Source organism: Neopsephotus bourkii, unplaced genomic scaffold (genome assembly GCF_033783945.1).
Source record: "Neopsephotus bourkii isolate Nb327-2 ecotype Australia unplaced genomic scaffold, CSIRO-AGI_Nbou_v1 NB_1350, whole genome shotgun sequence".
NCBI classification, from domain to species: domain Eukaryota; kingdom Metazoa; phylum Chordata; class Aves; order Psittaciformes; family Psittacidae; genus Neopsephotus; species Neopsephotus bourkii.
In genome coordinates this window covers 1,552,243-1,686,652 of record NW_026901829.1, presented here as the reverse complement: position 1 = coordinate 1,686,652, position 134,410 = coordinate 1,552,243, and the positions used below count along the sequence as shown (strand labels likewise).

Below are 134,410 nucleotides of genomic sequence, written 5' to 3'. Positions count from 1 at the left end.
ACACAGATACAGAGCATTATTTCAATTGGAGAGGCTGTACACAGGTGCAGTTGGATTATTTCCTTTCTCTCCACTCTTTAAAACAACTGTTCTTACCCCTGCACACTTGGCAACTGTAGCATACATTACAAAGACTCTTTGAACAACAGCATAGACAAACATTCCTGTCTTGACCATAAAGAAATCGAGGCTCATAAAAGCTAGGTGACTTGTCTAATATGATGCCATCTGACTTTGATTTTGTGGATGTAGAAGCACATGATCAGCGGAATTTTAGTGTCCAGCTACCTTAGTTCTTTTTGCAAAGTTGGGAAAACAGATATGAAGTCTGCTGGGGTAGATTGCCAGAGCTTGCAGTCTTGTAATTTGACTGCAGTCTTGTAATTTTGACCACAGTCTTGAATATATCTGGGGATTAGCAGTTCAGATCATTCCAACAGAAAATTTTACAAATTGTAAGTTACATGTTTGTTGTTATTACCCTCAGTTCATTGGTAAACCCCCCAGCTTAGAGAACATAAACATGGAAATTCTCAATTTAGACAGGGAATAAAAATGAATAATTTCTTAAAACACTTTGATTCATCAGTGGAAAGACTTATTTCATGATTTGGAAAATGGAAGTCAGAAAATAGGAAGTGAATCAGCTGTTTTTAGAACTTGACAAAAGTTGAGTCCTGGGTTCCTCATGGTCCAGCATATCATGGTGCAATCACATTTTCAGCTGAAGACTTTATAAAAGCAGTGCAGCTCATGGGGCAGCTGTGCAACATACCTTGGTTTACTGGAGTTTAATTTGGGAACCAGTAATATCACCCATACTGGATTAACTGGTAAAATGGGACAACAGAGATGGCAGAGTTACTGAATGCCTTCGTCTCTGTCTATTCTGCCGGAGGCAGTCCTGAAGAGTCCTGTACCGCTGAGACCTCAGATGAAGTCAGGTCAACGGAGCGGTTTGCCTTAGTCGATGAGGAATGGGTTAGAGACCATTTGAGCAATCTGGACATCCATAAGTCCATGGGTCCAGATGGGATGCACCCACGGGTGCTGAGGGAACTGGCAGTGGTCATTGCTAGACCACTCTCCATCATCTTTACCAAGTCTTGGGAAACGGGAGAGGTGCCTGAGGACTGGAGGAAAGCAAATGTCACTCCGTCTTCAAAAAGGGCAAGAAGGAGGACCCGGGTAACTATAGACCGGTCAGCCTCACCTCCATTCCTAGGAAAGTGATAAAACACCTTATCCTTGGTGCCATCTTAAGGCATATCAAGGATAAGAGGGTTATGAGGGGCAGTCAACATGGCTTCACCAAGGGGAAGTCATGCTTGACCAATGTCATAGTCTTTTATGAGGAAATAACATGGTGGATGGATGATGGCAGAGCGGTGGATGTGGTCTACCTTGACTTCAGCAAAGCGTTTGACACGGTCTCCCACAGCATCCTTGCGGCTAAATTGAGGAAGTGTGGTCTGGATGATCGGGTAGTGAGGTGGACTGTGAAGTGGCTGAAGGAGAGAAGCCAGAGAGTTGTAGTCTATGGGGCGGAGTCTAGTTGGAGGCCTGTATCTAGTGGAGTGCCTCAAGGGTCAGTACTGGGACCAGTATTATTGAATATATTCATCAATGATTTAGATGAGGGAACTGAGTGTACTATCAGCAAGTTTGCTGATGACACTAAGCTGGGAGGAGTGGCCGACACGCCAGAAGGCTGTGCTGCCATCCAGCGAGACCTGGACAGGCTGGAGAGTTGGGCGGGGAATAACTTGATGAAATATAACAAGGGAAAGTGTAGAGTCCTGCATCTGGGCAGGAACAACCCCAGGTTCCAGTATAGGTTGGGGAATGACCTGTTAGAGAGCAGTGTAGGGGAGAGGGACCTGGGGGTCCTAGTGGACGACAGGATGACCATGAGCCAACACTGTGCCCTTGTGGCCAAGAAGGCCAATGGCATCCTGGGGTGTATTAGAAGGGGGGTGGTTAGTAGGTCGAGAGAGGTCCTCCTTCCCCTCTACTCTGCCCTGGTGAGACCTCATCTGGAATATTGTGTCCAGTTCTGGGCCCCTCAGTTCAAGAAGGACAGGGACCTGCTGGAGAGAGTCCAGCGCAGGGCAACTAAGATGATGAAGGGAGTGGAGCATCTCCCTTATGAGGAAAGACTGAGGGAGCTGGGTCTCTATAGTTTGGAGAAGAGGAGATTGAGGGGTGACCTTATTAGTGTATATAAATATATAAAGGGGGAGTGTCACGAGGATGGAGCCAGGCTCTTCTCAGTGGCAAACAATGATAGGACAAGGGGTAATGGGTACAAACTGGAACACAAGAGGTTCCACTTAAACTTGAGAAGAAACTTCTTCTCAGTGAGGGTGACAGAACATTGGAACAGGCTGCCCAGGGAGGTTGTGGAGTCTCCTTCTCTGGAGACATTCAAAACCTGCCTGGACACGTTCCTGTGTAACCTTATCTAGGTGTTTCTGCTCCGGCAGGGGGATTGGACTAGATGATCTTTTGAGGTCCCTTCCGATCTCTAACATACTGTGAACTTTGGTGAAGAGCTGTCATTCAGGGCTGATCATATAAAGAGACAAAACTCCTTCCTGCTAATAGACTTTCCTAAAAAAGTGCATGCTTATAAAATAACTTTTAACAATTTTCAAATTATATACTTTGGGTTGCAAAATAATTGCCATTTAAAAAACAACAAAAACAAAACCAAACCCAAAACAACAAAACACTACCACCACTAACAACCAAATCAAAAAAACAAACCATTTCTAGCTCTTCCAGGAAAAGATGCAAAAGCTCCTCAAAAGACAATTTCCTAATGCTTAAGATTTGCTTCTTTGGTCTTAAAACAAGCATAAATTTCATTAGAGTGCCAGCTGGTGATTAAATTGACTTTTTTCAGCTACATCATGCCCTGACCCTTTCAGGTGTAAAATTGCATGACAAAACCAGCTGCAAGGACAGGTTTCCTTCCTTAATGGCTAACTGTCATTTGCAACATTTCATCACAGGGAAAGACAATATGGTACCCAGTGTGAGGAAAAAATAAGCAAAATGCTATCAGATAGCCTTTAAATGCTTATTGCATGGTGAGTCTTTGTATAAGCATCAAAAATATGATGTGGTTTCTTCTTGAACTAGTGTTTCCAAATACTGTTAATTTACTTCTTGAGCAGATGGGCTGTGTATATTGCAGAAAATGTAGCCAATGAAATTGCAGTCTTTGCCTTCTGTCAGCCAAATGAAGCTGGGTATGATGCTGCCATCTTTATGACTTTATGCGCTATATAAAATACCACCCTATAAGGTTAAAGTTGACGGGTTCGGAATCTATGGGATAAATTACCTCCTACTCTAGCCAAATCATGGCTTTGGCTTGCAGAAATTGCCACCGCTAAAAGTAATTTTAGATGCATTGATGGCTCTTCTGATGGAGTGGCTCAAAGAGTTTACATTATAATAGTCAAAATTATCTAGGATTACCTAATGATAAATTCTGTACTCATCTCTGTTTATCATCCAGATAAACCCAGGTCTCTCTGGATCCTTTGGGTTGTAGCTGCAGTTCTTAAAAACTTTGACATGTCTGTTCTCATTGTATGTTGGGTTTCTTTTTTTTGCATTGTCAGAAACTGAAGAGACTCAGGAATTATTCAGTGAACCATCATTGGGAATAAAGAAAAGTTGCAGACTTTCAGCTGGAAATAAAAAAATAATAGAATTTGAAGACATAGCTGGTGGTTATTCAGGGAATTGTTCCAGGCAGATTTGATAGGGATAAAATTTATACTTAAGAATGTCCTGCCAGAGGTCTTAAATTTTGAAAGCACATCTAGATCATTGTTAATATATGCACACAGCAGATCTGTGTAGGCTCTGGGGAAGCTTGGAAGGATGGTTATTATCTTTGGTCAAGGAGCTGCCAAGCTATAATAAGAATCATAGATTGATTATTTAGTTTGGAAGGGACCTCCAACCTGCTCAAAACAGGTCTAACCAGACAAGGCTGCTCCCGGCTGTGTACAGGCAAGTTCTGAACATCTCTGAAGATGGAGGTTGCACCCACCTCTGGGCAGCTTGTGCCAGCGTTTGACCACCCTCAAGCTAAAGTTTTTTCCTAATGCGTAACTGGAATGTCCCATGTTTCAACTTGTGTCCTTTTTGCTATCACTGTGCACCTTCAGGAAGGGTCTAGGCCTGTCTTTGGTGTCCTTCAGTTGGGTAGTTGTAGAAAATAGCAAGGTCAGCCTCAGCATTCTCTGAGCTGAGCAGGCTCTGTTCCCACCCTCATATCACATCTTGTATTCTCTAGACCCTGGTGGCCAGTGGCTAAACACTAAAATCTGAACGTTTTATCTTTTCTGTTCAATAGCATTCCAGCAGAATAGTGTGCCTCTGAAAAGCATTTTTGACTGCTCAGTTGAGCATTTTAGTGCCAGTTTCTTAAACACTGTGGTGATCTAGTATATTCAGCTAGTATACCCTGCCAATCATTAACTGGCTGGTGAGAAACTGATAGTAGGGAAAACCTGGTTTTGTGAATCCGAAGAGGGCTGTTTCCATGAATTGTTGCTACCAGGAATAATCACCAAAAGTACTGTTTCCTGGAAGTAAGCAGTGTGCTTGACCTAATCCTCCCAAACTGTGTTGTGTTTACTTGTCTCCTTAGACAGATGGAAACAAGAGGCACTGGTGCGTAAGCAGCACACCAAGGTCACTCAGTTGTGTTTTGTGGGTGGAACATGGTAGTTCTCTACCAGCCAACAAAATGGAAAGAAAAATAGAAAAAGCAGTGTAAGGTTTGATAAAGTGAATAAAATCTGTATAGCTGGGCTCTGGGACACACTGCTGCAGCTTAGTAATGACAGCTTAGCAATTTTTTGCATGTATAACAATATCATAGAAACAGAATGCTTTTGGTTGGAAGGGGCCTTAAAGGTGATCTAGTTCCAACTCCTCTGCCACAGACAGGGACACCTTCCGCTAGACCAGGTTGCTCAAAACATCAATTCAGCCTGGCCTTGAACACTGTCAGGGGTGGGACAGCCACAGCTTCTCTGGGCAATCTGTGCCAGTGCTTCACCACCCTCACAGGGAAGAACTTCTGCCTTATTTTTAATCTAAGGCTCCCCTCTTTTAATTTAAAGCCAAATTAAAGCCATTCCCCTTGACTTTACATGCCCTTGTAAAAACTTCCAGCTTCCTTTTAGCCCCATTTCTAAGTATTGGAATGCTGTGATAAGGTCTCCCTGGAGACCTTGTATCAGGATGTTCCCTAATGAAGAAGTATGTTCTCAGTATCAGAGAAACTCTGTGAGGTGGCCCTTGCAAGTTGTCCTGGAGTGCTCAGCTCTGATACTCATTTAAAACGTGGTGTTGGCATTTTTGGAGGCCAGATATTGAAGAAGGCCACAGGCTCGTGTGTCAGCAGTTTTCCTGTGTGAACACGCAGACTGTGGTGATCTGTGCTTTATAATTTAGAATTTTCTAAATCCTTTTATTAGGTTATTAATTTTGAGGCATGGTGCACTAGGAAGAGACAGCAAATTGACGGCTTTTTACAGATCATTTTGTGAATTAATTCTTGAGGTTTAAATAAGGTGCTCAACCTGTGTTTGAGCACCAGAGGGTGCTCCTGTATTTGCAAAGAAGTGGCTTCTTCCGGAGGTGTGTTCCAGGGAGCCTGTCTTACCCTCCGTATTTGCATGGAATTCTTCAGTAATTTTAACGACCTTAATTGTGTTTTTAAGAATCACAGCTTTTATCACGGTAACTTCTGTTCACATGTAGCTTGTCATTAGCCTGACTTCAGAATGAAGGATATATGACCACGACATCTGTACTAGCTGAAATCTGGAATTAGTCCAACTACTTTAGAATTAATATTTGATGCTATCTGAGAAAAAATAGTATTTTTAATGTCAACATCTAGTTAAACAGCAGTGCAGACAAAATGCTTGTGTTAACTGCCCACGGCAGTGAATAAGAAATGTGTCAGCAGAATTGTTTGTCTACTTCACAGGATTGTAAATTGTTACTTGACTGTTATAAGCTCTGACTGTTCAAGATAGATGCAGGATGTGTGGTCTTTAGAGCATTCACACAACCTCCTGGGTGCTAATGCTCGTGGTATCAGCTGGCTAAAGGACCCTTCCTCCCTTAGCTGTGGTTCCAAGGCAACCAACAGATTCTTGTAAAAAATGCTTTTCAGAAGATTATTATGAGCTGAGATAATCTGAAGATGCTGTAGGCATTATGCTAGTTTGAAATGCTGTTGATAGCTTTGGTTCAGGATTTGCAGGTGTTCCCTTATCAAACCTCTACTTCCAACTACTTATAACTTTCTGAAATTTTAACCATTCGGCTTGAAATTTTCCAGACAGTTTCTACTGGAGGTTGAAAGTATAATGTCGAATTTGAGTGAGAATGGGAGGGGAGGGGAAGGAAGAAAAACTGAAAACATTTCAGAATCCTAATAATAAAAAAAGTAAGTTCAGTGTTCCTCTGAAGAACTTTAGTTCTGAAAAGATTGGAAATTGAAAGCTGAAAGTTTGTCAGAGGAATGGCCTTTATGAAAGAAGGCTACCTTCGAGTATTGCCATCAGTTTTAATTTGGGGCCAAGTTTTGAGCCTTTCAAAAAAATTTTTTTTTTCCTGTAAACACAGGATAGATTGGACCTTGTAATGGCATGTGCACAGGTAGCTCAGTGTATTTGGATCACATACAGACACTAACCTCGTATTCAAAGTCAGAGACCCAGCATTCAGCAGCTGACCATGGTAGTGTTAGTTTCTCCTACTACTGACTGGTGCAAAGCACCTAAACTTCATGCTCAAGTGTAGTTAGGTGAGATGACATGTGTTGTAAATACTGTTATGAGTCAGAGAGCAGCTCTGCTTTTTGCTGATATGATGGTCAGACTCTTCTTGAGTTAGTGGAGGCAGATGAGCACTACTGACTACTCTTAGAGGAATTGCATGTGATCATGTAATTAAGAGTACTATAATATAATTTATGATCTGCAGCTTTATAAACAGGCATTAAATGGGGACATATTCTGCTGAAGACAAGGTGTACCTGGCCTTCTAAAGCTAAACCTGTCGTCACAGAGCAGTCAACAGCAGTATAGCATCCTTTGTGAGCTTTAGAGAAATTATATTACATAATTAGAGGAATAACATGAATCCTGTAACTAAATACTTAACTATAGTGTATAATTGCAGAGGATTAGACTTAATGGTTGAAGATTTGAATTCTTGATTCTCTTTTATGAGAGACTGGGTAAAAAGAATAGGTTACACTAATCATGCCTACACACTTCATAGGAAGCTTACAGAATTTACATAATCTAGTAGAAAAGAACAGTTCTTGCTTAGTAAATTGTCAGAACAGCAAGATAATTTCATGGATGGGAGGTGGGATTGCAGATTCCTAAATCTAGTAAGAAAATTTGGGGCCTTCAGCATTCTAGAGCTGTGTTCATCACAACCCTTGAGCATATATGGGGATGATTTACTGAACTGAGATCTCAGAGGCAGAGTAAGATTCACTTGGTTAGTGCTACAGAGGCAGAAGTATCCCTGTGTTACTTGGCAACAGATGGTCCAGCCAGCAATAGGCATAACAGTACAAAAGGCACCTGAGGAGCCCGGGTACCAGGAATATTTGGAGTCAGATAACTGTAAATGTAAAGGATGTAGCACTTGTTTGCAGGAAGGTGAATGTAAATGCGGTCAAGTGTTTCATTGACTCATTTAATAGATTTCCAAAGACTATTAAGAGTTTTAATAATTTTAAGCAATGTTTAATTAATTTGAAAAAAGTTACCTTGAATTTGTGTGAAATTTTCAATAGGTACAATTTGTTTTCTACAAGGGGAGGATAAAAAGAGATAAGCTTACAAAATTCATGAGTGAACTTCTAACTATTCTATGATTCTATGTGAGGTTTAGATTGAGAATCATCAGCAGTCAAGACACTGCCATGGAAATTGCAGTTGCCAGATGTTTCTCCATTTGAAAAGTGATCTTCTGATTTTACGTTTTGACCAGAAAGCCTGTCAAGAAAGCGGTGGGAGGTCCAACAGCAGCGAAGGGGCTACAGAATTGGAGTTCTAAAAATTATACCAGCTCGTGTCAGAAACATGAATAGAAGAGGAGGAGGAAAATGAGTTTGAAGAGACAGAGCTAATTGAGTGCTCTATCTACACAGGATTGTAGATTTAAGTTTTGCCTGGAAAATATCCTGTATTACAGGAACTGTGAAGGTAGAAGATGGGTTGAATAACACAGCTTAATAGGCTTTCACTGCTGACGATTCATGTGGGTATTTAAGGTACATTAAAATGTTGAAAAAAAAGAGCACTTTTCTGGCACTCAGTGTCATTTGTGAAATACCACCAGTATGTCTGAAGTTTCTTATTTCTGCCTTGCAAAATTGTTGCTAACATTTAGTGGCTGCACTTTTTTTGCCTTTCCATTTTCTTTCACAGATGGATTTATTATTTTTTTTAAGAATTATTGATGATGGAGAATTACTTGTAGTGTGTAAATAGATTTTTTTTTTTCATGCAGCTGCTTTCAGCCTATTTGCCACAGAAAACCAAGGTTTGTGATCACAGTCTGTTGGTGTGTATCTGACCACTAATTTTTTTCCCCTGGGAAGTTTGAAGTTTAATGTCAGATTCAGTCAGATTTAGTAGAGGGATAATGATGTTACAAGACTGGGGAGAGGTGGGGAAAACCCCCTAAAGAATCTTTACAGAAAGACTTCAGTGTGAGCTCAGCCCTACTTAGGCATCAGAGAGTCCAGGTGGGTATGAGCCCTTATTAAATGCCTGAACTGAAGAGAGGCTGAATTCAAAACAGCCAAGAAACATAAGTATAGAGAACCAGGCCTCGTTATTTGTCGTGTTTGCAGAAGTACTTGTTATTCAGTAATGACAAGTAGTCCTGAGGAAAGCTGAAAATAGTGGTTTGGGAGTTTATTTGCTTAAGGTTGTTGCCTGTTGTAGTTAAACATACTGTCCTTCTTGTTCAGCCTGACTCAAGAGCATACAGTACCTGGAAACTATGAAGATATAGACGTCTGATGAAGAGGCAAGTGGTTTGCATTGTGATGAAGAGACAGCATACATTTAGCTAACCGTTCCTTTACCTTCTGAAATGCATCTCTCTGTAGCAGTCCAGGCATAGATTGTATAAAAAGAAGTTAAGCTGCCTGATTTGTATAAGCTAGTATTACTTTACAGCTTTTATAATACAAGTATCCCTTTTATTTACTAATGCCCAGCTGGAGAAAAGGATGCACAAAAGATGACTTGTCTGAGATTGCACAAAAGTCCATGAAAAGATTCACGTTGAGTCACAGGATGGTTTGGGTTGGAAGGGACCTTAAAGATCACCCAGTTCCAAACCCCTGCCATGGGCAGGGACACATTCCATTAGACCAGGTTGCTCAAAGCCCCATCCAACCTGGTCTTGAACACTGCCAGGAATGAAGCAGCCACAGCTTCTCTGGGCAACCTGTTCCAGTGCCTTACCAACCTCACAGTAAAGATTTTTTCTTTATATCTAACCTAAACCTCCCCTGTTTAAGTTCATGCTTAAGATATGTCCCATTTGATGTCTTGACTTTTTATGTAACTTGTTTTAGAGATTCCAATGTTACAAATGTTTTTTATTTTTTTTTTCAGCTTTATAGATTTATTTGCAGGGGCCTGCCAGATTTAAGGTGTCCTTACATGAAAGAGGAGCACTCCTAATCCACTGTCTGAGACCATCTTTGAGGCTAACTGAAGTTCCTTTTAGTGTGTGTGTGTGGTGTTCTGAATTCATAAGCACTCAGTGCTACTTGGAAAGCTGGGCAACCTGCCAGGCCTGCAGTTCCCAGGATAGATGCACCTGAAAGCATTCAGCTGAAAATAAAGCAAAGCTAGGGGGATGTTAGAATGGGAGAACAGGACAGCTAATAAGCGAACCATTTAGAGCAATCAAAATGCGAAGTATTTCTGGGGCTCTTAAGAAAGGAGGTGGTATTGTGACAGTGCTTTTATCTTTGGCCTGCTGGGGGAGTATAAGACTGTGCTTTTGAGGAAGGTGGAGCTAGATCTGGTTGAAATTCATGACCTGCTCCTCAGACAAGGAGTTTATCAGTGTCTTTCTTTTCATTTGTGCTGGAGTCCTCTGCAGAACCAGAAATCAGAGTAAAATCTGCAGTGATGAATGGTTTGGCAGATGAGCAATTGGTGACTTAATGGATTTTGAGGGACTGTTTCAAATAATTCATAGCAGGACTTAAATACCTTCTGTTAGAGGTTTATCTACATCTGCAACAGTAACTTCTGGACCCAATTCTGAGAATAATATTCTTGATGAAGGCTGGTCAGGTCCCCCACTTCAGCCTGTGATCTGAAGAGGATGAGGCCAACATGTGGCTAAGGAATGCCAAAATGTACAATAGTAAATTTTTTGTAAAACCTACAAAAATGAAAAGCATGGAGAAAGATACCTGTTAACTGGCCATTTCGACATTTCAACAAATGCTAATTTTTTTTGCCAAAGAGAGTGGCTGGCAAACTCACATACAATTGTGATTTATTTTTTTAAATCTTTTTTTTTTTTCCTCCCCTAAAAGCATAAGGTAAATAAATGTTAATGCATTAGCAGACTACCTGATACTGAGGTCAGTCAGCTTCTTGATATCTTCGCCAGAAAGGTTTTAAAATAATTTATATCCTTGTCTTTTGATACCATCCTAATTTTTATAAAAATATTTTTGCTCTTCCAAAATATTTTTGAGAGTGCCACCAGTCTGGTTTGGGGGGGCAGGTTGTAAAAGAAACGTTTTTCTTAAAACTATTGCCAGAATTTTAGAAAGTTTCAGGGGAGTCTTTCCAGAAAGTTTGGTTTTTTTTGTGTAATAGGAGAAACACCCATTCAATGTTCTTGTCTGCTAGTCCATCCTGTTCCCAGTTATTTTCATAGAAACAGCTTAATTCTTAGATCAGTGTTTGAGTGCAGGTTTTCCCTGTGATAGCAGTTTTACAAAATAGAGAGTACAGATATCAAGATGGATCCTTTTGGCTATGATTCAGCTTTTACTGAGGTTCCTGCAGTCTTTCTATTGCTTTGTTGGGGGTTGGTTCGGCTCACTTGATTCTTTTTCTCTCTGGTCTGATTTCAAAGTCATTGAGTCACTGAAAAGATCGAAGGAGCAGCAGACACGAAGCTGCCCACTTACAATGTAGAAATACTCTTCATGACTCCTAAACTTGCAGATACGTGGGCAACAGGCCGTGAGCCTGTGTCGATGTGTCATGCATGCTGAAGTTCCTGATAATGTGTGTAAGCCTTATAGAGACCAGATTGCTATTAGCATGTAAAGATGCATTTTCTAGATACCTCAGAGGTTTTCTAATTTTAAGAAATATTTTGATGCTGTTTTATGTGAAGTTGTCTTAAATTAAAGGGATTATGATAAACTGCAGGCTGATAACTAGTTTAAGAAAAGGTATTTGTTCCAGTCAATTACAGATCACAGAGATTACAGCTCAAAAGCATGACGTGACAAACTCACAGAAAAATACTAACTTTAAGCTTATAGATGGGACAGAATTACCTTTATAATGGAAAAAAAAAAAAAAGAAACTCATGCGAAAGGCAGGATCTTAGTAAAAATATGTTGCCCATATAATAGTGTGGGGGAATCATCTCGCTATTCCTTAGGCTGTAGTAAGGCTTAGTGTGCATGTAACCAGCAGTGGTTATGTGGTTCCTGATTCCCTGTGATCTCCATTGTAAGAGAAACTCTAGGATGAAATTTCTAGTCAGAACTAGAAGAAGAGGACAAAAGTACACACCCCAGAACAGACAAATAGTATGGCAGTCAGGAGGCATCTTGAAGCTGGGAAAATGAAATCCAGAGATACGTTCTTCATGGTTCAGATGAGAGGGATAAAATTGTTTCTCCACCTTCCCATGCAAGTTGCTTACTCCCTGAACTGCTTTTCTACCACAGTTGCTTTTCATGAAAACCTTTGGAAGATTTGCTTTTATTTTACTGCAAAACAGAAGCCCTTTGGTAGTCTAAAAGGTTTACAGGACAAGAGAGCATTTCCTGTCCAGCTTGCTAAGCATTCTGCTAGCTGGTTATGAGCTTCCTTGGCAGCTATAGAATCACAGAATGGTTAGGGTTGAAAAAGATCTTAAGATCAACAAGTTCCAACCCCCCTGCCATGGACAGGGACACCTCACACTAAACCCTATCACCCAAGGCTCCTTCCAAAGATGTTCTCCATGTTCCATAGAAAACATTTCCCTCTGCAGCAGTTTTTTGTGAGCACAGTTCTTCCATAAGTGGTTGGGTTTAGCTTCTAGAACTTAGTCCCATACTAGCTGAGAATGACTGCTTCCCCCATCACTTTCAGAACTAAGAACCATATTTATTTTGTTTTTTAATTCAGCTGTACTTCAGTAGATGTTTCTGGTGTGCGCAAAGTCATCCTACTGCATATTCACACATACCAATATAAACAAAAAAGCATAAGCTAGCAAAACCTACACATGCATCCAAATATTTTTCTGTACAGTTTGTTAAAAGAGGAAGGAAGAAAAAGATTATTCTTTCTGTATTCACAGGGGTGAACTCTTGACATCACTGATTTCAGTGGCTTTAGATTTTACTATGGAAAGGGGCTGTAAAAACCGAGCTCAAGACAGCTACTCTAGAACTATCAGTATGTAACTATAAAGCGCACAGCACTGCTGGGATTTTTAATGCTGGTAGTTTTTCCACTGATGTGGAAAGTTATGAAAAATTGTGTCTCCCCCATTAGGTATTGCTTGGTTAATTGCTTAGTCGTGAGAGCGGAGGCTATGTGTGATTTTAATGAGGGCATGGTACAGAAATCAATGAAAAATACTGTTTTAAAGCAAGAATTTTTTGACTTATAATGTATTTATAGAGTCACTTGATTTATTATTACTCAAGCTGTTCACAGTGATGTGACTTCACTAGTGACTAATGTGTTTCAGCCATTTCCTGGGGGAGTGAGGTGCTAGGGCTCTCTGGTCAAAGGCTGTGAAATCTTCCCGTTTCAGGACTCAGTACTGGTCTGGAGCTGTGAGGTGCATTGAACATGATTACCATCATTAGTGCTCTCTAATCACTCTGCTCTGGACAATATTTTCTCTTTGAGTTTCCTTTATTAGGAGGATGAACAAGGATGAAATTTGCATGTCTCCCATACTACTATCTCATCTTTGAGACTCCTTCCCACATTGCAGTCTAGGGCACACTACTGAAAGGGTGTGCAAGAAAGTTGTTTGGCATACCAGTTCTGTTGATTAAACAGTAAATTGATTGAAAGTAAGTGTTCAGAAAAGATGATTTCAGGGCTGTGAAGACTTAAATTTTTATTACAGTCCTTACAGTATGTGATGGGAAGGGGACAGGTTTTCGTGTTTGTTTTTTTTGCCTTCAAAAATCCTACTCCTGTTCTAAATAAGTTATTAAAAGTCTTTGTTCTTATTTAAAAAGATGTATTATGAGCTTAGCATGTACTCAGTTTTTTAAACTCAGGATTTTAAATTGGCTGTTGACTTAAATTTTGATGACTTGGAGTGGCAGTTTTACAGTGGTGCCTGGCAAGGGCTCACCAGACCATGTTCACATTACTCCATGTCATGATTGTCTTCAGGATTGTCTTTTACTGTTTTAGGACTATACACATGAATCTGCAATAGCAAAATTGCAGTCATACTGTGTTTCACATTATACTTGTCTGGAAGGGTCTTCAGTTTGCTTTTAATGTTGAATTTCTTCACTTTGTTGTGTGTGCCTCTGAAACCATCTACCTGTTCAAAGTCTGTTCCAAATTATTTTTACAGTGTTTCCCATAAGCACTTAAGTTTTCTTCTGATAGTGTTTTTTACATTTAGAGGTATATATTGTGATAATTTTATATATATAAAGCAGGAGAACTTCTAGTTATGGCCCAGGAGAAGGTTTACAGACCTTGTTTTGGTTGTTTCAGGAAACTGTTAGCTCTCCACATTTTCCAGATACAGAATAAGAGCCGATTCAAATTTTCCTGCTTGCTGATAACATTACTGGGCATTGAGGGGTTAGGTCTGCAGTGTTTTTCAAGTCTAAGTTACTTTGCATTTGCTTACAATGCTAAAAGAAGACAATACAGAATGTTCATTTTTGCCATTCAGCTGGGTAAGAAGCACTGGCCAGCAGAGCTTGCTGAATAAAAATATTCATAGCTCGGACATTCATTATGATCTTATAAAATGAATTTCAAATGAATCTTCAAACCAAGGTTGCTTTAAAAGAAAAAAAGCAGACCAGTTCCTCACCAGACATGTAGTTTCCGGTGAGAAACTGCACCACACAATGTAGTTTCTCACTGTAAATATGAAGATGCCATTGACTGATACTGGTGACTAAGTGAAAAATCTAATGGTGTTTCATTGCTTATTCACAGAAACACATTACTTCTCCAAGACAGCTAAGCATTTAGAGGCTTTGGAAGTTTTGCTTAAATGAAAATTAGTCGTTGCTCTGGCAACTGCTACCTGGAAAATATATTTTAAAGTGATGCTATAGTATGAAATAAGTAGCATGATGTAATGCAATTATAGATGTCTTCATATTGTGAGGATGCCCTGATTAAGAATGGTGCATCTTTATTTATTTCGTGGATCACACACTAGTCAGCTTCTTCAACAGTACTCCAGAAACAGGGCCATTTTTCTTTTTAGACAACCTGTTTGGTAGATAACTGTTTTCTTGTAGCATCCATTCTTGACAAGATGATGGTCAAATTAATCAGTCAGGTGAAGTTTAACCACGACAAGTGCAAGGTCCTACACCTGGGTTGGAGCAATCCCAGACACAGCTACAGGTTGGGCAGAGAAGAGATTCAGAGCAGACCTGAGGAGAAGGACTTGGGGGTGCTGGCTGATGGGAAAGTGAACAGGAGCTGGCTTCAGTGTGTGCTTGCAGCCCAGAAAGCCAACTGTATCCTGGGCTGCATCAAAAGGAGTGTGACCAGCAGGTCGAAGGAGGTGATCCTGCCCCTTTGCTCTTGTGAAACCTCACATGGAGTATTGTGTACATTTCTGGTGTCCTCAACGTAAAAAGGACATGGAACTGTTGGAACAATTCCAGAGGAGGGCCACGAGAATGATCAGGGGACTGGAGCACCTCCCATATGAAGATAGGCTGAGAAAGTTGTGTCTGTTCAGCCTGGAGAAGAGAAGGCTGCGTGGAGACCTCATAGCAGCCTTCCAGTATCTGAAGGGGGCCTATAGGGATGCTGGGGATGGACTCTTCATTAGGGACTGTAGTGATAGGACAAGGGGTAATGGGTTAAAACTTAAAGAGGGGAAGTTTAGATTAGATATAAGGAAGAAATTCTTTCCTATCAGGGTGGTGAGGCAGTGGAATAGGTTGCCCAGGGAGGTTGTGAATGCTCCATCCCTGGCAGTGTTGAAGGCCAGGTTGGACAAGGCCTTGGGTGAGATGGTTTAGAGCAAGGTGTCCCTGCCTATGGGAGAGGGGTTGGAACTTGATGGTCTTAAGGTCCTTTCCAACCCTAACTATTCTATGATTCTATGTCTTCCACCAGTGTGTGTGTATTTAAGATCAAGGTTGAAATCAGTAATTTGTTGTTGTCTGTCAGCCATTATTATTGCTTATTGTAAATATAGAAAAATTAAGGTATGAATTTTGACATAAGAAGGAGTTTGTTCTGGTTTATGTATCTCCAGAAGGACAGCAGCAGCAATGAAGACACAAGCATGTCTACCTTAAGTCAGGGCTAGGAACCAGGGTAAGCCCTAGGGAGGTTTTGTGCTGCATACTGCACCTAAAACATGATGTTTAAGTAGTGTCAAAGGCTGCTGTGTGTAGAGTAGAGGTTACACAGAAGTTACATTAGCTCATGGAAATAAGGCTGCACAGAATTCTACAGGTAGAAGAGAAAGCTACATCTTCACAGAGCAGTGTGCTGTCCCCACTGCATAGGTCTTTCTCTGATATAATCATCTTTGTTTTGCAGTGTAAGGGTACCATAAAGGCTGACAAAAGGGTGGGACACTTGCCATGATGCTATTAACTGAACAGGTACAACTATTCATCACATTGTAGAGTTCTGAAATTCTTCTTCATTATCTCATCCTTTCCTGCTGCCGCTTGTGTTAGGACTTCAACCTGCAAAAGCACTTAGTCATAAGTCAGTTTTAAGCTGAAGCTGCTGAGAGAAAAAATGCACTGTCAAGATCACTCTCGCTGTTTTGTTTTGTTTGTTTTGGTTTGGGTTTTTTTGTTTGTTTTGTTTTGTTTTTAATGTCTATATCTCTGTAGGCTTGTACTCACTAGGAAAATGATTATTCTTTTCCTGCTGATGTTCCAGAATAGTCATGGAAGCCCATGGGAATTCTTTCTGTCCTGTTGCTTATTGAGCAGTCTTTGAAACAGCTGAAATGCTGCTGTTCTCTAAAATCTGAAGAACTAAAAAGACCTACATTGCTTTAACTTGAACTCCAAGTTGTATCTAAATATTTAACATATATAAAAGAGCACAGATACGTCTAAGAAGTGGAAGCCCGTGGCAAGACTGTGCTTACCCTCAGGACTAGGATGAGATTTAGGGGAGGTGTAGAAAATGAAAATTTAGAGTTCCATCTAACAGCTGTAAAATAACTGATGTTGCGGTATTGATAGCTAACAAACATATGCCACTAAGAGGTGTTAGAACTGCAGGTCCACATGCGTTGCATCGCCTTTATGCTTACATTTCTGCAAAGGGTTATCCTCTGAAAGATGAGCTATGCATGTAGCTACAGTTTTAGGATTACTGCAGTCTGCCCTTCTTGTCACACTCCTTAGGGGCAGAAACTGAGTTGTAAATAAGATTGGGCTATTTATACTGTATGTGAAGTAGTCAATCAAACTAATGTTGTCCTTAACTTTAATATATTTATCTCATCAAAAGGAGTGTAATCTCATCATTAACAACAGTTCAGATATAATTGCTCAGGAAGAGGAAAGTGTTTTATTGTAGGATGAATAGAAAATATCTTAAGATTCTGTATTTCATTTGTGAGCAAGCACATTATTTCTACGAAATGAAAGTAAATCACATACTTCACAAAGTGAAGAAGTCTAACAACTTCTACAACAGTCCCTTTCGTGTCTGATAAAATCAGAGTAAGTTTTGATATTGCCTGGCAAACTGCCATGCTGTTCCATCATACTTAAAACATGATAGCCAAAAGTGAAAAGATGTCACTGGATGTGGTAAGCAGAAAATGATATGCAGAGTTTGCAAATGCGTTTACTAGTGGGTTTTTTTTTTCCCCTTTTTTTTTGCTTTTCTGATAAGAAATACAAGAAAGTTCTCCGTTGCTTTGTTTTTACATATAAAACATGTATGCTTTGTGTAATAGTCTTTTTCTCCCCTTTTCTATTTCCAGAGTCAAGATGACAGGTTTGCTTTCACTGCTGAATGGTATGACCAAAATGCTTCACTCTTTCGGCGTTATGAACTTCTGTATTATCCAAAAGATGGATCAGTTGAAATGGTGAGAATAAAAGAAAAAAACAAATCTATTATCATGATGGTTATATCCAGTTAAGCAGTTTACAAAATGGGAAGCTACTGCTTATACTTACTGATAGAAAATGTAGCTTAAGGAAAAAATTGTAAAAAAATGTAATTTATCATGTATCTTGCTCTGTTTTTAAAACTAAAAGAAAAACAAAAATACAAGTTTACAGCATGTGAAGCATGTGGAATAGCTTCCATGTTTAAATTTTTTTTTCTTAAAGCTTGCTTTGACTTGGAGAAATTCATCTTCACAAATCTTTTCTTATTCAATCTCTGCTTGGGTTTCAGAATTGAAGCTCAGCAACGCTGACCTGCTGCTTGAGAAGTGTAATTTGAAGCTGATTCTGAACACGGGCATAAGCTTCATCAGAAATTCCAGAATTCTCTGAAGATTAAAATATAGAAGTATTTTCAAAGTAGAGAAATTAATAAATTTCTCTTGATAAATTGGTTTTAATGAAAGGAAGCATGTTTCAGACAGTGGGATCTAAATTTTTCCATCAGTGGTGCTTGCACAGATCTTTCTGACTTGTGGTTCATTCAACTAATCCCCACTATTTATTGATATCATGTTAAAACAAGCATTTTGCAGCAAGAGGCATGTATAAAAATATACATATATTATATTTATATATATATTTAAATGTAATATGTAATGTAAAGATAATCCTAGTAAACCAACCAATGCTTTGTGCTTCATTTTAGGAATGAATGGTTTGGACTATCTTTTCCAATTTCTAATGAAGATCTAGGGGCCTGAGAATAGCCTAGACTTGGATATTCACACTTAGTAATTTTACAATAAGATTTTTAGTTTCCCTGCTATAAATATCAAATGCAGAAATAAGAAACCTACTGGAATCTGCCTTTTCTTACCCAAACTACTGCTCACTGAAACCATCGTACCCACCTGTGTGGAGGTGATGCTCTTTGCGTTTTTTACCAATAGTCTCTTTAAAGAAACTGTAATGATGTTGACCCTTTTAAGTTAGTTCTTTGTATGATATCTGTGTGTGCACAGTTGTCAAAATGTGAGGATTTTTAGTTTTTATTTCCCAGAGACAGTTTAGTTAATCAGTCAGGAGCCATAATCATCTTCCTACACAACCATGTGTAGGCTGGCAAAATTGTTGTTCATTTCACCTAGACATCTCAAACCCAAGAGCTTTCAAGGTGTTCTTAAGCTTCTTTATGTATTCAGCATCAAATACCTATGGCTCATCAGACTTTTGCATTTTGTTATTGTGCTCTTAGGTTACGGTAGTATGGTGTGTACGTATGAGTAGTATGTGGTATGAGTGTATATGGACTGCATGTGATCAGGATGTGAGTTAGAAAAGCAAAGGTGCATGTAACACCTCTATAGAAGGAGTGTCTCAAAATCACTTTTGCCATGAATTTGTGGACAGATTTATATTAAGAATTCTTTCTGGGCTTTTTGTTTTTTAATTTCTGCAGAATTTAGCGATTCTCTGTTACTGCCTAATTCTTCTGCATCTTTTGGTATCTTGCTGAGGAGATGACAGCCCACTCTTACCTCTAATGTATCTGAGGATAAGAGACGTAATGGATATGGGCCAGCTTTTCCCTGCTTATGAGAAAGATGTTTCATCCCCTTCCCCACCTCCCGGATAATAGCTCTCCTTTATCACACACCTCAGCTGACGGTGGAGCAGACCTATTTAAGGCTTGTGTTGTGTGAAGTCCTCAGCTTTCCTTTTCTTTCTTTGTTCTTCATGTCTTGGTTCCTGTGAAGAAAAATGACAGTGGGAATAATGAAGCAAGTTTCTAGCTTGCTTTGCAGCTGGATGAAGACAATATAGGTTTTTGCACATGACAGCAAGCAGCTCTTACGATCAAACAGGATCTCATGACAAAGAGATGCCCCATTTTCTGAAGTTTCCATAGTTAATAACTCTCACAGGGAATTTTTACAGCCTGGACAGGTTTTACTTCTGCAGGAGATTTCCTAAAAAGAGAGCAGAAATTTTTAGAAAGGACTGATTCTTAGTAGAGAACTATTTTGTTTTGCATGCTTTACTTCTACAAGTACATGGGCAGGAGGGACACAGTCTGTTTGTATGTAATCAGTATGTAATTTTACTCTTAATTTTTTTTTCCTCCAAAATTTGTGGTAATGGTATTCTTTCTTTTACTGCTATTCTAGTCTGTATACCATTGCAGTGGAGCACAGTACATGTGTGTAATTCAGGACAGGGAAGGGTAAGTCTGGCCTGAGGAGGACGAAACTCTTCCTTTCATAAGATTCTGCTTCCTCAGGTGACAGAAGGCACCTGTAATACCTACATGCAGTGAATAAGCTGTTCAGCAGGTTGCCTTTTGTGCTTTGTCAGCCCACCCAGAAAACTATACATTAATATCTTGGATCTTGCTTGGAATGATGATATATAGCTGAATTGTCTTGACAGGCTTTTGAGCTTGCAGCTTTAGGCAGTGAGAATGTCTCAAGCTAATGTTGCAGTCACCCATCCGTCCCTAATTCTGAGTCTTGTGCAGTCAAATAAAGCATGGTATCATTGGAATGATGCCCTGGAGACCTGCCACAGTGCAAATCTTCATCAGTCCCGGTGTGAGCCATTGGTCTGTGAAACAGCAGAGATCTGCTAGGGGAACTCTCAGTGAGACTGGGCAGAGGTATCCACTAGGCACCTGAACCATTTATCACAGCTTGAATTAGCACAAACAAATGATGAAATGAAAAATGCAACGATAGCTGTCAGCCTGAGAGTATTTAAATGGAATAAATTTGTGATTGTGGTTTAGTCTTCTAAGCTTTCCTGATGCACCTCTAAGTCCAAAGGGTCAGGAATTAAATCAGGTTAGTGACCATATTCAATTCCACAGTACTGTGGAAATTTTTGAAGGTAGAGTAAAAATTATGTTAGGTTTGCCCACAGCTTTGATCTCTTGATATGGGAGATTTTAATGTTCTTTTCTCTGCAGTATGATGTGAAGAATCATCGCACCTTCCTGAAGCGCACCAAGTATGAGAGCCTACACCTTGAGGATTTATTTGTGGGCAACAAAATCACTGTTTTTTCCCGTCATCTAACCTTAGTGGACTATGGGGATCAATATACAGCCCGCAAACTGGGAAGCCGTAAAGAGAAGTAAGAATGCATGTTTTTTGAAATGGTCCTTTGTAGTTTGGCTTTCAGTAGTTGTTCTTTGATGGAAATGAGACAAGTATTCTGTACCATGGGGAGAGAAGGAGATAGCTACAAGTCTGCGTGCAGTTTGAAATGATCTGGCATACTGATAGCTGGAGTGAAGTTAACTGGCCTGGGCTTGTGGGCAAACTCATGACTACTGTTGTTAGATGATAAATCTTCAAGGCCAGCTTCTCCATGGTGTCAACTGCTGCCTCAAGGTCTTTTGGGAGAGAAGAGGGGGAGGAGGAAAACAGGGGGTCCTCTGCTTTTTTACTTCCTGGGCCAGGCAGCAGTAGATTTGGAGATTCTTTAGGGGGTAGAATTTGGTAGTCCTGATTGCTGGCCTTGGAAGGGCTGGATCTTGCAGAGCTAGCACCTGTCTCTCTGGGATCTGTGCAGAAGCCTAGTGCCTTACCAGTCCGTTCTACTCTGTGTTAGTAGTAGTAAGTGAAAACAGTAGTAACAGAAGAGAGGCCCATTCCCATTCTTCATTGCATTTTCCCCACTATGGAGATTTTTTTCTGAGAAATTTTTCAGCATTTTCTAGACTCCATGTGAGTGATTTACAAGGAATTTAAATGTGGTTTGACTGCAATGCAAGTAATAGCTGAATTTGCAAATTAATAAATTATGATAATTTGCTCTAGCTTTTTTTTTAAAAAGAGCACAGAGTATTTTTTAGGTATCATGTTCCATTGAGCCCTGCTCGCCTACTTTCTTGCTGCCTCCCACTAATTGGCCTTATTTTGAACTCCTTCTGGAGAGTTGTACATAACCAGAAATATAGGAAGAGTTGCAAGTTTTAACACACATATTTGCTTAACCTGGCAAAAACCATTACCATGAAAATGACTGCCATAATATCGTTCCAGAAAGAGTTCTTCTGGTACTTTTTCTCCAAGCTGGGGCTGGGCATGGTGGAAGAGTCTTAAGGAGGAGGAGAGCTCCAGAGTGTGTCTTCTGTAAATGTGGCTACTCTCTCTGTTCCTCAGTGAAGCCTGTCTTATCTATGGTTTTTATATCAATGTCACTTTTTATAGCTGTGTATTTCCTGCTCTGCCTAAACTAGCAGAAGCCCTGCTGCTGATGCAGTTATACCAAGAAAAGGGAATTTATGACATGTCAGCTGTTTGGAAACCATTTTAGGAATGTCAGCTGAAAGATAACATAGATATGCAAGTGGTGTTACATATTCAGAATAGCCCAAAGGAACATAGTGAAAGGTGTCTTAAACAGGCAAGGGATTCTCAAAATCCAGTTTCTTCACAGAAGCTTTCACTGGGTAAACAGGGTCTTACTAAGAGTCCTTGGGCAAAAGAGTTGCATATGAGGTATTTGCCCTTTTGACCTGTTCCCAGCAGGTTTTACAGCAATTATTAGTTAAATAGATATAATAAAATTTCTGCAATACTTGATAATTCCTAAAATAATCTGTAGTTGGAATTGTATTAATAATTTTAAGGATGCTGTACAAGGCAGAATGTTTCCCTTTTTCTTGCCTTTGTGCTGTGCAGGACTATCAGCAGTTTAGTCTGGGTTTGGAAATACTTTCTTTAGTTGCTGGATTTCTATGCAGGCAGGCTCAGCAAAGGCTTTGAGGGAAACTGAGTATATATAAGAAATCTTGAATGGTTTGGATTAGGGACCTTTGGTTTTGTAAACAAAGTAAGCAAATGTGACTGTAGGTACATGAGGTACAAAAGAGATGTGTAAAAAGAGGCTAGATTTGCACAGGCCCTTTCTAGAATTAGGATAAAATTATTAAGACAGTTCTATCAAGTTCCAGTTTCTACACATACTTTTCTTAAGTCTTTCCAATTTTTAAATACAGCCATATTTGATCGTGTGCCTTCCCTGCTTCCCTCCCTGTGTATCATAAGGAAACTGTCACATACAGTGGCTAAAATGGTTAAGTAAGCCTGTGCTTACTTGCAGCATATCACATACGGAATCACTGGCATGGGACAGGAATTTCTGTCTCTGTAGTGTTTCTTTGTGGTCCTGGGTGGTTGTAAGCTGAGGTAAACATTTGTCTGACTAGTGTGTCCTGTCTAAGTACGCTGGAGTCGGTTAATATCACTGATTTTGAAAGTGGTGTTAGAAAACTTATGTATCAACTAAAAATATTTGAATTCTTTTTTGATTGGGATATGTTATTCTTAGGCTTCTTGTCATTGACATAATCAGCGTTTCTTCCCCTACAAGACATAAGCTACTGTATATGCAACAGTTCTATTATTTGGAATAAGTAGATTTCAAAGACATAGCCACAGCATGTTTTGTGCATTGTTCCTTTGATCTTCTGTTGTTTCAGTACTCATTGCAGTGCAGTCATACAGTCCCTCTGAAAATCTAAGTAAATGAGCTTAATTCTCATTCTTTGTCCTTTGTTCCTAGACATAAATTTGTTTCAAATTGTACTTTGCAGACTGCATCATATTAAACCACAAAAAATATATTCCTCATTAAAACTAAAAATAGGGCACATGAACCAAAATCCAATCTCAGAAACAGTCTTTAGCATGCTGAATTGTACTATTTTTTACCTTGCATACCTCTGAGAAGCTCATAGTGAAATGTTAAAGTTTATATATCAGTGTTAGAGAAGAGGTGTCACAGGAGTTGCTCGTTGAAGTTTGCCTTAATGACTTGTAGGTAAATTGCTTCATAATGCAGTATTTTATTACATATTGGTAGGAATTAGTTTTACTAGAAGGCTTGGAATAGAAAAGTAAGGGACAATTTATTTCTAGCATTAACAGTCTGTCTCAAATAGCCTGTGTAATAACGCAGACTCAGAAAAGTATTCCTCAAGGAAATGTGAATGGCAGTAGAGATCTTCAGTCATTTATTCCTTACTGTTCATGGTAAACAGCAGAGTTGAGAACCTCTTATGCCAGTATGCAGGTCATGCATTATGTGAACAGGTGTCATCAGTCAGTTCACAGCTGCTCCCCCTCATGTGCCTTCATGCATGTGGCACACCCTGTTGTATGATAAATACCACAAAGTGAAGTGGAGCTGTGAAATCCTTGGGAAAGAGATGAGCAGCCTATGGGCCATAGGTTGCATGAAGTATGCTGGCAAACTGTGTTGAATGTTGGCCAGAGGTCAGACTTTTCTGATCTGAAGATGGGGCTAAACTGACTTTAGTTTGCACTGCGATGGACTGAAGCATAGGCTTGATTGACTACTGTCATGCAGTTTATCCTTAGTCCATCAGTCTTTTGGTGTCGTATTTCCCAACGGGTCTGGGCCCAAGCTGGTCTGTGTATATATGCTTGCTGGTGCTTGAGGAAATCTGGTTCTGAGCTCTGAAGGTCACCTATGTCTCTCCCTTAGTTTCACATGAAAAGTTGCATATGTTCAAATCTTCCTCATTACATTCCCTGGTCCTAACACCTCCATTATTTTAGATTTATCTGTTCCCAAAGTATCTGTCAGTCTGGGGTCACAGTTCAAGGTAAATGTTGTGGAAGTTTGTCTATTTCCTACATAAATGCACTGGCTAGAATATATTACTGCTAACCTAAAGGCAGCTTTCCATTCCTATGCTGGTATATAAAATGAGAAATTTGTAATTATTTTGCCTTTCATCTAAGGAAATACTGCAGTGAAAAATTCCATCTTGGACAGCCTTCATTATTTGTAACACTGTTAAAGATGGACAGAGCTCTTTAGGATTCTTGGAGACATAGAGTTTCTGAGATGCAGGATCGAATTAAATCTGTTGATTTGTAAGCTGAGCACATTTGAAGCTGACTCACCACAACATGAATGCAAATAGAAGATGCCATTTAGCAGACCTTCTTTTTGTGCTTGTTATTTTTGATTAATAATACGCTTAATGCTGAGGGTGTACTTGGTGCTGTGTGAAGTGCGCTAATAAAACAGTCGTGGCCTTGGGGATGTATAGTATGAAAAGATAATTATCGAGAAGACAGGATGTACTTGGAAACAAAGATGTGGGAGAGAGTATAGAAGCTTTTTGATTTGTCTCCCTTAGAATATAGCTGTCAGTCAGTATAAGAGACATAATACCTCCACTGCCAACCTTTTATTGTGTCTATTAACAGTGTCAGCTATTTGGCATTCAAATTATATACCATTAGGTGTTTGTAATGTACGAAGAACAGTAAGACCTTCTTTTGACTGAGGCCTCCAAATAGTTTAAAAGTAGTAATAAAACGACCATTTCACTTTCATTTTTTATTTTTTATTTTTTTTATTTTTTTGAAAGAGACGCAGTTTTAAGTAGTATTTTTAAATATGGAATTTTAACAGCTTCATTTTTATGTAGATAATGCTTAAAATTAGGGGAAAAGGGAACTGAGCAAGTATAGGGAGACATTAACAAAACAGTTGTGTTCTAACCCAGAGCCATGGCTGAGGAGCTGCAGGGATATACACTAGCTAGAGAAGAAGTGGTCAGATTGTATGCTCTGAGAGGGAAGGGAGAAGTCAGTAAATGAAGACTGCTGGAACTCTGGGGGCTGACTTGGGTTAGAAAGCTGAGGAAATTGTAATGTGCAAAGCTCGTTCTTATCAGAATAATGTGCAGGCATTCAAGGACAGCATGGAAATTGATGAGACACTGGGACTGGATGTTTGACTGTGGCAGAATTTCTGTCTTTGATGTGATGTTTTTTTTGTCTGAATACAAACTCAACATGCACACCAAATGCTCTAAGGAAAGTAACATTGGCTGTGTCGCTCTACTTTTTTTTTTTTCTCCCAGAACTCTGGCTTTGATTAAACCTGATGCAGTGCCCAAGATTGGAGAATTAATTGATATCATTATTAATGCAGGATTTACAATAACTAAAGCCAAAATGATGGTGCTTTCACGGTAAGGATTTTCTTAAAGTTAGCTCTATTGTATCTAAATGTGGTTTTCTGCAAATAAGAATATTCTTTGAAGCTATCCTCTGTTGTTCTGCACATCAAATCCATTCCAGTGGATAGCAGAGGGGGGACTCATTGGTTTCATAATCATGTAGGTTCCTGAAAGCATGTAGAGAATTAAGCTAAGAGTTAAAAAGTTATGTGCAAATGAGCCTGGTGTCATTAAATGTATAATGCTCTGTATGGATCCAAGGTGACTACCATAGTTTTAGCGGTTCAGCAGTGTTTACTGACATTTCTGTATGTTCTTACCTCATGGCTTCCTGATACTAACCATACTGCTGGTTATACTTGGTTTGACTTTAAAACACCATTGGTTTGTTTGTTCTCAGTTTATCCGTTAACTTGTGTTCCAGACCCACACTTGTTTGGTATTTTTTTATCACTGGAAGTCTAAGGCAAAGAAAGTGATCTTCTGATGTTTCTGCAGGGGTAGACAGATTTTGCATCTTCCTAATCCCCCCTAACCTTCACTGTTCTTCCCTTATCAAATTGAGCCACGAGTTTTAAAAAAAGGCATGCTGCAGAGGAAAGAAAACATATTTAATTTACCCTAGTCAACTTCCCTAAAGTTACTGCATCATTTCTTCATTGCTGGTTTGCCAAATATGTTCGTATACAACTTGTCTATGAAAAGAAAAGCTATCTGTTCTACATAATACCATGGTCATGTCTTCTTATGGTTTGTGCGAGGTCAGGAACAATTTTCTCCTACCTCAAAACCTTTTTGGCTTTCAGAAATGCTGATAAAACAACTGTGACTTCCACCTCTTGTCTCTGCATACATCTGCTGTGGTGCTAGATGATACTGGTCCCAGATCCTCCCTCAAAGAGCTCCAGTCATTGAGGTCAATCAGGTTTCTAATGCTGATTTACAATTGATAATGTCTTTCAAGCCAGCATTTTTTGCTTGCTGTCCTGCAGTCTGAGAGATTTGATCCTGCAGTGTTGTGTTGGGTGATTTCTGTATTTCAGCATCTGTCTGAGAACTTGAAGAACTGTCGAGCCAAGTCACGTGCTTTAGAGTTGACTCACTGAAGAGACAACTTTGAGATTTAAACTTCTATTGCCTTATTGGTATATAAAAAATTTCTGCTTCTCTTATATAATTGAAAGCAATTATTAAAAAGCACAAGATTGGGTTGTGCTGGATATACTTTAAAAAAAGTCTTGAGCATTTGTGGTTTCTCTGCTTACTGTGTACTCTGTTTCTTGGCACTGTACCATTTTAAAATGATAGAACTATGGCTTTACCAAAATCTTCAACCTTTAGGTCTCTGCAGGCATGCGTGTTCAAACCAGTGTCATCATCTACTGCGTTCTTTAAATGGATAATTACTGACATTTGTTTTGCAATCACTGTGAAGTAGATTCATGCCTTCTGTCAAAATTGTAGCTAGGATATGAAAGTGAGGGCAGGCACCTACTTTGATAGGTCAGTTTTCTAGTCTCTTCATGTAATCATATGTCAGTTCAGTCTACTATTCCCAGATGAATGCTGTTTTCCATTCTTTAAAAGCAGAGAACTTACAAGAGAGATAAAATTTAAAAGGAACTAAGTTATACAGCACAACTGCAATTTTATATTTATTGCGATAGGAATTCTTAACTGAGTAGTAGAGCTCAATTTGTTTCAGAAATAGATCCCTCAAGTATTTCTTCACATTCAGAAATGATAATACATAATCTGTTTGCATATCTTTTTCATATTTGCTATCCAAAATTATTTGGTGGATTAGTTTCAGAAGTCGGTTTTCTGATGAAATAGTGAATTGTAAGCAAAAACTTCAGGCTATTTGCAAAGTATAGGTTTGTAGCTTGAGATTGCAGGAGTTTCTGTGACTAGCATAATTTTTAAATCATGTTTCTGCCTTAGTTATGAAATGAAAGGAAAGTATATTAGATGTATGGCCAGTGAAATCTTCTGAATTTTGAATGTCTCATACTTACACTGAACTGAAAGCAACAAACCAGGAATTATTTATTTCCAGTGAGCAGGTGGTCATTTTGATAAAAAAGCTGGGGAAAACAGTGACTGTTCAAATATTTGTCAAGGTTAGGAAAATTGAATTCTCCTTAAGTTTTTCTTAAGATTATTTCTTTCCTCTGGCAATATTTGGCTCAAGTCTGGACTGCAAATGGGAGAGAGATGTGAAAAGTTCCATTGCAGCTGGCAGAACTGTGCCTTTGTTCATACCTGAAATCTGTTATCTAAAAAACCTTCAGGTAATTTCTTTCAGCCAAGGCAGCTGCTCAAAGTCAGCAAAATCAGGGAGACAAAAAAAAAAAAATAAAAAATCACAAGATTGTTTCTGCAGGTGAAAACAGTTTTCCAAGTGGGAATCTTTTACTCTCCCTGCAACTCTGCTTTGATTGTGAACTTTATATCCAGGGTAGGGATGAGTAGTTTTGCTTCTTTTCACCTGTCAATTGTCCTGAAGAGCTTGTTGTTCTCCACAAAGTCCAGGTTCAGAAAGTGGTACACACCAGGTTTTGGAGCAAGGCAAGAGCAAGCCTGTGCTTCTGACCTGGAATTTTGAAGCTGCAAAATAGCAGCTTTAGACTTGAAAAAGTCCGCAGATTTTTCTAGCAGTTACCATGCAGAAAAAGCAGTGCCATAAACAAGGGTTAAGTATGAGAGGCAGATGGAGAAGAAGCAGGGAAGAGAGTAGGTTGGCTAGCTGTAGGGGTGGTGGGGTGAGATGGTGTGCCCACCTGTAGATGGATCTTGAGTGTGTATCGTGGTCCCTGAAACTTGTGTAGTTGGGTAGCTGAGCCCAGATCTGCTAGCAGCGTGGCTGTGGCAATGCAGAACTTTGAGAGGGCCACTACCCTGTCTGAAAAGGTACCTTTTTGCTTCCAGTACCTGACGAAAGGTTAAGTAACAGCTGTAGTACAGACATATGCCTGATGGCCTTTATTTGCCTGGCAGTATAAGGAGTCCCCTCATTACAGAAACCCCACTGCTTTGGAAGAAAGCTCTGTGTAGTAACTGCTGTGTTCCCTGAGGGAAAGTGCAAGACCGAATTGAGTTTTCAAGTGGAAAAGTGTGGGAGAAAACAAGTTTTAATCTGAAGGGCATTGTGCTGCTGATGTGACTTGTAACATTAGAGGATTTTGAATAGAAACCAGGTTATGCAATATTTTGTTATGCACCAGAATAATCAAACACTAGCCTTAGTAAGGAAATAAGTTCCAGTGAAGCAGTTAAATTCTATATGCTTTAAAACCAAACTTCATTAACCAACATACACACTCAAACTGAGATGAAAGATGAAAACGACATAACAGTGAACGGCTTGGCAAGGTGACTCCACTGCATTTATTTCTCAAACCAAGAATGTGGGGACCATCAGTGACCTTGAAAGTCCATGCTATGGGCTTCAGTAATTACTTCCTTCCCAGAGCAGGAGCATAAGGAGGAGTCAGCTACAAGCTATACCAATATGACAGAAAATTAAATGTAGTTTCTGTTATTGAGCATGAACATCCCGGAAGCTGTCCGGCTTGGGAAGACATTACCCGTGGAAACATGTTGATGAATGATAGTTTGTGGGTTTCAGGGAGGTTTATATATATATATACATATATAGGTATATGTGTGTGTGTGTATATATATCTGTATATGTCTTTTTACTCTTTCAGAAAAGAAGCAGCTGATTTCTACGTAGACCATCAATCAAAACCTTTTTATAAGTAGGTATATCAATTTCAGCTTGACATGCAGTAAGCTTGTTTAATGAATGCAGAAACTTCATTTATCATATTTGGTACTGCAGGACGATGGGAAAATCAGAGCTTGTCTTAGTTGAGTGGAGCCCTTTGCAGAGCATGCACCCTGTTTGTCTTCCTCCAGGAACAGATCCTTCAGCTATACTTCAGCTATTCAGGGTTTTAACTCACACTCTTTACAGCCTGATAGTATCAGGGCAATGTCTTTGGTCTCTTAGAAGTGAAAATGCTTCTACCAAGGCAAAACTTCAAAGCCAAGGGAAGGAGCATCTTCAGGATCAGGGTGGAGCTTGCAGGTAATGATAATTAGGGGAACACTTATCTGTGAGAATTGATTTGATAGCAAGTACTCCAAATTGTAAGTAACAGTGCATGGGGTAGTTGTTTACAGTACTGCTACCCTTGGACAAAATGTCAAACTTCCATGGTGCTATACTGCTCCAACTAACATGAAAAACCTACTCTTGTCATAGCTGACCAGACTGATACCAGAGATTGTGTCATTTCTGGTTTGCCTAAAGATACCAACAAACAACTTTTTCTTTCCTCCCTCTGGATTTGGCAGTCTGCCTCTTCTAGGAAAAGGGTACAGCTCTGCCTTGTGTTTTTCAGCATGCTAGAACCTGGGTTTGCACTCAGTTGATCAAAAGACCTGGTTTCAGTACTGTCATGAGATTTCTGAGTATTAGGATCTGCCAGCTGCTCTCCTGCAACAGCAACTGATTATTGTGGGTCCAAACTCAAGCTCTTCATGGAGACATTGCCCCAGGCTACATCTGACCACGCTGGAGATCAGAAGAGGATTTAGGATTGCCTTTTCTTTGCTGAATAAGCCTGCTTGAATATGTTGGTAAATAAGCAAGAATTTTATCTGTAGTGTTATTTCATAGATGTCTATCTATGCTAATGGTAATGATCTGAGAAACTGTAGCCTTTATCCACTGTGATGTGCTGATCTCCCATGCTACAGTCCCATTGGCTACATCTTCTATGTAGGATTTTTCTCTAAATTAGAAACAAATAATTATAAAGCATTACAGATCAAACAGGGCAAGAATCTTCAAGGCAGTGAAATGTAAAATCTCTGACTCAATTATATTTAGCATTGTATTACTTGTCTTTAAATTCAGGTTTGGTTTGCAAGTTCTCTAGTCAATGTTAGTCTAGTGAATTCTGCTTGTTTGGAAAATTATGTCATATTTAAGAATTCAATTTTTTAAAATTATTTAATATTTGGGATCAGTCTGAACTGTAAGCAGTGTTACAGATATTTGCTTTTTTCTTGGGTGTATATATGTGTAAGCCATTTAACCATATTGTAAACAAGCAGTCTCTGATCAATAGAACCTGAGTCCCAGTAGCTTATCCCTGTGTAGTTTATTTTTATGTAACTTCTCATAGTTTTAATATCATTCCTCTAGCAAAAAACTAGTAGAATTTCTCTTTTCTTCTTGCCCATGGATCATTGCATAAATGATCATTAGGAAGAAGATGAAGAAGTGTACACATCCACAATTATAATTGTGCAAAGCTCTTTTCATGAGAAAGTAGTACAAAAAGCGTTGAGCCAACTTTCTTCTTGTTATGCATGTTTTGTAAAGATACAGAATTATAGTTACAGTGGGGCTTTTTTAATAGAATGTTTGGGTTTCCAATTTTGTGTGGCTGTTTTCTGTGTCAGATAGTCAGGACAGAAGACTGGCTGCTCCTGACTATCTCTTCTTCTTCTCAGATTCATCCCATAAAAGTCAGTTGACTTCTGCGTATGCCAGGATGTGATAACTGCAGTTAAGACCCCTCTTCCCCACAGACTTTCCAAATTCTGCTTCTCCCTTCTCTCTCACTTTGGATTTTGGCTGGGCAAAATCTGTGGGAGAGATCCCTGAGGCAGTGAGCACTCCATCCTCATAGCAGTGCTGAAATTGTGTGAGTGGGGAACACACAGGTCGTGTAAGAATCCTGATATCCTGCTGTGCAGAAGTGATGTGCTTAGGAATTGTTCCTGCCAAGCAAATGGTTAGTAGGGTCTCTAGTACCAATCTTTTAAAAATTCTTTTGAAATCTAACATGGTATGCAGTAGCTTGAATGAGTTTGTATTATCTGATTCTTTTTCTACAACCATAATAAGAAGGGAGTGTCTTCACATCGCATGGTCCAATTTCCTTCTCAAAGCAGAGCCAACTTTGAAGTTAGATCAAGTTACTCAAGGCCTTGCCCAGTTGAGTTCTGAGTATCTCCACTGGATCATATGTTTTTTTTTTGTTTTAGTTTGTAGCATAGATCACCATGTACTGTTTCCATTTTACAGTGAGCTTCTCCAGTTCATAACGAGTGGTCCCATTGTTGCTATGGAAATCTTAGGTGATGATGCAGTTTGTAAATGGAAAACATTACTGGGGCCAGCAAACTCTGCAGCGGCACAGACTGATACACCAGAGAGCATTAGAGGGAACTTTGGACATACTGGCCTAAGGAATGCAGCTCATGGCCCAGACTCAGTTGCTTCAGCTGCTCAAGTAAGTTTTTGACTGTTTGTTGACTGAGGTTTACTTTTACTTTATCTGGTAACAGCTGGGTCAGGAATTCATCTTTTCTTTTTTTCTCCACATGAGTTCAGAACTAGTTCAGATATTCTTCACGGATCCATTTTAGCGTGGAAAAATAACCCATCTGAAAAGAAAAATCTTGTTTATCTCTTTCACAAAGGGGAACCTTGAGCACTTTGATCAGGAGAGCATGTCTGGTAATTCTAATGTCTTCTGTACATCACAGACATTGAGCTAATTGCATAGTCTGTATTATCTACCTATAGCCTACCAATGTTGGTCACAAAAAGAAAGGGATTAAGCAAAATCATTTGTGCCATCCTGTGTTGCACTTATCTGTTCTCCTCCACAGCCTTCAGTAGACCTCTGCTGTTATTACTCAGAATGAATAATTATGAAAGCAGGCCACTTCATAGTGCTTTGTGTTTTGAAAGGTAGTACAGCGGGCTTGTCTTTGAGGAGATGAGTTCTATTTTGCTTTGTTTTCAAGTGTGTGTTTCCTTAATGGTAAGAAAAAGCTCTGGGACCGGGTGACAGACACTATGAGCATTTCTAAAGAATTGAGGTGACTGTCTGTGTGCCTTGTTGTGGGGTAGATATGCTGGTAAATTTTGGCAAGAATAAAGTTTACCTCATTATTGACTGATATTGCGCTGTGGTATCTTAGCTCTAAACCAGTGGTGAAAAGATGTCAGCTGTTGCTTCCTTAATCCCAGTCTTTCTTCTATTAAAATTGGAGCAGCTGCAGTAGCGTAACTGGAAAGAGACCTGCTGTGGAATACCTAATAATCTGCTAATAATCTGACAGTTGCTATATATTAGAAAGTATCCAGAGAAATTATATCCCGGTGGTAAGGGAAGAGTTGGTTAGCTTCTGTGTGCCATAGCAAAGTGTGGGTTATTTTCTGCTGGTCACGGACTCATCTCATATATCTGCGCTGTGCTTGGGCTGCTGGATCCTCTCTGTGTGCCTCTGGTTTTGACAAGAAATCATATGCTGCACCTGAAGTACCTTTTTTGCTGGCAGACTTGATGAAGGTGGTACAGAGTCAGAAGGAGTTTGGATGAAATTGATCCTTTCTGATGAAGGAAAATTATAGTCAGAAAAGTCTTTGTAGTTCTGGTTAAATAACTAGATGTCTTCATATATAAGGGTGAAAATTTTTCTTTATTTCTGTGTACTGTTGTGACAACTGTGCCAGCTTTTGAACTGACAGTGTATCTATTAGCATAAAATTTTGATTAGAAGCATAAGTGCTTTGGCTTAAGTTTGTTGTTTTTGCCTTTTGTCATTTTTGAAATGCTGTTTGAAGGCCCCCTTCATGTGCAGCAGTTTATGACTGTGGGATTATTTTGCCAAACTTTTGCAGGTATGTGCATCTTTGTGGTGTTACTGATGCCAACCTTCAATAAATCAACCAAAATTGTGCCCCTTGTGCCTATTTTAATTTAGTAGGCCCAGTATTCTATGGGTGCATAGCAGTTGCCATGGAAACTAGTTGGCTGCACCTTGACAGAGCTTTGCTGAAAGAAATATAAGATACAGGGACCTAAACAAACTCTTCTGAAGGAAAATTGGTATCAGCCACACCTAATGAGTGTGTTGTGGATTGAACAGTTAGGGTGGAAGCCTGCATTGTTCTTTTTGTGGCTAAATGACATGTGAAAGTGTGCCTTTGGTATACTCTAAGCTGGTGACTCTCAGCAGGCCAAATTTTGGAGTTTTTTACATAAAGAGTAATGGGAAAGGAAAAGAGTTTTCTTTTTTAAGACTCCACTTGTTTATAGTTTGTCATTTCATCATCTTAGTACTTCAGCATCGATTAGTTATTTTCCTTTGATTATCTTTTTAATGGCTAAAACAAAGCTTTAAATATTGTAAACATTTTGCTGCCTTTTCCTGGGTCATTCTTTTAAAATAAACATTAGCAGAATGGGATGAAATCTTTGAAGCATGCAACATTTTATCAGGAGAAGAATGTAGCAAATGAACCCTTTTGTCTCAGATGTGCCCAATTTAAATGTGGATTATTTGCTAGGAGAACAACAAAATTTTTTTTTCCCTTCTATTGAGAGATGAATTAATTTGAATTATATAATTGTTTTCAAGTAAGGATTACAGGAATTTTCAGAGTGTCATGAGCTAAAGACTGGCGGATAGCTAAGTCTGTTCCATGTGATCTGAGCTAGTAAATGAAATGAGACTATTTCAGGAAATGGCCTTTAACACTGCTACTGTTAACACAGGGAAAAAAATCGAATAGATTTGGTAATAGTATTTCCAGGATATTATTATTTCCCTTAAATAGAAATCTATCAATCAACTCTTACTGAATTTGACCAATAGGTGTGAAATGGAATCTGCATTCTGAGCATTTGACTAATCTTAATTGGCAGATTGTGTAACATATGTGAATAAATGGTATGGAAAAAGTGTGAAGCTGGCAGTAAACAGTGAAAAAATATCACTGAGGAAAGAAACCTGGCTGTCAAGCTCATCCCAGTATGGTCTAAGACCCAAGCTGTATGATATCTGAATAGTAATGGTGGAGAGAAAGGAAGTGATTGGAGGCAAGGAGGTTCATCCCAAAATCAGAGCAATTGAGTTCATCAGCTTAAATTCAGTAAGATTTAAAAAAAAATAAAAAAAGAAAGTGTCACTAAGGCATGAGTCAACAATTTTAGTATTTAAGAGAAAATGAAAGAATATAAATAAACGGGATAGAGGTCAGCTTTGTATATGGAAAGAAAACATACTGAACAGTGGATGGTAGTTGCATACTTGCTTTTATAATGGAAAAGATGATGCGAAAAGAGGGAAGATAAAATATGTATATGTGGGAGTGTATTTAGGAAAGATACTGAGGAAGGAGAGAGAGAATTTAGAAAACTGGGAACACCTTTCCCAGATGATTGTGGCTGTGGCAGCAGTGCTTTGGATGTTCTGAATGGAAATGGATGGTGTTACAGGAGGGGAAAGAACAACATTGCAAGAAGAATTCTAATCATGTTTTTATGATTGTAGCTGTGGTGCCAGAGAGGGAAAGATAAGTTTGAGAGAATATTATAGGGAAAAAGTATTTGTAGCACAAAAAAAAATCTGTAATTATGGTTTATCTTCTGTGACTGTGGATATTTCAGATGTTGTTACTTATGATAAAGGCTGATGTATGCAGCTAGATCAATCTAAAATGTATGCAATTACAATGTTTTTCAGGAGCTGGAGTTGTTCTTTCCCTCCAATGGAGGTCGTGGACCAGCCAACAGTGCAAAATTCACAAACTGTACTTGTTGCATTATTAAGCCTCATGCAGTTAGTGAAGGTAAGCAATGAAGATAGAGGAGGGGAAAGCAATCTGTACTTCATTGTATCCATGATAATTCCTGCACCCTTTTTTGGGAGAATGAGACTGCAAAAGCACAGGGTATATTTCATAGTACATACAAAATCATGCGGATATATACCTTTAGTATTTCTGCCATTCAGTTCCATGAAGAGTGGTTCACATGCTTTCCATGTGGATACTTGTTAATTTTAGAATAAGAAGGGTGAGGTGATAAAAAAGGGGGATAAAAGTATACATGAGATTTGATGAACCTTACTGGGACAGCTTACCATGTCATTGCTCCTTTCTACTCAACACACTCCTCTGCTGGAAGTTAGCATCCTCAAGGCAGCCTGAAAGTAGAACACCTGGCCATATTGCAGGGACACTCAGGCAGTAACACATTACATTGAAACTACTTACAAAGGGAGATTTTTACTGATATGAATCTCGTTCTGCTGAAAGTAGTGAGGATGGAAAGTAGAAAAGGCTTGTTTGTTCTATAAAACTGAGTCAGAGACCTAAAGCATTTGTTGGCCTCCACGATGCTTTATGTGCTGGCAAATACTCTGTGAGCTCACCATAGGAGTATTAGATATGTTTAGTGCCCAGCCGTTACCGCACAAAAACAATCACACTTTGTGTCCTGTACTCAGGTACAGGAGCATGTGTAGGAGCAGTGAGTGCAGTAAAATATTTTTGCTTTGGTACTGCAGTAACATTTTTGAGTGTAGAATAAATGTTGCCATGTGAGAGCACTGAGATTTTTCTTAGTAAGATACAGAGCACACTGCAACATTTTAATCACTTCTCTGCCCATAGCTAACATGGAAACATCAGAAGTGGCTGTAGCAGTTTCCAGGCCTTTCACATCTCAAGTGGGATGTCTGGAAAGCTTGCTGAAAAAAACATGCTTTCATGAGAAAGAGTCTCATGCTCACTGCTGATAGTATGTCTGTTATCTGTTTGAGGCCTTGCATGGTATCTGCTTCTGGTAAATCTTCCATGCAGCAAAGAGGGAGTGATGTTCCTTTTACAGAAATGCAGGCAGCAGCTAGGACTATGATTTCACGTATGTTTGCAGAGGACAAACCTTTCCTTGGCAGAATTGTTACAGTCCTTAATTTGACTGTGAAAATAACAAAGTGGATAGCTTGGGCTCTGCTTTCTTAAGATATAATTTTTATTTATATCAGGGCTCAGACTCGTATCTTATTGAGCTTAGATTTTCTCTTCACACTTTTAATCTCCTTTATTTATGTAGATTTCATAGTGGCCTGTTACTTTCTTTCTTTTTTCTTGAACTTCTCAAAATTTTTCTGAATCGCCAAAGGACAAAGTCTGGTCCCATTTGCATGCCTCTCTGGGAGCGTGAGTGTCTGGAGGAGGGGGGATTGGTGAGAGAGAAAGAGGTGCGGGTATAGAAAATCCTTGTACACGCAACTTTGCCATGTGCATGCTAGACTAAAGTTGAGATCAATAACCACTATATAGTCCTTCTCCTCACACCACAGAGGGCTGGAAAGGCAGACCCAAGCTTTCAAACAGCAACTAAAATTTGAAAGGTGAAGTGTACATTGTATGAGCATTCTCCATCCATACAGCTTTTACCTTGTATGAGCATTCTTCATCCATACAGCTTTTACCCTCTATGAGCGTTCTCCATCCATATAGCTTTTACCTTGTGAGAGCTTTCTCCATCCATACGGCTTTGATTACCACTTTCAACAGAATGAAAAAGTAAAACCTGAATATTCTAAATTAGCAAAATGTTTTATCAGTTTGCTGTGGTTTAACCCCAGCTGGCAACTAGGCACCACACAGCTGCTCACTCCCCCACCAATGGGATAGGGGAGAGAATCAGAAGGGTAAAAGTGAGAAAACTCGTGGGTTGAGATAGAGACATTTTAATAGGTAAAACAAAATCTGCTTCTATGAGCAAAGCAAAACAAGGAATTAAGTCACCACTTACCATGGCAGGTTGGTGTTGAGCCATTTCCAGAAAAGCAGAGCTGCATCACATGTAATGGTGACTTGGGAAGACAAACACCATCACTCTGAACATCCCCGTATTCCTTCTTCTTCCCCTAGCTTTACATGCTGAGCATGATGCCATATGGTCTGGAATAACCCTGTGGTCAGTTGGGATCACCTGTCCTGGCTGTGTCCCTTCCCATTTCCTTGTGCACCACCTGCCACTTGCTGGTGGGGTGAGAGGAAGAAAAAGCCATGGCTCTGTGTTAAGTACTGCTCAGCAGTTAACTAAAATATTCCTGAATGATCAACACTGTTTTCAGCACAAATCCAAAACAAAGCCCATACTAGATACTGTGAAGAAAATTAACTCTACCCCAGCCAAACCCATCAAGTAGTTTTAAATTAATATCAAGAATGATGGCATTCAGAGACTGGTTATGCTTTTACCTCAGTAAGCTCTCTTGTTCCTGTCTGTTTTCCCCAGTGTTACTTTGAATGCCTCAAAAGCCAGAGGTACTGCAACTCTTAAAGAGGTTATGAGTCTGAGGTCTTGTAAAACTTTCTAGAAGTCTGTCTTCTGACAGGGAGCTGGGCTTAGGAAAAGGACAAGACACTGTTGGTGGGCAATGGCCTCCCTCTTTGGCTGCGAGCACTGGTGTAGCTTCATATCACAACTGGACTGGTTTCAGTCTGCAGTTTGACAGGGGGTGAATCCTTCTTCACAAAGGCTGCAGGAACTCTCCAACATCAGCCCAATGGGCCAGGAGTGTCACAGGTGAGAGGATTTGGCTTTCTTTGCCTGTCCTCTTCTGTCTTCCTTAATCTTTCTCATATTCTACTTCAGCCTATTTTTGTGATGACAGAAATATCACTGGGTGGCATCTCTTTTGGTATGCTTGGTCTTATAAAGTGCTTTGCATCATCACAGTCGAAAGAACCATGCACAACAGGGAGCTGTGCACTAGCTTTGCAACAGTTTTTTTGAAGTCTTAATTCTGAAATTACTCCTATGATTGAATTGCCTTTTTTAAAATTGAAGGAACATGGCCTTTGCTTCCTGAAGATTGTAAAGCTTTTAAAGTTTTGAATGTGCTTTTTGGCAATGGCAGGTTGTCTCTATGGAAATGCCACCATTCCTCCATCCCAGTGCAGATTATTTTGGAGTGCGGGACTGGTATGCTGAAATTGGGGGGACCGAGCAATCTGCCTATGAGAGCTCCAAGCTGCCTATTTGAAACAGGAAGACTGTTGTGGTTTAACCCCAGCCAGACAGCTTGTTCACCCACTCCCCCCCTTCTTGCCCTCCCCCTACTCTCACATGCTAAGTGAGCGCTCTCCCACTTGAGCTAATTCCCCAGCCCACCCAGGAGACCGACAACTTGCCCCCCCCCCGCCCGACCAAGCACCGACCGATACCTCCTCCAACTCTCGATAACTCGCCCATACACCCTGCCAATCAGGGAGGAGCCCTGCTATAGGGATTAGAGAGCAGAGACATGGCTGTGGAGTAGGCTGGCCCCATGGATTCTGCATCTGTAGGCAGAAAGTTTGAGAAAGGAAGGGCTGACCTTTTTGGGCTCAGTGCTCCATGACAGAGCCGGGGGGGCGGGGTGGGGTGGTGGTGGGGGGTGTCTTGCTCATCTTGTCTCCCTTTTAAGGCCTGTTAGCAACCAGTGATACTCCAGACATTCTGATTATATCAGCAGCATCTCCTTTATCTCAGTTGAAGTAGGTGCTATAGCAACTAGTGAGAGAAGCCAGAGAGTTGTAGTCTATGGGGTGGAGTCTAGTTGGAGGCCTGTATCTAGTGGAGTGCCTCAAGGGACCAGTATTATTTAATATATTCATCAACGATTTAGATGAGGGAATTGAGTGTACTATCAGCAAGTTTGCTGATGACACTAAGCTGGGAGGAGTGGCCGACGCGCCAGAAGGCTGTGCTGCCATCCAGCGAGACCTGGACAGGCTGGAGAGTTGAGCAGGGAATAACTTGATGAAATACAACAAGGGAAAGTGTGGAGTCCTGCATCTGGGCAGGAACAACCCCAGGTTCCAGTATAGGTTGGGGAACGACCTGTTAGAGAGCAGTGTAGGGCAGAGGGACCTTGGGGTCCTAGTGGACGACAGGATGGCCATGAGCCGACACTGTGCCCTTGTGGCCAAGAAGGCCAATGGCATCCTGGGGTGTATTAGAAGGGGGGGTGGTTAGTAGGTCGAGAGAGGTCCTCCTTCCCCTCTACTCTGCCCTGGTGAGACCTCATCTGGAATATTGTGTCCAGTCCTGGGCCCCTCAGTTTAAGAAGGACAGGGACCTGCTGGAGAGAGTCCAGCGCAGGGCAACTAAGATGATTAAGGGAGTGGAGCATCTCCCTTATGAGGAAAGACTGAGGGAGCTGGGTCTCTATAGTTTGGAGGAGAGGAGATTGAGGGGTGACCTTATTAGTGTATATAAATAGATAAAGGGGGAGTGTCAAGAGGATGGAGCCAGGCTCTTCTCAGTGGCAAACAATGATAGGACAAGGGGCAATGGGTACAAACTGGAACACAAGAGGTTCCACTTAAACTTGAGAAGAAACTTCTTCTCAGTGAGGGTGACAGAACACTGGAACAGGCTGCCCAGGGAGGTTGTGGAGTCTCCTTCTCTGGAGACATTCAAAACCTGCCTGGACACGCTCCTGTGTAACCTTATCTAGGTGTTCCTGCTCTGGCAGGGGGATTGGACTAGATGATCTTTTGAGGTCCCTTCCAATCTCTAGCATAGTCTGATACTGGGTGATACTGTGACCTTTTGGCAAAGTTGCATGTAGGAGGCTGTGTGCATGGTCTTAAAAATAAGCAACTTGCTTACCCCCAGCAACAGTGCTTCCAGCTGTCGTTGTCCACCCTGTTTCTGGTGGGGAGACTGTATGTGGAAACAGCATCTGCAGAGGAAAGGAAATCTTGTGTGGCCATCAGTGTGAAAAGGTGGTTTGGCAGAGGCGTGGAGAAGGATTTATGTGGATCAAAGCAGCAGACCCTATTATGCATTGCAGATTTGATTTTTACTCCATAAATTTTCAATATGAAGTATCTAAAAATAAACCTCTTTGCCATTTCCGATGTACTGCTGAGGCTTTGAACTTGATTATCTAATTACCATGAATATAATCTTCTCATTACACATTTACAATTATGTGAAGTTTCACTTATGTACGCTTGTACAGAGCTTTAGTCTTTATTTCTGCAGAAGCATTTGACCAAATTCATAATCTGAATTTTCCTTTCTGGTCTTTTTTTCTTTTTCCAGTGTTTCTTTTTCTGTAAGAGTCCATTGCATAACTGATTCTTAGAAGGAAAAATCTTCTATTTTTTTTGTCCTGGAAGACAGTTTGCTTTAACCATAGCCATAAGCTAGGAGGTTTTTCAGCAAGTTTACCTTGCTGTCAAGAGGCTGGATCTAATCTCTAGTTTACGCCGGTTAATTCTCATGGAGAGTCCTTTCTTAGAAACTGACTTTGATGACCATGGAGGGTTTATAGGGTTCCTATTCAGTGACAGAGCAGTGGAAAATCACTGCTGGTTTTATCTCTGGCCTTGCTGACCCTCTCCTGGCAGGCATACAGAAACATCTGTCACTAGGCTGCTGTAGATGTGCAGACTGACCACCTGCAGCAGGGACTAGTGCAGCGCTCACACACTGTAAGTAAGAGTACTGAAAGTGTCTGCCAGGCTGCAGAGGTACCCTGGAGCCTGATAAAGGGTGTTGGGGGAGTTATGTGAGGTTTAAATTCAGCTGTCAAAGGTGCTGGTAATTTTGAAGGGGTGGTATCTCTGGCCCTCCACAATGTGTATTTATAAATGCCTCTTAAAAAAGTAAGGCAATAGCTATTTTGTCAGTCTGATGTTAGCATAATGTTTTCTGTGGAGGATCAGAGGTGGGAAAACAGCTGGGAAGGCCCTTGAAGGCTATGCAGCCTGGCACTCCAGATTAGATATCTTTAGCTCATTCTCCAGAAGCTCCTCCCAGTTGAGATGAAGCACTTCCCTGACTAACTGAGAAGTTGGCAGTAGTGAGGTTGTATTTTAACTCTGAAGAAGGTTTGCAAGAGCAGTCCAATCCCTCTTTACTGGGAGCTGGAAGAATGCAAAAGGAGCTCCATGCAGAATTGTACTGACAAGGGATGCGCTGGGGAGCCGCAATGTGGTTTGACCCTTCTAGAATCTGCCACACTTTTCAGTGTTTTTCAGCCTACTTCTCTTCTCCTGAGACTAGTTTTCAGTCAAGGAATATGGTAACTAGTAAGCATAGCTCTAGGATTATACGGCTTAATTGTTTAATAATTTGAAAGTTTTAGTGTGGATCTGTGATTTGTAATCCTTGCTTCTTGTGCTTGAAGCTTCTAATAATTCAGATACAAGATTACAGTTACAAACAGACAGTCTTCTTCTCTTTTTTTGTAATTGCCCTCATATTATTAGATCTGGAGGTATTAGCAATTGTGCTCAGAAGCCAAAATTGTAGATGCACCAAAATGGATGAACTTCAATTTAATGCCCTGAGGACAGTTATGACTCAACTGTTTTTGTCAGCAGATATAGCACCTTGTAGATCACGGGGCAGGATTAACTTTAATGTATTTATGTGTAACAGTTTAGTCATGTTTGCTGTAGGAATTAGAATTTGGTATTTCATGCCTGGTTTAAAGTTTCTTTGATGTGCCTTTACTTAATTCCTTTGAAAAATGTGCAGGAAAAATTATGAAAATAGTTATGATCGGACTATAAATGCTGAGGTCAGAAGTGTATTATAGTTTGCATTTTGTACTAAGGTTACAGCACAGAGTTCCAAAGGTGAAATCCTCTTCTCCGTTTCTGCACTCCCAAGCTGAAACATGGGTTCTCCTAGTGTCAGGGTTTTGCCAGACAAATTTGAGGATAGAACTGTGCCATAAACTTGAAAGCAAAAATGCTAGTCAGGAATTCATGGGACCTGATGCCAACAAAAATGTCTGCCTGCTGTTAAGGAAGCCTCTATGGTCTTGAGGGCTCTTAGGTGTCTGGCAACAGGTTTGTTCTTCTGTGTGTGTTAAGCTGGAGATTTTGTTCTAACCTTTTTTTGGTAAATTATACCCTTGTTCCTCTTATGTATTTAAAAAAAAATAAATAATTACAGTGCTGTCTTTCATAGTATTCTTCAACTAGAATTTAAGTCTCATAGAAAACAGAGCAGGTGTGGGCTCTTTGGATTCTGTGGAAATACAGTTTTAGACCTGTTCTGAGTAGATAATAAACGTCACAGAGCTCTCCTATCTTAACATACTGGTTACTGGACATCTTTAGAAAGTCATAAGTCTTTATATTGATTCACAAAATGCTGCATGAGAATCATATTTCCTTATTTGCTTTAGCAAAAAAAAATGAGTAATTCCTTGCTCCAAACACAAACCTAACTTGGACAAAAAAGATACCAAGGATGGTAGCTCAGTCTCAAGCAGGTACAGACAGAGGTTTTAATTATGAAGCATCTCAAGTGAAGTCATTTTGTAAGAGAGGATGGGGAAAGAAGTATTTTAGAGAGCGGGAATCCAGCTTCATAGTAGATTATATGTCTGGCTGCAAACAGCTGAAGAAATGTTTCTACATGCAGTATACTTGTTGCTCTTTGAAAGAGAGAAGGACACTTCCACACCACTGGGAAAATGCTCAGTTCACCTCTGTATTATGCTAAGTATAGTTAAATATGTGTGGTTAGGAAATTAAATAAGCTGGAAAGAAAAAGAGGATGGGATAAAAGAGGTGCAAATTGTCATCATTTTCACGACTAGGTATCTATGTTTTTTTATCCAGATGTATTCATTAGATAAGATTTATAAAAATTGTAAACCAGCTCTGGAAATTGTTTCTTCCCACCCCCTGTATTTTTAGACATAGGTTTGAGTAACTCATGATTTTTATTTTCAGGACACTTAGAAGTAGAACAGAGTTTTCAGAAAGCTGTTTTCTCATGCATGACTTAAAAAAAGGGGGATGCAATTTTCTTGTAAGTCATATGATACTACCTCTTCTGTTTGTGATAAGTATGCATAAGAGAAAGGTGAAGTGCAGATGCTCTGGACTTCTCAGTGTAGGCAGGACCTTTCTTGTCTACAAGGTTGAGTGCAGGGGGCATCAGTGGTGGCCTTGATACACTTAACAAGTAGAAGTCTGAAATAGTCAGGTAACTATTTGAAGATAGAACATGGAAATGAAAAAAAGGTGGGATGAAGGCAATATTTGTAGATACTTCAATGAAGTACAGTGGATCATGCAAGATCTGACCTCTGGATATTCCCACAAGCAATGTGGCTGTCTTAGAACTGCAGTCATGTGAAACTTACCTAGTAAAGCACAGTGCTTTCATATACAGGCTTTTTTGGTGTGAGATTTTTTGGGATTGTTTTTTTTTTTTTTAGATGGATTTATCCAGATAGAAGACATATTTATGCAAAATTAAATGCACTTCGTTTCTTATGTTTTCCTTGAATATATTATATATAACGTGTTGAAGTGTTTGGTGGTATCTGGTGGAACTGTGGGATTTTTGTTTGTTTGCTTTCTTGTTAGAGAAGCTAGGAAAAAGTGGTTAAAATAAAAGCAACCTACTTTAACACTTTATCGGTGTTTTCTAGAAAAAAAACATTAGCTTCCATAAGAACAGTAGTCCATCCACTTCCATCAGTGTTTTTAATTCTATGCTGTAGTTGTAAAATGATGGAAATTCTTTGCTTGGAGTGTTTGTTTTTTGAAGCCAAGCCTGTGTTGTTTCTTGATTTAAATTTTAGTGTCTTGGCATTGGCTTCCTGACTTAGACTGACTTTGGATTTCAGTGGCTAGTGGGGAAGTGGCATTTATTTTTTCTGACGTTTGAAAAATGTATTTTACATTTCAATTGCTTAAGGTATAGGGAGAGATGAATTGAATCTGGAAATCCATTAGAAGGAAGAGGAGGAAGTATAACTTAGAAAAAAAAAAAAAAAAAGAGATCAAAGTCACAGCCAATCCTTGCTGAAGATCCAGTGTCTTCCCACTACTGGAAAGAGATTATTTCCTAATAGGTTTCAGCAGATTTATATTAGTGGTGCTCATGTTGTTGAAAATCATCTCTGTGCAGGGACAATGCTGTTAACATAAAAAAAACCCAACAAAACAACAAAAGGGCATTAGGAATGAGTGTTTATTCCTGCATTTTGGGATTTCATTCTTAAAGTGTTAAAGTTAATTCCCAGACAGATCTGGGGAATTTCATGCTAATGAAGCTTCTTTCATACCAGGAAAACTGATGAACCAAGAATCTATAACTGTATTTAAAGCACTTAGTGATGTGATGGACATTTACCAGCATGTCTTTTCTGAAAGAAACTACACTTTGCTGATCTCTGAACTCTCAAAGTATGCTTTCCATAAAGGAAAGTGAAACAGAGCCAGATAATCCAATTCTCTTGAACATCAGTGCCTTCGTCAAAGTCCCTTGCAGTTAGAAAACCAAAGATTTCCTTTATTGAAGTCATTCTTATGTTTAGATCAGTGCCGCATAGGCATTTGCATAGTTTTAAATGTTTTTCTGAAGTCTGGACTCCAGTGCATGCGCATGTCAAATTAAAAGGGCTTTGCAAGTGAAGTCTTGGCACCCATCCTTGGGCCAGTTCTTGGCAATATTGTCAGTAATGACAGGCGAGGAAGAATAGTGCAGTGTTTGCAGACGGTAGCAAGTGCCTGCTACGGTTTTGGAGAATGTGATTAGAACTGAGAACATTCCTAATGAACTGCAGAAATGAAGCAACGTGAAGATGATGAAACTAAATGTAAAAAACCACACAACACTACGATGGAGGGGTGGAAATAATGCACAAATATAAAATAGAGAAGAACTGGAAGGGTATCTGTAGAGAAGTGGTTGGAATAGTGATATATCATAAGTACAATCACTGTTCACAATGTTGGACACACCTTGTTTAGTGGGGTTTTTGTCAGTAACTAGTTCTGTTCAGTGCTGGTGAGAATCAAGCTTGTGTACCATGTCCAGTGTCTGGACACTCTGTTTAAAAAATAACATAATCAACTGAGAGCAAACAGAATAATAGATTTAGCTGACGAAAATGTGATGAAAACTTTAAAGGTTTAATTTATTCAACCTGAGATGGAGAAGACAGGGATATACAGATTTCTGTATGTAAATTTGGAAAATATACGCATATTTACTAATTCAGATGAAAGAAGATATCATCTAATCACTAAGAAACTCTTCAAAGTGTAGTCTGTCCTGAATATTTGAGGATGTAATGGAACCTTTGTTACCAGAAGTCTTTGAGAATGTTTTACTATACAGCCATGTATAGTCTAACTTCACGGTACCTTGGAGCAAAAGATAGATATCTTGAAGTCTCTTATTGCCCTTTTCAGATCAGAGTGTAAGGGGAAGGGCAAGGTATTTGGGCTGAAAAGAGCCAACACGCAGATGTAGAAATATGTGATAGTCTTTTGCCAAGTTGAAAATAAATGATAGAGCTTACAGTATATTTACTATTGATTTAGGGCAGTGAGTTGGCAAACCTTCCACAGCAAATAGAGTATAAAATTAGTAAAGGCTGGAGCAGGTGATAGGGGATTTCATGGGGGTTTTAACCTCCAGAGTTAAGTTAATTGACAGTACAATAGTAGATTAAAAATCTTGTTTATAATTATGAGCTAATGCACACTAATTATGGGCTAATGCACGCTAATTATGCAAAGGCATAATTTCAACCACATCCGCTCTGTAACTGTAACCATTCATGAAAAGTCCCATGCTCAGTATTCAGTAGGGATAACAAAAAAGTAAATTAAAAAAAAATTAGTAAGCATATGAATGGTTTGAATTACAGTACTGAATGCCATCATTTAATCCAGTGGTACAGCCTTAACTGTAGTTTCACACCTTTTTTGTTGACACTCAAGAAATAAGCAAAAATAAATGAAAATTTTATAGCCACAGAAACACTTCCTTAGTGATTGACCATAATCTTCTCAAGTGGCTAAAAAAATATTCAGAGTGATTTGCTGAAGGAGTACAAAATAACGAGTATCTCAAAATAAAGAAATGAAAATAAAAACCAACTTGGTATTTCCTCTTAATACAAGAACGAGGAAAGACAAAACCCTGAGTTTTTTATTTGGGAGGTTTTGGTTTTTTTTTTTTTAGTAAATATGCAACCATCAGTTTGAGTTCAGCATAACTGTTGCAGAGGTATTAATCTTTCCTTCTTAGACTTTCTTTCTTCACATTCCCTTCTTAGATAGCACATACTGTACAACCAAATTGGTGTATATTTTCTGTAGCCTGGCTCTGATCTTTGACTTGAATTTCTGCATGAGTTTTTGTATATGAATTTTAAGTGACTGTTCCCATCTGTTCCCATGCAAGAATTCCACAAACGCCTTTTTCTTTTCCTACAGATTTTCATCATTCTGTGTCTTAATGCCCCATTTGACGTTCACAAGTGTGGTCTTGCCTTGTTCAGAAAGTTGCAGCTAGGATTAAGCTTTTGAACCTTTCACCCCCTTTGAATCTTTCTGTTGATTCCCATTCTGAGTCACATAAAATGCTCATCCGCTTTGGTTTCAAGGTCCCCTAAGATTTACTGTCTGTATGCATAATTTTTCTTGTGCTAGCAAAATGCTAACTTGCGTTCTCCAGGAAAGCAGTGGTGGTATCTTTTGTCTTTGCCCTTTTAGTATTTTCAAATGAGTACTGTTAGTAAAGATTTTCATCAGTGCTGCAGTATAGATCACTCCATAAACAGAGTTCTCCATAAATATCTGTAAAGCTGCCCTTTAAATTTCTTGAGGTTCTTTAATACAATGCCTAGAGAGAAATGAGGAATGATGGAAAATCTTGGATTCTATCACTATGAACAATATCCCTCATAATTTCTTCACGTTTGTCTTTACCTTCTGCCTTTATCCACTTGGCTTTATTTCTTCCTTGTGGTTAGCATGGGTAGCTTTTAAGCCCCCCTTCTCCTCTCTGTTGGCCCAGTGTCTGTCACTAAGGAGACCCTCTGTGACTCGCTGCTCCAGAGTACAAATACAAAAATGACTGGATACATTTTTCATACAGTAGGCAGTGAGGCTGGGAGATCAATAGCTACAGATTATAACTATGGCCATGCTTTTGGCCAGTGTAGAAATGGTGTGTTTATGTTGCGTAGTAAGAATGCCTAGAGTTGTTTTATTACTAAGTAGAAAAACCAAAAGAGAAGAGATAGAGAAACCCTGTTCTTCAGGGGATAGGTTGACTAACTGATAGGAAGAAGTGCACTATTTGAGAACAACATCTGTCAGCTTCTTACTGCACAGTGTTTTGCAATGTTTTCTGAAGCAAAGATTAGTGAGAACTTCAGCAGAAATATATTGCAGAAGGGCCCTGCTCTCAATCCCACTCTTTGCTCTTCTGGAATTCAAAAAGGATTTTGCTTGAAGTCATACCTGATCATGATTCTCTGGAGTTTTGGGACAGGACTGTAACACTTGGAAGTAAGGAGTCAGGTAATTTCATTATCTGCAAAATTTAATTTTAAAATGTCAAAAATAGACATGAAATGACATTGCTATTTATAGTTAGTGCTACTTTATGCATCTGTTGCTGGTTACTTCTAGAAATATGTTACTGAGTTAGGTGGTTCATTGATCTGATCAGTCACAGCAGTCTGTATATTCCTGTCAAAAAACTGGTTGTTGTTCCAGGGGAAATAATTTTATTTATTGGAAAGGTATTAAAAATGATATATAAAGGTTAAAATGAGAGAGCTAGTTCTTGACTTTGAAGGCAGGTTTGTGTCTTGCTTAATACGCTTTTAACAGTGAATGGTTAAATTGGGAAATAAGCCAAGAACAAAGGGAATAGAATGTAACATCCTTAGTTGTAGGGCTGGTGGGTTGTAGTGCGCTGGGACTGGCAGGTCCTGGCAACATAGATGTTACCTCCATTAATTAAAGTGCTGTTAGGTTAAAAGTGACTTTCATGAGCTGTTGGATTTCCTTCCAATCCATAATTCTGCAAACAGTTGTAACATTATCAGTGTGATGTCTTCCCTGCTGCTTTCTGCTTCTTAGTGAAGGACAATTTTCAAATACTGTGTGTTGTAAAGCAACAAACTGTAGATGTTCAGTGTAACTGAGGAGGTCTTGGTGCCTTATCATTTTAGCTGATAAAAATGTGTTGCAAAATTATCCATCCTACATTAGGTGTGTAGTAACATAATAATGCTGCCTAGGAGACATAAAGCTTGTGCCCGTGCACTCTTTCTCTCTCTCTCTCACTCTCATATTTGTTAGGATTAGTGTTAAATTCCCCCAGTTGTATTTAGTAATGCTTGTGATTCTTTTGTGCTTTGTGACTGAAAATTCATCATAACTGGAGTTAATCTCTAGCTTTGATTTGGATTCTTACAGTAATCACATTTTAAGCATGTGCTGGCCCTGTTTGAAGGGTCGTTAAAAAATTGGTGTTTTACCACAGATCTAGATTTTAAAGTGGCAAACAAATTGTTTAAAGCTGTTGAAATAGCAGTCTATCTAATTAGTTCTTTTTTTCCTCAGCCTTATATGCCTACAGAGGAAAGGACACGTCCTAATTCAGTCATGCAACTGGCTGAAAGCTTGAAGCAGATCCCAAGCTGAGCCTTGAGCTTCTACTGTTCTGTTGCTTGGGGATTGCCTCTCTGCCTTCTATTTCTATTTTGGTTCAGGTAGAATTTGAAAGGAAAGTGTCCTTAGGAGAAGTGATGTGTGTATTGCCTAAACTGGGACAAGGGAGGCCAAGTCACTGGCTTTGTAGATCTGTACTGCCACTGGCAACTTGCTTACCCTCTTATGCTTCAGTTTCCACGTTTGGAAAGTTGGCTTAATATCCTGCTTTGCAAACATAAATGAGATTACATGCCTCTTCCTCACAGTACTTGGAAGTTTTTTGGCAAGGCATCTATCTGTGTACAATGCTGATAATAATTCCTTTGCTTAAGCCTTCTGGGTGTTGCAGTTGTGGGCAATGTCTCTGGAGCAACAAGGTGTTGTGTTGCTCTGATGAATGAGAGTGAACTCAGGAATACAATGTTGAGGAAAATCTTGATAGGTTTATCACACCTAATTATTAAAGGAACCTTGCAGTAAAGACCTTTATGCAAAATTTTATGCATCCTACTTCTTTTTCTATCATTAAAGGAGCCTGTCTTCTCTGCAGAGAAGAAAAATCTTAATGACTTCAGTAGAGAAATGGTGCAGAAAGCTGAATATTTGAGTCCCCCTTCATTTCTCTCAAGCACTGATTTTGCTAATGGCTGGTAAAACTGCTGAGGACAAGAGTTCTGTAAAAGGCAGATCCATAGAATCTAGGGCCCAATACCTGATTTGTTTTAGTTAGATGTTTGCAGGCTGTGAAAGCTGTGAGAATGGCCCGTTCTTACCTGTTCAAGTGTAAAATGGAGTTTGGGCAGAGCAGTTGGGCAGAGCAGCTTTTCCATACCTTTCTCATAGCCTTGTCCCTGCAAGCAGCAATTGCCATTTGTCTGCCAGTGCCCTTTCTTCATCTTTGTTGGTTTCTGGTGAAGCAGTGGCTGTTGGCTGGATACTTTGCTCTGAAGATCAAGAATAAGGAAATGTTTATGCTCTGTCACAGAGATTTATTCATTTATTTATTTCCTGAATGATCCCCAGCCAGTCATTTAATCTTCTTATAAACTGGCCATTCATCTCTGAAGTCAAGACTGTAGGCTCACTGCCTCAGTCTGTGAGCAGATCTGTGTGGAAGCATCTGAGCTGCTCAGCATTTCCAGCAGTGAGGACAAAAAGAAACCAAAGGTCTGATTTCTCTTGCTGATGTGGTCTTGTATTTCCTGGGCAAACTTGTCCAAGTCCCTTTGTTTTTCTTGCTGCTGGTATTTTTTTTTTCACCTTGAAAAAATGTGGAATTTTATTCACCAGTTTCACAGGACTGTTATAAGAAAACTTATCAGGGCTAGCGGGCCATGTTGTTAACAGCATAATGGGACAGGAACTGCACATGCCATGCAGCAAGAGCTGCATGGCCACAGTATGTATCAAAATATCTGTTTTTCCTTCAGTAGTTTGAAGATTTTGGAAGATGTATGCACTGGTTTATACGGGGGAGACTTTTCTACCTAAATCTGAATGTGAAAATACAGTGGGGGATACTTCAGGGGTAGGTTTTTTCATTTTCATTAGTAAATACAAGTTTTGAAAGCCCTCCAGCTATCTGTCTCATTTACTCATAGCTTCCACCGATCTTTTAATGTCATAGGAAACTCACCAATCCTATGACATTCTGGGCTGTGACATTCTGGGCTGTCATCAAAAGGAGAGTGACCAGCAGGTCAAAGGTGGTGATCCTGCCCATCTACTCTGCTCTCGTGAGACCTCACTTGGAGAATTGTGTGCAGTTCTGGTGTCCTCAACATAAAAAGGACATGGAACTGTTGGAACAATTCCAGAGGAGGGCCACGAGAATGATCAGGGGACTGGAGCACCTCCTGTATGAAGACAGGCTGAGAAAGTTGGGGCTGTTCAGCCTGGAGAAGAGAAGGCTGCGTGGAGACCTCATAGCAGCCTTCCAGTATCTGAAGAGGGGCTATAGGGATGTGGAGATGGACTACTCATTAAGGACTGTAGTGATAGGACAAGGGGTAATGGGTTAAAACTTAAACAGGAGAAGTTTAGATTGGATATAAGGAGGAAGTTCTTTACTGTGAGGGTGCTGAGGCACTGGAATGGGTTGCCCAGGGGAGTTGTGAATGCTCCATCCCTGGTGGTGTTCAAGGCCACGCTGGACAGAGCCTTGGGTGACATGGTTTAGTGTAAGGTGTCCCTGCCCATGGCAGGGGGGCTGGAACTTGATGATCTTAAGGTCCTTTCCAACCCCAACTATTCTATGATTCTGTGACAGGTGTTAGCATACTATACAATTCAAGGTCTTGAGCATGCTAGAACCTAGATGCTAGCTTTGGTTATATTCTCATCTACTAAATTTATGCAGTGCTAAAAAATCCTGCTGTTTAAAGACTAGTTAATAAAAGGATTTAATGACCAGGAGTCAAATCATGCTGTTGTCATTCATTACAGGGTATTCTTTAATACCCTATAATTTCTGTTACTCCATAAACCTATCAAATTCTGTTCTAAATAAATGTCCAGGAATTTGTAGTTTCTTACAAATTGTACTATAGGACAGGCATTTACATTCTATAAATATGGTGATTCTATGAAATTCACTCACACAGTGTACTGTGCTTGGCTGACAGTTTTCAAAATGGACTAACCTTGTAAGCACAGGCAAATCTAAAATACACATTCAGTGGAAAATCAATGGTTCTTGTTCTCAGAAGTTTAGTGGGGTTTTTCTTACAATGTCATTCAGTCTTTGATGATGCGTTCTGGAGGGAGTAGTGCAAGCAGTGCAGTCAGTAATAGCATGTTTGTGAGCTATAACCTTAGAAACGCTAGCTTATTTTGCACTGAATTTTTTTCCCCACAGAACACATGAACTTTTGTGCTGGTTTATTGACAATATTTATTATCATCCTACATTGCTTCTGAATTAAAGTAAGACCCCTGCTCTGGTGAACTCTGTACTTAAAAAAAAAAAAAAAAAAAAAAAAGCAAGGTAAAATAGGCAGCCTGTGCCCTGGATTGATTACTGTGTAAGCATCAGTATCGCCAGTAGAACTTCATTAAAAATAGAAATCTTGATCTTGCAGTAACTGGGTGTTTTGCAATTGGACTGAGAAAAGCAAAGGCTTCACTTACTACCTTTTTTTAGGTAGAGATTCTTTTCAGCTGCATGGAATTTAGTTGTTGAACTGTCAGCATGTCACTATACGGGATATAGAGTATATGAACTTAGCTCTGCTCTCTGCTTCCTCTCACATCATGACACGCTTTTGAAAGTGATATGTTGACATAAATGCCTTCTAGTTGTAAATTACGCTTTTTAAAATGGGATACTGTCTCATGTATGTTTCTTCAGGGCTAGCTGGAAAGATTATAAAAGCCATCATCAATGAAGGATTTCAGATCTCAGCTCTGCAGATGGTGGGTTTCCTTTTGTGTATGTTTTTCTGATAAACAGAAGTTGGAGAAGTGCTGTATGTGCTTCACAGCAACACATAGGTGTCTTCCTGCAATATAAAACTTTTGTGCAGACTGTGCAGCAATGTCTTGGGATCGGCATTGTCCTTGTGATATTAGTGTTTTATTATTGAATTGATCAGCTACTCTGTTTTCTGTTGCTGAGTGACCTTGAGGCAAGATACTTTAGCCCTGTGTGTCTTACTTTTCCTATGATTAGAAGCAGGGTAATTATTTTTGTCTATTGAAAAGCAATTTGAGATATCTTTACAAAATTTTACAAAATTAATCCAAGATTAAATAAAAGATGGTTAATATTCTCCCTTAATTTTTCTTAATATATATTTATTGTGATTTTGGGGAAGGTTTTAAAAGATACTTAAAGGATTTTTGACACCCCAATCGCACTCAACAGTTAAAGGAAGTTGGCACAGAGATTGTTCCCAAGAGTAGTCCTGTACTTTGATTTTTGTGGAAGTCTCGGGATCTGAAATCCCCCTGTGACCCAAATCCCCACCACAAATGAAGATTAGACCCTTTCCTTTACTATGCAACAAACGGATCCTCTTGCATGTCTTAGTGGCATCAGCCAACACTACACTGTCTACTTATATTTAAGGTGGAAGAAGATACTGTCTGCTATGTTGTCTGTGGTGTCATTTGCTATGTTGTTGACAAACTTCATATTGTAGCTATAAAACCATTCCTTTTGCATATTAAAACTTAAAAGTGTATTCTGAAAGTTGGCTGGCTAAGAAGGGGTATGTGTCTGTGTTTTGTTATTGTTTAAGGCAGACTGGCTAACATTTTTGTTTTCTTAGTTCAATATAGAACGTGCAAATGTGGAAGAATTTTATGAGGTTTACAAAGGTGTCGTCTCTGAATACATGGTAAGCATAAGGTTGAGAAGAATCTGTTTAAAATAAGATAAAATAAGGAAATGGTCCTTTTTTGGGCTTGTGAGAGGATGTATTTTATGGACCTGGTATTGAGTGGTTCTAATTTGTTCTCAAATAAGCTAACTCGTCTTGAAAATTATGCTGTCTATGTTGTAAGAAAGGAGAATCTTCTGTGGAAATTCTTCAGCCAAGGGATTCATAAAATGCAACAGAATGAAGTCCTTCCCCCCTCAGATAAGTTATTTTATTGTAGTAGAGCTATGAGAGTGTGTCACTTCTGTAACGTCTTTTGACTTGATATTGCAGCTGTGGCTTGGACCAGAATATAGATTTATTATTTTGTTTGCAATGGGGCTACTATATTTGAATGCTTTCCTGATGGCATTGTTTAGCTGTTAAGTTTATTGATCTGAATTCTGTAATCTTCAGAAAATTTGAGAAGTTTAAGATATGCTGTAATACAAATGGATGTCTAAGACTCTATATATTATTATGCCTTGTTGTACTGTCACATAGAGCTTCCTGACTGCAGGCGGAACAAAATGAATACAAGAAGACAAGCTTGCATTTCTATGTAACCATCTGTCAGAGAATTTTGGTTCATTTTACAAATAGTAATAAGTTTACCTTTACTGCTGTCATGTACTATGCAGGTTATCCTTAATTTTTAAATGTTTAAGTTTTTAAACGTTTTCTACACAGTTACTGTTACTGCTTTAGTTGCTAATACTACTCTGATCATGACATTTTTGTTCCCCCTCGCCTCCCTCTGTATGAACGTTTAGTCTAACTTCAACAGGGTCCGTGGAATTGTCTTTAAATTGTTAGTTTACTCTCAGATTGGAGAATACTCTTAAAGTCTCCTCTGATAACACTGGTTTTGGCAAGGACCAAAGGAAGATTGGATGAACAGACTTGTGGGTACGTGTCAGAACTCAAATATGGTGATACCTGACCAGTATTTCAGGGCCTGAGGAATCCTGGTACTGCAAAAGTCTCTGCTTTGAACCAAATCGGAAATGCTCTATCATCTTCTGCAACTCTTGTACAGTCTCTGACCCCCTAATAAGTTGCAAATTTTAGCTATATAATTTGAGAGTTACTCAGAAGGCAAGGTGACATTTAAACAGGGTAAGTCAATAAAGCAGATACGTTGTAGATGGAATTTGAAGAAAAGTGAGAATCTAGGGCTCTGTCCTGCAAGCCATATGTGCTGGATGCACTCAGTTGAAATGAAATTAATATCTCCATGCATTCAGGATATCCGTGAAACAGGAAAACGTGGGAAAGCTAATGATGATGGCAACAGAATCCAGAGAAGGCACATATGGAAACAGAGATAGATACTGTCAGTGCAGGCCAAATAGGAAGAAATATGTTGCGAAATAGGATATTGAATAAAGAATATGACCTCTTATATCTGTGACTCAGAACCATCTGTTTTGATCTGAGTTTTATTTATCATTTGAAAATAACTTGGTGCAGAAGGTACTTGGCATCCAGAAATCCTTTTCAAAAACTATACTCTCCTTTCTTCTGGTGAAGTCAATCAGATGAAGGCTTTGTGTTTTATATAAAGCATTTCTCTGTGAAAAGAGAAAGCTAAACAACTGTCCAAAATGTTAGCTTTGTTGGTACCTCCTGCATGAAATTTTGCATACTATTGATTAGGTTTTATGCTGTTTTGCATTCTGTTTTCCACTGTATCACAGTATCACAGTATGTTAGAGATTGGAAGGGACCTCAAAAGATCATCTAGTCCAATCCCCCTGCCGGAGCAGGAACACCTAGATAAGGTTACACAGGAACGTGTCCAGGCGGGTTTGAATGTCTCCAGAGAAGGAGACTCCACAACCTCCCTGGGCAGCCTGTTCCAGTGTTCCGTCACCCTCACTGAGAAGAAGTTTCTTCTCAAGTTTAAGGGGAACCTTTTGTGTTCCAGTTTGTACCCATTTCCCCTTGTCCTATCATTGTTTGCCACTGAGAAGAGCCTGGCTCCATCCTCGTGACACTCCCCCTTTATCTATTTATATACACTAATAAGGTCACCCCTCAGTCTCCTCCAAACTATAGAGACCCAGCTCCCTCAGTCTTTCCTCATAAGGGAGATGCTCCACTCCCTTAATCATCTTAGTTGCCCTGCGCTGGACTCTCTCCAGCAGGTCCCTGTCCTTCTTAAACTGAGGGGCCCAGAACTGGACACAATATTCCAGATGAGGTCTCACCAGGGCAGAGTAGAGGGGAAGGAGGACCTCTCTCGACCTACTAACCACCCCCCTTCTAATACACCCCAGGATGCCACTGGCCTTCTTGGCCACAAGGGCACAGTGTCGGCTCATGGTCACCCTGTCGTCCACTAGGACCCCCAGGTCCCTCTGCCCTACACTGCTCTCTAACAGGTCGTTCCCCAACCTATACTGGAACCTGGGGTTGTTCCTGCCCAGATGCAGGACTCTACACTTTCCCTTGTTGTATTTCATCAAGTTATTCCCCGCCCAACTCTCCAGCCTGTCCAGGTCTCGCTGGATGGCAGCACAGCCTTCTGGCGTGTCGGCCACTCCTCCCAGCTTAGTGTCATCAGCAAACTTGCTGATAGTACACTCAATTCCCTCATCTAAATCATTGATGAATATATTAAATAATACTGGTCCCAGTACCGACCCTTGAGGCACTCCACTAGATACAGGCCTCCAACTAGACTCCGCCCCATAGACTACAACTCTCTGGCTTCTCTCCTTCAGCCAGTTCACAGTCCACCTCACTACCCGATCATTCAGACCACACTTCCTCAATTTAGCTGCGAGGATGCTGTGGGAGACTGTGTCAAACGCTTTGCTGAAGTCAAGGTAGACCACATCCGCCACTCTGCCATCATCCATCCACCGTGTTATTTCCTCATAAAAGGCTACGAGATTGGTCAAGCATGACTTCCCCTTGGTGAAGCCATGTTGACTGCCCCTCATAACCCTCTTATCCCTGATATGCCTTAAGATGGCACCAAGGATAAGGTGTTCCATCACTTTCCCAGGAATGGAGGTGAGGCTGACCGGTCTATAGTTACCCGCGTCCTCCTTCTTGCCCTTTTTGAAGACAGGAGTGACATTTGCTTTCCTCCAGTCCTCAGGCACCTCTCCCGTTTCCCAAGACTTGGTAAAGATGATGGAGAGTGGTCTAGCAATGACCTCTGCCAGTTCCCTCAGCACCCGCGGGTGCATCCCATCTGGACCCATGGATTTATGGATGTCCAGATTGCTCAACTGGTCCTTAACCCGTTCCTCATCGACTAAGGCAGACAGCTCCGTTGACCAGAATAGAACATGGAGAAAAAAGGAGGGACATTCTTTTGGGTCAGCTCAGTGTTTGAGCTTGATCCAGCTCCAGGAACTGTTTTGATTGACCACAAACCACGTTATTTGGTGAATAAACTATTTGCTAAAGAAAACTTGATTTAGCTGCAACTGGGAGTCTTACTGAAGAAACAGTGTCTGCTAGTTAAATTCAACTGTGGACTCAGTGAGACTGCATAAGGTAGTTCAAGCTTGCCTCACATAGTACCGCTTGTCTCTGAGCCATACTTGATGGCATCTGCTCTTGACTCATCAGCTTTCTGTCGTAATGAAGGAGTCAGGAGTAACTTGGCTCATGTTGTTTGCAGTTGCAGGTGGGACGTCAGTGCTGATACAGAAACAATAGAAAAGGGAGAAACAACAAAAAAAAATAAAACAACCCACATTTTTCAGGGAGGAATTCAGTTGATTCAATTAAAGTTAAAAGCATGCTTTTTTTCCACTTTCCTGTTAATAGGTATTTAGATGACAGAATTCAATGAAGCTGTACAGAGTAGTGACTGTGGCAATTTACTGTTTCTTAATAGAATGAAATATATTGCCCACTGACCTGTTGTTAAAAAGAATCTGCTGGTGATAAGACAGTTTTTTTTGTCATAAAATATTTATTCCTATTATAGACCATGAAACTATTCTGCACTCCTTCCATGCCTTCTCCTGAATGCTTCTACCTACATTTTGTAGGATCAGGTTAATGATAGAGGCACTTGGCTGAAATGCTGTCCTCCTGACTTTAAGTGGAGAGACTAAGGCCATGCTTTCAGCATGGAATTCATTCTGAAGATAGCAGCACTTTTTAACAATGTTGATCAATTTGGAGTCTTTGTGTGTTTAGTTTCCATCGCAATTCATAAATGGCAGAGGACTTAATCCTTCTTTTCCTGCTGCTTTTTTACCCACTCTCTATGCTCTTGTTCTTTGCTATTACTCATCCTTGACCTGCCCGTGGTTGGTGGGTGTGATTGCAGTACTTTACTTTATCCTTTTCTGTCCTTTGTTTCCTGAGAATGTTTTCTCCTTTCCTCTTTCCTCCTTGGTTTTGATTCTGTTAATTGTCCTGATTTGTTTAAAACTTGCCTGGCCAGATTTCTAGACAAGTGTACAATTATAAGGGCATGATTTAAAAAAAGAAGTCAGACTAGAACATCAAAATAGATTCTTTCTGCTTGTGAAACCTATACCTCTTATTAACAGACTCTAAATTGCACTAATGGCCAGAGTTAATTTAAGGTTATGAAAACTAAGACCCATCTTCATCATCCACTTAGAACTCACTATGTCTCTTTACTCCCCAGGAGGTTACAGGGAAGCAGATGATTTTGGTGTAACTGAGATTCTGGTAACAGTACACTTCAAGAATGTTGCCAGATTAAGTACCCTTTCCCTAACAGCTTGTGCCACAGGCACAGCTTCTGTTGGCTTTGTGTGTTTCAGCTTCTGTAGTAATGCGTGAGGAAAAGACAGTGAAAACCAAAAGCCCAAAAGACATTTTAATGACTAAAAGCCATCGAAAGAATGCATACTTGGAAACAAATTTAGGCTGCGTACTGTGCTTCCTGTATGGAACACTGCAAAGTACATTGCTGCCTGTGGAACTGGCTGAACACAGTGTGATTTTTCATGCTTGTGCCCAGTAAAGTATATTCTATTGATTTAGTCTAGTTTGACAAGTTACGGGACACTGCTGTGAAATCCAGGTCCAGATCAATAAGGATATACCCACAAAAGAATTTGAAGTATTGGGGATGTTATTCAGTATCCTGTTGAAGGCGAATATCCAATTTAACCTCAATTTCCACCTCCTAAACCAAGAAGCAAAATGTTGTATTTGTTGTATTCTGTATTCACGATGTATTTGTTTAATGTCTTTGCTTTCCCTAATGCACCAATACTTCTTACTTGTTCCTGTCCTGTAAGCTTGGGTCTAATTTTGGGGAGGAATAGAACCCTTGCTAATGCCCAAGGAAGCTCAGATTTGTTTGTCTTTCTTCTCTTTCAGGAGATGGTTACAGAATTGTGTTCAGGCCCTTGCATAGCAATGGAGATTATACAACCTGAGCCTCTAAAAGTCTTCAGAGACTTTTGTGGTCCTTCTGACCCTGTAAGTACTTGCTTGAGTGGTAAGGAGTGCTTAAAAAGTTGATGTGCTGTGGATATGAATTAAAATATCAAGGCGTGGTATGGTTGGCACATACCTGATGAATTCATTGGAAACAAAAGCATTACCTTGGTATGGAGGTCAAATGCTAGTCTTAGTGGACCAATTAGCAATTCCTCTAGCAACTTTTCTGATGTTACTAAAAGAGATGATCAAATACTGTGATATTTATGAGAAAGGAAAGCTATCTAGGCAAAAGTCTCTGTTGAAGATTCATAAATATTCTAGCACAAGGCTTGAGAGCCCTGGAACAAATAGTTACTGCTTGTGCATGCAAGTGTAAATCAAATGTTAGTCCATCACAGTCTATGGCATCCTCCTAGGATGAAACTGTAAAAGGAGAATTGGTTCTTCAGAAGAAGAATGGTTTTTCAGAAGGAAGCGAACAAATAGGATATAAAAGTTCTTTTACCTGCTTGCTATGGTAATGCTTGTAGCTTTTATTTTTCATTTCTTGAGGTGACTAATTGGATGTGTGTGACACTGCGTGTGATTTGGAGACAGGCAATAAATGCTGTCTCTAAAAATTTGCAGTTTTTTGTTAAACAGAGAAGACTATTTTACCACACAGTATCCATGAGGTAAAATATCAAGATGGAGGCAATAAGGTTTGTATGTTTTCTTGATTATGAATTGAAGTTTTAGTTGCAGACTGAGTAGGCTTACCAGTTTCCGTGGAAAGAATTCACCCAGATTAATATTTGAGGGGAGAACAAGTTGTTCAGGATATATTTTTCTTCAGATCCAGAGCTTCCATTACAGAAAGCTCAAGCTAAAGTCATTATCCAAACTTTTTTTCCGCCTTCTGTTTGGTGATGTTCAAATGTTTCTCTGCTGGGTTAGCATCTTGTAAGCAGAGCATAACCTGTTTATCTGACTTAGTTTTAACTGCAGGATATTAGTGGTGATGTACCCAGTGTGGTGGTTTCAGTTTTGCTCCAATTTCCATGTTTAGGGTTTCTGACCTTTCAAGCTTTCAAAGGTGCAGTTTTTTTATTCAGGTCTATTATACCCTTTTCATGTTTCTGCTTGTTTGATGCCTGATAAGTTAAAATCAAAATATGCTTGTAAACATCACAGCTGCTTTCAGTTATTATAGACAAGTGTACCTATGCAAGGGGAATTTCCCTATTTTACCATACTATATCATATGAAAAGGTCTGTCATAGCCATAAAACATGTGTGACTGAAGGAACTGTTGATGAGCTGAAGAGCTGAGGGATGTATAGAATGATGGCTTCTTTGGGTAGCACAGGAAAGGAGCAAAGGAGATAACTAAATCCCTGCCTCCCAGATCTCTTCCTCTCTTTCTAGCGACCTAGCTATGCCATTTGTCTTTCTGGTTTAAATGTTAACTGTGATTTGTGAAGTGAAAATGAGTACCTGTCTGCTTCCAGTGGAAGCAGGTGGCTGTAAGTTCTGGGCACTGACTTTATAGCAGCTACACTAATGGTACATTTGAAAGGCAGCTGCGTTATGTAGTTCTGTCTACTGTTTTCTATTGAAATAGAAGAACTGTAGATTAATTGATTCTGCGGGCGCATAGAGCGTATGTGCGACTGCTCTGAAGGGTGAGCTTTGAAATTTTTCTGTCTCTCTGGATAGCGTTTGTTAAGTTGACTTCGAGGAAGAAGGGACTAGGGTATCTCAGTTGTCTTTTGTCATTCCCAACCAGAATCATCAGAGAAGCTCGCAAGTGAACTTTGCGGTTAGAATATCTGTCTCAAATAGGAGTAGCAGGAACCATAGCAGCAATTTCATTATCTAGCGAGGCTATATGCAGACTATGAAGATATGATGGACTTGATATTCTGGTGATAAAAGTAATTCTAAATGTTGTGCAAATAGTGCATTATCACTGAGAAATCTGGATTTTGTTTGTTTATATATGCTAGATCCTGATGTGTGTGCAGCCTATTTAAAAACATAGGTGAAGACCAAGTTCCCTACAAAACATACCTAGTTGGGTCACTATGACTATTAAAGAGTACTCCGTTTGGCAAGTAGTGCCATTGAAATCACTGTGATTACTCTCAAAGTAAGGTACTGTTTGAAGTGAGCAAAGGTGTTAGAATTCAACTTATATAATGAACCTCTCCCAATCACATGTGCTGTTAATTACATCTTAGATACATAGCAAATGGAATAATTACTTTGTGGCAAGTCAGATATCTAAACTGGGTATGAATGTTAACAGCCCTTTCAGTCTGTTCTTGGGAGACAGTTGGGGTACACTTCAGGAAAAGGCACCCAGAAAGAGGTGATTCAGATTTTCCCAAATCAGAGCAAGATGTCATTTGGAAATAGGTTTCGGTTTGTCCAGGTCCTTGATGTTTAAGGAGGAAGAATTTGAGTTGTTCCATTTTGAGGATTATACTTTAATAACTTAGCAATTTATACCAAGTAGACAATGCTAAAAATGAAATGGAACTTTGTGCTTACTAGGTAATAATTTGTTAGCACTGCAGGTCAGTAATGCTCTCTGACAAAAGTATCTTTCATTATAAACCAGCTTATAAATACTTCATTAAAATTTCTCATGTGGTTGTAGGGAAGACTACTGCCAAAAACCTGTTTTGTGCCTTTTTGTAGCAGCATATGAATGGCCTGTCAAATCTGGAAAGTTGGCAGTGGGATAAAGATACTTGTCTGTAAGGAGCTGTGCTGGACATGCTCACCCTTACAATTACTGTGACCCGGTTGAAGGGCTCAGTGTCACAGATTGCAGGCTTGTGTAACATTTGTCCCTGATGAGTAGTATATACACGAGGAGAAATGCTTTTCTGCAGGTCTTGCTGCTGCATGCATTCTTGTTGTATGCTGGCACTTTTCTAGTGAGTGGCCAGCCGGCTTACTGCAGTCTTAGTGACCTGTCAGAATCTTTAGCTGTGCTTGACTTAAGCTTCCAGAGTGCAACTGGATTTTTTTGTGTCATTGATGGTCTCAGCTGAGGCCTTTCTGTAATCTTTCAGATCAGCAGTGATGCTTGTTTTTCCTGTCTTCTGATTGCAGCCTCTACCTTAGCTGTTCCTCACAGCCAGGTCCCAGACTACTTGGCATCCCTCTGTACCTCATTCTCTCTGTCCTGGAATGCCTCTGTGGCTAATGTGTAGGACTTAGAAATGAAAAACTTTCTCCACATCTGCTATAATAAACAGGTATTTACTCTTTACCTATTGTTGCGCTTGGCAGAGGAGCCAGTGGTGTGAGGCTACCATCTGCGGGCTTATGACTGAACGCCTCTAAGTCAGAATCCCGCTTAGACGTTTTACCATACTGATGTTGTGTCGTTGCAATAGTAATCCTGCTCATGCACTGGAAGCCGCAGACCCAACGCTGCATGTAGGCTGTTCAGGACATTGATCACTCGAGATTGACCCAGGAGATGAAAGTCTTGTTCGGAAACATCCTGAATGAGCAAGCGGCCTTTTTTCCAACTGGATTTGCCTATCCCACATTGCCCTTTTAGTCATAATTGCGCTTGTAGTAAGCATGGGTAAAGCCCTTCCCAAATCTTCGTTAGTGAAGACAAGCCATCAATCAATCATTGCAGCACCCCTGTAAAAGGCCCGCGGCCATTCTGATGTCTATTTTGAAAATAATATTTCTTTACAGCATTAGTAAGTGCTGTCTAGAAAGGATGGTTGAAGTCCACACAAGACTGCAGCTTTCAAGGAGTGGAAGCACCCACAGCCTTTGCTATGTACTTAAAACTAAGAGGTGTGAAATACTGAGATTTTTATGAGCAGCTGAGCACTTTTATTTAGATATTTAAATTTCAAATAGGAATGGGATTTCTGAAATGGCTTTGAGTTCCACTGATTTTCCATGGTGTGTGTGAATCATTTAAGCCCTTTTTCAAGATAGACTTATCAAATCTTATTATGCAGATTGTTAAATTACATTTTTTGTGCTGGGTGCTATTTCACTCTGTTTCTACTGATACAGTTCTGAGATGGAGAAAGAAAAAAGTTACACCTATGGCAAAGAGGTAGCTCTAGAAAGTTAGAAAGAGGAGTTAAAAAGTTAATTAAAACAGACTACCACAGAACACTAATCTTTTGAGCTTTTGATACACACTATCACTTAGAAATAAGAGCTGCCAGCTGGAACCAAAGTTCAACAGAAGACAAGCTATGTTTCTTCTTCATTATAAAGAAATTGAAGTGATTGGGGAGAGGTAGGGGTAAAAGCAGCACAGTGTGCGTTGTCAAGAAAGCTGTTTTGTTTAAGAGCAGTAAGAAAAAACCCCAACAACCTATTCTGTATTGATTTGATGTTGTTTCACATGGATCAGGAAGCAAAGGTTGTAATTGAAGACCTCAGAACAAAGGGATGGTGGCCATGGAATCCTGTCACTGCTTGAGCTTGCTAACAGTGATGTTTCATTTGGTTGGTGTTTGTGTATTTTTGTCTGCTGGAGCACTTGTAGGCCTTTTGTTATTACTGAGGTCTAAAGCTACAGCTTCGTTTTCATATCTTCTTCATGTAGCTTCCATGTTGAAATAGATGCTGGTAACATTTTGTCGTGGGATTATTGAGGTGGTTACTTAGTATTTGTAAGACACTTGTAAAATGCTGTAGAAATCAGATACATTACTGCTTTTTTAATTATTATTATTATTTTTACCTTTATTTTGAACTTTCCTCATGCACAAGGAAAAAGTTGGTTAGAACATGTGATTCCAGGAGTCTACATCAGGTACCTGTTCCTGGCTGATTGCATAACTTATAATGGCCGTACACTAAATATGACTCAAGTACCTTTTGCTGTGAGATATTATCAAAGCGATGGGACATGCTGCAATATTTCTGCATCCAGTAGGCTGAAAAGCAATTTTCATATACTTGCTTTATATCCTAACCTGCATTCTTTTTACATTGGGGATTTGCAGTTTTAAGGTAACAATGTATTAACAGTCTCTTGTGCTTTTTCATTAATGCCAAAGAGCTAAAAGGGACATCAGTTGGTTTAAAACAAAACGGTGAACTGGAAGAGCTGGAGTCTGCTTTAGCTCCATTCCTGACCTCACTGTGTGACCTTGGACAAAAAGTTCAATACGTTTCTGCCTCAGTTATCTCATCAGTTAGATAGGGAAACAGTATAAGCCGAAGAGCTTTGTTGCTGTACCTACATGCGAGACAAAAAATGTTCCTGTTCATTCCTAGAACTACATTAGCAGCATAACATTTTCATATTACATCAATAAAAAGTAGTTCAGAGGAAGATACAAAGAAATATTAACACTGTTCTTGAGCTCCCAAGTATTCATTTTCTGGGGATACCTTCATAGCTGTTTCAATATGAATTCTTCCTGTAGCCTACTGAGCTTTGCTAAGAGTGTTGACAGTGAAGTACATAATGTGTTTCAAGAGAAATAAGATTTATTAATCTAATTCTTTGATGAAGATTTTTATATAACTGATTAGTTGCTTAGATAGCCTGAGTCATGTAATGATAATAAAAGCTTTCATTCATTGCCAGAGCATTATCAGCTAGAGTAGCAAATGTATTGATCAATACTGGTTACAATATCCTGCTGTCTAAGCTTGCAGTGGCAGACATGATTGAATTGCTTAAATGTTATTTAGGGTCAGTCATCTGACTCTGTCCTTTCAGTTCAGCCTCTGCAGATCTAATGAAAATGTGTTCTAGACTGTGCTAAGGCCTCTTAGTTGAGGGATATGGTAATTTTTGACTGAATAGGTGTCAGTGGAGGGAGATTATTCCCTCTAGTGCCGCCCCCTTCTGCAGACCTAACATTGCTGGTTCATAAAGCCCAGTTATACTGTGTTGTCAGAGACAAGCCTGTGTTTATGTGTATGCCAGACACCACACCTGTGGCAGTGAGTTGCTTTTCACGGTATGAAATGGATGGAGTCTGCACTGGCTGCACCAGAAACAAGACTGATACATAAGTGTCGTATCTATTCTTCCTGCCAAAGCTATGCCTTGCCCCAGGGGCACCTGAAAGTCAAGAATCCAATAATAAATTTTTACAGGCATGAACTCAGTATTCATAGTAAGTTCTCATGATGTGGTTCTTTTGCTTCTGAATGGGGATTGCAGTGGTCTGCCAGCTCCTGATACCCTCCCTCTGCTGCCCCATTTGCTTTAATCGTGTGTGTATGTGCTTTTGTTGTGGCATGCATGCATGCATGTTCTGGTTATAATTTTGAGGTAACTGCTTTGAGCTCTTGTTCTTGCATACTGTCTTCTCAAAGCCACCCTTTGGAGGTGATGGGAAGTCCTTTGATAGGACGAGGGACTTCAGCCTCACTGAACTACATCTTTGTGCAGAGATTAGAACAAAAATCAGAGTAGTAGTGGTGGAGGAGCCTTTTGCTTGCAAGTGTCTTGCTTTAAATCGGCTTGTTATTGCTAGAAGGTTGCTGTCATATGGTGGCAGTTCAGTGTCATGTGGAGCTGGAGTTTGTACATTTACTTTGGTTCTTGATAGGTAGCTGCATGTGTGTTGAAAATTGCTGTTACTGGTAATGACTGGCAGTCTCCATCAGGAGACTAAATGCTGGCAGCGCCCTCAAGACCAAACTGCTTTAAATCCAATGTGGTTGAGGCATGTTGGCAAGGTTACAGTTTGGAAAAAAAAACATTTGTATCTGCCACTCCTTGTCTGAGGCTCAGAAGCTACCTGGCTTGAACATGCCAACACTGCTACTTTTTCTGCCTAAATAAATCCGTGATGAGATGTCATTTGGTAAAGTAGATAATAAAAGATATTACATTGCCTGCTATCAAGTCCACTACCACGAGAAAAGCATGATGCTGGAGGAGTCTGCTGCTTTCAACCTCTGCAGAGAAAGGGCTGGGGACCTCTGGGAGAGGACTGAAACTGGAGCACGTATGTGTCTGTTTGCAGTTGCTTAGTTGTTTTTTTTCCCCCTCAGCTGGCTACCAAAGCCCTTGGTTTTTCTTGTAGTTCCTTCTGCTACCTGTTGCTATGAAATTTTAGTATCCTCTGATGACCTGGCAGCTTCTTAACTGAATTTCTGGGCATTTTCAGAAAGTCATCAGCATTTTGTCAAAGATTCTGTATGCCCTCCTGGAAAGTATCATCAACTTCAGAAGCCTCAGGATTCTCATCTGCGTTCCTGTCTTTCCCTAATGTTGGGCTGTCTGTGATTTTGAACTGGTTTTGGGCTCCCTGTGCATGGTTCCAGGCTAGAATAACTTTCCCTGTTTTAGCAAGGGGAGAATCATAGATTCATAGAGTACCTTGGGTTGGAAAGGGCCTTCAAAGGTCATCTAGTCCAACCCCCTTACAATGAGCAGGCACATCTCTAACCAGATCAGGTTGCCCAGAACCACATCCAGCCTGGCCTTGAGTGTCTCCAGGGGTGGTGCACCCACCACCTCTCTGGGCAGCCTGTGCCAGTATTTCACCACCCTCACTGTAAAGAATTTTTTCCTCATGTCCGGGCTGAATCTCCCCTCTTTTAGTTTAAAACCATCAACCCTCGTAGCATCAGCAGGCCCTGCTAAAAAGTCTTACCCCATCTTTCTTATAAATCCCTGTTGAGTGGCCCTGAATGACCACAATAAAATCTCCCCAGAGTCTTCTGTTCTCAAGGCTGAACAGCCCCAGCTCTCTGAGCCCTGAACATGTGTGGAGAGAGAGACTGAAAGAAAGTAGGGACGTGCTACAGGGCATTAACAGCACTGGTTATTGATTTTCTTTGACTTGCTGTGCTGTCATAGAGACCTCCTTGCTACTCCCTAGAATGGGTAACATGCCAGGGTATCCTGAAGCTAGGTTTTTAGGCCTTTCCTTGCAAAGCACTACCGGGCTAGCCTTTTTTGTAAGGGTTTAAGCCATACTTAAAATATTTACTTTTTAAGAAAAATTGATTTCTTGGTCTAGCACTTTGCACCGTTCAGTTCTACAGACACATGAAGACATTTAGCCTAATCTGAAATCACAAAGTCTAATTGTGTCTGTAAGTAGGTGTGAAAGAAGCCTGGAAGACTGGCTTAGGGATCATAAAGGCTCCCTTCGCACTCACACTGAGTGCATCCCAAAGTAGTAGGTGGGTGTTATTAAAAAGTAGTATTTTAAGCATCTATGATGAACACAAGGTTCTTATAGATGCTGTGAGTTGCATGAATTTGTCTATTCAGCCTTGAGGGGGGGTGGTTTTTCGGACCATGTGGGGTTTTGGTTATAACTATCCATTTGCAGGTCTTGCTTTGCAAAATGAATGCTTCCATATCCTGTTTGTATTGCGTCTTCCTTGTTACGTTCTCCAAGTTTTGAATAGCTGCTATGCTTTAGAGAGTGGTGTTACAGATTTAGTTTCTCATACAGATGGATCATACTTTTGTACATTCAGTATGTTTCAAAATACTGTATCTTTATTGTAACTGTTTACATATCTTCAATAGATTAAGGAGAAAAGTTTTGTTTCTCACTACTGTAGAAAAAGAGGTATTTTTCTAACATACCAGCTGATTGTGTGATACCAGCCTGGTATGGCCAAACTCACAATCTAATTTTACAGTGGTAGGCTGATCAAAGGTAATCTGTAGGGTTCTGTCTAGTGCTTGTTTCTCCCACCTACACTGGATTAAAATGCAGTTTACCCTGCCTGGGGGTGGGGTGGGGTTTAATACTTCTTAAAAGTTTTCTTCCCCTTTGTGAAAACACAGCCTTTGTCAGTAAAACACAGGCCTGGTCCTAGGCTGTAGTCTCTTCCTGCAGTCAGAGGAGGTCTGCCGTCCTTGGTGATTCCCTTTCTTTTGATTTTGATTTTTTTTTTCTCCCTTCTTCCTCCTTTGGACTGTTATGTTTCTGCTGTAGCTGCTGTGGTTTCTGAGATTTAATTAATTAATACAGTCCATAAAGGCACAAGGGAGGAGCCTTTTTGAGAACATAGGTAAGAGCCTTTTCAAGAATGTGATGCTTCTGGGTTAATTTCCGTTTGCGTGATTGTTTTCTTTGCTTCCCCTATGTTCTGCCTGGTACAGCAGACAGCAGATCACTCGTTCACATTGGACAGCAATGTTTTTCAATCTAGAAAAATTAATCCCTGAAAGGAAGCATTGAGGCAAAAAAAAAAAAAAAAAAAATCTCTATAGCCTCAGTCCTTCCTTGGAAAAAGGGAGCAGTGTTTCCAGGAAGATATAGGAAGTGCTGAGATCACTGTCTGGGAAAGAAAATGATACTGCACTAAACAACTGTTTTCTCCTTCTCCAGTTACTTGGCATCCTGGTCACAGTGATCTTGTGTGTTTGAGCCTTGTCCTTTACTTGTATTCTTGACTTCTTTTGGAACATTTTTGTAGTACTGTTACATATACTTCAAGTTATGAAATAATATGAATAAATAATAAGAAAGTAATAAACCAAGGTAGAATTTGGTAGAACAGGCTGCAAGGGTTTTTTCTAGAGCACTGTAGAGGGCAGTTAGCAAGAGTCAGCACACAAAGGTGCTTGTTGAAAATGTGCACTAGAAGAAGTTATAAACATGTAGAAGAAGGACAGTAGAGCACTTTTCCATATAACCATGATGATTTTGTAATCTCGAGAATCGTGAAATTGGCTGCAGCTGCCCCCAAAAGTTTCATGTCTTTCAGTCAGCAGCTTATGAATAATCAATTCCTGGATGTGCATGACTTTTTTTCTTATCCTACAGGACTGCTTATTCAGACTCTGCTTGGTTAATAACTTAGTGGCAGAGCTAATAATAACCGAACAGAAAAGGAGCTGCAGCTCAAAGTGTTTATTATGTACTCTTGATGATAAATTGGTACACGAAAGAGATTGATCTGAGTGGATCTGATCACTGCTGGAAAGAGATCTATCGGTTTCTTGAGTGGGTTTCCCTCTAAGAGGGATCAGTTGGCTTTCTAGGTGGTCTAGCTGATATCCTTATACCGGGCATTGCAACAGGGGGTGTGTGGACTGAAATTACCTAGGTGCTTTGAGTGTCATTGTAGTAATATAAGAAATACATGCTGTGGTCAGAGCATATCTGCAGTTATTTTCTGCTTGAGCTACTTATTAAAGGCTTCAAAGTGGGTGAAAACAGATACTGTGGCCTAAGCCTTCCCTTCTGTAACAGAAAGAAGTCAGTAGTGTGATTTTGCATTTCTGATGATGATGGCTGCTATTATTATTATTGTTGTTCTTATTTTAAATCCTCCTCTCTGCAATTGCTGGAAGCCATGAGAACAGCTGCAGTAATAGTTTTCATTTTGTACCACTGGTCTCATTGTCTGTGGATACTGTTAACTAAACAAAGGCATTTTAAAAACTGGATATAAAATGGTTAATTCAAATGCTGAAAACCTGCTGAATAACTTGGGGTGCTGCTTGCTGGTCTGTTTGGTTTAGGCGACATTCTCTGTTCTACTGCAGGGCCACCTGAGCAGAATTTTTAGCAGCTTCTTTCGCTTACAGCATGATAGACTGCATCCAATGTGCACATGGGACTACTCCTAAGACGTTTTCCCTTTGTCTGCATCCTTTGACTTCCCAGATCAAAGGACTAGAACAAAGTTGTGGTGGAAGATGGGTGAGCAGCAGTTGTTCTTCAAGTTCCCATGGGTCACCCTGGCATGGCCTGAATTTTGCAGACTGTGGCTTATCATCAGGGTGCTTGCTACACAGGAATTAAAGCAGCATTAAATCAGGGAGAGAGAATAGTGAAGGAACTGGTCTTGAGTTCAAGACATCTGAGCTAATAGTTACTGTTGCATTTGTGATTGTTGTGACCTGTGGTTTTTTGTGCCCCTGGGAAAGTACTGTCTCCCTGCCTTGGTTTCTCACTCCAAAAAAATGGGATCCATTCTGCTCCTATTTTATGTTCTTTATGTCTCTTCATTTAAGTTTTACAGACCAGGAACCGTCTGTTAGTATGCATAGGATCACTGACTAGTACAGCTAGTGCTGAACACAACAGAGGCTTTTAAGAAACAGTTGTAACACAAATTATGAGTGATTCTTTCCATCACAGCAGGGCTGCTCACAGCTGTGTGGGAAGAGATGGCAGCACTGCTGCCTTCAAGGACAAGCTGGCTGTTAGACTGGGGAGGCTTGAGGGCACAGAGTATGCTCTCCCATGCTGAGCCCCAAGTGAGAAGGATTTCTGGGGTTTGCAGCAGACTTGTGAGTTTTGTTTTTCAGTCCATCTGTGTCTTCTGTTGAAGTGGATGGTCCAAAGTTGGTTCAACTAGGGGTGTGTCTAGAATTTTAAAGCAGGTTTTTTTCTGCTTTGCAAAGTGCATCAGTCAGGTTTCTGGACTGATTAAGCAAATATAAAATTTGATCTCAAAAATTTCAAAGGAAAAGACAATTTCTAATTGTTCTTACCAGGAAAAACTCAGCCAAGGTATTTGTGGACTAAAAATAATGTCTTGCAACTTTGTAGTGACTTTCACTGAATGCTCTCCAGATATTTTACTAACATGGATTAATGAAATCCCAAAATACCCATTGCAGGCTGGTATTTTTTTTATCCTTGTTTCACAGGTGAACTAGTAAATGGATGAAATTCTAAATGCCTTGAAGGTACTGGAAAAGCATTAATAGGACCAGTCTTTCACCTTTAAAGCTTAAAGTAAAGCAGCTAATAATAAAGTTTAGTTACACTGCGCTTTCTGACATCTTACGGAATTAGTTGCTTTTCAGTTGTTAACTGCTTCCCTTTTCCAACTTGTCAAGTAATGTAAATATCCCTTATTGCACCCAGATAATACAACAAGATGGCTAGCTATTTTATCTTCATTCCTATTTTGCAACCAACTCACATTTGGTATGCAAGTTATCCTCAAGGCTTCACCATCCAATCTACTTTACACTTCACTCAGAAGTGTGGCTGCTTACTCTTATCTAAATTCAGCCCATTGGCAACGGCAGATAGGCACACAAATACGATGGTAAATAAGTTTCAGAGCAGGGCAGTTTTCATTAGAATTGCGTAAGCATAAACCAGAAGCACCAAGCCCAGTGAAAACGCTATCTCAGGCTGGCAAATGTGCCACGTTTGCTGCCCACAGCAGAGAATCTGCAGAGAGTTGGTGCAGCACCTTTGGGCTGCCAGAGAGGAGGAGTGGTAGGGAAAGTGTGGGAGTGCGTGCCTTAGGGGCAGAGCATGAGAGGGAGACAGTGTAACAACTTCTACAGACCTGCGAGCTTCCGGAAAACTGCCAACACTGGAGTATGGAAGATAATTTTAGGTCCCTTACCAAAACTTCCAAGAGCCACAGGCCTTCGGAGCAGCAGTTCAGAGGTGGGCTGGCTTTAAAATAAACAGAAAAGAAGATGGATTATTTTTTTCTTCTTCTTTTTTTCTTTTTTTTAACTCAGACCAGAGTAGGCTTTTGTAACAAAATAAACCGTGATTTGGTTCCTTGCTGCTACCGTTGCAGAACGTTTTGATTAGAAAGAGGTGATGTGGGCTGCACTGTTCAGAGCCTTACAATTAAAGGTTTGGCTACTGTTGCCTGGATCAGGTTAAGTTAATTTGCTGAACAAACCTTTACAGCCACACTGTTTCAAGTACATAACCATATGCCCACAGACTTGACTCAGATAAAGATATGAGAAACTTGTCAGGACAGCCATAAAATGATTGGAGGCATAAATATTTTGCCATCAGTCAGGAGAAGACAACCTGAATGTCTAGGTCAAATGCACAGTGCTCAGATTAAGCTAAATATTGCAGAGACTTTCAATGCAATCTGTCTAGATTCTTGAGAACCTGTGTAACAGTTTGTTTCATGATAAAGATTAAAAGAGGAGGGGTGTTTAGTGTGTGTGTATGTTTGGAGGAGGTTGTTTTAGTTTGATTATTTTTCTGTGATATGTGGGAAGTACAAAAGACTTTCTGATAGCACTGACTCCCTTGGAAGTGTGCGTAAGGCTGTTGATACTGACTCCATATTTGTACAGGATGTTGGTGCAGCTCATGAGGAGCACAAAGGAAAAGAGAGAATGTGTCACTGTCAACAACAGACTTCTATTCTGCATTGGTTTGCATTCTCTTTAACATTGACCAAGAGTTTACAGCGGTAACACCTTATGTAGATTTTTCTCTGTGTAATACAGACAGAAGGCTTAACACAACATTTAGGGATGATTAAATGGACCTTGAATTGAGTAGAAAATTGTGCTGTGCAGCAGCTGATGCTGAGTTCAGGGTGCCTTGTTGCATGAAACTGGGGAACATAACCAAGTCAGAGCTGAAGTAACTGGTAGGGAAGGGCACACATCAGAATTGGTTGGCTAGAGTCTGGAAGGAGTATGAACTGCAATGAAAACAAGTCAGCCCTTGTGGTATCGTGCACAAGATCATCTGTGACCACAGATTTCATTTTGACAGTTAAGCCTTTGTCTTTGGATGGGAACCACTGTGAAGGATATATCAGACTGGTCAACTGAAGTTGTTCCCACAGTAACAATAATGTGAAGGTGTTTCTTAGTTTGAATTAGCATTACAGGAGATGCTTATCTAGTATGGTATTCTGCATGACAGAGAATGTGCTGCTTTTATCATTTTACCTCTTACTGATGGCTTATATAGGAATGAGTATTTTGTACATCTCCCTGCTGCAGGCAGCAGTGTGTGATATGAGTGGTGCTAAAATCCCCTGAAAGTAAAAGCCAGCTGAAGAGCTGTGATGATGGGAATAGAAGAGAGAGGCACTCATCCTACCTACCTTACATAGCTCTTGTATTGCAGGAGACTTTTTTTTTTTTTTTTTTTTTTTTTTTTTTAACTGAAAGGGCTTATCAGCCTCCACGTGCTACAGAGGAAGCTCAGGTGCCTCATTTGGACTTGGTTGAGGCAGTCAGCTTTCTGATGGCTAACGTTCAGATAGACAAATTCCACAGTGAGTGGTGGAATTTACATTATTTTGTTTGTTCACATTTAATGTGTGTTCTGTTCTCTTGACAAGGGTGTAGCTGGTCTTTAAAAGGAGAAAGGCACTTGCTTGTTTGGCTGAGGCTGGCTACTGCTTTCTGAATCAGTTGGTACCCTCAAGGGAAAAGAGGAATCATCTGTTTCATGACATCAGTGGAGCATAGAGAAATGCAGAACAAAAAGCTTCATGAGTGCAGGGTGGGGAAAGCAAAGGTGGGGAGACCAAGTCAACATAGAGCCTTCAGAAAGGGTGATGAAAGTAGAATATTAAGATGAGCAAGGAGTAGACACACAGGGCTTGGATAAGGAAGGAAAACAAGGTGCTTTACTGGGGGATTTGAGAGGGCTGTGCAGTTTATTGCAGCCCATGAATGATGCTGGCCTGAAAGTAAATGTGAAAGAGTGAACCTGCCTTGGGAGCACACCATGGGTAGCAAACAGTTTGATCACAAACTCTTATTTTTGTTGTAATTCACTCAAGAGGAACAGTAAGGAATTTTCAAGGTTCCCTTTTTCTAGTTCATGTTCAAATAGAACAGAATTTTAGGCTGTAAAAGTTCCTTTGTGTAATTTTGGTGCATTCAGAGTTTGTGCTGTTTCCGAGTGATGAGGGAGGCAACGGTTGCTGCGCAGTCAGTGATCACCTCTTTGCCTTTTCCTTAAATGCCATTTAAACCACAAAGCACGCAGAAATGTTTAAAGGCAGTGAGGCCTTTTGGCCTTTTTAGATACCTAACTAAATATTCATGGCAGATATTTTTTCTTGACATTTTTTTTAAATCTGAAATTTTGGCTGGAATACATGTTACTGTATAACTTCCCATCCAGCCCAGGAAAAGACAGACATTTGAAGGAAAAGCAGTTAATGAGATTTGCTTATGAGTATGTTTATGATATTTCAGTCTCTTTTTGACATATTACTGGCACTGGTGACATTTGTTTCCCTTCACTTACATAGAAATAGAAAGATTTTAGAATGTGCTAAGTACTTCATACAGGCAGTGTTGCACTGGGCACAGTTATAGATTGATAGATACATGAAATATATCTGTAACTCGTGTAGGGCAAGGATCTTCAAAGGGCTTGGTGAAGATCAAAGCCCAGCCTGTAGGGTGTGACCAAATAGCCTGCTGAAAAAGACCAAAGTGGATATGAAGCCTTTTGGTACAGGAACACTGGTTTGTTTTGCTGCAGACAGTGTATTCTTTGTGAGGTGCAAGTTTGTGGCACCTCCCTTTCTTTATACCTGCACATGAAGTCCAGTGCACACGTTAACACTCCTCTCATGCATACGATAAGAGCTTTAGCTGCTCTTAACTCCTGCATTATCCCACTCTTAAGTTCCTTTCAAAAAAGTTTTTGAAAACTGATGCACAAAGCACATGCTCCAGAAAATAAACTTAGTGGAAAGCTTAGGAAAAAAAGGTTTTGCATCTCCCTGTTGTTTCAGATGAAACCCTGTACATAGGTGAGGACAGTTGTGTCTGATCCATACAACTCTTTGTATCTCCATCATTTACAGAGGCCTTGTTCCCTGAGGGTTCCTCATTAGCATAGTAGGAAAGCAATGGAATAGTAAAACTTTGGAATTGGCAATTACTGTCCTTTGTTTGGCTGTGTAAATTTAAGCAGAGACTGCTTTAGCTCTTGTCCGGTTTGTTAACTACAGACAAGAAAGGCTTCTTTAGATTCTTGCTAAGCAGGTGCTAACAGTGTGAAGTGCTGGACAGCCTGCCTTTGTGTACTTCTGATCTAATGCAATCCTAGGCAGAACAGAATGAGTCCTTTTTTGTGCAAGATGGCTGACGAGTTTCAGGAGGGCAAGAGAATGTGTAGCAACCCCTGTTGAAAAATTGAAGGGACTGCAACAGTAGGAGTTTTTGCCAATGTTAGTGGGGGAGAGTGAGTCTGAGAGAAAAAGCATGAGGTCTTCTGTTAAGAAGTCATGAAGCAGAAATGAGAGCTTAGGAAAAATTACAGGCCACGAGGCCATAGTTGCATTTGGGAAAGTTTCATAAGAAGCAGAATTTTTGGCCTTGTTAAAGGATGGAACAGTTTGAACAAAAGAGTGTGATGGATGGGAAATAAACAGAGTATGAAATACCAAGGTTTAGGTTTTTAGATCTGAGCTGTTTCTTGCTAAATTGTTCCCAAAGATTTCATAGTCACAATAATTTTTTCTAATATGTCCAAACTTTCTTTAAAGTAATTGGAATCCAAGTGCTATCGCTGGCTTCCTGACAGCTAGTTGTTACAGGAATCAAGAGTTGTTTCAAGGAAGGTTTGATTAAAGTGTCACATAGCTATAGTTAACTGGCATGTGACTTCTGTTTCTCCAGCAGACTTTCTTATCACAAGCCTTTATGAGGACCATGTAGAGGAGGGGTTTTTTCTCCTTGGGGACTTTTCTTTTTTTTTGAAAGTCAAACTCTTGAACTGTCCTGTTTGATATTGAATTTATCTTATTCAAATATCCTTGACATCCATGTACAAAGGTCCTGTGCAACCTGTGACATACACACAGTAACAACGGGGAACTGAAACTTCTGCTCACAGCATGTTTTGGTTTAGACATACTTCAAGCATTAAAGCAGTTTAATTGTTTTCCTGGTGGGTAGCAGATCACCACAGGTAACAGATCTAGGTTACTAGGTAACAAATCACCATAACTGTTAATTGTTATTACAGGAAAATATCTAGGACTTGCTGGGCTAAAATAAGATCTTGCCCTGAAAATCCAATTGTCTTAGTTTAGTTATGAGACATGACAAGTGGGTGAAGCTGGAAAGTGGGCAAAGGGTGTTGTCAGATAATGCTTTTGGGACTACTTAAAACATTATAGAATCATAGAATCATTCACTGCCATCGCAGAAGAGAGTGGGCATCATGCAAGTGGTTCTCACCTGTACCTGTGCAAAGCTTTCCAGCTGAGCCAAGGGTGTTGTCAGATGCTTTTGGGACTACTTAAAACATTATAGAATCATAGAATCATTCACTGCCATCGCAGAAGAGAGTGGGCATCATGCAAGTGGTTCTCACCTGTACCTGTGCAAAGCTTTCCAGCTGAGCCAAGAGCCAATACTGAAGTCACTTTGAACCCATCTGACACTGAAAGTTAAGAAATGCTTGGATTATCCAGTCTGGTGACTCAGCTGTGAGGACGGTAACCTTCAGCTGTGACACCAGAACAAACACCTGGGAGTGGCACAGTGAAACCCAGCTGGCCACTTCCAAAGTGATTACACCCTAATGTACCCAGTGCCTCTTCAGAAAGGGGCTGATGTAGGTTGTGTTGGCAAGGAAAAATGCTTTTTTTTTTTTTTTTTAATTCAGTAGCTGTAGCATGAGCTTGTTGTGAGCCTGACCCCTCAGAGGCTACAGTGCTCAGGAGGCACTATTGAAGAATGTCCTAATGGTTTTAAGGAGGGAAAATTGGGTTAATGCCATCACCACTGAATTTTAATAGGAAGCACACTGTGTATGAGGTAGGCTTGGAGAAATGCTCCATGGTGTTGGGAAGAGAGGCCCATGAAGTATAGCACAGTTGGCACAGGAAAGGGGTTAAAAGACAACAATACATGGTAATAGTTCAGAGAAGTACAGCAGAACTGCATTTTGCCTTGAAAGAAAGAGCATGGTGGACAGGAGAGCCAATGAAGGCAGGCCTCGGTGGCATAAAATAGGAGATATACCATCACAAAGAGGTAGGGGAGGAATGTTATGAGTGGTATCTGCTGTAGGAAGAGAAACACAGAGAGGTCAAGGACATATTTGTTGATGAAGGCATTGTTGATGAAGAAGAGTATGAAATGTCAACTTCAAAGAACAGAGAAAGAGGTAGAGAGAGTCTGGACTGATCCTCAGGAGGGATCAAATGTTGACACTAGTCACAGTCTCAGAAAATCACTGCAGAGAAGACCAAGAGTCTATTCAGCATCTGGGCTTCACAAATGTCAGGTTCTGAAGCAAATAGTTCAGTGTTGGGGCGGTGGTGTACTTGTGTCTGCTCCCCAAGGGCAGACATTCTGTTGAGAGCTGCAAAGGTGTAACATGAGCTAACTGTATTAATACAAGTAACAGGAAGGTGTATCTGTAATATGAAGGGTCCTGCATGTCAACCACGGTGGCTTGATTAGACAGTTTCAAGCAGTTAGTTTTCACAGTCTTGGTCATGATTTTTCAACAGCTGTGTATGTGTGTAATGCAAGCTGGAATTTCTCTCTTTGTTTTCTTTTATAGCGTACTACACATATTTTGATAGCACAGTAATGTTTTACTTTATAAGACTCGTTGCATTCACAATATAAAGGAACAGTGGTTCAAAACGGTCTTCTGGTTTTGTTGTGTTCAACAGGAAATAGCTCGTCATCTCCGACCTGGAACTCTGCGTGCTCTCTTTGGGAAGAACAAGGTTCAGAATGCTGTCCACTGCACAGACCTACCCGAAGATGGACTTTTGGAGGTAAGACCTGCTAGACAAACATGCGGTTTTATGTCATTGAAAGTTTTAAAGTGAAAAGCTATACTTGACACTTTTTTAAGCTGTGGACATGTTTTATATGTGGAGTAGCTGTATTGGAGACCAGCCAAGAAACAAAAGCAAAGAGTTTATTAAGGGCATTTAACTCAATTAATTATGATACTGTAAAAAAATTGCTCATGCAGTTTCCTTGAGTGAATATAGTACAAGGAAGTATTTAATGAGATGAAAGTCAAGAGTCTTCTCTTGGCCAGATGTGTCCTTGAGACTGGATATCAGCATCTAACAGCGCTTAAGCGAGGATAACTTTTTAGCCCTTTCTTGGATAACCACCATGATCTGGATTGTCTCTACAGTGAGCTTGTGTAGGACTTGGAATATTATAGGCACAGGAATTCAAATTCTCCAGATAGGGTCCAGGTTTATTTGTAGACAGTCATAATTATGCACATCAGTTGATATTTCCTGTGCTTTATATTAACTTACTAATTATTATCTGATTTTGGTTTTGTATTCTTTCTTTAAAGTCCAATAAAATGGGAAAATTTTAAATTAAGGGAGTTTATAAAGACAGAAATACTCACTGTGAAAACCAGAACAAGCTCACTCAATTCCGTGACTCAAGACTAAGGTCTGTACAAGGGTGTTGATGTGGTGTGTAAATATATCTTGGATGGATCTCTGCATCAATGCAGATATTTTTCCAGGACATGAATAGCTTCTGTTTTACTGTCTACATGTATTTGTGAGTGCTTTATTGTCAGACTGATGGTAGCAGAATGATGGAGCAGCAAGAATTTTTCCAGCTTGGATACTTTTACACTGCCAACATGGTGTTTTCTTTGAGGGGAGAGAAAGAGCTAACTGCATTGCCATCTCCCTTCATGAAATAAAATCCCATCTGTGGGTTAAAGTGCTGTTTCCCTGGAAATTGCATCTAGTTTAAGGAATAAATTACTGAAATCCAACAAGTGAGAATGGCAGCCAGTATCCACAAAGTTGCAGCTTTTTAAACCACTTCCAAGCTGCCATTAGAAGTTAGATGATAACTTTTAGTTTAAGCCCAAAGGGACTAGATTCAAATAAACAAACAAGTATTTGTCACGACATGCCTAAGCTCCCTCTGTCATGGCTTTTTAGAGGCAGCAGAAAAAAAAAAGGCAAAGCCTACAGGGGAAAAATAAAAGCATTTTAGTACTTTAGCAGAATTCTTTCTTGCATGTGTCTGCAATCTGTCTCTTATGCTGATGCAGAGCAGGTATAAGTCCATATTGCTGGGGTTTTAAATTGGTTTTGTTGTTCAAATTGAGTTCACAGCTACTATAATTGAGTTGGTTGGAACAAAGCAGTTGAATTGCTTCTCCAAAATAAAAATTGAGACGGGAGTTTTTTCTTAAGGTCTCCACTTACATGTGTTTGTCCTTTAAATCCCACAGCTGAATCATAAGCAAAGTTCTTGATCTAGTATTACTTCGGCTACACATTTTGGAGTTCCATTGCAGACTGGTCATTTTAGCAGTCATTTGTTGATTGCTTTTTTTTGGGGTGGGTGGTGGTGTGTGTGTAAAATACTTTTTTTCACCTCACATAAGTGTACACAGAGTGTGGCTCTTCATCTGTAGTTTCTTTTATAACGTTCCAGAAGTTGTAAAGGACATTGACTAACGTTCTTTAATGAGTAAATAAAGAAGTGAGTGTTTCATTCTGATTGTTTGGCAGATAAGCATTATAATGTAAACTATGGAAACCTTTTTCTGCTAGCACTTTAATTCTTGGAGTATCTTTAGATCTGTGTTCTGTAAGAAATGTAGTTGCCTGAAAGTTAGGTAAGCAGAATCAAAAATACAAAAGCAAAAAGCAAAAACCTGTGGATTTGCCTTAGTGCAGGGGCCTGTCACAACTGATGGGAAAGAAATGATACATTATACACAGAGATCACTCTTGGGAAGGACTTTTCCTCGTTAAGCTTTTCTGTAAGAAAACTCAAACCCAATTACAGAGGTCTCATTTGCTGTCAAGCAGTTACCAGATGTTCCTCCTCCCTCAGCCCCAGTAACTGTAAGAAAGCTCATCCCCAGTAACTGTAACAGCGCTGTATGTGCTGGGCTAGAGCAGAGTGACTGTGTGACATCCAAGATAACCATAGAAGGAAACTAAGGCAGACATTTTAAGGAAGTATGCTGTTCAGTAAATGATGGTGAATGTTTTCATTCTTCAGTGGATAACACTATTTTAATATAGTGACTTCAAAAGAGCAATTATTCTCAGCCTTGGAGGAATTCAAGTGAATTCAGAGATAGATAGGGCACTTGTCATTGAGGAGAATGACCTTGCCTGTGGTAGCACAGTGAAACTTTCTTGTTTCCATATGGAGTTAGGGTGTGTTCATTATATCTATGTTCTGGTAGGAGATGTTGCTGAGATGGTAATGCTGCAGTTTCTATAAAAGCTTTACTGTATCATTGTAGGACAACTGATAAGTAGAGGAGGAGTCTGGAGTAAATTTCAGAGAGAAATCTGACTTAATAGATTTATGCTATAAAGGTGAAGGATCCTTTTTAAAGCCCCCAAAAAAATTGATTCATCCCTAGCAGTCTCTTTGCTGTCTTCAGGTGGCACTGTTCTTTGTACAGTGTTAATACTCTGCTGCAGTTACTACCCAGTATAGCTCCAAAACCCAGCCTATATGCAAATTCTTGCACTTGTGTTTTGCTGATGAAAGGTAAGTCTGGCAATCTGAATTCAGGCACAAGAGCTAGGAACTCCAGGGTTTCATTTCTAACTCTCGTGCTGATTTTATATGAGCTTGGTTAAGCCACTTTGCAAATTGTGGCATGAAAGTGTTTGGCTCTGAAATTCTGTATGAATATGTTCTGATTTATATTTATCTTCTCCAAAATAAAATACTAAATGCAACCAATTTTAGAAAGCAAATTGCAGAATCATTCTTACAAATTATTACAAGATTTCTAACACTCCCCCCCACTCCCTACTTCCCACTACATATACGTTGGTGGGGTTTTTTGAGGGGTGGGTTTTGGCATTTTGGTGGGATTTTTTTGTTTTGATTTGTTTTTTGCATGCTTGGTTGGCTTTGAGTTGTTTGGTGATGGTGGTGGTGGTAGTGGTGTTTCATTTTTGGGTTGGGGTTTTTTTCCGGAATAGAACATAGCTCAGTTACTCTTATGAAACCCAGTAAGCTTTCTTGGAGAGAGGATGCTGTGAGTAAGCTTTCTGAAACTCTTGGTAAACCAGAGAGATGAGCCTCAGGGAGCTGTTACAGCCCAAAAGCAGGCAGAGCCACTGTGATACACAGTGAATAAAGTTATTTACTGTCTTTGATTCAAAGCTTCTGTACAACCTTGGCCATGTTTGATAGCTGAACGATCCTTTTCCAGAGATAGAAATCCATCCCATTTCCAGTGCAACCTCTCTGTACAAGTGCTGCAGAGTGAAAGTCCCAGTATTTCTGATCTTGAATTGAGCCCAGTGGGTTCCTACAGAGAAAGCCTTAGCTGTCTCTGTTGGCTGGCATGTGGAGCACTTATGTTGTTAATGCTAAAGCAGCTTCTTAGAGGTCTGTGCCACAGTCCTGACTCTGTTGTGGCCACATGTTCTGTGAGCACATCTGCAGTCAGGGTCAGCAGTGCCCAAAGAACCATGGAGGCAAGATGGAGGAACTGCTGCTGTTGCCATTTTGTGGAAAAAAGCAGAATAGGTTGGTCTGTGTGTTAATTGACTTTGTGACTTTTGAACTTCCAGAATCAAACAGAGATGGGAAGATACCTGATTGATCTCTCCTGTCATGGGCCTTAAATGCACAGTATTATTGGAACCACAATAAAGGTGTTCTCCTTTGTAGAAGAGAGCACACCAGTGCTTTCCGGAGGGCTCAGTTAGGTATCCTTAGTGGCAGATAGTGCTTAAGATTTCTCCACCCTTCTCTGCAGTTTTAATGACCCATAGTTAATGATCAAACTGAAATTTGAAAAGTGTTTGTAATGGGGACTGCTGTCTGATTGCCAGCAAATGGAAACTTCTTAGAGGAGATGAGACAGGTAATTGAGGGCTAGATCAAATGCTTGCTGAAGTTAATAACCAAACCCTAGGTGACTTTGGTGGGTCATACTCAGTTGACAGTTGCTAGGAAGGGCAAGGTAGTGACCTTTCTCCCCAAAATCATGACCAAGGAGTACTTGGGGAAAGGACAGAGAACAATGCTGTCTCAGGGACAGCAAGGACTAATTAACTAAATGAGGATCAGTTTGTGCACCTAGCTTTAGAACAGTGTTTAATTAATGTAGTACAGCAGTTTTTCAATATTTGTTTGTTAGACCTCTTTTCCATGCACCTGGAAAAAGGAAAGTTCACTTCCAAAGAACCCTCAAACAAACCCCAAAAGCAAACACTGTCATTTGCTTCCACCAGTATGACCCTTAACTCCTGTCTGTGTTCTACAAACTACTTAAATTTTAGGCAGTGATTATAGCACACCATGATTAATATCTCACTTTGGCTGAATGGAGGGAGATGCAGTTGAGTGTAAACTGCAGTGGGAAAATCAGTGTATTTTCAGTTGTAAAGCTTTAACTGCTGCTTTTATTCCTAATTTTGTGATACAAGAGGAGGGTGAATATTGCCCTGAAGCCTCTTGGATGAGCTCTTTGACTTACTGGGTCAGGCATTTATTTATTAACTTCATAGACTTGCATGTCTTCAATTCAGTACAAAACGTATTTTCACAAGTGACAATAGATAGACATGAATAGCTCAGGACAGTCCATTTTCTCAGCCTTGTCATCAGTTTCTCATTTTAATGAGGAGAGGAAAGAAAGGAAGTAAAGAAGGGGGTCTGATAGTGACAGACTGTTTATGAGATGATGGTGTTTCATGAGGGAAAGCTAGCCAGCAGTTTCTTATATTTTCTGATCAACTGGTGCTGTGTAGGACATTCATTCAGAGCACAGGTTTGCATTTGTTTCCAACATCCAAAGCAGGTACTGCTGTATCTCTCATCAGGGGTTTTTTTTCTATTTTATATAAAGCAGGTACTATTTGGAGCAAACAGTTATGCTACTCGCCTGCATTTACATTCCTTCTGAGTCAGGTAGAGCAAAGACTAGAACCTGCATGTTTTATATATGCCAAGTGAGTGCTCTATTTAATAGACTAGAGATGCTTTTGCATTTCTGTCTTTCATGTACACATGGTGAAAGATGATTCTGTTTCTCGACTCGCTTTCTTTGACCTGAGAAACATTTCGGATAAATATCTTGTTGAAATAGAAGCTTGCAAACCATTGTATCTTATGAATCATCATTCTTTAGACAAAACAAGTTTCCTTGACATTAGTCATTTCTGGAGTAGTTTTAATGGAAGTATTTGATGCAACGTGCTGTGGCTACCAGGCTTCATGGTTTATGTGCCTCCTTAAAGAGGTGAAGGCAAGTTAGAAATTTGCCTTCACCACTTATTCACGTCACTGAAAGTACAGTGAGTAAAATTTTCCACAGGAGGTGGTGCTGTACACACACCTCAGGTCCCTGGGTCTCAAGTGGCTGAGTACCTTTCAGATTATGCAGGAATTCGCATTATTTGCACCCATTAAAAAGCTGGTAGCCTAGCCTTGCAGTTATAACAAAACCAGTATAACTGAGGTTTGGCATGCTCTGCCTGTGAATTGTGGCTCACACTGGGCAGTTCAAGGTGTACTTTTTTTGCTAGCAATTCTGTAAGGGCATTTGTACTGTAGTTAAACATTCTGGGATGACAGACTGCACACATCTGGGATAGCCTGACAGGCTGTTGAGGTGCAGCCTGCTGTGTCTGAGGCACCCATGTGTGCACTTTATATCCCTGTGCCTTGGTGTTTGGACAACCAGTCAGTCTTACGGGGTTTCTTTGCAGAATTAAAAAATGCTTGATAACCATACATGTATATGTGTGTGTTTTTACATATTGAGGGAGAAGATGCTGCCCTCAGCAAGATATGCATGAAAAAGATTTGCTGTGAGATGCGTAAAATTTGAGTTCTGGGTGAAATAACCTTCTCCCTCATGCCAAGGAAGATGCAGTCATTAGGTGACTAATTCTTCTAGGAGACAGTAATGTGGCAGGGGGGTTGGAATTAGATGATCTTAAAGTCCTTTCCAACCCTACCTATTCTATGAAACGCTGCAGGAATGTCCTTACACATGCTTTGGCATGCCTGGTAGGCTATGTGTGGAACTGCAGAGAGGGGTGGGCTCTTAAAGCCAGTTTTCAAAGGACTGCAGGATGTGGCAGCTGCCTTCCCAGCCTTGCATCCCATGGATGCTCTTTCCACTGACTCCTCAGGGTGCAGCATGTGTGCTGGGTGTGCCTCTGCATGGCTGCTGGGTGCCGTCAGGCTCTGCCTTGGGCATTGGGACTGTGTGGAGGGAGATGTGTCAGTTTTCAGTGTCACAGGCAGCTTTCCAGCCAGGCAGCAGCAAGGTCCTCCTCGAGTATCATTTGCTGGCCTTCTCCCTTGTCTCAGAGCTATTTGTAGCATCCATAGACATGAAAATAACCTATTTAAGGGAGATGATTTTGCTGTTATCAAAGAGTGGGTTTTCTCTTCTGAGAGAGCTGTCATGACGGATGTTTTTTTCCCTATCAGTCCTTTGAATTTCGACTGTTCACTGGTGTTTAAGAGTAAGGCTGGGGTGGGGACTGGCAGACTCTGCAATGTGCTACTGCAAGCTCTTCCCCTTGCTCAGCCTTGCACCAGTGGTGAGGCCGGCTTACTGCTTCTAAGGCATTTAAGCAAACAAGTAACATCATCTACCTGTACAGATCAGCTGTGGCAGTCTGACAGAGGGAGACTTGCACCAGTTCTGACACTGAAAGTTCAGCTGGCTGGATCCAGCCTTGGGGAGATGGGAGGTGCTGTTGTAGGATAAGCTGTGACAGGATGGGCCAGTTCAGAGGATGTTTTTGTCTGGGCAATGCTGGACAAAGAAAACCAGCATCTTTTTCCTCAAACGTGGTATTAAATGCTCTGATGGGTGTTAAAGGCTGTGCTGCTCCCCAGCTTTTGGTGCAGCGTTTCTTCCACCTACTAGAAGCCAGCTGTCCTTGGTCTGGCATTCCAATTAGTGCCAGGAGAAGCATGCATTATGCCTCCATTCCCTTTGCCTTTATTTGGGAAGGCTGGGGAAAGGGTGGTGGTTTAGCAAGCTGTTCAGAGTGGACAGGGGAGCACTCGCCTCGCAGCAAGGGCACACAACAAATACTTCCCATAACCGTTTCCGTAAGGAGAGAGTCCTGTTACAGAAGCTCCCCACTGGCTGCCAACTTGAGTTTTTCTGTTTGCTGCTTCCTTGTCTGCCTGCATTGTCTTGACACATGGGCATGCTGCAAGGAGCTTCCTATCATCCACCCATGCTTTCTTACCAGAAGTGAGCTGAGCCTCGGATTGAGGTTATACTGCAAAGGTTTAGGGTCGAAGGCATCAGAATGATGCAGCACTGTTAATCTTTTTGGTTCATCAACATATAGTCCAAGCAATTTAATGGAGCATGTCAATGAGTAACTCTTAGAAGCGTCAATGTGCTTAGTGTGGAATTTGTGTATGTCGCACTCGGAACAAAGGTCTGCTGCACTGCTTGTTACTGATTAACTTGTCCGGTATTATGCAAGCTGCCTCTACCAGCTGAGAACTAACTCTCCTCATTCACAGGACAGTGCAGCTTGTAAAACATTACACAGCAGAAGTGCATAGCATGGCAATGAACCTTTCACTGAGGGCATTTCAGCTGTACAGCATTTCCCTCAGGAGTCGTTAAAATATTAATAAAGAAGCCATTGTTTCAATCAGTCATACAGCAATTTTGCCATGAAGTCTTTTATTAGGGGCCCATACTGAGCTGCATAATCCTGGATAAGATGCTTTTAATCATCTGCAGTGAAAAGAAATAAAAAATTGGGGGATTTGGATGAGGTTGGGTTTTGGCTGGGTTTTTCTGCAAGTTTTCATCAAAGCAGGAGCTATCTTTAGCTGTCAGTTGGAAATTTCAGTTCCTTCTGGTACAAAATGATTTCTAGAGAGATCTGTCAGATAATGGTTATTATGATTCAAGTGCTTCTCCATTTTAACTTTCTGAGACTTTTTATCCAACAGCTGTGGGAACAGGTTGGAAAGAATCTGGAGTGTAGGAAAATTTCATTCTATTTGGTTGTGGTTTTGCATATCAGAGGATGTTAGCCAGCACTGTCTCACAGTGTTTCCTGATGCTGTATATATACTTGTACAGAGAATTAAGTAATCTGTTTGCTTAGGCCTATCTGAAGAGAAATTAAGATTAAAGGTAGCAGTAATAGAGGGATGGATTTTGAACAAAAAAGGTGGTGATTTCTCTTTTAAAAGAAAATAAATAAATCATGGTATTATTAGGTCACTCACAGCCTAATTTTGAACACAGGTTGTATAATTATTATACCTGTGGGCCAGACAGGCAAACTGAACTAGAAACTTGTTTAAACAGAGTTGTGAAATAGTTCAGCTCTTGTGCTTCCACTTCTGGGTAAGATCTGAGGTCCAGTTGCCCCTTGTTCTGCCAAGTCTGAGCTTTACAAGTGCCAGAGAGAAGTTAACAAGTGTGAACCAAGCAGCTTCCAAAGCTCTTTTAGTTTCACCTGATCCTGAAGGCAACCTGTGTGATAAACAGGGCTTGGCTTTTGGCACGTGTTTGTGTTGCGCTGAACAAGGTGATTTTGTGGAGGGGAGGTCAAGGCAGAGGGAAGGCGTGACACGTCTTGATAACTCATCTGAGGCCCAGTTTGAGTTGTTGAGGCTACTGCCTTCTTTCTTTCCCTCAGCATGATCTCATTTTGAACCAAAAAGCCCAGACCCTCTTTACATTAACCCTCTTCTTCCAGCTTAAGAATAGCAACAACTTAGCTGCAACTCAGCTGCATGGTGGGTAGACTACAGCAAAGAAGAGAAAAAAATCCCAAGGGAACAGCTTATACAGCAGAAGCAGTATGGGGACACTAGCTGCACAGTCATGTAGCTCAGAATCTCCTTTTGTTTCTTGAGCAATGGCATGCACATGTATTTTTTTGTGGATTCCTGTTTTTGACCTCAGTCAGTTACACCTCCCACCTCTCTCTCAAGAGGTGAAATAGACAAATGATTAGCTATGTCAGTACTTCCTGTGTCAGGTTTACCCCTTCCCTCATCAGTGCAACCTCCTTGACTGACTACTGTAAACCAGCAGTAATTAAGAGGAGAATTTAAGTCTGCTATCTGCATACATGTGTCAAAATGTATGTGGAACATGGAAGAAAAAAAACAAAGTCAAACATGTCCTTTCCAACCCTAACTATTCTATGATTCTATGTTAATATGGCTAGAAGACTGTGAATAAGATTTCCTTTCACTCATAGGACATCAACACCATGGGATATCTTAAGAGTTTTTCAAGCTCTAAAAGCCTCTTATTTCATAAGTAGTAATTATTCCAAGTGTAGTGTCATACTGGTATTGCTTTTCCATTGTGGTAATACTGAGGGCTTAGACACCGGCTGTGATGATCTTGTGCTATCAGCAAACGCAGAGCAAGATAGCAAGAGTCACCTGAAGGGGTGTTGTCTGTAGTCTAGGGCTCCTTGAAGTCAAGCATCTTCTGGTTTCAGGAAGAGCTGGATCCCCCCTCCTTGTCTTTAACCCTAAGTGCATTGGCATATAGGCAGGGATGATATGTCTACAAGTATACCTGAGATATACCAAGATACATAGGCAAGTCTGAGCAAAAGGCAATTCCTTTAAGTGGCCAGAGTTGCTAAGAGCACAAGTTTCCTTCCACGCTGGCATCGGTGGTAGTTACTGCTGTGCTGTTGGGGAGAGACTGTGTGCCGGGGCTATCCAACCACAAACCAGGGACTGTGGGCTTTCTCTGGTAGCTGCCTTACTCAGTCCAGGTCCTGAAGACAAACTTGGTCACTCAGGTGTCAAGAGTCTAGTCCTGCCACGACAATACGTAGTTTAGCACACAGCAAGTGTGGAAATTGCAGAGGGCTGCTCAGATTTGAGCTCTTGTCCCCTTAACACTGACCCTTTCCACAGGGGGTTGGAGCTTTCTAGGTTGAGTGATGTTGCTTAGAAGGAAGTTTGACCACTGTGCTGGGGGAATTTATGCCATTGGTTTGGTGGGATATTTCCTGACAGCACAGGGAGCCACAGTCTATGCAGGGGCTTGTGATGGCGCCTGCAAGGCCACTAGTGGTGGACTAGGTGATGCTTTTGCTTAGTTGGTTGGGGTTTTTTTCAGGATACTTTGTTACTGTCTTACCTGTCACAACTTTTACCCTGCTGCCAGGTACAGTCTGTTGGGTATCCTGGCCAAATAGTACCCTGCTGAACATCTGTGTTGCTCAGGAAGAGCTTTAGATGCTGGCTGCCTTCTACTTCCTTTATTTGCTTGTTGCTTCCATGGTTGCACGAATCTGTGATGTGCGTGGAAACATGTTCTTGTTCTCTTTCTACAACCACTTATAGCCAACCTCTATTGGCCATAATCTAGTAGCTTGTGAGGACCATGACAGTCAGTGCTCTCTGAACAGGCTGGAGAGCCTTAGCTCAGCATTGGCGAGGAGCCTCCACGATGCCTATGGCTTGTATGAACACATTCAGACCAGGCTTTTCTTCAGCAGGGGCCCTTCTCAGTGTTTTTATCCAGTGTTCAGGACATGCTTGCAGCTTACATTGACATCCATAGTGTCTTGTCTGTACCTATCATCTGACTGGTTCAGGGGCATCCTGTAAGAGCTCCACAGGAGCTCCTGGTTTTGAGACAGACAAGTGTCCCTCAACATGAGCATGATGTGCAGAGGCAGTGATCCTACTGACTCAGAGGCATCATTGGGAAAGCAGTAGTCGCTGTCATGTTGTAGTTTTTCATGTGTGATAGAAGCCAGGACCTTTCATTTTATTTCGTTCCAGTAGCTCTCTGCCAGGCCAGTGATCTCTTCTGATGATGACCAAAGGCATTGCTAAAGGAGGAGTAGATCTTCTGGGTGGGAGCATCCTGGGCTAATGTGTTCAGCCCCAGCTACTGAGCAGTCGGTTTATGCCATGGAATGGAGAGATTCAGTGAACATATACCCTCTTTTTAAATCTCCAAGTATCTGTACTTCATAAATCAGTAGTCTGAGTCAGCACAGTAGTTATGTATGATGTAAAAACAACACTTTGTTATTTTCAGTAAGTTTTCAAGTTCACTTAATTTTCATGTGGTGTAACAAAGTAAATAGCACAAAACTCACTTTCTTGGTGTTTTGATTGTGTTATAACAAATTACTGTCTTGTCCTCTCGTTTACATCCTGTTTGGAACTGAGATTTCTCTAATCTTTTTATGGTACAACTTTCAAGGAGCTTCCCTTGTCCTCTTTCACTGTATTTTCAGAGTTGATCTTAACCATATGCAGTGTTTGAGGTGACTGTGTTAACAGCACATGGCATAAAAGCAGGATGTGTTAGCCTGTTGTGCTTCTTTAATAAAACTTTCCATTGCAGAGTTTTATTTTTTTGGTGCATAGTAGGGGTTTGTCCTAGTTGTACTTAAGAGATTACCTTGGACAGTTGAAGTGCATATGTACACATTGTTCTGCCTTGGGCAGCCTGACCGGCTTCATTTCTTGCAGTGTGTGACGCTTGAGGGAGAGGCAGGGGTGACTGACTTTCCTTTTTTGTTTTCTGAACGATCTTCCCAAGACTTAAACCCTCCTCAGATTAATGTGGGAAGATAATTTTTTTTCAGAATAAAACAGTGAGTAAGTAGACCCTCTTCTTTGACAACCATTTTTTATGTCTGTGAACTGCTTGTGGCTGGAAGGATGGTATGAATCCATGGGGTTTCAGTGTGTTAACCCAATGATTTAGTCATGATTTAGTTGAGTGTGAACTGTAGCTGAAATACATTTTAGGTTTTAGCAAGTGCACTTGCTAACAGAGTTGGCAGGTTTATGATGATGTACAAACCAAGATTAATGGGCAAGGAGAGATTTTTGGTTCCTACTAGAGACCTCAAGCTGAGATAACATGTAAGAAATTATAAGGCTTAAGTGTTCAGGGAGAGCACAGTGCTGCTGAAACTGGAGGTCAGCAAAGGCTCTCTGGATCATGTGCCTGGATACCTGTGCTGAAACAAGGAGCTACAGTTTAGTGGTGGTTTTGGGGAGAGTGTACTGGTGAGGACGTGTCCAGGTGCGTGAAAGGCACCGAGATGACTGTCAGGCTCTAAATTAATACAGGGATGAAAAAGCCTTCTAACTCCCAGCTGCCAATTTTGGTTCAGCAGAGACGAGGAAGGACTGAAATTGCTGTCGTCATTCTGGTGGTGGATGAGAACTGAATCTGTGATCTCAGCATTTCCTACCAGTATGCCTTCCTGTCAGCCCCTTTGCTTCTGCTGTGAATGATTCTAACAGGGCCTCTTGTTGAAAACTGACAGCCCAGGGAAACAGGGGAAGTGGACCACGAATGTTGAGGTCCCCTTTCAGTAACAGGGTTTTCTCTGAGGCAAGTTGTAGCGGTGCCTGTAGGACCATTCAGGCTGATACCATTCAGCGCATACCTGGGTCTGTTCTTCTGTAGACAAAAGTTCTGACTCCAGAGCTGCTCAGCTGGCACCTCTCTTCAGCGCTGCTTCTCTGGGCAGGAGGAGAATTAAATTGTAGGTGTCTGTAATTCTTATACTTGAAATCTTCACTTTGTGCCTGCGCTGGGTCCCACGTTATTATCAATATCTTTTTGCTCTCCTATGGAAGAGTGGCTCCTCACTTGATTTGCTTCCCATTTCACCTGGCCTCTCTATGCTCTTAGGGCACACATTGTTCAGATGACAATAGTTTGTGCTCAGCCAGGCCATTAAACTGGATTTTGCTGTTGCCTGCTGTATTAACCACTGAAACTTAGTGGTAGTGCATGGAAGTACACAGAGGGAGCATCCAGTTCAGTAATGCGAGTTTTGCAGGGAACTTGTGTCACTGAAGTGAAACTTCACAGAGCTAAAGCAGCTCTCAGCTTCTGCTATGAAGCAGTTCTGGCCAGAGCCAGGAGGTCATAGTTATTCACCCGTTAGTACTTCCTGAATGTTATTGTTGTTTGTCCCTGACCAGGAGCTAGAGCAGGCATAGCTGCATGCTATAAAGCAGGTAGATGGTTCCTGGGATCTGTAACATGCTGATGTTAAATTTAATCCTGTTTCATCCCTGGAAAGGAGTGAGCACGCCTGAATGTTGGCATCATTTGAAGGACATTTTGGTGGCACCTGTGGAATGTGTTTGGTTCATTTCAGATCAGTTCCTGTGTGGGTTTGTCCTCTGCCACTTCTGGGTCCTGTAAAGAGATCAGAGGTGTGCTTGGCTTGTGAGAAGCTGACCTTGCCCTGGGGCTTGTTGAGATGTTTTGTACAGGCACAGCTTACTTTTTGGTGGTTTATACTGTACTCGGACACTGGGAAAGTGAGTGACTGGACTTCCTAAAATACAGAGGGCTTTGGAATACCTAACCCCCATCTGGATGCTTGGTTGGTGCAAGTACCTCCAGATCCTGGATCCCCTTGGAAAACTACCTGGTGCTTTTAGAATGTGATTCTTCAAGGTGCCTCCAGCTGGGGCTTTGTAAAATAGTGGCACCCCAAAGCTGTTGGTAGTGCTGAAATCCTTGCAAAGCATCGTAAGTATTGTTGTGTGAGCAGACTAACAGATGGCCCTTATTTTTGATATATCTTGTCCAGCAATGCCATACTCCTAAGGGCGAGGTTGTTAAAGAGATCTTTCTTGTGTACCACATACATGCCAGCTCTTAACTGGTTTTACTGGGAGCTGGGTGGCAGCCGACCCACATAAAGATAATTATACACAGAGAGAACATACTGGCACCTAGTTTTGCATGTTATACAATACGTAGCATGTTTGTTCTGATGTCCAAGCCTTGCCAGTACTGTCTGCATGGACCTTCAACAATCCAATAAAAGCTAGTTGAGGAGAAAGGGTTTTCCCATAGGTTGTGAGCAGGCTGAGGGTGTTCAGCCTGGCCTGGGAAAATCAGTTGCATAAAATCAGGGGCTTTTAAGGACTGAAACAGTGTAATGCCTTTTGTTTCTAACATCCAGGGGGCGGGAGTGGAGTGAGGACAGCATTCACCTGCATCGGCGTGTGTTGCAGGGGTGGACCATTACTGAACCCCAGGAAGGACTCGTTGCTTTGGCCAAGGTAGCCCAGAGGAAGCAGTGGGAGTAGACACAGCTCCATTGAAAGTGCCTGTGGTGGCAGCAGTTGTATGGGCACCCCAGGCTGAGGCTGGACCCAGAGTTAGGACCCGCAAAGAACAGCCTGTGCTGTGCTTGGCCTTTTTCTCTGCTCGTGGCGCAGGTTCCCACACATGCTGAGGGTCGTTCCTGCCCCGTGCCGGCTGCCCTCAGCCAGGCTGGGAACAAGGCTGTGAACAGAAGCCTGCAAGTGCCAGTGCTCAGAGCTGTAAAACAGGTTGCTCGATAGTGCAGGCGTTCATGCGGACACAGCCTTAAAGGGCCTGGGCCTTAAATGTGTCTGTGCGTGTCTGTCTCTGCACTTTTTGTTAGCATTTTTGTGTGTCTCTAACCTTGAAATGCAGGTGTCCTGTATCAACAAGCAGGGAGATAAAATTCTCTTTAATAGCTACAATTATATTTAACTATGTTGAGCCAATCTGGCAGAAAGAACAACATGTTCACACTGCCAGTTTATAACATGTCCTACCAGGCAGTAAGGAGAGCGGTGCCTGCCTGAGGAGAGCGGGTTTTCCATGGGCAGTACAGCACAGATTTAAAACAGGAAAGAAAAAAAAAGGAAAGCAGTGCAACTTTTATATTGGGTTGATGAGATGTCACAGCTTGACCATTTCCCCTGCTTGCCCCCCAGCCAGTGAGCAGCCATGAAGCAGAACAAGGCTGTGTGGTAGCAGCATTTGGTGGTTTGGTTGGTTGCTGGGGTTTTTTTAACTCTCCTGGAGCCTTTTAATGCAGTCCCTCGGTCTGACACATTACAGCTGCATTTCTAATGGGGAGAGGGGATGTGTGAGGCTGTGGGGCTTGTGTTGGCTTCTTTTGGGGGGGATGGTGGGGCACAGCCCATTTGCTACAGTGTGGTCAAGAGGCCTGTGAATAGTGGGGTCTTGGCAGTTGATGGCTGCAGGGGACAGGGCCACGGTAGCTATTGCCATTACTGCTGAGTTAATTAACGGTCAGTGCAGGCCACCCAGCTTTCACTGCTTTGGTGCTAGAAAGTGATGGGGCAGGTAAAGGTCTGGTTTTGCTTTGTGTCAGATGCGGTTGCCAAGAGTACAGTATGGGGACCTCTTTAGACATGGCTCCATGGAGCCAGCATGGGCACCATTAAGTTTTCTACAGTGGTTGTCCCAAACCCTGCACTAGGCCATTATCTTTATTACTAGTTCATACTTGGACTTTGTGCTCATATAATAAATGGAGATAAATTACCTGTGACTTGGGCCTTTTACAAATGAAGCAGTTTGGGGGCAGGTTTTAGTGGTTGTGGGGTTTTTTGGTTTTGTTTTTAAACTGTCACAGGCCCTGCACCCAAGATGCAAATAGCAGGGGCAGTCGATCCTATTGAACCTTGAGGCATGAGCACCCCCACCTCCCCCTCCCCCGGATAGTGTCAGTGGGGCACCCAGCAACTGCTGGCAGCCAAAGTGGCTCAGTGTTCCTGCAGCCCTCATGCAGGCAGAGCGTCCTTCAAGGAGTATGTTAGCACTTTAATCACAGCGTCTTTGTTAATTCCTTGCCTCACTGCAAACATGCAGCAGCAAATGGAACAGTGGAAAGGGAGATTTCTGCTCCTAGGGAACCGTGTCAAACAGACAAATGTGTATACTGGCTGCCACAGCGTGCTGTGATTGAGCTTTTCTTTCTAGCAGATGGGGAAAAGTTTAGCAGCTGCTTTTCCAGTATCACGCGTTCCGAATGAGGCAGGCTTTATCAAGCAGCTTGCTCTAGAATAGTCAAGTCACCTTACCACAGAGCAGTTCCCTCTTGTAACCCATGTCACACAGCCTAAAGTGATCTTGACTCCCACAGGAAGGCAGCTGCCACATCCTGTCAGGCTGAGCAGCCCTGTCAGGCAGGGCCTGGCCTCAGCACCATGCTGCTGGCCCAGCAGCAGCACAGAGCAAGTCACTGCCATGAAACTCCATTTCTTCTGCTTGTGACACCAAGTGTGCGGCCTCCCCTCTGGACCTGCAGCATGTGCTGCTGGGGGACACTTTCATCCACACTAAGGATAAACCACTTTAGCTTGCAGCTACTACTGCGTGTATGGCCTGAGCCTCTAGCCATGGAGTACTTGCAGTACTTGTGGGTACACTGAAGACTTTCTGGGTTCATGACTGGTGTGACCAGAGGGAGGTGGGGCCTCAGGAGCCACTCACGCAGCTCAGGGGGACACAGGTAACACCAAAGCATGCTGCACTGGAGCTGGGCGTAACAAACACCACTGCTCACAGGCAGGAGCAGCACTGTCGGGCAACCCCAGTGCATGTTTTAGGCACCGTCAGCAGAGGTGTCCTGGGAATGATCAAGGCCTGTTTTCTGTTTGTAATAGGTGCAGTACTTCTTCAAGATTCTGGACAACTGACAGCCTGTCCCAACCCACTCAGAAGACATGCAGACGGAATGGTGTGTTCATTTATTTATTTGTCCAATGTTTCAACCTGACTGAAATACAAGATCAACAAGAGCACTGTACTCCTGGCTATTATTACATGTTAGAACATAGAGTTTTGCACTTTAGACGACATTTAACACCATTCTATGGGGTACTGCATTGCTTTTATAAAGTTTAAAATAAAGATTTATTTTCAAACATGTGACTTTGGTTTATTTCATACATTACACTTTCTTGCAGAAAAAATAAAATTGTACAACTGCATAAATATAAAATTCTTCCACCATGAAAATGGTTAAAACATTCAATAAAGACATTAGCACCACAGTGTGCGATGCCTCCAGCAGGAAAAGAAAAAAAAGAAGAAAAAGAAAATATACAAAGCAAAGAGTTATGCCTATCACTGAGGAGAGCGATAGCCTGACCCGGTCTCTCACACGACGTACTGGAGCATGAGGGAAGAAGTGGAGAGACAGCACTCACTACCGAGCACAGTACGGTATCCAACCGTCTCTTTAGTGTCACTTCAGTCAGTTTCCCCTGCCACCCCTCCAAATAAAATACCCTGCCACCACAGAAGAGTCAGAAGCCTTATGGAGTGCTGTTAAACAGAGTCTTACAGGTGGGCCTTTCTTGGAAAAGGAACAAAATGATGAGAAGTATCATGCCAGTTCTAGTCCCACTGAGTATTTACACCTTGGACAGCAAAAGTCTTTGCTCACGAGAAATAGAAAACAGATACAATACATGGCTTGAAAAATGACCAGAGTATGCACCTATAGTACTGTACACTAAATAAAATACACAAGGCAGCAATACTTAGGGGCCAGAAACACTGCTTACTACAAGTCAGTTATGGAATCATAATTTACAGTAAAAATGGGCATGTCCCAAGGCTCAATTTTGTCTTCTTTTGTCATTTACAGTAGAATAAATATTTGTCGCTATTGCTACACTTTGTTTACATTCTAACCTAGTAAATGCAGAAAGCTAGTGTAAAGCATATAGATTACGTGTAGGTCCCATACGTATGACAGTTTGTTCAAGACTAGTAGGTTTTCTTTTTTGTTCTTTTTTTTTCTTTTTTTTTTAACCTTTTTAAATGGCTAGGAGGAAGGGGGGAGGGGGAGGACAGAGTTGTGCTTACAATCAGCTGCTTTTTATGTCAAATTTAATATCAAAGCGTCCCTGGAAGCGGTCTTTGTCGCTGTACTGGATGTTCTGCCCGTAGGCCTTGCATTCCACACGCACCTCCATGTCGTAGGTCAGGTTGGTGAACTGCACTGCCACCAGCGGCTGCAGGTACCGTGGCTGCAGGAGCTTCCCGTAGTAGGGGTAGTACTGCAGGCCAAAGCCAGGGTAGCCACCCATCCCATAGTACTCCACTGTGCCTATTTTGTCTGCATCCTCCTCTCGCTAGAGGCGGGAAAAGGAAGAGAAAACATTGGCATTCACCCAAACTCTTACCTTTTGCAGCCGTTTTTCCTCCCAGCATTGGTTGTTCTTCGCTGAGACCATGACCTCTCTTTGACCATTGCTGACCCTCACCTCAACAGCATGAGGGCATTCCAGGACAGGGAGGACACATAGCACTGTCTAACCAGTAGCTGCACATGAAACACCTTCCAGCACACGTCAGCCAAGAAAATGCCTTCTCTTTATTTGAACCCTCAACCCCTTTACGCATTCAGAAACCACCACAGCTTCCTGTCACACCAGTGCACTAGCTCTGGCTAAAAACAGTTTGCTGCTTCACCAGTGCTACGTAAAACAGTCCTTCTTTCAGCCATCTGTGCTTGGAAGCAAAAATATCTACTTTTGAGGATACCTTCTACTACCTGGCCCTGCTCCTAACCCTCCCTGTGAGGGCAGCACTGTGCTATGTGACATCGTCAGTGGGGTTTCGAGAAGCTCCTGTCCCAAAGGGGGAGATAGCCAAAGTAAAAACCACCGCCACTGACTGCAGGAAGGCAGGAGGACCAGCTACATGCAGACAAAGACTCAGCCTCCCCCTGCAGCTTCCCAGCTCTGCTCTAGTGTATTTCAACTTACCTTGGCAGTGCAGTGGACAGGGATGAGATACGGGTGGTATTTTGCCATAACATCTGAAGGTAGGCTTTCATTTGCTGGAGCCTAGAAGAAACCCAAAGCAAAGAGTTGTTATACAGAAGACAGCAGCTCTCGGTGGTGACAGAAGAGCAGCGGTGACACAACTAGAAGCAGGGGAACCTAACTCAAGCAGAGCTGTTGTCTGTTCTTTATAGCCTTACTGCTCTGGGTACCAAGGCAGGCACATCAGGGTAGTTTTAATTTCAAGGTGTCACCCGTGCAAAGCCAGGCAGTGGCAGGAAGGATTTGCCAGCTGCCTGCACACCGTTTGCACTGTTTTCCATCCAGAAGATGGAGTGGCAGGTTTTGCACACCATCTCATTCAACAGAAAAAACCTAGAAGTAAAAGCCGCTCCTGTCCAGATTGACACCCTTCAGCATCACTGCAACCATGACTTCAGGTGCAGCATGGAGCAAGTGGGTGACAGACATCCTACAGCATCTGGGAAACTGTGTTAAATAACTAAAGATGTCCTCACCTTCCTTGCAGTAAGAGCTGTGCCTGACACAGATGTCATTTACACTTTATAGCCTATGTTTCAGGCTGATAGTTAATATTAGCACTACTTCATTTCATTAAGCAGTTTTAGCAGCTCCACACTGCCTGAGGAAAGAACAGAGTAGGCTGGAGCCTGACACAGTGTACTGATCTTACTACAGATACAGTTGGTCTGGGATGATCCCATGGAAACACACAGGAACTTTAAAATGGGTTTTCTCATTTGAAGAAAATCCCCCATTACAGCAATTCAGTTGGCAGGCTCTGAAGTTAGCAGACAAATAAGCAGGAGTTTGCAATCATTGCTACCTGCTACCAACTTGTGGGGTGCAGTTTTCATTGCTTTTTACTGAAGAGTTTTTTTTTAAAGCCAGTTGCTCAATTTGTCTCACAGCTTCTCCTCTGCAGAAGGGGTTTAATACTGATCTCTCTCCCGATACAAAAGCAGGAACAGCGAATCTGCAGCCAATTCCTCCTCCACCTCAGTAGCTGCTGCTAGAAAGGGAAGAGATACTTGCCTTCGGTTTGAAGCCGATAATTCTGTTGAGCTTGATGAGGATGCATGGTTTGCCATAACCGTACCCAAAGGTGGGATCATTTATTCCAGAACAGTTTTCCAGCCATTCACGTTTGAATTTGCAGACCTTCTTCTGGCCCTGGACATCATTATATAGTCCTCTCTCTTTGTAATCAGCAGGAGTGTCTGTCATGGGGGGAGGATGAAAAGACAACCATGATCTTCTGCGTGTCAGGAACAGCAACACTTATGCTTCACTGTGTAGTTTGGATTTCCCCCTTATCCAAACAGGTGACACCCCAGACCTGATCCCAACCCTCCCCACCATGCAAAGTCTGCAGCGCTTTTGGTTTTTAACTGAGGATTCTTCCAGATGACAAGTGGGTTGCCCTCAGATTTCACATGCACGTGCTACAAAGTGATAGTCCCATTTGCAGTATTATGTATAATCTATTAAAAGTCAATACCTCCCAGATACTTTGCTGCATTGCATCAAGAGGACCAACACTATCTTTAGTCATCAGTAAAACCCCCAGGGGTTTCAGAGAGGATAAGGTCAGTGCCACGTGCTCCTGACAGTCAGCTGGAACTTTCTCCCAAGTGAAATCTGGGAATTCCTAACAACCTCCACAATAAGCTTCTAGATACATCTCTGGCCAAGTCTGCTCTGACCAAACTGATTTCATGAGCACCCATATGACTGAAACCAGAGCCTGACAGTTTACCAACATGCTGCTATATAAATATTTATATGAAGGCAAAGAAATTATAATATTTATATAAATACCATAATAAATAAAAGGAGCAGTCTAAGACAGAGACCAGCACCACTGCTCACCCTCAGCTTCTGATGGACCTGATGCAGAGGCACTGGTCAGAGCCCTCAGCTGCAGGACGCAATCCAGACTTACCCCCACACTCCTCAAATATAATGTTTTCAGTCTGTTGATCAGCCTTGTAGTCATTTAAGAACTTCTCAATGTTCCTCACATACAGCTCAAAGCTTTTGGGATCAGAGGCAGTAAAGGAGATTTCTGTCTTTTGTACCTGGGGGACTTGAGTCAGTCCTAAGAAAAGCAAAATCAAGAAGCAAACATTAAGTACACTTCAGAGCTGCACAGCCTCCAGGCAATGCAGCACATACCAAGAATGGGAATCATTTTAGTATCTGTTTTTCAAACCTCAGAACTTGCATAAAATAGCTTAAGCTCCCTAGAGGGGAGGCTCTGATGGGCTATTGTCGCCTCTTTCCGACAATAGCCCAGAGTATTTGTCATGATGTTTGCATCGCTAAGCAGACAAACATTGAAAGGAGAAGCTACAAGCCAAGGCTTTCCCCACAAAAAACAGTCACCAACAGGTCCCCTGCCCACTTCTGCCTCCTCCTCAAGGGCAGAAGAGAAACTGTGTGAGACTAACGGCATGAAATAAAGTCCCGCAGCTGCCTACTCTTATGCGGCTATCCCCAGTAAGCTGCCTCGGAAGTCTGCAAAACGTGCTGTGTGTTGAGATACAGCAGAGCTGTCCATTTGTGAACCCTTGCAATAAAAGATGAGAGAGGTTTCCCAAGCCAGGTATAGTCACACTCTGCTGGTTGTAATCCACATCACCCTTGTGTAGCCTCCCTTGTAGGATGCAGGGCAGGAGACGTTTTGTCGTTCAGTAAATTCATCAGCCTGATCACATTCTCTGCTCTTTTCACTCCCTAAGCAGCTATTTCTCATCGCAGAAAGAGCCTTCTGAGCTCTCTAATCAGATGCTCATCAGGAAATACTACCTTACGGAAGAGATTTTAAAGACCTTCCTAGATTCTGAGCTGTACAACTAGCCCCGCTTTGGAATTTAGGAGGGTGAATAGAAAAAGAACACACGGAGAAGGGACTAGGTACAAGTAATGCCTACAGATGATGCAAAGTACTAACCCCTCTGCTCTTCATCATGGGAGTTGGAAATAGTTGCTCCTCACAATGCCCAGGTCACATTTTAATTGAATGCATCAATGCATGACTAACACTTCAGACATAGGTAATGGGAACTGCAGTTCATGCTGCTTTTGTGGCGGCCACTGTAATTATCGAGGTCATAACTCCTATTCAGTCTGTCATCCTCATTTTAGCAAGAAAAGAAAAAGGAGCAGGGGAGCAGCATTTGCTCTGACAGCTTTTGGAGCAGGCCTGTTGGAAACAAGTTCCCCTGGTGCAAAACTCAGGCAGCTTAGCTGGCTGGCTCGAAGCCACAAGAGCTTGTGACTCCAGCAATTTTTCCAAAGCCACTTAAGTGCTTCTGCTTAGTCCCTCCTCAAGGCAGCTCACCACTCCCCCCCCCACTACCCACTGGGTTGGAATTTGTAACCTAGGACAAAGATTAGCTTTGTTCCCCTCAACACAGCTCCTGGTCGCCAAAGATTGCGAGACATCCAGCGAGGAGCTCAGGGGTTTCAAGTTTTATTCCAGGAAGCAGCTTTAACTGCTCAAGACTCCCTCTGGTACAAACTGACCAGGCTGAGTGTTACTAGTTTAGAAGCAACTTACTACTCCATTAGCAGAATTACATCCCAAGGCAGAGGCTTTCAGCCCGATTTTGAACAATCACCTGATTTCTTGCTTCACAAATGGTTATCAATAAATATATCTAAAATAAGCTGTGTTCCATTTTAATAAGGGACTTCAAACTCATCCTGCCAAACCCTCCTCATGTTACCACTCAGCTAAGAAGCAGCAGGCTCAGGGTCACCTGAAGCGGCTATCTGGAATTGCAGCAAAGGCAGGCCAGGCCTTGGTTCCCCTCCTGGGTCTGCCTTTCTCTGAGTTCAAGTTACAGATGGGTCATTCAAGTGTACACATACAAGAATCAAGCAGGCTTGTCAAGCTTTGCTCAGGACCTCTATGATGAAGGAACTCTCCACCTGATTTTTGCCTTATCCAAGGTAATGCATAAAAGTACCCATGCAGAAGTGGCAAAGGAAACGGAAAGGTCAGCAACAGGCACCCTGTGGTGTATAAAAGCCACCTCACAAAACATCCCCATTCTCTGGTTCGGACAGTCTGGCCCCTGATATATACAGCCCAAAGCCAACCCTCCACCCATGAGATGAACAACTTGGCTAGGAGAACTGACTCCCATCCCAAAGCTTCCCTGTCTTGCAGATCTTTGCAGAACAGCAGCAAATCACAGGCAGTACCCATGCAAGCAGCACCTCCGTGCAGCTGTTCCGGTGGCCAGCACAAGAGAACAGCCATTCCTGCCAGGCAGCCTTGGCCTGCAGCCATAGGTTGCTTTCAGCCTAACTGGGGGCATTTACAGGTACTTGGCTGAGCCAGACTGCACCAGGCTTTGGTACAGCATGCACTTTCTTTGTTCAGGAACAGAGCAAAGTGGAGATCAATCTTCCCACTTATGAAGCAAGGAAGTAATTTTCATGGAGATGAAAGACTTGCTATGAAAAAGAGTTTTATCCTGATTAAAAATGTATTACTGGCTTCCACAACAACCTCCATTCTCACATACCTGCAACTGACCAGGCTCAAAGCCCTCAACACAGATCTATCATTTCCTTCTTTGCTTTCCATCTGTACATCCCATACGCAAAGTAAAAGCTCAAGTGCTGTTATCAGAGCAGCACTATCACTGAATCCTTCTTAAGCAAGCCTATTTAAAAATAAGCCTGCTGATTTGGTACAACAGGAGGAGGTGACCCCTGCAGAACTCCCCTGAAACCTCTCACACCCATTAGGGAACTGAAAGTAGCACTCCAGTGCTACCTACCATGGGTTGCTAGCCACCCAAGGGAGTGTGTGGCTCCAGTAAGGTACAGACATGAATAAAGCCTCTTTGGGGCTTCTTGTACATGAAGAAGCCATTCATAAGGAAATCACGTGGGGAAAAAAGAAATAAGGTCTCAAGCGCTTTCGTAGCCAGGAGTCAAACAACCTAACCATCTCCCCATGTTCAGGCTATAACCTGTGTGCCACAGTTCTGCATCTCATGCTGTTACCACAGAGATACACCATGGTGTCATGTGTGGTGACGCTGTTCCTCACATGTGGAAGAAGCAAGTAACTGATTGCTAAAATAATGATTAACAGCTTTAGAAATTTTCTGCAACTGGCTCTTAAGAGTCATTGCTGGGAGCTACAGTTCCTGTCTGCACTTGATTGACACTGTCCACATAAGTGACAAGTGATGCATTGACTCGGTAACAGACACCACCTTCTGTTGGCTTTCCAACTCTGTAAGTGTACAAAGGTACAGGTCTTTATTTTTTGCCTTTTGGTAAAGTCATCAATTGTTTTTCCAGCCACAATTCCAATTCCAAAAAATCACTGCAGATTAAAACTGCATTTTTCAAGTTCATTTAAAGCCAGGTTTTCCAGATAGCCTTTATCATTCTATGCTTCAGGAAAAATGGTGTCCTGAGGGTGAAGAGGAAGAAACTAGAAATGGGAAGTCAGGCTTGATATTAGGAATGGTTGTGCAAGTCGATAGAAACCACTCTTGCTTCATCATGCAATGTGTATTTCCAAGTACAGCGTAATCGTGTTTCAGAGCGAGTCTGAACGCTCCTGGGATGACACACAAAAACAGAGTGATCACTACTCTGCTCCTATTTACACCCTCCGAATGATGATAGACTGTAAGTCTCCATACCAAGCAATGCCCTTACAAGCTTCCAGGCATCCTACACCTCATCCCTAAAACAGGCCCTTGCTGCCACCTCCCTGCTTCTCTCCAAGCTAAACAAGCCAAGCGGGGAATATGCAGCAGAGCAGCCTTTGCCATGACACACGCTCACTGCCCAGGCACACTGCAGCCAGGCAGCACTTGAAGCTGGGACACCTGAAATCCCCCAGCCTGCACAGGGATTCTTCCTTCCAGCTGACATTCCAGAAGAGCTTTAGGCGGCAGCAGCAGGCACTCTGGCCCCTCACCAGCCCTCGCGATGGGATGCTGTTTCACAGGATGCACACCACAAGATGGCAGGATACACAGCCCAATTTATATTGGGGTGGGAAAGGGGAGGAGGAGAATGGAAGAGTATTTTTCAAACGCTCAGTGTGCTGTGTTTAAGTGGCCATATCCTCATCCTTCCCTATTAGCAGGGAGTCTGAGCCTGCAGCACACGTGAAGCTGGGGCTGTTGCAATGGCAAGGCTGGACAAGGTGAGCTGTACTGTTTCTTCCCCCACCCCAAGACAAAAGAGGAGGAAAAAAAATACTATCATGGAAAGGTACAAACCTCAGCATGGCCTGAAGCCCTGGATCACATTCCTGTTGTGTTCAATGCAGAAACCAATTAGCATATTAATGACACTTGACTATAAAAATAGCACTTTCTGGCTTTCAGTGTTATATCCATGTCAATAACTCGATAAAACATCCTGTAGGTTCTGTTGCTATTATGAAAGCTGTTGTATTTCAGAACAAGAATGATATTATGGCAGACCCTTCAGCATCTTCCCCTGCAAATCCTGAAGAAAAGCATAGCTTCCCCTTTCCCAGCCATTTTGGGCTAACAACAGTGACTTACCCAAGAAGGGCAGCACACTGTAACAAGAACAAAATCAGGTTTTCTAGCTTCCTAGAAAACCCAGGTCTCTATCAAGCTGCCGATGTACATGGTTTGCAAGTCTTCCCACAAGAACTGGGAATAAGAACTGCACAACACCATACTGTATGTAATTCATGGTCTGCAGGGGTCCCAGACCACACAAACAGTTTGATGCTCACCCAGAGCAGGGGTGAACATGCCCACATGTGTTTGCTATCGGAAGAGCAGCTGTGCTGGTAGCACAGGGGAGAGCCCTACACAGCAGAGGAGTATGGGATTGCTGACTTCCCAAGCACAGCAGTGCAGCAGCTCGCTACAGCATCCCCCTCTTGGAAACCCTACACCAAATCATGGTCTAATGGCTGCTGCACTACAGGACGAGAAATGGACTTGATGTTAAGAGCCAACCTCTACCACACCTCACCCGCTGCTTACCCACGTCTGCAGAAAGCACTGTCACATGATGCCCTGCAAAGGGCTCTGTGCTACTGACTGGTAACTGCTTCCTTGAAGCTGTGTGTGCATGCTTCATCAGGGCTTGGTTCAAACCCTTGTTTATTGGCTGCCTACTGTCATATATATTCAAGGAGGTGGATTTCCGTTCCCCTTGATTTCAGAACATGTCCTGAAAGCCCTGATGACCTTTTCATTCTTCCTCCATTTTGATTTCCACAGTACACACTACAAGAGCATTGAGATTCAGTTCCTTTTTTGCTTAAAAATAAAGGGTAAGCCCCAGAAAACCTGGTGCAGTCTGCAATTGAGAGGTGAATAAAAACCCTCTGCAGGCTGAAATCTCACACAGAAATTCTGCTACAGACTTGCTTTGAAATTGGAATCCCAAACTGCTATTAAACAGAAAGCAAACTGTTTACCTAGAATGAGTAATTATGTGACATCAGGCTAAACAGGAGGTCTATTTGGATGTGACCCAAGATCCATGGGCTTCTTCACTCATTTCACATCTGGTGAGACCACTGCGCTCCAGCCAGGGAAAAACACATTATTCAAACAATAACTACTCCCCCATTAGCCATGTTGGCTTTTCAGATGCAGCTAATGGCTCTGGGCAGGACCAGCAACAGTTTAGTCTTTCCTGCAAATGTCAGAGCCCGTTGCAGAGACAGCAGCAGCCACCTCCAGTGCTTAAGAATGCTGGTAGATTAGGAAGTGCCACACACTGACACTGCAGTTCCATTTTCTATTCTGTCTCTGGAAGGTGCTGGTGGAAAAGCAATTATCTGAAGAAGATTATTCTTTGCTGAGACATAACACCATTTGGTGATGGTAACATTCCCTGTGCTGTTAGAGCAGGCAATAACTGCAGCATAGCGCTGCAGACAGAGGGGCTGGTAAAGCACTGCGTGACACCAGAGCCAACTTCTGTAGCTACAAGCCATCAGCCCCACAATTGTCACTTAAATACCACCGTTATTAAAAGCTTTTGAACTGTTTTACAGAGCAACTGGAGACAGATCGTTACCATCCCCGGTGCCAAGCAGCCTCAAGGTCATCCGCAATGTGGGAAAGCAGCAGTTGTGCAGCTCCCCCACCGCGCTCTGAGCTGCCGCGGGCTGCGTTGGCAATCAGATGGCGCAGCAGAGGGGGGAACCTGCTGCAAGGGCTGGGTACTCCGTTTGCCCCTGCCCAAGGCAGGCTGGCCACAGACGGCACTCAAGTGATCATTTCAATCCTGAGCAGAGATTTACTTCGTCTAGTTATGGGTACATCATGTATCAGCAGCTACAAGACCCACCTTTAGCCTCCCACGGCACATTAAATTGAAATGTGCATTAGTAAATGCCACCACCTCCTCAAGATCATAGTGTAGGTCAATGTTGGCTAATACAATTCATCAAGATCACCCAGAATCGGTAGTGTCCCCTTTCTCCTTGCACACCCCAGTTTCACAGACAAAGCTATCATTTCACCTTATTCCTTCACTTACCCATGGGAACACAGTGGCTATGAAGAAAAACTGAATCCAGCTTTTTCATACAGCTCATTCCCAAGTGAAGCCTCTTAAGCCTCACTCCATTGCTTCAGTTTAGGGGAAGGGAAGAACAACCCAGGTCCGAGCTCCTCTCAGACAGGAGACGTATTTTATGTGATGCAACCTTTAATTCTAGCAGGATTGCCTTCAAGCCCCAGTACTGTTAACACAGAAGGCTGAGAACATACCCACCCCCTACAAGTAAGTGTTGCAGCAACGACATGCTTATTTCATCCTCCTTCTTGAAGTGAGTAACCAACCCACCTCCCCAGAACAGCTTGCACGGAGTCAAACATGGGCCTCCTATTTAGTTACCTGGAGGTGCCACTCGATCCTGGTATTTGGGCTCAAATTCACTGACAGTGAGTAACATCACTTGGATGGTCCCAATGAATATACCTGCCAGGCAACCATAGAAGATGACATAGAAGAGGAGGATCTTAACTGCAAGAGAAAAACAGAAAGAGGAATCAAAACAAGCCCTCAAGGCAGCTACATTCCAGGACAAAATATCCAACCTTTGCCACTTAAAATGAAGAGCCCAGTGCACCAAATTCAGATGCCAGCCCTGCTGCAGAGGCATGTATTTAACAGCAAGATTACACCCTGATGCAAAGTAATCATCCCAGTTGCTTGGGGGGCTGGAAGCACAAGCCCCTAAAAGAACTTGAAATGGATGAATTGGGATTTGGGATTGTAAAACATGAGTATTAAACCATGCTCTTCCATATTTTAAAGGACCCCTTGGCTGACCCTGCACTACCATCACATGCTTTCACAGGCGACAGACTTGCAGTGAAGAAAGTGCCCAGCAGCAAGAAGCTGTACTAAGGGTGTGCTCTGAAGGACACAGATTCCACAAAGCTCTGGGCCTCAGATCTGTTTCCAGGAGAGTCTACAGCTAATGTTTCATTCAGGTTTACAAGCGATTGTAAAGTCTGATCTCTCCTCACTTCCATTAAAGACAATGGGAGCAGAATTCAGGCCCAAATTAGTTCCAATGCTCCATCTCAAACGCAGGAAAAGTACTCAGCCATGTCACAGTACTGCACATTTCGCAGCCTTGTGTCTGCAAAGGCACTCCAGCACTGCTCATATCAATTAAAAAGTGAATTACATAATAATGAAAGGTTGAATTTAGTTTCAGTCTAAAGGGAGATGTCTAGAATAAACTTGAGGGGGGTGGGTGGAGCAGAGAAGAGAAGAGCCTGGAGACACAGCATGGCTCACACTGTGTATCAGTTACCAGTTTACAAGGATTATCTCAGCTGATTAACTGCACAGTAACATGCTGTACTAGGCATCACCAGGCTGTCTACAGAAGGGTAAGCCAGCCCATGCCAAGTAACTATATGCTAATCAGGCTGCGGGAGCAAGCAAAGGCCAAGAAGAACTTGAAAGAGAACCCACTTGATCTCAGACTGTCCTCATCTAATCACAAACAAAAAATAAGGCAGCTTATTTGAAGGACTTCTAGTGACAAGCCACAAAGGACAGGGACGAAGCAGTTAGATTCCTCCTTGCTCCCCAGCCCCACCATGAAAAAAAATTCCATAATTGGAGAAGCCTCCCGATGAAAGCAGGCAGTTCTGGTTTTCTTTTTAAGTCTATGAAAGACAGAGGCAAGCAGGAAGAGGGACAGTCAGTGACAGGGAGGCTGAGGGATGCTGCCAGAAAGGAGGTCCATCCTCTCGTCTGTCTTCCTCATGCGCACAGGAGATAGCCAAGGCTGGAGGGCAGAGATGGGTGCCGTAATGTGGTGCTCCAGGAGTTAAAAGCACTCTTTGGTATCCAGGCAGCGTAAAGCAAATGGCCCTGACGTCAGGGACGTGTGGAAATTTTTTCCAGAGCACGGTCATAGGAGGTGCTGTTGTAACAAACCAAACACTAATGCTGTCGTCTGCAGCGTAACGCCTTTGAGTTTTGTAACATCAAAAGGCAAACGCTGGGAGATAGTTTATTTAATCAGGTTCACAGCCAGGATGCTCTTAACGCCAAAGACACCTTAAAGGTCAAAACCACTCCAAGGTGTCAGAAAATGCACAGTGGGTCTGGCAACCCAACACCCCAGGGTTGAACTAGAAAGCTTCCTGCAACAGGTAGGCTTATAACAGAGGAATACGATCATCAGCCTGCAGATGGAAATCGGTCCTAGGTGGATAGGCACAGGCGCTCTGGCAGGACCTGGTTCAGCCTCTGTGTTTGAAGCAGTGCGCAGCTGCCTGGTGCCTCAGGAGCAGAAGTACCTGTCCATGCGCACCCACAGCCCAATTCTGCTCACGTAAAAATACAGCAGAAGCCTGCTCTAGTCCACCCGCTAGAGCTCCAGATGTGGCACCTCCAGCCGATCTGTTACAACAGTAGCCGACTTCAACATCTCAAGGGTGGCTCAACATGCTGGCTGCGCTTGGCAGCAACTAGAAGTCTGGATATTTGCGTAGAGAAAATGTTACAAGCCTCTTGATCTAAGTGCTATTTTTACAGCGCCTAATAAATACATCATGAACATTTAATCACAAAGGCACATAGGGACATTTCCTTCTTACAGAGGCATTAAAGGCCAATTGTTCTCTTTGGAAGAGGTAAAATTAGCTCAGTTTCCTTTCTCCAGAGAAATGGAAAAAAAGAAAAGCCACCCTGAAGCCTAAGGCAGGCTTCCCCGACGGCGATGCTCCAGGTCCGGGCCAGCCGCCGGGTAAGGAGACCCAAGGACGAGGCGCCCTCGCCAAGGTCGGGCCGCCTCAGGCTCCATCCCGGGGCCGAGGACCTACCGTGCCTCACCCCCAGCCCCACCTGCAGCCGCACCTCCGCGGGCAGCGTCCCCCGGCCCCAACAGGACACCAGGAGAGGACGGACAAGGACGGGCCGCCCGCCTTCACCCCGCGGGTACGCGCCTGCCCCGGCCCCCTCCCCGGGGCCGCAGACCCGCCGCAGCCGGCGGAGGCGGGGCGCCGCGGGCCGTGCTGCAGCGCCCGCCGCATCGCCGCCGCTCCCTGGCCCGTCCCCGTCGCCCCCGTCCCGGCACTCACACCAGCTGCCCCCGGTGCGGCCCAGCAGCTCCTTCTTCTCCGAGTTCCAGATGAATTTCTTCCAGTTGCCGTCGCCGTCCTTGGCCTTCCCGCGGGCCATGGCGAGCGAGCGGGCGGGCGGGCGGCGGAGAGAAGTCTAGCCCTCGGCGGGAGGCGCGGGCAGGCCCCGGCCGGTCACCCTGCCCCGCGGCACCGGGGAGGTCTGTGCGTGCGCGCCCGCCCGCGCTGCGGGGCAGCCGGCGGCGCTGACCCGGCGGTGTCGGGGGGAAGCGACAGGAGGCGCGAGCGGGAACAGCAAAGGGCACAGACGGAAACGCGCACGGCACAGAAAAACCGCACTCCCCCACCGCCGCGCCCCTTCATATACACCGCCGCCTCCGCCCCGCCGCCGCCTCCGCCAATGGGCGCCACCAGAGGGCCTCGGGGGCGGGGCCGAGCGACCGGCCGGGGCCCGGCGGGGGGCGCGCCGGCCGCGGGAGCGGCGGGGCTGCGGCACCGGGCAGCCGGCGGCGCGGGTGTGCGCGTGTCGGTCCCGCCGCGCCCCCGGGCTCTGTGCCGCTGCTGCCGGCACGGGACACGGCGGGAGCGCGCGTGCAGGGGCGGGTGCGCGCCCCCGCTGCCCCTCCACGACCGCATGCACGTCCGCGTGCGCATGTGCGCGCGTGCAAGGTGGCTCCGCACACGCTCGCACACCTGTGCGCCCGGGCGCGCGCGCGGCGCCGCGAGGCCCCGCCCGGCACTGTCAGACACCCCCCCCCCCGGCTCCCGTTCCCGTTCCCTGCGGGACCGGCTCCTGCAGAGGCCGCACCGCCCCGTTAGCAGCTCCGCAGCCGAGCACAGTCGCCCGGGAGCGGAGCATTGCGTTCCCCTCTCGGGCTCCTGCTGCTGCCGCTGACCCGCACCGGCCCCGCCACGCTCCGTGTGGCTCACGTGTAACGCGGCTGCGGCACACATAGTGCAAACAGCGCTCCTTCCCAGCTCCGCGCCCCGCCGCGTTAGCGCCGGCAGCACCTGCAGGGAGGGATGGACGGGCTGGCAGGGGCTCCCCGGAGCGCGGCCGGCGCCGTGGTAGCAGGAACTGCCCTCCCGCACACGTACAGCGGGGAGCTGCAGTAGCGATGGGGCGGCACACACAAGAGGCTGCATCCACCCTTGCAGGGTGACCTTCAGGGAGGTGCATAACCTCTGCCCCCGCACCCCCCGGGCCGTGATACCCGCCTGCCGGCAGCGCAGCCCCAGCGGAGCACAACAACCGGCCGCGCTCGGAGGGGCTTGCGGTTTCCCCTCGGGAACACCTCTGCTGGGAGGCCGGAGCCCAGCTGCAGCACAGCCGAGGTCCCCGTGGGGAGAGGAACAGATCCGGGGGGATACCCACCCGCCTGCCCCTGCTTCCAACTCCTCTGGGCCCTCCCCGGGGCTGCCCAGCTGAGGCCTCCGGAGCCGCCTTGCCCGCCCGCCTGTGCAAGAGACCTGAGGCTCCCCTGTCTGCCTTGCAGCCCCGCGGGCCATGACGCCGCAGCTGCACAGCACTCCAGAGCCCAGCACTGCTCTCCTGGGGCTGTGGGGTGTATACGGGGTTACCGTATATCCTGACAAGGAGGAGCTGAGGGGGGGTCAGAACGTGAGGGGCCTTGCATCTCAACCTGGGAACTATCTCATCCTTTTGCCCAGGTCCCACCAATCTTACACTTGTACCTTGCAGGAAAACAGGAAAAAAGAGAAAAAGGGTGTTTAATGCACCATCATTAATCTGCTCTATAGCTAACATGCCTTGACCCCCATTATGGAACAGTTAAAGTTACGTGAGTAAACTCAAGCATACCTGGATTTACTCATGTAACAATACTGCAACCAAATAGAAAATCAGTATGCCCTTAAATTAGTGTCAGGCTCTCTCAACTTTAACTCCATCCTTTTTTATTTTGATCATGGAATCGGGATGAATGCATATAAGGTGATCTTCCCGTTGGTACCACGCAGCAGATGCATGCTCTGGGTGTTACCTGCAAGAATGACCTAAGCCTGAAGTCATGGACCACCAACCAACCAATGTCACCATGCCATGACCTTAAGAAAAGTAGTCTGTCCACTATGCCTCCTACCCTCCCTAAGCCATTAAGCTTGCAGCCACGGGACAAGACATAACATGGCACCCTTCTCCAAGTGATCCATGGCTACAGCCCGCAGCCAGCCCCCAAGGCAGCCAGCTGGCAGACCTGCTCCTTGAGCCATTTGCCTTGGCCTGCTGGTGCCACACAGGCCAGATATCCTCCAGGTCACACCACTGCTGGTAGCAGCTGTTGGGCATGGCCTCCTCAGCTTGAGGCATGCAACCAGGTTTCTATCTCAAAGCCATGCAGGCCTGCGGGTTAGGGAGAGGACAGGTGTCACACAGGAGGTACAGAGAAGTCATGTGCCTAGAAGGTTGTGTGTGTTTAATTGGGAGTGCCTGGTTTGCTGAACACTCCGCAATATATTATTCTTGATCAACGGGATCCAGGTCTGCCACATGGATTTTCATCCTAAGTCAGGAGAATCAGCTGTCCGTGGCATTTATATGACGGGGAAAGATGGACCAGAGGAAAGAGGGTAAACGGCATCTCTAGTTTCTCCTTGGTGTCTGGTCAGAGCTGGTCTTTTAAAGAGACCTGCTGATGGTGGGTGATAACAAATGCAAACACAGACAGCAGTATCTGATACCCAAGCGAACATCATCTGTGCTGCAGGGAGGGCGGTATCAGTTACAAGTTAAGGCAGCTGTGATTACAATCAAGCCAATAAACACACGGGCACCACTGGAGGAGAAAACACCCGTTTTTAACTCCCAGACCTCAGCACAGTTGCTGCAGTCACCAGCTAGGCAGCTTGTCTTGGCTGCTGGGCCACCAAGTCTGTGCTGGCCACTGAGGAACTGGACCAGCTCTCCTACTGCCCTGGATGCGATTCACAGCCCACGTATGCTACCCTACAAAGGGCAGCAGTTTGGGAATTGTGTGTAGGTGTTGCGGTGCTGTCACCCAAGCATGAAGTCCACACATCAGCTGGCCTGCCCCTTGGATGCTGTCTCTGGCATTATCCATGGGCCAGGACTCAGCCCTCCTAGTCTGCAGAGGAAAGCACCACACAAGTTGGTTCAGGGCACATGCAACAGCAGCAGTGGTGCAGCCCTCCCCTCCTTGCCTTCTGCCTGAGCAATGGGGTCATCCAAAATAAAGCAGGCATGGGATATTAAGCCAGGCTCATGGCAATATTCAAATCAGGGAAGATTTGAATGGGAGCACACTCTCCCACAGCATTGTTTCATAAGACCACGGAGAATGAGTTTGGAGAAGGCAGCTACAGGTATCAGAATAATCGTATCACAATTACAGAGTAAATGACCACCCAGAAACGGTACCTTCCTCCAAGTATGTTCTCATGGTTGCTACAAGCTCTAGTGGTGGTGGTAGAAGCTGAGCTGCAGGAGCTCCTGGCTTCATCAGCGTTTGTTCAAGGACCACCGGGAAACTCTCTACTCTTCCTGCAAGCGTCTGTATTTCCATGTACATACACAGAGAGGTCCTGTTGTTTGGCAGCAGCCAGTGATACCAAATCCCTGTGACTGCACGGGATGGAGGGCGTGAGATTTGGAATGGGTAAAAGGGGCTTTGTGCACCATTCCAGGAACCCCTTTTACACAGCCAAAGCCTCAGTCCCATGCATGCGCAGGACACGCACTTGCTGTCAGTGAATCGGCAACACTAACAAGGTACCAAATTTTATTCAAATGTACTGTTTGTTTGGCTGCCTAGATATCAATCAGGCTGCCTCTAAGGCCACCACTATATGCTCTGATTTTTTAAGGCGATAAGGCCCTGAGGCAACATTTGAAATTGCCAAGAACAAAATGTGCAAAGCAATCCATGCCCAGGAGATTAGCTGCAGGAGGAAGTACAGGGCTGGGGAAAGCTGCACACCAGCACCTAGGAAGGAACAGCCTGCAAGATGGAGGTTGCTAAGGGTTTATCTTGCTGCCCTGAGGAGCTGGCATGTGAAGAGCATTCTGATTTTCTGCAGTAGGTTTGGGTATAGTCACCAGTGAGATCCCTGCTTCCTTTTTGTCCCCTGCCTTGAAGGTCTGGGAGAAAGCATCTAGGGCAAGGAGAGATGTCTCACTATGGTGCAGGATGGTGGACAAATACTTTTCGTGTAAGCAGCTAAAGAGAAGTGCGTGATACAGAGCAGAGCAAAGCAAAGTGAGGATTTGTCCAGCTTGGTGACTGTTCTGCACATTAATGCCATTTGTGGGGGGAAGTGAGACTCAGCAGCTGACAGTCACAGACAGGAACTTTGGGTATTGTGTGATCTAGAAACATACCTGAAAGTGGCTGTGGATGATGCTGTGATAGGCAGCAGGGGAAGGAGAGAGGCATGCCAGCAGGCAGGGACTCACAGACTGAGGGACCAAGTGCTAATTACAAGATGACAGAAGTGTGCAAAATGGCTTCAAGTAGTTACTATTCATGGGCTGCCACTGCAAATAACTGGGGCTGGGCCTCCTCAGGCTGGCATGCTGGGAGCTGGGAAAGGGCAGCTGCTTGTCACCAAGCCTGCACTACACACAACACAACAGGTGAAGGAGGGCGAGGAACAAAATGGGCAACGGGAGCTGCTGTGGCCCTGCAGACTGTAAGTGAGAGGCTGGGTAGCACATGGGCATTGTACACTCCTCTGGGAGCTGCAAGGCACCACAAAGGGGAGAGGAGTGACCCTTGAGAACTGTCCCAGCAAGGCGGGTGCCAGCCTTTGGTCCCCACACCAGCTCCCTGGTCCTGCAGAGCACTGCCTCAGCACTGTCCTCCGATGTTCTGCCTTGGAGGTTCAGGAGAAATGGAGCCCACTCAGGACCGCTGCACATTACACTGGCTTAAGCAGGGTGTGTAGTCTCCAGGACGTAGTATAACAAAAATAGCTTTCAAGCCTTCCTCCTTCTCCTTCTTGTCCTGTGTCAACCCCTGCCACCAGATGTGGGGCACCAGGGATTAAGCTTATAGATATATGTGGCTGGTCCCCTGAGCACAATGACAGAATAATTGCATATAGCTGTGCAAGCTGAGGTAACCAAGTTAAAAAAAAATTGTGAGCTGGTAGGCACTGAGGAAGTAAGTATATATAGAAATAACCTACCCCCAAATCCAGCCATGGGGCCAGTGTTCTTTTCCTTAGTATCAGTTTGATAGTTGTGTAATATCTACACAGCTGTGTGTATAACATGTGGGGGTGCCTGCACAGCTCACCGTTGGCAAAATGATGTGGAAAGCAACAGTTGTTAAGATAGGTGAGTGTAAACAGCATGTGCAGGTGGAAAACCCCAAGTGTCTGAGAGGGCATTTGCCCAAAACTGATCTTGCTGAAGAGGGGAACGACCATCAGTCCTCAGCTGGTCATGCTAAAGAGGACGGCAGCCATCAGCTGGATTAAACGGTAACCAAGGAATGGCAAACACAATTATGAAACTAAGAATTAGTTGGTCTGAAAAGCTGTATAAAAGAATCACAAAAAACTGTAATGGAGCCGGGAGAAGTCTCAAGACTGGTAACGAAGCAGCAGTCCAAACCCAGTCTGGCACATCACAACCTCTGCTGAGACCAGATGCAGCAGCTTTCCCATCAATAGGACACTGTCAGCAGCCAACACCCAGCACGTGGCCTGACCTTGTGGGGGGCAGCATGTAGGGACCCACACTTTGGAGGGTGAGGGGAGACCTGCCTGGGTGCCTTCCCACCAGTGGGTGCATTAGCTGACTGAAGGGAATAGCACAAGCACCCCCAGAGCTGGACTGGCCACCACCTGAGTGGGAGTTGGGCTTAAAGTGTGGGGACCCACATTTCACAAGTGATCCCCTTGTCAATGAGAGAGGGGTAAGTGCCTACATGTGTGGGAAGAGAACTTCTGGGTACTAGTTATAGAAGGGTGTTTAGAAGCTTGCAGGAATTTATTAGAGTTTTCTAAGTATCTAATATGGTTGAACTGCTGACACAGATCCTGAATATATAGTTCACTGATTGTCAGTTAATTACATGTCCTTAATAAATCAATAAACCATTTCAATCCTGATTTGGTTTAACCTATGTGAGCTGAGCCAGTTTTCCCTTCAACAATGACCAACTGCTAGAAGATTTTGACCAGTCCTGGCAGAAGGCCTATACAGTCAGTGGGAAAAGATTCACTTCATGTTGAACTGGGGACTAAGTGCAGGACAAGGGATTTCTGGGGTGGACTGGCTGGCAGAGAGAAACAGGAAAGGTGCATGTGTAATGGAGACAACATGCTGTGTTCCTGGTGTTTGATAACTGGAATATGTACTTCTGGACAGTATAGAGTTCCTTTGGCTGAGCGCAGCCACCAGTAGTGAAACCTGCCAGCTATCAACACTGTTTTAATGCAGGCAAAGGCAACTTGTGAAGGCAGCAGAAGTCAAGTCATACTGCCAAAATTTCTCTTTTTGGCTGATGCAGGAAAGGTTCTTCTCATCTCCTTGCTGAAAATAGTAAGAAAATACTTTCTTGCATGAAATCCACCCTGTTTTCCTTGGCACATCTGGAAATCACCATCACACAGGGAAGTAGCATTACCCAGAAAGCAGCTATGAAGCTGGCAAGAAGCAGCACATGTTTTGTGACAACGGGTACCTGAAACCCATGCTGGAGTAGCTAGTCACCAAGCTCAGGCAGCTACATGACCTCCTGATGCACCTTATAGCTGCAAGTCTGGGGGACTGCTTTGGCTTCACCCCTGTTGGTCAAAAAAATTGGTCCCCATTCAGTTTCTATTGGGTATAGCAGCACTATGCACCATTAAAATGGTTTTCTGTCTTGGCAGCAAGATCACAAGGCTTCACTCTCCACTTGCTCCTGACCATGGTTTGTAAGGCGTTTCTGATTGCAGGTTGTATTTGGGCACGAGCCCACGCAGCTGCCCCAGTTAGAGCTCTGCTGCCTCCAGGGCCAGTCAGTCTGGGACATCTAGCATGAAACCAAGTCAAAGAACATGAACTAAATAAATTCCAAAACTATTTTGGATCCAGCTCTAATAGGGTTGAAAAAGGAAAACAAAATCAGAGTGGAAAAACGTTTCTATCTTTAGCCATCTGAAGCAAGACTTATCTAAGCAGCACCACACAGGAGCTGGCAATGGGAATGGTAACTTAGGGTTCGACTTGTTCCTGAACATCTTTCAATTGTTCAGCCAGGGCCACAGTGGGATGCTACATGATATACAGTGCCTGCCAGAGGCGTTTCTCCTTGTCCTCGTGGGAGGTCCTTTCCCTAAAAACAACTCACAGATGCCTGTGATAATTTCTAAGATTACTCCAGCATTGCCCACAGTAATGGTTTTTACCAACTGAAGGTAGATGACTCTGCAAGCCAGGAAACCTGCTGTCCACTGTGGACTTCTTGGTGGTCTCTGCTTTGGTTTGGGTTGTCTGGTTCCACTGCAACTTCCTGCCCTGGCCAACAAAGCACCCTCCCCTGCAACACAGTAACACAGTGTACCTGAAAACAACTACGTTTTCGCTAGAGAATCTTGTCTCCAAGTCTTCGACATGCAGTTACGGTGATGAAAGACATCATGCAGCTGTGATGGGAACTGTCAGCCTTCATTCTCCTGACATAAACTTGGTGCTCTGGTAACCATGCTGGAGGCTGAAATTCCCTTTTCTCTTTTAACCAGCCCTGTGAACCACAGCACATCACACAGCCTGAGAGGCATCCCCATGTAGGCCAGACACACATCTAACAGGAGTTTAAAATGCACTGAAGTCTTTCTCATTATAACCAGGAGAAGTTAAGGTCCTGACTCATATCGCTGATTTGAAAAGCTGGATGGGCCTCAGTTTGTGTTTTTAGATGCCTGTGTACATTGGAAAATCTGCTTTGACTTTCCATGGTTCAGCCTTTCTGCTCAGATAGCCAGGGTACATTTGACACGGACATTTGTACCAGACCTGTATCAAAGCACATCTGTTCTGCAAAGACATGATGGGAGCTGGGCACCAGGTGTTTCTCAATTCTGGCTGAATAAGACAACACAAGTTACAGGCAAAAGGAAGTGAACACCGTAAGGAAATCATTACATCTTGTCTAACAGCGGGACAGGTAGAGGAAGACAGTGCATGTGGTGATGCTGCCATCATTTACGTAAGGCAATACCTTTGTTTTTCTGTTATCTAAACCCTATTTATCAGCTCGATAAACACAAACCCTTGGAGGATATAATAGTGACAAGACCCCCAAGTCAGCTAGAGTTTTGAGTTACACTTCTTTTCTCATGGGAAACATCCCCAGAATACCAACATGCAAATCTGTTCTTCTGCATGTTAAAAGTATTCCCCAGGCAACCGAGATTGTGAACTGAACAGAAATTCCCTTTCCTCCCCACCCATATTTCCTTTTGACAAAAGCAGTCACTGCTGGTAATTGAAGATTACCTGCTGTCACCTGATCTTCAAAGCACTGAATACCAAAATGGCCTCAGCTAACCTGTTTCATTACTAGCTAGTTTTGTCAATTATAGGAACATAAGGCTGGCTACACCTGGACCATGCCAAAGGTCTGTTTCATCCAATGTGTTTTCTCCAGCTGTGTCCAGTAGCAAACGTTTAGAAAAAGAGCCTAAGAACAGGGCAAATACAGAGTAACCAGTGTGACCTCCCAGGTGCCAGCAGCCTGCCACCTTTCGATCTCCCAAGACAGGGAGTACACTGACAGCTAAATAAACTGGGTGTAGTCCCAAACCTAATCTGTATCTCACTTTGGAGAGGCAGTTTGTATCCGGCATGTTGCACCTCACCCTTCAGCTTAGTGGCATGATTACAGCCTCTGCAAGTTCACCTGAGTGAGCTTTAGAGGCCAGCAACTGCGCAGAGGTGAGGGCAGGTCTCAGCCACATACGTGAACAGCTAGTCTGCACTGGGCTGACTGCACTGAGGCATTTCATCATGGTTCAGCAAGATGGTTTAAAGCGGTCTCCAGTCTTGCTATGTAAGTCACCACCAGCCTCTGGGGTCCCACAGATCAGCCTTCCCATGGGGTGTGAAGTAACAAGTGGACCATAAGACTTCAGTGGAGACACAGTAGTTTATCTGATGAGTGAGGTACCTAGCTACATGTTCATCTTACTGTCATGGTGGTATCTGAGCAGTCACCCACATGTCAACATCACCAAACAGCATACTAGCCTGTAACATAAGGGTATACAAAGAGCTCTGAATCTTTGGCCTCCTTCTTCAGATGCAGCCTCCTAGCACATGGGAATTGCCTATCATTTTTCAGTCGAGATGACCTACTGAGGTGGCCTGCATGTCACCTGTGGTCTGCACTGACTCACCGTCTTTCCTTCCTACACTATAAGAAGAGGCTTGCCACATGGAAATACACACTCTGCTAGACACATACTTGATGTATAAGTGCTAATTAATTGAATAATGGATTGGTTAGCAAAACACCTGGTCTATATTGTATGCAAAATGCCATCTGGAAAAAGGCTTGTGTGGTTAGTAATATGGGTGCTCTCTTAAACCTGATACCTTTGTAAGAGAATCTGTCTCAGCACTACTGATGAGGCAGAATTTAATGATGAAGATACGTATTTTATTTTTCAGGAGAGTAATTTTGAGATGGCGAATGTTTGGTCATTGGGATGGTGATCAGTGTACTTCATTCATTCCAGTGACAAGCAGCAGGATGAATATCCTGTTATAAATGTAAAGCAAATAGTTTACTTGAAGAGCTTTAAATATCATCAGTCTCTTAGAAAATGCATGTCAGTAGGTCTCATGTGACTCTGAAAGCAGCGTGGCTGTTTAATGTAACTTTTGCCTCCTCCTAGGCCCACTGGGTGCCTGTCACTGAGAGCAGCTATCTTTATACTGACAGCCTTGTTCCAGGTCAGGGAGGCTCTGACCTGCCTCTGAACTGAAGGTCTGGAGCACTGGACAGATACTGCTGTTTCAGTTCTCCCACATTTATCTCAGGGATCAGGTTTCCAGGAATCTGCACAGTTGAGTTCCCATAATGAAATGGCAGACGAAAGTCACCCACATCATGTGCTCAGAACATGCCTGAGAATCCCCCTCCCCTCTCTCAGCTTCAGAGCACATTGAAGAGTAAATGCATATACACTGTGATGGCCCCATTTCTAGCTGGTGGGTATGTGTGATCCATGGGAAGCTGCTGGCACAAGGAAGAGTAGAAGCAGTGCTTTGCTGCCTCAGGTGTGCACTTTGCACAGATGACAGCACTGTCCTTGCTAGCTGGCAGGCACCTGGGAGCGGACTGCAGCTGGGACCCTCACACAGGACAACGTGCAGCTACCCACAGGCTGTGTCTGCTGCACCCAAGAGAGAACTGTGCACACCTGACCTCACACAGAGCAAAGTGCTTTCTAGGTATTGATGGACTAAGTCCAGTTGCACCACTTGTCTAAGATAGAAAGGTCCCCATTTTATCAGTGGGAGAAAGTATGGGTTCGCCTTCATAGAGATGCTTCTGGAAAGCCGATCTGAATGAACTCCACAAGCTAACCAAACTTCTAAAACTTAATTAAATCACATTAAAGCCTCACATGGGCATTTTAACTTAAAGATGGATTTATTTTCTGCAGTATACTTCCAAAGCAAATTGTAGAACACTTTATTTAGCTCACCCTAATTCTTACTAAAGGTGTCCACTTCAATGCAGTTGATTCACCTGTTTGAAATTCATGCTTTCAGTTCACTTAGATGACTTTTTCCTCAGTTTTTCTTTGTAAAGAAGCCATCCAAGAGAGAGAAGAAGGACTTGTTTAGGATCATGTGTGTGCCAGGAGCAGAAGTAGAGGAGCCCAGACATACACTGAGTACAGTATTCAGGGAAGCAGCTTTTGCCTCCACTGCTTTTCTATCACTGCTGGAAATGTTTTCTGTAGATCTAGACTTACTGCACCATTTTTCTACCCCTACCACACCAGGCTTTGCAAGAGACCCGAACAGCAGAGGCCAGCCATGAAGAGCGAGCTAGCAGGTGCCTCCTCTGGCTCCAAGCAGCACTGCATAGAAAATTCAGGAAAACAACACAGTCCTTTGAGCCTGCAAAGTCTGGGGATCATTCATTCTGCCCTTCCAGCTTAACAGGGACAGTATAATTTCATTCCACTACTTCCTCAGTCAGCCTGATAGCTTATCATTGACTGAAGCACGAAGTCAGGTATTTGCTGCAGTCAGATTGTTCCAGGCATTTTGATGGATGCATGTTTTCCATTGAAACCAATTTTCATTTTAGAAGCTACTTTCTTATAATCTTTTCCCCTCTGACAGACCATTTCTGTGCAAATCCATAGTCATTGCTTTCTCGGGGATGCAGCTCTGGTCTATAGCAGCTTATACAGAAAAAAAAAGAGTGGAAAACCTTATTCATTTCCAGTGGTCTGGAATTATTGCACCAGCATGAACGCAAATTTCTCCTAAGCTCAAATACCTGTCTCCTATTGTCACTGCTATATCTAGGTTCTTGAGGACACACAGTGGCTCCATTTGTCCACCTAACTATGGCAGCAAAACAGCTGGAACAGGAATACCAAAACCTGTGAGCTTTACAGGGTGTTCCCAGCCTCAGGCACTCTACAGTAGCCAAAATGATAACTGGTGGGAGCTTCAAAGGCCACGAATTTAGCTTTTCCTCTTCCCCTACCCAAATGGCAGCATGCAGCTGGGCAGTCCAGAGAGATTCAAATAACCACTGGAATAAAGAATAAAGCGATCAAGAGAGAAAAATGGAGAACAGCCTCTATAGGATAGGTAATTCACTCACAAATATTTTAGTGTTATTAAACTAGACTTACTACCCTGCTCTGTCTCAGCCTTCTGGGATCATCAGTATTGTTCAGAACGTATATATAAGAAATCCAGTGCTGGATGTTAACGTGATACTAAAGACAAGAAGCACTATTTATTTCCTTTTCCCAAGGCAAAAACTGAGAGATGGGAAAAGTGACTTGACCTTGATCACACTGGACAGGCGTTTATTAGAGAACTAGGGGTAACACCCATAAGTCAAATGACAGTTAAATATGTTTGGCACCCTGATTCACAGACTGGTCAAAGCAGAGCTGGGTACAGTCATTAGGTAGAGATCTGTGGATATGATCTTCTCTTGCAACATTCTTGGATACCCACCCATCCCACCTTGTCTATTGCCAGGATTCCTTGGCTCCAGACAAGGCTTACTCAGGCTGCCAGTCCTCTACCTGGAAAACTACAGCGCTCTGATAAGCCCTGAAGAAACAATGTTGGAGTCATCATTAACCTGTCAGAGACTTATGCCCAGAGCTTTATTACAGTACCCTTGCAGGAAGCTGAATAAGACATAGTATATTCTGCTGAGCCTATGACAAATGTGCTATGTTTGTCTGATTTTCTCATTTGCCACAGGAGAGAGTTGGAATTCTTCTTTCCGAGCAAATGAGTTTTAGCTTTTCTCATTAGTATTTCATAATCTTTAGTGCACAGATTGGGAGGAAAGGGCTTTCAGCAATTTTGGCTGAAACTTAAATGACTGAAAGTTATAACTGAGAGCAGGAAGGAAGGCACCACCATTACAGAGAAATTTCGAGCCTCCTTCTACCAGTCTTGACAGTACAAGGATTTTAAAAATGGCAAATCCTTACTTTTGTAAGGTAGTGCAACAGGCTGTTCAGGTCAGATGCTGTGACTCACACAGGCTGATCTAATGTAAATAACCAATTTAAAAATGAAGGGCTTATCTGTACTGAGCTGTCACTTTTAGCTTTGGTTAAGTCAATTTACAGTTAATGTTATGGTGCCACTAGACCTGTGAAATCTCACATGGTCTAAGGAAGATAAAGGCATGTATTACATAGCATGGGACATCCTGCATATATGCTTGCATCTTTCATCTGTCCTCAAGGTTCATCTTCTCCTCCAAATCACTCATTTTCCACTGCACCGTGCCCTGTGTGTTGTCAGTGAACACTGAAATAAGCTGAAGTGAACGCATTCTTGAGCACACGGCTGCAGTGTCCTCAATTACAGGCAGATCAGAAGCCTCTCACGTGTTCTTCACAAGCCTAGACTTTGCAATAGGTGCATACCACTCCTAGGAGTTGCACCAAGGTCATCAGACTACTACCTAGATTGAGCGGCTGCCCGCACTATACAGCCTGAGTCATAGGCAAGCTGGATCGCACACCCTATCACCCATGGACTTCATGATCTACTTGAAGTAGGGCTCGGCAGTACAGCAGTGGAAGCCACAGCTGAGAGCACCAAAGGAGCACATCCCTCAAAAGGAAGTAAGTTACCCAGACAAAATTTTTGACATAACTGTGTCAACATCAGGGCTTTCACAAGCTCTGGGTTCTTTTTCACACTCCTATCCAGCTCATCTTCATGTCCAAAATGGTGAAATGTAGGCCAAATGCTCTGAGCCAGCTAATCCTTTTTATTTAAATGAGAACAATCAAATACATGTGATTGAGCATATGTAGCAAATGTTGCAGCATACATTCCCCATGGCCAAAGGAAGCAGAGCATGCTTCATCCTGTGCTGTTTTCGGGGAAGTGGAAGGCATGTTTTCTTGTGCACAACCTAGAGCGTGGGCAAGGTTTTAGGAACTTGAAGTTGAGGTCACCCTTGCACATCTCCACTCAGCATTGCCTGCCTTGGCCTAGTCTGCAGCTATGGAACACCAGCCCAAAGGAGATTGGTCGTAACTGAGGAGCGTGAAGAGTGGGAGGGTGGTGGGGGAAGGAGAGGGCTTGTTGCAGACTGTCAGCAAGGCAGCCCTTACACAGAGGTACACACAGCACACAGCTCCCCAGACTGCTGTTTGTCACCACGTATGATGGAGAAAACGAGACTTAAGGAAGATGATGCTACTTGTAGCGTATATGCTACGGCAGATGAGCTGTAATTCTTTGTCTGTACAATGTTAGAAAGCGGGGGTGGTGTTTTTGAAGATATTTTCAATACTGGAGCTAAGAATGGCAGGTTTCACAATGAAGCTGTTGTTCAGTTAAATGTGAATCATTGTGTTTGCAGACCTGACTGAGACAGGGAAGTAATAAAACAAAGACACTAAAACTTATTAGCAATTCTTACCGTTTCTTAATGATGTTTCTAATCTATGCCTTAGACCTCTTGGTAATTCTGCTTTGTTCTCTGTTGCTGTAACATTTAGAAAGTAGTTGAAAATTTTATGCCAGTTGTTAGCTTATCAAGGTTGCTTTACAACAGTGCAAAGTAAAGGGTAATATACAATAAAATGAAAGTCCAAATCCATATTTAGACTTCTGAGTAAATGACTTGAATTTCCAGTGAGTGAACTCACAATCACTCTCACTGTTTTTAAAAGAAACTCAAGGGTTCCTGAAAAATCAAATCTTTTATCACATTGTCAGATACAGTCTTGGAGTCATAGCTTTTTATGCAAATCATATGCATAGGCCTTCAGTGAACACTGCGTCATTAGTACACTTACTGAGTGAGGAGACTTCTTAGTATAGGAAGGGACCTGATGAGGGTATTCGTGTTCTTTCTCTCAAATGACTTGAGGGGCAGCTTTGCATCCTTTCAGGCTGGTTTATTCCCAAAGGCTGCATCACTGAAGACCTCTGTGGACATACTGGTCTGGACAGCAAAGGGTTGAGCTCCGTTGCTGGCATCACACTTGCAGCAAAGCCCCGTTTTGTGCCTGTTAGTTACAGGCTGGTATGGAGCACAGCCTTGACAACACACTATCTCCACAGCAGAGAAGGCCACCTGGTAAAACTCACTAGTGCTGGAAAAGCATTTGTAATAAAGCAGTGGATGAAAGACAGGCTCTTTTGACTACACCTGCACACTGAGTGAGTGTGGTCACACTCATGTGTCAGTGCTTTACATTGTCTAAGCTTTCATTTCCAAGATGAGAGAAGAGTTAAATCAATGGCAGGCCTATTCAGGCTATTGTAATGAAATTTAAAATTGGAAGTTATATTGGTATGGACTTGATTAAGTGAAAACCAAACTCCCCCTGACACATACACATAGCCACAACAGTTATGCAGGCATGCAACTATATATCAGACAGTAGCCTAAGGAAAGACTTCCATGTGGTTTGGTAACATGGCAGATTATGCAGAAGAAACAGGATAAAATGAAGTTACAAGGTGGCAGATTCACCAAATCTAATGAAAAAAAGCTAACAAAAGGAAATGCTTCATCAAATGCTTAATTAAATTCTGGAGCTTGCTGCCAACAGTGCTGTGAATGCCAAAGATAGATTTTGAAAAATGATTTGACAAAGCTGTGGACAGATCTATTAAGCACTATTAAACAGCAAGATTTTAGGAAGCTTTCAGGAACCCACAGCCTGGCAAATACCTCACAGAATTACCACTACATGCTTGCCTTTCTCATATGGTTTAAGCATCTGCTCCTGACCACCAATGAAGAGAGGATAGTAGACTAGCCTTGTTTAGAGCGATTCAATATGACTATTTATCATTTAAAACTTTCTGTGTATGTGCTCATTCACCTTAATGACAAGGGTTGTCAACCGCAGTGGTTCACCAACTGCTTCATAAGCAGCTGAGCCACACCTGCAGCCCAGACGACCACTTCAAGAGAGAGACAAGGTCTGAACTGGTAGGGAGATAGTCAGGCTATGTTCTCCCTGGATTAATTTATCCAGCTGTTACCTACAAGAAGGTAGAACTTCTCAGGCACTTAGTTCACCTGCTTCAGACATGCCCTAAAGGGTTCATCCAGCTCTGACAGAAAGGACTGCGGCAGGCAAAGGTACTGATTCCAGGTCTCCAGAGTGCTTTGCTGGTGCCCAAACACCTGATCTGTTTTGCCTCTCAACTCGGGAAACAAGCACAGGACAGGGAGGAGGCAATAAAATAAGTGAAAAATAACAATTATGAGTTGGCTAAAAGCATATTGCAAACTTTTATAGGTCTGCACATCATCTCCCACTAAAGTTTACAGTGCACACCTCATTTTGGCAGCTTTCTTCATTGGTGTAAGTAGTCCTCTCCACACAGAAAACTGAATGTGCCTTGCAATCCTGCTGCAGTAGTGGTTATTACTGCTGGCATGCATAAGGTCAAACTCTGTTTTAGCAAGTTCCTGGAGCTCTAATATGGATTGGACTTGCATACACAGGTGAAGCAGAAACATGAAGTAACATGGTTAGCAGAGAATTGTGCTGTAACATGACCCTTTGGCATAAAGATCTGCCTGTGTAAATGCCACTCCAGTCATGACAGATGGAGACAAAAGAGTTTCTAATGCTATCGTTCCCAAATGTAATATATCCCAGACCACTGTGATTCCCCAGAGTCTCGCCTGAACCACAGCACCCTCTTAGTATGTGCTACCAGGCATTAGTCCTGTCCCTGTGCATAGGAAATCCCTGTGGCAATTCCCGAAAGACTGACAATGGGAAAACAGGTTTAATTCCTGGTTCTACCGTAGGATTTTTCATCATTGTTTAGGAAAACTAAGGAGGTGACATCTCTGTGCTTCAGCTTCTCTTCTGTAAAGCAGAGCTTGCAGCTCTTTTTAACCCCTTAGGAACATGGGGAGAACACAAAGATGTGCTGCCCAGGGAGGTTGTGAATGCTCCATCCCTGGCAGTGTTCAAGACCAGGTTGGATAAAGCCTTGGGTGATATGGTTTAGTGTGAGGTGTCCCTGCCCATGGTGGGGGGGTTGGAACTTGATGATCTTAAGGTCCTTTCCAACCCTAACTATTCTATGATTCTATGTGAGAGAAGCTGTGAGATGCTCTGATTTGTTGGTACTAGAGACCACCACAGCACATAAGACAGGTGAGCCCCATGGATGATGCCTGCTGGACAGAACTGAGACAGAACTGGACAGACAGAGCTTTTCCCCTGAAGTCTAAGGCAGGTGGCTGCAACTGAAGATCACTTTGCCTATGGAGGATCTCCTGCATGAGTTGAGGTACATCCAGGCTTTGTCTCTTCCCCTCTGCCCAAACTTTGCCTTAGAATGGCAGCAGAATAGAATCATAGAATCTTAGAATCATAGAATCATAGAATAGTTAGGGTTGGAAAGGACCTTAAGACCACCAAGTTCCAACCCCCCTGCCATCGGCAGGGACACCTCACACTAAACCATATCACCCAAGGCCTTGTCCAACCTGGTCTTGAACACCTCCAGGGATGGAGCATTCACAACTTCCCTGGGCAACCCATTCCAGTGTCTCACCACCCTAACAGGAAAGAATTTCCTCCTTATATCCAATCTAAACTTCCCCTGTTTAAGTTTTAACCCATTACCTCTTGTCCTATCACTACAGTCCCTAATGAAGAGTCCATCCCCAGTGTCCTTATAGGCCCCCTTCAGATACTGGAAGGCTGCTATGAGGTCTCCACACAGCCTTCTCTTCTCCAGGCTGAACAGCCCCAACTTTCTCAGCCGATCTTCATACAGGAGGTGCTCCAGTCCCCTGATCATCCTCATGGCCCTTCTCTGGACTTGTTCCAACAGTTCCATGTCCTTTTTATGTTGAGAACACCAGAACTGGACACAATACTCCAGGTGAGGTCTCACGAGAGCAAAGGGGCAAGATCACCTCCTTTGACCTGCTGGTCACGCTCCTTTTGATGGATGACCTGTGTAGCTGTGGGTCAGCTAGTCAGGACTCTGTACGAGCATCACAAACACCTTATCCTGGCACAGCTGCAGAGCCCAACACCAAAACCTCCCAGCACCACGCCACTGCTGGGAAGAATTACAGTTTCTTAAGACTTCCCTGAATAGCCATACAACTGTATGTTCCAGAACAGCTTGTTCTACCTCAAGCCATGTGTTTATTTCATCTAGTGGTGGGCTTTGGGCAAGCTACTTTATCACCAGTTGCAGCAGGGCTGAACTGTTTCCTGCTGTTGATTAAAGAAATAAAAGTCAACAAGCACAGATTTTCCTGAAGTCTTTGTGTGAAGCTCTTCCCCTCTGCATGCTCACCACGGTATCGCTTTGCCAAGATTTGTTAAGGCTTCTCCATTGTTCTTCATGTACTGTCAATCAATCACAGTGCCTGTACACACTGGCAAGCTTTCCAAAGAGGAATATGCAATTGAGATCCTTAATTAACACCACATAACATTCAGATATAGTCACTGGGGAAGGGACATGTGAAAGAAATCAAGCAAGAAACCTAACAGAATGGGGGGAGGGGAGCGGACCCCTTCCAAGGATTTTATCTGCAGAAAGATCTAATTAGGCTAGGATAATATGCAAGCTCACTTAAAAAGAAAATGAACAGCAAGAGAAGCTGAAGCTAACAACCAGCTGTCTCCTCTTTGAGAGTTAAACGCATTAGCTCCAGAGGCAAGGAGAAACAGAAAAATAGGCTTAGGATTTGTATATCTTAAAACAAGTGAAATCTACACCCACCGGTATAACACTGCAAATCTTCCACTTCATTTACATCACAGGGGCAGGTCTATTCACTAAAGGGAAATGTCCCTCTATTTGCCAGTTAAAAACATTGCTGCCTGTTGTAGACAAGCCTAGTACTATGCTTCCACTTTCTCCTCAGCCCAGGCCAGGCTTCCTCCCCTAGCTTTGCTGTCTGAGGTATGTCTGAGGTGCAGGGCTGAAGGCAGGGTAACCAACAGGTGGCCTGGATTTGGGATTGAGGGAAGATGGTACCATATTGTTCATAGAGACCTCACAGGGGAGAAGTGGAACATGGAGAAATGTGTTAAACCATCATTTCAGAAGTTCAGAATAGGTTTTAGGTAGTGATTTGAAATGTGACTTAAACGTTAGCTACCTAGGTGACCTTCTCAGCAACCTGGACACCCAGTTCCCCTAGGGTGTGTCTACACTAACAGGAGTTTTCCAGTACATGTATATATACATCGCTGGAACTATGACAAAAATATTTCAGTAACAGAGATGCCATTCATACCACTGAAGGAGTTATTTTCTTAGCTACCTAAATAGACTAAGCTATATATTTTTTTTCCTTTTTGCAAGCATAATTGAAATGTTAGGGCCAGCACTGATACGGGTTTGATGTGTGTTCTTCCATATACTCCCACACAGATGACAAAAATTCTCAATGCAAAGTTATCTATATGCAATTATCAATATCACCATTACCCTTCAGAAAGGGAAAAACAAACCCAGGGGAAAGCATTCAGGTCAGTGTGAGAAGGCACACAGCTCTGCTGAAGAGCCAGCAGCAGTAACTGATTTTTCCAGCCTTTGTTTAACTTTTCCATTCAGTGGTCTGTCCGCAGCCCTCAGGAACGTGAGGATGCCAATGGTTCCTTTATAATTGGGAAGTTTCTACCTCTGTCAAAGCATTACCAGAAAACACGTTTATATCAATGAACTAAACCCATCAAGAAATCACAATCAAATCTGCAAACTCTACAGGACAGCAAAGCAGCTGAGCATCCCTCAAAGCACAAACCAACAAAAAGTGCCCGGACTCCCCAGCAGTGAATTGTTAGTGATGCATAAATTTATCTCCAAGGAAATACAGGGTTGCTGGAATCTAGCTGAAGACCCAGGTTAAAGAGCTTTCCCTCACTGCTCTAGCTGTCTATTAATCAGACATGTAAAATATTACACTATTACAGATAGATTTGCTCTTTCTTAACTGAAAGGTGAAAAGAAATGTGTGCATTTCTACAGTCCAGGAATCACAATCAGTTTTGCCTAAACTTAGAGCAAACTGAAGGTTTTTCAGCAGACTGACTTTTTCAAAAGGGGGTGACCAAGAAAGCACTTATAGCTACGATGAGACTGAGAAGACCAAAATGGCTGCTGAGAGGCTGTCATTCCTTGTCCTTGAAGACTTCACCTGAATCCTCTCAGGCCTGGCTGAAATTTAACCACTCCTTTGACAAGTGTCCAATCCATTCATGTGAGCAATGCGCTGAGAACTCAACAGCAAAGCAGGGAGTAAGAATTTCTGAATGGCCATGGTGAGAGGCTCAAAGGACCTTCTCTAACCAAAGACACGAACTATCAATGACAGTTCCTCTAGTGGAGGGCAGTGAGAGTGGGCTGGTCAATATCCCCCAGAACATAGACAAAAATGAGATTAAAAATTTAGAGATGTGGAGATCTTACTTATTTTGAGAATAGGAGAGCGCAGCTACTAAGGCCAAGCAATTTTTGAATACAAAGATGAGCATTCCAAATGCTGGGAGATTTTTAAATATAAAATTAATAAAGGACAAGCAGAATAAGCATGCACTATTGTACACTTCATATGCACATAGATAAGGCTTGTGGTAGTCTTTAAAAGAGGGCAAGAAAATGAGCAGCTACAATGCAAGATCTGTATTCGTAACTGACATCCCAATACAGTTACCTCTTCTCCCCTTGCTTTTATTTGGGAGAAATTGTATAAAATTTCTGGAGTTTTTAATTGTGGTTTCTCAGGCATTTCTAAAGGGTCAGAGTTCAGCTGCAGCACAGTGTCTCCAGCTTTCTATTTAAGTAACACTTTCTTTGGTGAAGAGAACAAACATGGCCTGGAAACAAACTGCAACCTTCTCCAGTCAAATTCACAAACTAATTCTAGGGTTTAATCTCCTGCTGCAATCCCAACTCATTATATAGTGATTATTAAGATAATCATAAAGCCCCAACTCATTATATAAGTGATTATTAAGATAATCATAAAAAACAACATATGGTTTGACTTTGTTAAAGTAAACCTCCCCTCTCTGACTGTCAAAAACATCTTTGTCTACATCACATCTTTATCAGCTCTCTGACTGGCTAAACATGTCTTTGTCATCAGTGGCATACCAGGATATTTTATCCTGGGTTTTACCCATATACTCAGGAATGTTTGACATGACTATAAATAATTCAGTGCTGACACACAGTTTTTAAAAAAGATTTAGTCTCAGTTATAATGCAAGACAAAGCAAGTGCCTGGTAGGAACTAGATGGTGTGAGAACCATGCTCTAACCATTTTCTTTACCTGAGTGACTAAACAGTGAAGATGGCCCTTCTGAGACCAGTCTTTGTGGGAAAATGCACCCAGCTGAAAAGCTGGAACAGGCAGAGCCGGTGGAAAATCCCCAGCACAGCACACAGCCCCTGATGGGAGAGCCAGCAGCAACAGTTAACACATTCCTGGCCCAAATAGATTTCCTTTCCACAAGCCCTGGCTTGTGGAGGACAGGATGATCTAAGACAATGCACTTACAGGACACATCTCTCACTGGAATACATTGCACAAAACAGGGATTAAAAAAATACAATCTGTAGTGAGAGGGGTGAGAAGTTTGCCTGCTCCTTGAATACAAGCAGCATGGAAAAAAGCTCAAAGACGAGAGGCCCCAAGGGGAAGTTCCATACTCTTCTCCACAGCATCACGGCCTTGAGACAAAAGGAATTAAGAAACCAAAAGGAAATCTCCCAGTCTGGTTTTGTCCTTCCAGCCTGATAATGGTGAAGACCAAGCCTCAGCTCAAGGCTTAGGATTTGGTCATCACCAGGATTTTGCTGCTTGTTTCAAGGAGGCTCCCTTGACTTATGACCTCTAGAACCTCCTGTTGATACCTCATCTGGTAGAAGACAGGGGCTAGCTGTCCTTGCCTGATGTCCTTTTCATCATTTCATGCCAGTCCTCTGAGCAGGAGGGGCAGGAAAAGCAGGAAAAGGCTAGGACTACATATCTGTGGCCTCCTGCGTGACATGTAGGCAAAATTCCTGTCAGCCACACAGAAATGCCCCAGTGGCGAAATGTGTTGCTGCATTTACAGCATCAACTTTCTTTCTGGAGTTCAAGGAGAAAATGCTGCAGAACAGGACTTCCCCCTCGGCTTTTTCCACTAGCCTTAAGGGCAGCTTGGGACAGCAAAAGAGTGACCATGAGTGTCGTTTTTCTGCAAGGACGCTGCTCCCCTGCAAACCTGTGACTGTGCCAGGGCAGTGCCATGCTCTGACCCCATGTGCACATGGCTGGAGGCTGACGTAAAGCACCTCCATCCTTCCACTCGGTCTTGCGGAGGCACCTCATGTGCTATAGCTGTGCTGCTGCCTGGCCGGTCACCCAGGCTGACCCACAGCTGCACTCAGCACCAGTACGTATTCTTTCCTGCTCGCTCTGATGCCCCACTGGCTTTCCACTGCCCGTGTGCCTGCACACGGCCCTTCATCAGTAAAAACCTTCTTCCTTGCCTTAGTGGCCCAGACTTTGTGCCCCAGAAGGTGCAGGGTGCTGATAACCCTGCTGCTGCTGTGCCCTGAGGAGGTGCTGGAGGAGCAGCCCCAGGGCTGGAGCAGTGCTGTCTGGCACTTGCTCTGGTCTGGTGTGGTATGCTGACCAAACCAGTTACACCAGCACCCCTGTCCTCCCAGCCCCCATGCTGAGCTGGCTGGGACACAGGGAGGCCTCCAGGCCCCAGATGGGGTGGGGATGGGACCTATGAAGTTGCTACAGCTCTGTCTTGGGTACTATCCAAAAAGGAAAGCCACGTGGCACCTCGGCCCATGTGGTTTGGGGCCAGCCATTACAGTTGCTTGCTAACATTGCAGTTTGAAGCTGTAGCATAAGCAAGGCTATGCTGTAAGTACTCGTACACAGCATAATTAAGAGAGGGCCATCTAAAGAAATAAATGTGAAGCCCTCCCTCCATAGGGCCATAGGTATCCCCATGCCTCCCGTTTGCCAAGATGAATAGCTTTGTCTCCCTGCTCCTAACAGCATTTTGACATCTTTCAGTAGAAGTTCCCATGCCTCACAGATAGCTCCCTTTAAAACTTCTCCAGCATGGGCAAAAGCCCTGTGCTTTCCTTTCCTTCACATACCTCTTCTGTAGGAAGGGATCACACATTGATCTCATTTTCTCTACCCATTTTTCTGATACCTCGCTGCACCATCATCTCATTTCCCTATACTACTGCTCTACTTTTTTCCAGGCTCTGGGGAAGGCGAAGCAGAGATTTCAGCTGTGGACTCTGTGGGGCTGCCACAAATGTGTTTCTGTCTGGAAACAAAGTTGAGGGAGAGAGAGGAGACTTGAAGCCTAACATACCAGGGTAATGACCAGGCATTTTTTCCGAAGCAAGCTTTTCTGAGGACTGATACAGTAGGTGGGTAGAAAGCAAATGTCTTTCAGAGAGAAACAACCAGTGTTTGACCAGAAGTGAGAAGGACCAGGCCAGGTGTGTGGTTCAACCCCCTTGCACATCCCAGCACTCCCCCACTCCGTGGTGAGCTATGCACCCGCTCCTCAGGCTGGAAGAAACCTGGTTTACAATGTGGGAATTTTTCCTATCGGTTGTTGTGTTTGTCACAGTTTTTCCTCCTCATCCTTACGAAAGAAAATATATTATCCTCCACTTGTGCTTAGGTGTGATGAGAGGGGTGATGACTTTCATGTGAGACTTTTGACTGGGTCAGAGCAGATGTCTGTTATGAAGGCAAAACATCCAGAACACAGGAATTTCACACCAGTAGGTGAAAGCCCTTCTCTTAAAGCAAAGGCCTCTAACCTCGTCTAGCTGGTGATCCACTTACAAAGTTTTTACAAGCATAAAAGCAACATAAGCATTACTGATCAAACTGGCTTTATGCCAGGCACACATTCCCACTCATAATTGGCATATTCAAGTCACAACCATGCCTATCCCCTCCTCCCCTCCATTTTCATTATGGTCAGAAAGAGAAAATTGTCCTCTGGTACAAATGACACAAACATGTGGCAGCACTGCTTTGACAATATGCTTGCCATGGCCTGCAGCTCACTGAGTATTTGCCTGCTGGAAACCTCAGCAGGCTGTGGTTCAGGTTGGATTCTGAATGTAGATCACTGCTTTGTTGGGCAGGGTGTGAGCAGCCACCCAAGCCAACACAGCTCTGGTGCTTGCTCTTTCCTTCCCATGCACCACTGATCTGTAGTGCTGCAGTGTCCAAAGCTCAATGGGCAAAGGCCCCAGGCAGTCAGGTGAGGAGCGCACACCCCAGTAGGGAGGTCTCAGTTTCACTGAGCTTCTGCTTGATGTTATTCGGGTTACAGTGGGACAGGAGCTAAAGCCCAGCTCGCTACCTGGGAGCTCCATCCAGCTGTTGCATTCTGCATTGCTGGTGTACTTGGGACAGCCCTGGCTGCTCCTGAGGCAGACCATACAAACACTGCAAATAGTGCTGCAAGCTGTAACTTGTTGCAACACTTTTGGGGTTATTAACTTAAATCTGTGGGTGTGCATTGTGAAAACCAAGCAACAGAAGGGGTGAGAAACCAAACTCACTGTGAGTGCCTGGGTGGCTCCTGTGTGCTGTTATAGCCTCTTCACCTCCCCGTGGTACTCCCATTGACCTTGACTTCAGCAAGAATACTGCCAGCTTAAATCAAGCACAGACTAGTAGTGCTTAGCAGTTGAATTCCAGTCAGTGACTGCTGGCAGGCTGAAAAAAAATGAGGTTTAGGACTCAGTGGTTCACACCTCGCTTGCAATGGGCCCAAATTAGCTGTCTGTCTGAGATCTGAACAGGCAACTGTAACTGCTCTAATGCAAGAGAAAGAGCCAGGATTTGGGGAGATTTTGTCATAACTGCTTGCCTAGCCACAAACCTGTCACATAACCTTGCCCAAGTCACCTCATCACCTTGTTTTCCTGAAATCAGGGTAAACACTGTTTCTGCAAGGTACTGAGGGCTTTATTCTGAGGCTTGCATGAAGTTTGGCCATTATATGGGACTGTTGTGGTTTAAGCCCAGCCAGTAACTCAAAACCATGCAGCCACTCACTCACTCCCCCTCTTCTTTCCCTCCGTCCCTGCTCCCGGAAGGATGGGGAGGAGAATCAAAAGAATGTGACTCTCATGGCTTGAGGTAAGAGCAGTCCAGTAACTAAGGTACAACACAAACCACTACTGCTACCACCAATAATAATAATAATAGAGGAAATAACATGGGGAGAGAATACAACCACTCACCACCCACCAACAGATACCCAGCCCAACCCCAGCAGCGATCTGGGCCTTCTGAGTAACTCCCCCCAGTTTATATACTGGGCATGACGTACTGTGGTATGGAATACCCCTTTGGCTAGTTTGGGTCAAGTGTCCTGTTTCTGCTTCCTCCTGGCTTCTTGTGCCCCTCCCCACTGGCAGAGCATGAGACTGAAATGTCCTTGATCAGGATAAGCCTTACTTAGCAACAACTAAAACATCAGTGTGTTAGCAGCTTTGTTCTCAGACTAAAGTTGGAAACACAGCACTGCACCAGCTACTAAGGAGGAGAAAAATGACTGGTACTGCTGAACCCAGGACACTGACAGACATCCCAGAAGGCTGCACAAGAAAGAAATGGCTAGAACTAACACCTGCCCCTTTCCCGCAGGACTTCATCTGCACTGTTGTGGATGCAAGGTCCCAGTCCACCTAGAGCAAATGCAGGACAGGAATGTTTGCTCCAGCCCTGCCTGTTTCCCATACCCTGTGGGTAAAACAAAGCTTTAGGCTTTGTGGCTGTGAACAGGTTACTCTCAGCACTGCTAAATTCACTTTTAAAGCAGCATCACGAGGGTTTTTTTCTCGCCTCCTCCCTCTCCACAAGTTCATAAAGTGCCTTTCAAGTAACAGGCCATACCTGAGAATTCCTCAAGATCTTAACAGGAAATCTGGGGTTAGAGAAGGCTGCTGTTGTTAGGATAACATGTATCATAAATATGGCATACTCCCTGCCTGATCCCAACCACTATCCTTATGCTTCACGGCCTCTCTCCCACTTGACAGGCTGAAAATGAGGTCAAATGCTCTGGAAGTGGTTTGAGGCAATTTTTTCTGCATGTAATAAAATGCCCCAAATGAAAGCATTTCTCAAGTCAGCACTGTATGAGCAAAGATGCCTAAGCTGCAGTGTTAAATTAAAGGCGGTGTGGATCACACTGCTGCAATTGGCTGACTTTCATGGACAATCCAGGCCAGCAAAGTCTGTAAGTCGTTCATCTCTGTAAGGACCAAGGTGTTCTCCTCTCATACATCTGAATGGCAGATTTGGTTAATGATAATCCATGACCTACGCTTGCATGGTGAATCCATTCCATTCCATTGCAGCTTACTAGCTGCAAAAGTACTGCTACATGTCTCGCTCCATACTGCTGTGTGGCAAAGGAGAAGGCTGTATATAACCTATCACATATGCAACTATAGACCACGGAAGAATTAAGGGAATGCAAACTAAACTGTAACACCTGGAACTTAAGAAAAACTAAATCCATGTGTTTAGAACCAGTACACAAAGTGTTCAGACCTCACAGTTACACATTTCACTGAAGACATGGTAGGTAGTGGGTACCATAAATTTTTTCTAGCACTGTGCAGCCTTTCCTGCTTCAGATATAAGATTGCCACCTACTGACCAACTGTTCCTGCTTTGGGCGATGCCCCATACCCTGACCCTTCCTCCTAAGACTCTCCATTCTCCTCCCATAATAATCAGCAAGACTGCACTCCATTTAGTTTGCGATATCTGATCTGATTGCAACCAGAGGTCATATAAATGTACAGACCATTAAGCACCAGTTCACTTGGGCAGAAGCGAATGGCTCCATTATACTGAAGTCCAATTACTCCTGCAGCTCCGTTTAAGCACTGAGCAAGGTAGTGAAGGCAATAAAAATGCGATCTGCCTAAGACACGGTTTTGCTGCGGAGATCTGGATATGGAAGGTATTTCCAGATACTTCCAGATCTGTGCTGTTTAATGTGCAACAGGAACACACTGCAAGAAGCTAGATTTACATGTCTGTGACTAGAATATTTTGTCATGAGTTACTGGTTTGTGGTACCT

General features: G+C 42.7%; 2 protein-coding genes across 2 annotated transcripts; one reads left to right on the top strand and one right to left on the bottom strand.

Annotated features, from left to right (window-relative positions):
- Positions 1-17,586: 17,586 nt before the first annotated feature.
- On the top strand, positions 17,587-94,083 carry NME7 (NME/NM23 family member 7). Its single transcript, XM_061366624.1, has 12 exons — positions 17,587-17,601; positions 19,086-19,190; positions 20,592-20,758; positions 25,539-25,649; positions 29,351-29,401; positions 31,747-31,954; positions 35,202-35,307; positions 52,322-52,386; positions 53,244-53,312; positions 58,668-58,769; positions 77,067-77,174; positions 93,823-94,083. Exons 2-12 carry the CDS (start codon positions 19,170-19,172, stop codon positions 93,853-93,855), a joined length of 1,041 nt encoding a protein of 346 aa, XP_061222608.1. The 5' UTR covers positions 17,587-17,601; positions 19,086-19,169; the 3' UTR covers positions 93,856-94,083.
- On the bottom strand, positions 93,895-107,867 carry ATP1B1 (ATPase Na+/K+ transporting subunit beta 1). The gene is made up of 6 exons (XM_061366625.1): positions 107,580-107,867; positions 104,866-104,994; positions 97,922-98,077; positions 97,012-97,196; positions 95,938-96,018; positions 93,895-95,301 (listed from the first exon to the last, which is right to left on the bottom strand). Exons 1-6 carry the CDS (start codon positions 107,677-107,679, stop codon positions 95,035-95,037), a joined length of 918 nt encoding a protein of 305 aa, XP_061222609.1. The 5' UTR covers positions 107,680-107,867; the 3' UTR covers positions 93,895-95,034.
- Between the last annotated feature and the right edge of the window lie 26,543 nt (positions 107,868-134,410).

Bases quoted from the DNA above. Each gene is read 5' to 3' on its own strand.
- NME7 (XM_061366624.1), top strand. From the start codon at position 19,170: ATGTATCTGAGGATAAGAGAC. The intron at 31,955-35,201 runs GTAAGTTTTTGA...AATGTTTTTCAG, and splicing joins CAGTTGCTTCAGCTGCTCAA to GAGCTGGAGTTGTTCTTTCC. The intron at 77,175-93,822 runs GTAAGACCTGCT...TGTTTGTAATAG, and splicing joins CCGAAGATGGACTTTTGGAG to GTGCAGTACTTCTTCAAGAT.
- ATP1B1 (XM_061366625.1), bottom strand. From the start codon at position 107,679: ATGGCCCGCGGGAAGGCCAAGGACGGCGACGGCAACTGGAAGAAATTC. The intron at 98,078-104,865 runs GTAACTAAATAG...TGCTTTTCTTAG, and splicing joins GGATCGAGTGGCACCTCCAG to GACTGACTCAAGTCCCCCAG. The intron at 97,197-97,921 runs GTAAGTCTGGAT...CCCCCATGACAG, and splicing joins TATATTTGAGGAGTGTGGGG to ACACTCCTGCTGATTACAAA.